The sequence below is a fragment of the Mesocricetus auratus genome, unplaced genomic scaffold (assembly GCF_017639785.1).
Source record: "Mesocricetus auratus isolate SY011 unplaced genomic scaffold, BCM_Maur_2.0 Super-Scaffold_100013, whole genome shotgun sequence".
NCBI lineage: Eukaryota > Metazoa > Chordata > Mammalia > Rodentia > Cricetidae > Mesocricetus > Mesocricetus auratus.
Genome location: NW_024429196.1, coordinates 61,937,475 through 62,081,653, shown reverse-complemented (window position 1 = coordinate 62,081,653; position 144,179 = coordinate 61,937,475). Strand labels below are relative to the sequence as shown.

Here is a 144,179-nt window from a genome sequence, read left to right as displayed (position 1 = left end):
TATTATTATTATTATTATTATTATTATTTTGGTTTTTCAACACAGGGTTTCCTCTTGGAGGCTGTCCTGGAACTAGCTTTTGCAGACCAAGCTGGCCTCCAACTCACAGAGGTCCACCTGCCTCTGTCTCCAAAGTGCTGGGATTAAAGGCGTGTGCCGCCACTGTCTGGCTAAAACAGTCATTATTATAACGTATTTACATTCATAATCCTGAGACCTAAAGTGCAATAATAAAGTTGAAAACCATGTTGCATAAAAACTGTCTAAGTAGGGAGAAAGAGTTGGAAAGTACTGATCAGAAGGAAACAAAAAGACATACCAGTCATTTGCAGTGTATTGGACTTTACTAGATCCCAGTTGAAACTTAATAAGTCCTGGCTAATGACATAAGGAATTATAATTATGGCTAACTTAAAATGTAAGGATTGTATAGAGATCATAGTTTTATAAAGAGAAAACTTTAGGGTCTGGGGATGAGCACTTCCATAGCATATACAAGGCCTCAGGTTCTATCTCCACCACCACTAAATGATTAATTGATCAATTAATTAACTAAAAACACCCTGGGGGCTGGGGAGATGGCTCAGTGGCTAAGAATACTTGGCTGCTCTTGCAAAGGACTGAAGTTCAGTTCCCAGCACCCACATCCAGTGGCTCACGGTGCCTATAACTTCATTTCCAGAGGTTCTAAGACCCTCCTCTGCTCTCCCCGGTACCTGTCGGCATGTAGTGTACATAGTCTCAAGCCAGCTCTCACACAATCTCATGTGTGCACACAAATTTAAAAAGCACCCAGGGGTCAAACTCAGGTTGTCCAGCAAGAGCACTTAGCCACTACCTGGATTGTTTAAACCTTGACCGTGTGTTTCCTCAAAGGGTCATTAAGTGTTGACAAGGGAGAAGAAGCAAACAGATTAAATTTTATAACGTGGGATTTGCTCTAAGATAACATAGGACAAAGAAGGGGAAATGATGAGTTGTTTAAATGAATCAAGACCTGCATTGAGTTGATATTTAGTCCCTTTGTGCAAGTATAATAAAACATCACAATAGCAGTGGTTTACAAGCAACAGAAATATCTGCCTAAATTCTGGAATATTGAAGTAGTGAATTCAATATGTAGTGAGGGGACCCCTTTCCAATCCACAGACCACATCTCTTTTTTAAAATGTATTTATTATTGTTGTATGTTTTGTGTATGCATGTGGTTGGTGTGTGAGTGTGAATAGTGTATGTATATATATATAGTCTGTATATGCAGTATGTGTGTGTATTGTGTTTGAGTAGTGTGATGCATGTATGTGCAGCGTGTATGTGCTCATGTGTGCATGCTCTCGTGTGCACACATGTGCGTGTACATGTGCCGTGGTGCATGTGGGAAGGTAAGAGAACAACTTTTGGGAGCCAGCCCTCTCCTTGCCACACAGGTTCTGGGGATTGGACTCAGGTTGCCGGGTTTGCAGGACAAGCCATTTTATCCAAGGAAGCATCTCACTTCCCAATAGTTTTGCTGTGTCTTCTCAGACAGACGCTCTCAGATCTGTCTTATATGAACACTGATCCCAAATATGATGCAGAGTTCTTGTGATAGTTCCTCTTCATTGTCAGCTGGGCTGGCTTTGAAATCACCTAGGAGATGCACTCTGAGTGTGTCTGTGTTTCCAAGAGAGCAGACCCATCTGAAAGTAGATGGCTCCATCCCATAGGTTTGGGCCTAGGTCTGGATAAAAGAAGGAAAGGAGAAAACCAACACTGGCATCCATCTCTCCCTGCTTCCTGGCTGCAGACGCAGCGTGACCAGCTGCCTCATGCTCCTGCTGCCACAGGTACACTCTCCACCACCTTCTCCACCCTTAAAACTATCGACCAAAATAAAGTCCCTCTTCTTAAGCAGCTTGCACCAGGCATTTTGTCACAACAAAGTGGAAATAGTTAAACACAGTTCTATTTAGCATCCATTTAACTTCCAAAGAACCCACCTAATCCCATTACCTTGAGGATAAGTTTCAACATAATGGATTTAGGACACACCTGATCAGATACATTTGTTGTGGGTTGGTTTCCATTGGTAAGCAGATGGAAAACAAATGCTCCCCCTCCCTCTGTGTATATGTGTATGAGAGAGAGAGAGAGAGAGAGAGAGAGAGAGAGAGAGAGAGAGAGAGAGACGAGAGAGAGAATTAGCACATTGGGCAATGGAACCATTCCATCCCATGAAAAACCATCAGAACTAGGGCAAAGGATCTGGCTGGAACTTTCTGCTCTCACCTGAGCCTCTGGGCACAATGTCGGCAAAGAAGCAGTGAGGCCGAGATCAAGGCTTTGCTTTAGCCAAGGGTGACTCTCTAGGACAAACACACATGACTCTCAGAAGCCAAGACTCAGAAATGGGGAAATAAAGTGATAATGAATAGTGTCAACTATTGTTCAGTAGCAAGAAACCAGACTTTTAGATATCTTTAATAAGGATGGCATGAAGCAGGAATTTTTCTCTTTGTGTGTGTGTGTGTTTGTGCTGGTGTACATGTGCTCACGGGGGATAGAGATCAGCCTCGGTGCTGTAGAGTGATTTTCTAAACAAAGTCTCTTCATCAGCTTAGAGCTCAGATGACTGGCCAGGGAGCTCTGGGCATCCTGCTGTCTCCATCTTACTAGTATTACACACACACACACACCACCACCACCACCACCACCACCACCACCACCACCACCACCACCACCACCACCACCACCTGGTATTACAGGCTCCCACCACCATGCTAAACTTCTTTACATGGGTCCATGGGCTCAAACTCAGGTCTTCATGCTTGGACAGCAGACACTTTACTGACTGAGTCATCCCTGAGCCCCAGCAGGCATTTTAGTTTTTTACGTATTTAAGGAGGTCATCTTTTTCTTTGCTACTCAATCTACCAATTGGTACTGCTATCGCAAAGGAAGCATTTCTGTGATTCTGTGCCCAGTGAGGGCAAATATGTGATCATATGCTTCCTTAGGCTGCACTGTGATTTGGACCTGGAGTGTCCCCCCAAAGGTCATGTATTAGGGACTTTATCTTCAGCCTAGAGTTCTGGGGAGGTGTGGAATCTTTAAAAGGTGGAGCCTATTGGGAGGTTTGGGTCACTGGATGCAAGCCCTTGAGGGGTGATTGTGGGACCTTGAATTCTTCTTCTATCTTTCTAGCCCAAGGTGAACAGCTGTGCTGCACCGTGCTTGCACTGATATGATGCCCCTTGCTACAAATCCAAAAGCAATAGAGCCAACCCACATTGGCCTGAACCCTGGATGTTTTTCCACAGCAACAGCTTATTAGCAAAGCTTGTTAATGAGTAATTTGTTCTTGAAGCCACCTTTGAGAGGAAACTAGAGGAAGTAAATAAAAACCCTGAAATTCCTCGATAGTCATGTTAATTAACACATTAGCCCATCCAGTTCTGTTTCTTTTTATGTCTAGATGGCAGGCTTCCAATTCCATCGCACAAGAGAGTCTTGGCTTGTGGAGCCCAAGCCATCCATCTGTGTGCATCTCCAGAGAAAGGCTTGTAGCCAAAAGGTGGTGATTTCGTTTCAGCCGATGCTGCAATATTCATTCCTTTTGCCATGGCACGCAATTTTTAAAATTTTGAATGTGAAAAACAAGTACATTTTTTATTCGATAAAAAATGCTTGTAGATTCTTAGTATCTGAAGTCTTGGCAAGAGTGCCTGAAACAAAATTCTTTCATGAAACTCTGTTATTCAAACGCACATTGAAAATTATTAGTTAGTCTACACACTCAACTTCTAGGTATTGAATAACCCAGAATTACTGTTAAACAGTAAGACCTATCCCACATGGTTTTAAGCTTTTCCATCTGCACTAGTTACTTTTTTTCATAGTTATGGTGAAAATGCCTGGTAGAATTTTATTTGAGCTCTTGCTTTTAGACTGTTCCATCAAGTTATCCAAAGAGTTGCCATGGAGGCCAGGAAGCAGAGAGTGTGAGAACAGCAGCATCTGCCATTTGTCTCCTTTTTTTCCTTTACTGTCTAGAACTCCAGCCCATGGGATGGTACCATTCAGGTTGAGTGTTCCTCTTTTCCTTAACACTCTTAGGGTTAAGACACACCCAGAGATGTGCTCCACCGGCCTCCTAAGTAATCCTAAATCCAGTCAAGTTGACAATGAAAATCAATTATCACACACTCTTATCCATTGGAATATCACTGGATGGGAGCACGGTTCAGTTGGCTCTAGACCAGGGGTTAGTTTTCTGGAAGGTATTTTATAATATATTAAATATTGTAGCCGATTTTTCTTGTCCTGTGTGATGAGATTAGGAATTTGGGCTGGGGTCTGCTGGGCTGTGCTTTAGCTCTTCAGAGAATCAGCAAAAGTCACTGCTCAACTGAATTTAGTAGGTACATAGACTGTAATGGAAGGTCCTAGAAGGTCTTGCTCATATGTCTTCCTTCACACCGGCTCCCCTCTTTCCACACTATGTCTCATAATTCAAGTTTACTTGAGCTCAAGGTGTCTGACTTCCTCAAGCAAAGGCAGAAGCTGATTGTACACTCTGAAGCCTAGATACAACATTGATGAGTGCATGGGGGTATTGCCATATTCATTGGTTATGTCAAACCACAGTGTCAGACCAGGCTAAGGTGAGGGGAAGTAGATTCTACTCTTGATGCACTTATGGAAGAAAAGAGATTGATACCATGAATCTCTAGAGGCTTCTCCGCCTCCAGTGAGACATTCAAAATCTCACATGCACATGGGACAAACAAGTTACAGAATTCACTGCTGGAAGACCAGTGCTAAAAGAAATGGTCAAGGAAATTTCCTGTACAGGAAATCATGGTGGTAGGCCAAAAGTTGGAACTTCACAACTAAATGAAGCTAACTGGTTAACCTGGAATTATAAAATCGGAGATACTTTCATTTTAGAAGTTCTAAATGTTCTAAAGTTTGTTGATTATCTAAGGCAAAGATAAGAGCAATGGCTTATAGGGTGACAGAATATATAAAAGGAAAATATATGTGAACAATAACACTGAAGAAAAAATAAAACACAGAAGTAAGAATATAAAGTTTTTATTTGGTTCTTGAGTTGGTTGGCTGGTTGGTTATTTTGTTTTGTTTTGAAACATGGTCTCATGTGACCCAGGCTGACTTTGAACTCTTTTTTTTTCTGGCTTCTACCTCCAAAGTGCTGGGATGTTCAGCATGTATCACCATGACCAGCTAGTTGGTTGGTTTTTGGTGTCATGGTCTCCACAGAGTTCAAATTGTTCTCTCACTCACAATCATCCTGCCTCACCCTCCCAAGTGCCAGGATATTAGGTTCACTCCCCACACCTGACTTTTAGAGTTATTTTACTAATTGAGAAGTAGTTTGGTATTATTTAAAGATAAATTGATTGATTACAGGTTAGAGTAACCCAAGTAGATAGAAGACCTAATATTGTAAGCAAAGTGACTCAGTTTCAAGTAGATAAAATGAATATCTAATTGAATGGCAAAAACACCCATTCTCCTTACATAGACATGGATTATTCACCATGGTATACTGTAAGGGTACACATGCCAAGGAGTGAGTGTGGAGGTCAGAGGGCAAACTTGGGTGTTGGCCCTTGCTTTCTCCCTTGTTTGGGCCAGGGTCTCTCATGTTTCATTGCTCACTCTCCAGACTAGCTGGTCTGAGCACTTACAGGGGTTGTTCTGTCTTCTCCTCTCATCAGACCATGAGAGTTCTGGGATTACAGGTGCCCCGTACTATGTCTGGCTCTACATGGGTTCTGGGTATCTGAACCTGGATCCCCACAGTTGCACAACAAGTGTTTACCTGCTGAGCTATCTTGACAGCCTTCTCTTCTACTTTTTTAGAGACATGGGGTCATATATATCCCAGGATGGTCTTGAACTTGTTATGTAGCTGAGGTTAACCTTGAATTCCTTGTCTTGCCTCCAAAGTGCTGAGATTATTAACATGCCCCACCACATTGGCTATGTTTAATGTTTAAATTTTTAATTTGCAATTTACTTTCTGGAAAATGAATATGTAAACTAATCTCAATAAACACAGGTAGATGCCAGACTGACTCATACCTATAATCCCAGTACTTGGGAGACTGAGGCAGGAGGCCTGCTACAAGCTTGATGAGGAGCTGGGCTATGCAACCGGTCACCCAATGCTGCATAGCAATACTGTCACCAAAGGAAGCAAGACACAAGCACAAAAATCAAACATTTGTAACTTGCTTTTCTTTTTTCTAACCCTTGCCTTTTTACTTGAGTAAGGACTGTTTACCTGTTCCTTAAAAGATCCAAGTGTCTAGTTGTTTGTATAAAGAATTCAAAATAACTAAACATTTGCACTTATGAGTATGTTGTGTATTTTGAGAAATGTTAGGGAAATGCATGTCCAAGAGACTGTCTGGTTGCCACTGAGTGCAGCTTAAGGCAGGAGATAAAATTGTGTACCTTGTCAGATGTTCACCTAGCAAAGTCCAACGCTATGCAATGTTTGCTAGGGAGACAGGAGGTGGGATGAGCATTAGGGGAACTAAGTGCATTCAAAGTTGCGTAATAAAATCGACAACTGTCTGAATCCTGGGCCCCTAAGGACTTCTGTGTACCAAAGGTCAGGATTTAGAGACTTTGGTTCCTTAGGAATGTCCTGTCGCCTGTGAAGGCATCAACCTAAGAGTAGTTGAGTACAAATTCAACTGGCAACATCACCAGGCTTCACCCAGTTTCACATCAGGGCAAATGAATGAGACAGATACCTATGAGGTGTCTGTCCATCAAAAGGCAAGGAACAGACTAGATGACTTGGCCCCACACTTGCTAGCTAACCTTAATATATGTGAGCTTCCTAGAAGTGAGTTTCCTGCTCAGTGAATTTCAGCTATTGTTAGATCTGGACAGACTCTCTAGGCACAAGGTAGCACTGGTTTCCTCACTGCTGGTACTACATTTGAGAAGGTGTTAAAGCCCAGAAAACACAAACTTCAAATGTGCTTAATGACTAGGACAGTCATTTTTGGTTTTGTGTGACTTGATTGTTTTTTTTTTGCATGTCTTGTGTCCTCTCTTTGTGATAACTAGAGTTGTGTGTCCAGTTGTTTTCTGCAAATGTGTTTGTTCTGCATCATGCAGACCTTGAAGGAGTAATGGCCACATTTATTCCATAACATCTGTGTGAATGGCATCATTAAGTTACTGTTTATTTAGGAACTATATTTCTATTAACAAATAAAATTAGTATAATTTTGGGATGTCTCTGAGCCCAACTTTTAGACTGTCATAGAGACGTTAGGTGACATGGGGTGAAAAGAAATGAAAAAGACCATATCTGTCTCCAATACAAACTGAGTGTTTAAGACAGTTGGGAGTTCACATTTTTAGCTAAATACTAAACTAACCTGAAGCATTTGTAGAATCCATTACAAATTTTCCTTCAGCAGAACTAGTTTTACACTGATTGATGTTAGACTATATTTTGTCCCACGAGTTCTATCATCTACCTGCTTTAGGGAGGCAGCCCAAGAAGATTTTACTAAAAACTAAAACAAATGAAAACCTTCTTCATTACCTATTCTCCTGCATTCTGATCCGTCCTCCTTTGAAGCATCACATTAAATCTTCTGGGGTTTTCCTCATGCTTTCTTTGAAAGAGTCACTCTGTTTTCAGAACGGACAGAAAAGAAGTAAAAACAAGTTGAGCAACCGTAGCTGACGTGGCTGTGTTGATATGGGCAAGCATTTCCAAATACTATTTATTCTTTTTTCTTTTGAGGCAGAGTCTTGCTATGCAATCACCAATTGATCCCAAACTGGTGATCTTCTTACCTTAGCCTCTCAATGCTGGGATTATAGGCATGTCACTGCTCCCAGCTAGGTAAATACTCTTTATCACTTCTTACCTTAGCCTCTCAAATGCTGGGATTACAGGCATGTTACCTCTCCCAGCTAGGTAAATACTCTTTATCCTTCATCTGTCTTCATAGCTTGGTTTTGTATTTTTTACATTGTTAATAAATCCATTTCTTATTTTATACTTGGCACTTATCTTGTCTTCCTACATAAATTGTATTTCTTAGGTAGCTGAAGAGTATATAAGAGGGTGTTTGTTTCTTTTCCAAGCATTCTAGCTAGCACATGAAAAAGGAGTGTAGGACTAATAGAATACCTCAATTAACCAGTGGGTGTAGCCATTTACTGTTACCTAAACATCATAAGAGTTGTTGGTTTATTTATTGGTTGGTTTTGGTTTTTAAATTCCTGACTGTAAGACGAAAAACAAAAACAAAAAACAAAAAACCACCACCTCGTCAGGTATTCTTGTTAAAAATCTAACCTAATGTTTGGTTGTGGGTCTGCATCTGTTTCCATCTGTTGCTGGATGAAGCCTCTCTGACGACAGTTGGGCTAGGCACTAATCCCAGCACATCCTTAGGCAGGACGGACTGTAGGTCGAAGGTTATGCGGCTGGGTTGGTTTCCCACTCACTTCATTTGAAGTCTTTCCTGGTCACAGGAGATGGCCAGTTTAAGCTATGTATTCACCATTTCTAGGAGACTTAGCTGGTGTCATCTTTGTACATTCCCGGGAGATTCACTCATGCCAGGTTTTACCTCACCCCAAAATCACCCCATTTTCCAGTGGTCTCTTTCAGTAGTCTCCTCCTTTGCCCCGCCCCAACCTAGTCACACATGTTGGCATCCCCACTGACCTTCGATCCAATCACTCTTTCCTATTTCCCCTTACCAGGGAGATCTGGGCACCCCTCCCCCCCATGAACACTCCTTGTTATCTTGTCTCTCTTGGTCTGTGGATTGTAGCATATTATCCTTTATTTTACAGCTGATATCCACTTCTGAGTGAGTACAAACCATGCTTGTCTTTCTCAGTCTGGGATACCTCACTCAGGATGATTTTTTTTCTAGTTCCATCAATTTGCTTTCAAATTTCCTGGTGTTTTTAACAGCCGAATAATACTCCATTGTGTAGATGCACCACATTTTTCTTTATCCATTCCTCAATTGAGGGACATCTAGGTTGTTTCCAGGTCCTGGCTATTATAAATAATGTTGCTATGACCATAGTTGAACAAGTATTCTTGTAGTATGATTGAGCATGCTTTTGTCCCCCACAGATAAGTCCTTAGCATCTACAGTCACATATCACTATGCACCCTAGCTTCTTCCATATAAGCTAAACTCAGGGTTTTCTAGAGAATAGTGCTCCAACGTGTGTCCCCCGGTACAAGGAAGTCACATGTACTGTTTAGGTGCCCATTAGTAACAGCAGTGAAACCAACAAAATGATTCTAAATGACGTGAGAACAGTTAACCTCATTAATTGACATTTTTGAAAAATTTTATTTTTAATTGTATGTGTGTATGTGCACATGCATGTACATTCGAACCACTTGCCAGTTTTCTGTACTTAAAAATATATGTGCTGCTTAATAAATAGGACCTCATGAAGTTGAAAAGTTTCTGAAAAGCAAAGTTTACTGTCAATAGGACAAAACAGCAACCTACAGAATGGGAAAGGATCTTCACCAACTCCACATCTGCAGAGGGATGATTTCCAAAATATGTAAAAAACTCAAGGAACTAGATATCAACAAACCAAATAATACAATTAAAAATGGGGTACAGATCTAAACAGAGAATTCTCAGCAGAAGAATCTGAAATGTCTGAGAACCACTTAAGGAGACGTTCAACATCCTTAGCCATCAGGGAAATGCAAATCAAAACGACTCTGAGATTCCCATCCTACACCTGTCAGAATGGCTAAGATCAAAAAACACAAGTGACAACTCATGCTGGAGAGGATGTGGAGAAAGGGAACACTCCTACATTGCTGGTGGGAATGCAAACTTGTACCACCACTTTGGAAATCAGACGGCCCCTAGGATTCTTGAAGATAAGATTGCCCAGGACAGCATGGTATTGTGAGAAGGACCCAACATGCTTTTGGTTGAATCCTGGCTTCCCCAATATTCTACCTCTGTGACTCTCTATTATTTGACCTTCCAAAGCCTCAGTTCCCTTATTGGACTAGTGTTGCTGAACTGCTATAAATCACTTAGCACACTTTAGATTTATATACTCAATAGTTACCAGAAAATACCATATTTGACCTGAAAAAATGACTTCGCATTAACTTTAGGATCCCTGTTTCCCAGACATTGACAAGGTCTCTCAGATCATAGCAGTGTGTGTGGTTGAACTATGTGTTGAGAAAAAGACCCTTCCCACTCTTTTTTTAAAATAAGTTTTAACAGTTTCACACATGTATGTGATTTTTTAAAAATCATAGTCCCTGTGGTGGTTTGAATAGGAATGGTCCTCAGACTCATGTGGCACTATTAGGAGGTGTGGTCTTGTTGGAGTAGGAAGTGTGTCACTGTGGAGGTGGGCTTTGAGGTCTCATATATGCTTGAACAATACCTAGTGTGGGACCCAGTCTCTCCTTCTGCTGCCTGCAGATCCAGATGTAGAACTCTCAGCTCCCTCAACAGCACCATGTCTGCCTGCATGTTTCCAGGATTCTCTCCATGATGATAATGGACTAAACCTCTGAAACTGTAAGCCAGCCCCAATTAAATGTTTTCCTTTTTAAGAGTTGCCATAGTCATGCTGTCTCTTCCCAGTAAAAGAAACCCTAAGTCTTGACTTCTTTCCAACACGGTCTCTTCATCTTTCATGCCTTTGTTTTAGTGACCCACTGAGTTTTAGTGATTCAATGAGCACGAGTGTGGGTTTATTTACTGAAACATGTCTTCTTGTCTGTGGGTATACCACTGAAGGCAAATAAATGCCTTCCCTTGCTCCAGTAACTCTTAACTACCAACAGCTTCACAGCTAGGGATGGGGCCTCAGAAGCTCCTCCCCTTGTGTGTAGAGGGGCTCAATATTGTGATCCTGTACTGGTCTTGTACAGATAACTATAGTTGCTGGAGTTTAGGAGTCTTAACAGCCTTGGCATATCCAGAAGTACCATTTCACGGCACTCCTGTCCATCCTCCAGCACTTAGATTCTTCTGACCCCTCTTGTGGGGTGTTCCTTGGACCTTGGGTGGAGCTGTGGTTTAGAGCAATACTGACGGCACATTCAGGGCTGAGTACTCAACAGTTACCTATTCTCAGCATTTTGAGCAGTTATGTGTCTTGGCATCAACCATTGCCGCTGCCCAAAGAAGCTGCTCTATTGCACTGGTTGGGTCTCATTGACTTGACAGAGCCTAAAGTCTCTTCAGGTGAAGAACTGCTTTGATTAGTTTGTCCTGTGGCCATATCTGTGAAAGGTTGTCTTGATTGGTGGTTGACGTTTAGAGAGAGCAGCTCACTTTGGGTAGCTTCAGTCCTGGGTAGGTGGGCCTGAGATATATAAGAAAATTGGTTGAGAAAGCCGGTAAGCAACATCCTTCAATATTTCCTGCTCCAGTTCCTTGTCTACCCTCAGTGTTGGACTGTGTTCTGCCTTGTAGTGGCATCTTGTTTCGCCAGAGTACTTGCTGCGGTAGCCACATCCTAGGTACTCGGCTTCATGTGTGTGGACATTACCCCTTATAAGGAAGAGGACGGGGCTGCCTTGCTCTCTTGGGTTGTAGTCAGAGCATCCAGAAGGGCAGAGACTCCATCTTTAGGAGCAGGAAGACTGCAGCATTTTTTCTTTTCTTTTTTTTTAACCATCATCATGTGAGTGCTCCCCTAATAAATACCTGTTAATCATTTATCTGGGTTTTGTGGACTCCTTTAAACCTGCCTTCAGTGACCTGGAAATGTAGGTCAAATAAACTTTATTACACTACAAAAACAGAAAAGCTAAAACACTGACCAAGGATGATACATGGGAATAAACATAAATATTTAGAAGGTAGATAGACCGCATGTATGTTCAACAAAAGAATAGTATCAAGTTCTGCCCTAGGGCCTATGAATTCCCCAGATGGGGCTTTTTGACAAGATATACAATATCAGGTATGAATTCCTTCCTGTGGAGTGTGCCTCAGATCCAATCAGAAAGTGGTTAGTTACCTCACAGCCGTCATGCCAGCAGTCACGTTTTGCCTGGAAATTCAGTATGTTAGTAACCAGGTCCACTTCTGGGTAAGATCACAGAGGGGTGTTCTCCCCCAGCAGCCTGGACACTACATTCTGCCATTATGAAAGCTAGACAGCAGAGAGGAAGATTTCAGATCAGTTCCAGCTTGATTTCTGTGTATCTTGTAACCCAAGAGTGTGATGTCTTCAGCAACGGGGTCTCATGGTCTAGTTCTAGAAGGCAGCCAACAAGGCTCTTCAAACCATTGAGCACACCTTTGGGTTTTTTTCATCTCTATCTTCACTAATTTATTGGACAATAAAAAATGTTAATTGTATACTCCAAGATGAATCTTGGTTTGTTTACCTCTGTGCTAGCTGGTTTTATGTCAGCTGGACATAAATTCGAGTCTTTTGGGAAGAAGAGACCTCAACTGAGAAAAATGTCCCCACCAGATTAGCCTGCCGGCAAGCCTGTGGACATTTTCTTGATTGGTGGTTGTCGCGCGAACACCCAGCTCACTTTGGGTAGTGCTACTCCTGGGCTGGTGGTCCTAAGTGCTGTAAGGAAGCAGGCCGAGCAACACACCTGTGTGGGTTCTGCTTCCGTTCCTGACTCCAGGCTCCTGCCCTGACTTCCTTCGATGATGGACTGTAACACGTAAGTGAAATAAAACCCTGTCCTCCCCAAGTTGATAGTGTTTGTGTCGTTTTAACGCAGCAATAGAAACCCTAACTACGACAGGAACCAAAATATGAACTCATTATGAAGGCAAAATGAAAAGCACTCATGTGGCACGCAAAAGCTGTTTGCTCACCATTAACGAAGCATTGAATAAGTCACCTGAGCCCCCGACACTCCGGAAGTAAGATCTTCCGAAAAAGTCAGCTGAGACTGAATATTGGTACTAATCTGCTCCCGATGGCACACCAGAGGAATACAACTTATTGTTTATTTTTATTTACTTATTTGGAGTAGGGTCAGGTTGGTGCTGACCTCACTAAGAAGCCAAGACTGACCTTGAACGCTTTCCTATTCCTCCTCTCTCTGCTCCCCAAGTGCCGGTATTGCAGGCATACATCACCTAGCCTACCCTGCACATCCTGTCTCTATTCCTACTACATCATCTTCATCGGGCAAACCTGCTTGCCCGATTTGAATCACCTGGCTTTCGCCCCCAGCCTCGCTCCAGCGCTTCCCTCTTCTCAGGGCTGGCAGGATCAAGGGGCTGCAGATGACTTCTCCCCAGGCACCTGGTGCTAGCTGTGCCTAGGAGCGTGCAAACGACGCCAGCTGGGCTTGCAAATCCCCGCCCGGCCGGCAGGGGGCGCCGCGTCGGCGCGGGCGGGGGCGCGCGCGGAGCGGGGGCGCGCCGGCCTCTGGGGCCCGGGTCTCGCTGCCCGCGGGCGAGCGGCGCGGGGCGGAGGAAACGGCCCGGAGCGGGCAGGGCGCGGCGCGCGCCCGAGGGGGCGGGGAGGCGGGAGGCGCGCGGGGGCGGGGGCGGAGGCGGGGGCGGGGGCGAGTGACTAGCGCGGGCGGCGCGCGGCGCGGCGCAGAGGAAGGCGGCTACCCTGGACAGCGCATCGCGGCCGCGCGGCCATGGTGAGTGAGTGGGGCCGCGCGCCTCGTCCGGGCGGGCGGCGGACGTTGGGGCCCGGGGTGTGCGAGCGCGGGGCCGGGGCGCCGGCGGGTAACCGGGGCGCGGGGGCGTGTCGCCGCTGCAGCCGGGGCCCAACGCTCTCCCCGAGCCGCTCGCCGAGGGTCCCCCGCGAAGCCAGGCGCCTGGGCACAAAGGCGGAGACTGTGTGCTGCTGGGCTCGGAGGGAGCCGGTCCCGGGCGGGCAGCGATCCCAGCCCTAGGGGAGCTGAGGCAGGAGGATTGCCGTGAGTTCGAGGCCAGCCTGGGCCGCAGTGAGACACTGTCTCAAGAACAAAAACAAAAACAAAAACAAACAAACAAGAACAACCCGCCTCCCCGCTAAAGAAAAGAAAAGAAATCCGCACCTCCTGCGTTCGTCTTCAAACCCGCATTTGTCTTCATTGGTCTTTGTCTTTTCGCCGGCGCTGGAGGGCTTGCTAAGTATGTGAAGCGCCTGCCCCTTTCCCTGCCTCACCAGACTCCAGTCAGCCCTAGATTGTCCCCCTCGTCTCATGCCCTCTCTACTTAATTAGATGGGGAAGTCTTGGCACTAAAATTCCAGCCCACCAGTCACTTTCTTATTCTCCCTACCTCCTTCATTTTGTCTTTTCTATTAAGCATGCTATAATCTGCTTCTTTATATGATGTATTGAATATCTCCCTCACCAAAATGCAAGTTTTGATGAACAGTCTTTGTCAACGGTGCGTGGTGGTACTCGCCATTAAAAAAAAAAAAGAAAGAAAGCAAAGTACTTTGTGCTATGCTAATAGGGAGACAACAGCATCCTTGAAGTGGATCACTACAAGAACTGTCCGCTTGACAGGGGTGATGAGAATCTAAAGTGCACTGTGGTGGGGGGACTCCCTGATCAGAATATTGGTGGCCACCTCATGCCTGGTGGCCACCTTATGCTTCTCTGCCACTTAAGTCTCCTGACATCTGAGTGGACAGAGCATTTTTAGTGCTCTTTCTCCCTCTCTCTGTCCCTCTCACTCTCTCCCTCTCTCCTTCTTACCCTCTCTTCCTCCCTCCTCCCTCCCCTCTGTTCTGAACTTCTGTTCCAAAGTAGATGGAGATTTCAATTAAGGAAAGCTTCCAAGAATATTTAACTCAATGAAGTAGTCAATGGGTATTAACTTGGAAGAGTCACTGCCAAGGAAGTCTCACAATATTTGTTCAATAGCATTTGACTTCCTTTTCAATAAGCATTTTCAAATCTGTGTCCAAATCAAGCAGTGCCACTTTTGAGAGGGGGAAAGGGTGGGGGTTGGGTTCATAAGTAAGTGGGTCAGTTGATAGACTCTTCTACATCCAAGCCAAAGTTATCTCTGCTAATTAGTCTTATTGCAAAAAATACTATTCAGGTTTCCTTTTTGTCCCATTTGCACAGAGTAAATTTATGCTGGTGGTCTGTTATTGGTCTAGGGAAGTGTGTTTATTGTAATCAAACAAACTGCCAATGGCATTTACGTGAGAAGACTTGAAAATAATGGAGTTAAGATTGTACAGCTGGTAGTCCTCAGCTAGTCTTATCCAGATAGTGGAAATTAAAGCTTTGTTTTTTAAAATTAAAACCAGTGAACTAAACATAAATTGATGGTGTTTCATTTTTAATTTCAATTTGTATTTGCAGGAGATTTTACTGTTAGGATTCTAGCAAAAAGTAAGAAAATAGGATTTTGTTTCTTGGACTTTGTTTGAGACAGAATCTCTTAGTTCAGGTTAGCTTCAAGCACTCAATCCTCCTGCCTCCACCACCCGAGTGCTAAGATTACATGATGGAACCACCACCATACCAGACACAGTGTGTTTTTAAGTTGTCCAGTTGGGTAAGCTCAACATTTTGAATGAAATGCATTTCAGTTTGGGAGGTTCAAAGGCTGTGGTCTGAAAGATTACTGGAAATGTGTTATGTGTATCTGTATTGTGTATCTAGCTGTGTTCAGAAAGCAGGGCCCTTCTGTTCATGGTTTTCCTCTTGGACAATTAGATATGGGCCATTTAACTGGAGGGGCTGGGGTGGGCATGGAGTTGCTACGAGTAGGTGCTCACCAAGGAAAGAAGTTGCAGTGGAGACTTTGTTAGCCCAAAAGAGTAAAACTGTGTGAACATCATCAGTAGCTCATCACACTCCAGAAAGTCACACATTTACCTATTTTTGTTTTCAATTATGAGTAATATGTTTAGGCCATCACTAAGTCTGACAAGGAACCATTCTAATGGATTGGTACTTCCATCCTTTAGAATGTAAAATCTAGCCATTTAGTGACTTGAGAACATGACTTGTTTTGAAGTTGATGTGATCTGGTGTCAGTCATGAGTTTGAATCTCAGCTTCACATTTAACTGTGTGACCTCAGGATTTTCTTCCATAAAAAATGCTACTATGGCAGGATATTGAAGAGCACACATATATAATTCTAGTATGTGGGGAGCTGAAGTAGGAGGGCCTGAAGATTGAAACCAGCCTGGGATAGCCATAGGACCAGCCAGAGCAATAGTGACTATCTCTAGATATAATATTACAAGGTTTGGCGGAGGAATAAATAAGATCGTGTACTTTATGAGTCTACTATATCTAATAGAAATATAATGTAAAGTATATATGTAATTTTGAAATTCTGGTAGGCACATTTGCAAAAGGAGAGACTCCGAGAAGCAATTTTAACATTTAACTCACTCGAAGCAAGTGTTATATCCACATGCAGTCAATACAAAAAGTTAAGGGATTTTACACATCCTTTTCACACAAAATCTTCAAAATCATGCCATGGGCGTGGTGGTGCATTCCTGTAACCACAACACGTAGGAGAGTGTGGTAGAAGGATTGTGAGTTTAAGGCCTCTCTAGGCTATAAAAGGAGATTCTATCAAAAACAAAGAAATATCCAATTTTTTCTAAATTCTAATGTGTTCATACTTATAGCACAGCATATGCCAGTTCAGGGTGACTGTATTTTAGTTGCTCCTGCTTTGGAGGTCGTCATATTGGACAAATAGCTATCAGAAGCACGCACGCCCAAATTTACCTCTTATCTCTGATCCCTTTCCACTCACGAGAACCTCGTTGACACCTTAGACCCAGCACTAGGAAAAGGAGGCTGCTCACCTTTCAGGCCTCCTCCACCGGCCTTCTAGGTTACCGTGACAGAAATCCGATTCCTGGTCCATTTTTTTCTTTCATGCTTTTTTTTTTTTTTTGTCCAACATCCTCAGATTTTTGTTTTAAATGTTTTGTTTTGTTTGTTTTTTTTTTTAACATTTTCTCACCTCTACCCCAGCTTTCTTTCTGCCATGTTTGCCCTTCTGCAAGGTTTCTACCTTTTTGGTTTATTGATTTTTTTTTAATGATATTCTCTGAATCACTGGGCTCCACATCTCCTTATCCTTCCCTTGAGTCCTTTCTCATGTTAAATCATAATGGTTTCTATTTTACAGTTCATCTCTAATATCCAAAGAGTAATAACTACTGTAAGTGACAGCCTGGTATTAAAATGATCCATCCAAAAAAAGAAAAGGAAAATAAGCCACAGTGGGCGGTGGGCTGATCTTAGTACCATAGAAACATGTTTATAACTTTTTTGAACATTAGCTTCATTTTAATCTTTCAAGACGCATCAGTGACTCTGATTAATAATAATAGCAGTGACCGTGACAGTAACGCTTTGTGAGAAGCAGAGTGTGCTCGCCTCTGTCCCCGGAACAAGGACACAGCACAGAAGGAAGACACTGGGCAGTTGGTCAGAAGAGGCAGCTCTCAGTGCTGACTGGATTACCACCAGTTCTGTCCCCCAGGCAGGTCACTCTGACACACTGTTTACCACTTACTAAGTGGGGCTAATCTTTTACATACGATTACCAGCATCGGGATGGGACTCAGTCTGGGCTCCTCCTGCACAGTCATGTGTCTGTCTTCTATGTCCACTATGACTAGACCTCCTCTAACCACACCATTGAAAGCTAGAGCCTACCTATCTTAACTATACACACCAGATTCTCTCCCTCCTCAGCAGACTTCCTAACAGCCTGCTCAAGTACTCTTGGCCCCTTCTAATCTGTTACTAATGGCTTCATGTCTTTTACTGAATTCTAACCTCCTGAGGACAGGCCTTGTCTGTGTTCAGTGATGAATCTCAATATTAGGAATGATGCTAGCGTATCATAGGCATTAGACAGTATTTGTGGTAGTTGGCCATTTGATTATAACTTAAATACACTGTAGGCTGGGGAGATGTCGGTCAGTAAAGAGATGCTGTGTCAGCATGAGGACCTGAATCAGATTCCTGGCGTCACATAAAAATGAACAACCCAAAAGCTAGGCATGGTGTTTTGAGCACTGTAACCCAATACTGAGGGTACAGAGACAAGAAGATCCTGGCTTGCTGGCCAGCCTGCCTAGCAGCCCTGGAAAGTTCCAGATTCAGTGAGAGACCCCGTCTCCAAATGTGCCTGTGGGGGGGGCATGCATCCCTAGGGTGACTTGAGCCCCTGGCCCATCTGCAAGTATAGCAATACTTTTTTGTATTAGTGAATATTTTATATTTATAATTAGGTTATAATGTAGCTAAAACATAAGGTGTTTTCAGTGCATTTTTATACATAATATTTTGAAGCTTCTCTCAGAAAGTAGATCCTACAATGCTGAGCTTACATCATAGGTAAGAAAATTGAGTTTCAAAGAAGAAAAATGATTTGTTCGAGTCATATATAGAGGTCCAGACTCTCCCATCCCAGGGTACCCTTTTCACTACTCCACAGTGCCTTATCCACTTACACATGCATAAAAAGTCATCATTAACTTCACTATGGTCCCATTGTTATACACAGAATTGCAAAGCAAGCAACTTTCCCATGTAGCTTCCACCCCACTAGTTACATGGGTGGAGAGATATGGATACACAGATGGGTGACTGTGCAGGTTGAACATCCATTCTCAGAAACGCTTCATAACTGAAGTAGCTTGAATTTAGGATTTTTTTCAAGATTTTGAAGTATTTATAAACACAAATCCTAACACAGTGATATATCTTGAGCATGGTAATTCTAAACACAGAATCCATTTATTTTTCATAACACATCTTATATTCAGCCTAAAGGTCATTTTCACATTTGTAATGTACTTAGTTTTGACTATAGCATGAGGTCAGGTGTGGAATATTATACTGTGGCATTACGTTAGCACTCAAAATGTTTTAGATAGCTAACCTAAACATGTATGTATACACTCATTTAAATATTAAATAAATAACATTAAAGCCTATTTCACATATTCAAGAACTGGAACACACAAGGTTACTTATGTAATAGGAGCACCCTATAGTAGATGAGTAGTTCTCAAGCCAAATCACATAGTTACTGGTCTGATTAGAATGACTGTAGTATTAAAACTGCCAAAAACGACGACTGCAGATTTGCATATGTTATGTTTTAAGAGTTTATTCATTTTGTTTTAATTGCAGTGCTTTAAAGATGTAAATATGTTGAATTTTCGTGTAGTTAAGTAGAACTTGATTAGCGAGATCTTTGAATTCCATAGGTATTAGGACTACTTGGAGACCCTTATTTAGTTGGCAGGATCAGAACACTTATTGGCCATCACGCTAAGGAGTTAGATTTTAATGAACTTGTGCCTTTAAAGGTAAATGTGTCTTTATTGTAGAAAGTGTTTGGTTGGCTTTGTTCTGTTTTGAGGCAGGGTCTCACTTTATAAGCCGGGCTGGCCTGGAACTTGCTACTTTATCTCAGCCTCCTGAGTGCTGGGATAACAGGAGTGCACACCATGGCTTGGCAAGCTGTTTTCAGTGTTCACTCCAGCTAACTTTCCTCTTTGTGTCTGGAGAAAGAAGCATCCTGTGCCCGAGCCCCTCTGCTCCTGTTCTTAGGGCCTTCCTTAGGCTGCCCCAGGGAAGACACTCAGACCCACAGCTTTCTTGCCTTAGAAATCAGATTCATAGCCCTTGGAAAGTCAGTGGTGAACTTAGCTTGAGAGCGCAGGTGCTTTTGATCCTGGAGAAATGCACTGGGGCATCCCACCCAAACAGTTCCTGGGGTCTCCCACATCTTACCCCAGAGGCTCAGCAGTTGCTATTCTGTGTATCATCAAGACACTCAGCTCCCTTTCTGGCCTTTTTTTTGTGTTCTGACTCCTAAAAAGAAATGGCATTTATCACAAGTCATTTTGCAATTCACAACCTGAAATCTGTTTCAAATGCCAAACACAAACAGCCACACTAGTGACTTTGGTGAACCACATTTCTCATTAAACAGTAGTATGCTCAGACGCTAGCCACTTGGAAAGTTTTACCACTGCTACTAGATGTTGTCAAGTTCAGTTTGCAAATTAGGTTAACTGGCTCCTAAGTTTCTTTCCTCTTCCAGTTTGAAGTGTAAGTAGAAACGTCCCTGGGTTAGGACTTTCTGCAGAGAATGATAATCTTATCAGCTCTTGCCTCCTATAGGCAGAACAAGCCTTTGTGACCACCCTCAGTGCAGACTTTGGAATGAATAGTTTGCTTTTGCTCTTCCTTTGAAAAAATCCACTCTCTGTATTGAGCAATTTGCTCTTTAAAACTGTGTTCAAAGAAATATACAAATACCTTGTCTCCTGAGGGAAGATCCTGGGGTCTGCAGGCCAGGGATTCAGTGCACACAACTTTGCAATCTAGTGCTCTAGAGCTCAAAAGAGGGGCATTAGGTGTAAAACTGTTCAATGTGTGCTTCAAGAAATTGGGATCCATCCTGGATTGTGACTGGCTTGGTTTTGGTGTGTGTGAAGACAGTGATGTAGAACCAACTAGAAGCTCACAGGTAGAGGAACTAACGAGTAAGGCCACAGAAAGTAAAGGATTTGAGAAACCTCTTCCTGGGAGTCCTTTCTGGTCAAGGCTGTGTCTTCACAGAGCCAGCCTCATCCATGCTAGGATCCTTAGTGAGTGTTTTAATGTCACTGTGGGCTTTGTGACAGGGAGAGATGGATCAGGCCAGGTTTGGACCAGTGTGAAAATTGAGAGTAAGGTGTTCCTGTTAAGATTTTGAAGGGTAGAGAAGGATGGTTGTGTGAGGAGGAGGCATTCTGTAGGAAGGTTAACCTGGCTACCACTCTACCTCAGGCTCCAAGCTTCTGGACATAGGGCTGATGTAGGAACTTAGCTAACAGGTTGCCTCTTTTCATGATTCAGCTTTAACAATTCGAATACACACTCTTGGGCTCAACTCCTTGGTCTCTGTATCTGCCAAGTTGTTTCACCGTGTGAAGTCAGCATTCTCACCCCTAGAATGTGATACATAGTGTAGACTGGGTCAGATAAGACAGTGCATGTGAGGCCCTTCCCAATAGGTAGACAGCAATTGCTTTCAGAAGCTCAGGCACATCCATCTTACAGGGCTGCCTTCCTGTATGCAGGAACTAGAGAGGCTTTCAACTACCCTGATCAATCTAAGCACACATTTTAGAAACCCTATATCCCTATGAAGATGGATGCTAAATTTAACAATCAGGATTCCCCCACCTCCCTGCCCCAAGAATGAAAATGTGGGAAGGTTTCATTGTCTCAGCCTCAGATCCCTGAGGCTACAAGAATTCTATTAAAGTAATTGATGAAAAGGAAAACCTGAAACACAGCTGCTGTGTGGTTTTTTTTTTAAATACCATTCTCTTACTGAGTGGTTCTCCCTGTAGATGCACTCAAGTCATAGCAAAGTACCTGTTTCTAGAAAACTGCCATGTATTTGAGTAACAGCTTTGGGGCAATCCAGAGAGCCTCCTGTAATCAGATTAAGCCACAGCTATTTGCTTAACCACCCACATCAAATTGCCTGATTTGAGCTTCTTAATGGTGCTTAGCCTAAGGCCTTAACCCCTAAAAACATTCTACTAGAAAATATTTCTTCCATTCTCTGCTTTTCCCACTGTACTCCCATTCTTCCAGTTACTAAATCTAAGCACAGCAAATAATTGGATCAGGGTGTGTTATAGAAAGAGTATGTACTTCTCTTGTCTGTCAGTTTAGAGGGAATGACAGTTGGCAAGACATTTAAGAATCTGAGTGGGAACAAAATAAGTGGAGGATGAAAGAATGTGTTGTTGTTGGAAGTAATGTTTGCAACTATGGGGACCCAGCCTGGGGGAGTGAAGCTACTGTGAGGGACTGGTGGGAGACAGGCTTGGGGGGACTTTGGACCATGCAGCCTGAAGTTTCTGGGTCTCTGGACAAAGTCTGCACTGCCTTCCAGCGTAGCGCTATAGAGCAACTCAGTCTGTCATGGTTTGACTCTATCCACCCCTCTTCAAATGAACACATCATGTGCACACTCTCTGTTTGTGATCAGCCCAACCCTAAACATGTGAAATTATAACACCTCATCTTTGTTTAGTATGTTAGTGTACAGCAACACATCTGGCATCATCTGTTTAGTTGACAGCTTGCTTGTTATGCTTGCTTTAAACAATCTCTCTCCACCACCCAGTTTATAAGGATGAGTGAGCATTTTCCCTGCCATCTCTACTGCTGACTCCAGACCACAGTGGAGCCTGAACACAGGAGGCACACAGAGAATAATGTTTGATAAATAGATTTGTAGCTTTCCCATGTTTGAGGATACCAAGACTCAAGAGTCTAGTTACAAATTCAGAATTTAAAAACGAAGCACTAAAGTAGCCCTACTTGGGGGGGGGGAGAGAAAGTAAAAAAAAAAAGTAGCCCTGCTTGCTATGGGCAGGGGTATCTTGAAAACTGTATTTTGTAATTTGTAACTAGAAGTGGTGGACTGGAGACTCAAACCCACTTTATGTCTGTGTGTGTCATCTTCTACAGACCATTGTTTGTGGCACTGTGTATATCTGCTTTTCTCATAACTCTGATGAGGAGTAATTATTCAGTTTGTTTGTTTGACAAGCATTGTATTAAAAGTTCTCAATCTGAGTTTTCCCTAAAACAGGTAGTGTTTTTTTTGTTGTTGTTGTTGTTGTTGTTGTTTTTACAAGACAGGGTTTCTCTGTATTGTTTTCGAGGCTGTGGTCCAGAGATCCGCCTGCCTCTGCCTCCTGAGTGCTGGAATTAAAGGCGTGCGCCATCACCGCCCAGCAACAGGTAGTGTTTTTAAAGAGACAGAGAAGGGAGGATTTATCATATTTGTTTGCTTTATTTTTGAGATAGACTAGTCCACATTGGTCTTAAACTCACTAGGTAGTTGAGAGGGTAACTTTGAATACCCAACCCTCCTGCCAGCATCTTCCAATGCTTGGATTACAAGCGTGTACCACACACCGGGCTTGATTGAACATATTTGTAAAGAAATCCTGAGTTTTCTTCAACTACTTTAATACTATTTTCCATTTCATACTATTTCCTTGGAATTCATTATGTGACAAATACTTATAATTATTTGCTTCATATTTATTTAAGTTGAGGATAACTGGGAGGAATGACTGTAATCATGCAGGATACATAATGACTTTAAAGCAAGAGGACAAACAGCCCGCAGGAGCATGGGGGTGATGGCCATGGAAATGACAGCTTACTGAAGAGGAGGCTTTCACAGTATGCTAATAAATATGTAAAGACATGCACAACTCTAAAAGAATGTGGACATGCAAACTGATACCATGTCATCCCCATAAACTTGACAAAGATTAAAAACTGACACTAGCAAGTTTCGTAAGTGTTTTAGAGCAATGTGGTAGTTTTCACAGAAAAATTTAAAAATGCATTTCCTAAACAGCTTAGCAATTTCACAACTAGGTTTTCCCCAGAGAAACTTCTACTTATGGGTATTAGAGATTTTTATAAAGCAGCATTTTTGTGATAACGGAAAATTGAAAAAACCCTAAAATACCCATCAGGAAATAAGTAATTTATTAGATTCCTGTGGCAAAATGCAGCCTGTGGATGAATGAACTAGATTGTAGGCTCTCCATGAACAGATCCCACCAAATACTGAATGACAGGACAAGCTGCAGAAACAAGTATGGTGACCTATTCCAGTGTGTGCAAAGCCTCCAAAAGCACACAGGCCTGTCACAGGCACCCAGGTTGTGGAGTTGAGCAAAAGGAACAGCTGCTTCACTCCTTATGTTCTTCATGCTTAGCCTGTCAGGGAGACTCAAACAATTGCCAAGTTAATAAGAGATTTGAAACAAATATGACAGGATTTAAGCATATGCATGAGATATATTTTGTGTATGTGTGTGTATTATGCATGTGCACATATGTGCATGCATGTGTGGAGGTCAGAGATCAACTTTAAGTGTTGCTCCTCAGGAGCTGTTTAACTTGGTTTTTGAGGTGTGATCTCTCACTGGCCTGGAACACACCATGTAGGCTAGCTAGTCTGACTGACCAGCAAGTTCCAGGTGTCTGCCTGTTTCGCCTCCCTAGTGCTGGGATTACAAGTGGGCCCTACCACTCCTGGTCACTTTACTGACTGAACTATCGCCCCAACCTGATATACTCTATTCTCTACATTTTAATACACTTACATCCCTCTGCCAAGTTAAAATTTAGACATTGCCGAGTTTAAATTTGGGATCCATGTTAGTGTTGAAGGTCCAAGGTCTTCCCCATATGAGTATATCCAAGAAGGGTGAGTCACAGCCAAGAGCCTGCCCTTTGTTTCCTTGGACCCTAGGCTGGTCTCTTGGGTGAATCAACATCTGAAGGGAAGTTCTAGAAACTGAAGACATGCTCAATGATGGAGAAGAAAATAAGCTGGTTGGCCCCTATATGGAAAGAGAATGACCAAATACACCAGCAGCTAGCCCCATCTTCTCAGCAATAAGAGGCAACCTTGTCAACACTCATTCACTTTGATGGCACACTGGGAGTTGGTTACCAACAGGGAAACTATAGCGAGGAGTATCATGGAAGAGGAGAACTTTTGTGCTCAATTAACTTCTCCACTCAGTTAAGCTTGAGAGCTGGAAATATGTCTTAGTGGTAGAATACTTAACCTACAAGGCACAAGGCCCCGGATTTGATGCTAGCACCAAAAAACAAAACAACAAAATACATCAACTGGAATTTCTGCCTCTCCTTGTTGATAAATCACTGAATTTCCTCTTTTAATTGTTTAAGAAGGCCATTACTGTTGTGGACTCAACAGGTAAAAGCATTTGCCACACAACCCTGGTGATCCGAGTCCAATCTCCAGAACCCATGGAAAGTGGGAGGAGAAAACTGACTTTATAAAGTTGTCCTCTGACCTCCACATAGCACCATAGCATGCCCATGCCCCAATACTGTCATCACACACACACACACACACACACACACACACACACACACGCACACTAAATTTATTATTAAACTATTCATTAAAGTAACAAAACGTCATCAATTGTGAGACAGGCTGCTAATTAAAGGATATTCCTCTTCTATAATGCCACTCCTTTTAGTATCTAATTAAGGTGGCAGTAGAGTTGTAAGGCCAAGACAATGTGCCCCACCTTGGGATTTAGAAATTCCAAACACTTAATGTCTGTCACTTCCATATCAACTTTGTGTGTAGAACTGTCACAGATGGCCTCACAAATACACAATTATTCAGTCCTTCACAGATGTGGAGTTCCACTGAGTGTGCAATTATTTAATCTCCAGCCATGCCATTGTGAGATGTTTATCTTCATTTCATAGAGAATGAAGAGAGCACTCAGACTTTCTTCCCCAAGTGTTTGCTCTTCTTGTGAGAGCCACAGCCATTCTCGTTCCTTGCAGTGACACATGGTGTGCCAGGCTGTGTCCTCAGTAACTCAGGTGACCATCTCACCACACATACCCAACTCAAAACTGTCCCCCAAACCCACACATGAAGGGTGGTAAGAAGAATCAATGGGTGTTCTTGCAGACAATAGCTGCTCATTGCTGTGAATGGAGCAGAAGCTTCCTTGCTTACATTCACTTACCTTACTTGTCAAGGAGGAACAACCAACAATGCCTGTCTTACAGAGTAGGGTCTTAATTGCTCTAGTGGCCATTATCACACCCAGTACGTTGTGTTAACATACCATGGCCACTTTGATTCACTGTTACAATTATCAGTCATGTGTGTTCTATATAAAATGAGGACCTAAATGACAGTAACTCTGAAATAAGGAGTTTTTCAATGCCTTCTCTTAAAATGAACTAAATATAGGGAGTAGGGTCATGCCAGCTGCAAGTAGCTAACATTGGAGAATTAGTCTTTATTCCCCAGTGAAAATGTGGAAAGGAAAGGAAGTCCTGCAACCATTAGTGGATTGCAGGGATGCCCCACTCATCTGATGAGATGGTTGCTCTGGGATGGATCTATGCTTGCTTCTAGTCAACAGCAATTCCTCTTTAGAAATCAGCAGGGTCAGGGAAATGAAGCCAGGCCATGACTTACCATGGAAGATATGGATATGCTTTTCTAGAGTAGTGTATTTTAATCTACTGTGGAGTTTAAATGCTGCATCCAGATAACAGAGCTAGGAACCAAATCCCCAAGGAAGAAATATTTGCTAAGAGAAGCAATGGAATTACAGAGGAATACTACAGTCGTCATTTGCTTGATGGATGTGAACAAAATGTGTGTCTCGCCCCTGCCCCACACCTAATCTAATCAGGTCCATTTGAAGGTAGAATGTTAGGGGAAGAGCTTTAGGCTCAGGAAATGGAATTGGTTCTATCTATAGAAATATGGTGTTTAGAATAAGAGTTTATAGTTCTAGCTCATTCTGAGAGTGTTCACTTATGTTGTTGACAACTAGAGTAAATGCAGAGCAAAATGCTGGGCAGGCATGTTGACAGTTGTCAAAAATCCCAAAGTTAGAGGTGGAGGCAGGAGGATCTCCTTGAGTTTGTGGTCAGCCTGGATTACATAGTGAGACTCTGTCTTAAAAGAACAAAACAAACAGAAAAAGAGAATGTCCTAGAGCAGTGGTTCTCAACCTTCTTAATGCTGTGACCCTTTAATACAGCTCCTCACGTTGTAAGAACCCTAACCATAACATTATTTTGCCTTTACTTCATAACTGTAATTATGCTACTGTTGTGAATTGTTAGCAGCTAATACGTGACCCCAAGGGGTGGAGACCTGCAGGTTGAGAAGACAGCTAGAGAAGACGAGGTAGTCTTGAGACTCCTACATAGGCAGGCATGTGTCTGAAATCTCACACTCAGTGGAACTCCACATCAGTGGAGGACTGGAGGAAGGAAAGCGGAATCAGACACGGACAAGTGGAATGGGGAGGGGCAGAAGGGAGGGAGGCAAAGCCTCTGGAGCTGATTGGCTGTGAAGGCAGGAGCTAAACTGAACTGCCTCTTCTCCAAATAGCCCAAGAGCCACCATGTGCAAAAAAAAAGTACCGGTTGTGAGACTCCAGAGGGAAGAAATGGGATGTACAAGTCGTGCAGGAAGGCGAAGAGGTGAGCACTGAAGCTCTCAGTGAACAAGAAACACTGAGAATGGAATGTGCTGCTGGGCCTTCCCTAGTGAGCTAGGGGGATTGCAGTCAGCGCTCAGTGGAAAGCAATTCTTTCCAGCCGTCAGTGGATTGTTGAATTAGACATCTGTGAATTGCAGTTGTCAATAAGCAGTTCCGTCTTCATCTGGAGTTTAAAAACACAACTCAACGGCCAGTGAGATGGCTCTTTCTGCCAGCCCTGACATCATGAGCAGGGTCTCTGGAGCCCATGGTAGACGCAGAGAGCTGACCCCAGCATGTTGTCCTCTGACCTGTACACACACAACGTAAATCAATGACAAAATTCCTGATAAATCTCTCCTTTGTTAGCCAATTTCTAGTCATAATGAAACTGTATGTTTCAGTTAATTTAGGCCTTTATTATAGATTTGTATGAAAAGAGAAAGTATAATAAAAATTGACATTTTCATATCTTTAAAGTTACATTTCAAAAATATACTCTTTGAAAGGCAAGTTTAAGAAATGCATAAGTATTCATACCAAAACTTTCCCAATATTGACTTGTTATCGACAGATGTCTTTTTGTTGGTTAAAAGATGGGAAATTTATTGTTGTTGTTGTTGTTGTTGTTGTTTTTTTTTTTGGTTTTTCGAGACAGGGTTTCTCTGTGGCTTTGGAGGCTGTCCTGGAACTAGCTCTTGTAGACCAGGCTGGCCTCGAACTCACAGAGATCCGCCTGCCTCTGCTTCCCGAGTGCTGGGATCAAAGGCGTGCACCACCAACGCCCGGCTAAGATGGGAAATTTAAAGTGTTGGAATAAACTTAAGCTTGCTGTATAACATGCTCATCATAGTCAATAATTATGTACTTGGAAATTCCTAAAATAAAGGTTTTAGGTGTTTTTGCTACAAAAAAAGTGGTGAGGGAATGTATAAGTTGGTTTGACTTGGCCACTTTAAAAATGCATGAATATTTCAAAACACATCTGACACTATTAACAATTTTTATTTATTATAAAAATATAAATCTGAATGCAAGGATGTAAATCTTTAGCTATCATGGTAATACTACATGTAAAGTTCACTTGGAATCAGACTACTATCTGCAGACTGGTGGTAATTCTGTCATTTGAGTTTCCATTTCTGGACAGGTAGAGGTAGAGGTCATTTCCTGAGGCCAGGGAATGAGTTCAGCAGCCTTGTCAGAAGTACATGTGATGACATCACACAGTGTCCTTTCTTTAATGACTTTAAGGTGGATTAGATATTGTGACGTATATTAGTGTTCCATGAATTCTTAAAAAAATCCTTGTTCCAATGAGAGATGCTCTAGCAGCAGCTACTCCCACTTTCACAGGAAGGCAGCATAGGTGAGATAGCTCAAGTCCAAGGCCACACAGCTTTCACTCTGATATCAGAGTCCGGAGAAGAACCTGGGTCTCCTAACCGCCTGCCTTGGTGCTACCTGCCTTGTTAGTAATCAGCAGTGTCATAGTGAAACATTTGTATGTAAAGATTCTGCGGAACTGGGAAAAGCCATGTGACTAAGTAGGATTTTATTTAATATATGAGACGTTGTAGCCCTCTGCATCCTGACTTCCTATTAAGTGCGTGTGAGCTGAGAGTCTCCTGGCTTTAACTGAAATAGGCTTTACTCTGAATCATATTACACTGTCGGCATGATCAGGTGGCTTTCTTTGAAGTTGAGTGGTTCCTCCACTAGAGGAGTCTTTAGCCTAGAGAACTGCAGAATAAGATGAACAATTTGGTGAAAAGTGACTATGTAGCCAACCACAAGGCCCTTTTCTGGGGCCGTTACCAGTGGCTTACTTCCTAAGTCTTTAAGTAGACAGAGGACCCTGTACCAGTGGCACAGCTGCATCTTCCCCACGTGCCTGCTTGTCAGTGCCTCAAAGAGGACTCTCTACTTCAAATTAGATTCCAGATACACATGGTGGAGTATTGAACCCCAACCCAGCTTCTCCTGCAAATGGAGTCACTGATGCTCTTCCTGAGAAAGTCACACAGGACACCTGCCCAGGCAGTCTTCCTGAGAGAGTCACACAAGACACTTGCCCAGGCAGCCCACCCCCCTGACCTTCCTGCTGGGCTGGCTGCCGGCTGCCACAGACATCTTAATTTCCACCCTTTGGTCTGCTTTAAATGAGTTAGACTTTCTCTTTCTACACAGCAATAATTTTGAGAAAATACCCAGTGTCACATCTCTTTTTTTGACTTTACTAACATGGCTAAACCTAACACACATTTCCTATATCCAACCAGATGGAAACTTCCAGTCCTTGCTTCTCCAAAGACTAATTTGGCTCTTATTGGAAAACAACTCAAACACTGATCTGGGCTGAGATGTCACTAACAAATACCCAGTCCTGAAAGTACTTCTGTTGAAGGAAGAGTCAGGCAGGGTTCCCCTCCTCCCTCCCGGTGGTCTGTTACCACCACCTGCTGATGTTGCTGGTTTGTCTTCTCTCTACAAGGTGGAAGCAAAAATAAAGCTTCCCCAGCAATAAGCACAGTAGCTCACATTCTCTAAACGATAGTTTCGTTGAAAAGTAAGTTTGAGAGTTGAAAAATGAGATGAAGAATTCTGTCTAGAAAATATTTTCAAAACCAAAAGATCATGACTTATCAATTAGTGTAATTTAATGTTTATTTTGTAGAGTTCAGATAGATTCTAGTGGTTCCTCTAGGGAACAGATTGACGCACATACTTTTAAAAAGGAATTTGGTTGTCCGCTCTTACACACATGGCTTTGAACAGCTGCCTTTTCTTTACTATGAAGCCGTTTTCCCTTAGTACTTTAAAGAAAATTAGAATGTACAAACTTCCCCTTCTGACCAGTGGAGGAGGGAGTGTGGCAGGCTGTGCAGGCCCTGCGACGTCTGTGTCGTTGCCCTGGTGGTCACACCACTGCTGATGAGGCTGCAGAAGCCCTCTCTTCTCCGAATTTCTAAGATGCAGGCACAGCAGAAGGCTGTTTATTGATTTCTCCGGAATATCTAGGTGGGAAATTGAAACATTTGCCTGTGGGATTTGGGAACAAACTTATCGGGCATTTCGGGTTAACCAACCTCTCACTACATAGCCCATTAATTAGGTCAAGGTTCCTATGAGTCTTGTATTTTTGTTTCAAAATCCATGATAATGTTGTTTGCCCATACTTGGTCAGCAATATCTCAGGGTCAGTTCTTTTTGTCTGAATCTGGCACTCTTCCTACTGCTTGGAGCCTGGAAAAGAAGAAAGAACAAGAGAATGGGAGAACAAACACTCATTAGATTGTCTCTTTAAAACTTCAAGCCGGAGAGAGCCTCAGAGAGCATGTACTCACAACACTGAATACCTTTGGTACCATACTTTTAAAAAGTAGCCTCCAGAGACTTAATAAGATGTGTAAAATGATTGCATTTAATTAGGATCATTTTGTACTACAACGTGCTTTCTACTGCCTAATGAGTAGAAATATTTGTAGTAAGAAAAGGGGTAGTAATAGTTTATTAATGTGCTCATTTTAAAGGCAGCGGAACAGTCCATAGCCAAGTAGAAACCAAAGCAGGGTTCTGATGTTGCTGAATTCTGAAAATGAGGGCCAAAGTCTTACATTTGTATTATTTTGACAATATGTTGGCAAAGGCATTGGCTTTGTCACATATGTGTAGCTCATAATAATTTTGTCTTCTGCTCACATCATCTCTAGACAGACACTTGTCACCACCTTCTTCCCTCCCCTGGAGGTCATATCCATTTGGCCACATTGTGTTAGGATTTACTAGTGATGAACAAATGAACATGAACTGTTAACAACATCCTTATGATGCTTAAATATGTGAAAGTTGAGTACCTAAAGCTAGCCTGCAGTACTCTACCTGTCACAGAGACCAAGGAGAATGAAATTCCGTCTCATTCTGCTTTTTGATGGTCTGCTGTCCTCGTAATAACCACTAATGTCTCTTACCTGACATTGCTGAAAAACTAAGGGAGAGGTATAACTAATGTTCCTTCACCTTCTAGAATAGACTGCAGTGAGGGGTCAGCTGCCACTTCAGTGACAACACACTGCCAAACAGAAGAACATGTCCTAAGGGTTTCGCGCATTCAGCAGGGCTAGCTGCTAAACACAGTCCTCAACACAGTCCTTTATGAGTTGGTTTCCCAGCTTAAGGGAAAATACGAACCAGATCAACCACATGGCGTTTGGGCTCTTGTATCAGAAGTAGCAATTAAAATAATCTGACTTTATCAAAAATGTATTGAAATGCTGGAGATACCATTAATAATACATGTATGACCTTTCCTTGGAAAATTAGGAATAAAATCTGGCCCATATTTTCCCATGACATCATTAGAAACTTGGCTTTGTTTCGTATTCAAAGGGATAGCACTTGTCCATGAGAAGCAGCGACCTGCTTCCCCTCTGCTCGGCACTTGACAACCAGAGCACATGCGAACACAATTTCCTTTCATTGCCACTGCGACTCGTGAAAGAGCCTCATTCTTCCTGTGTCCTTAAGACATGGAGACTACAGTCGTCCTGACTATTCTGAGTACAGAAATCTGGCTTTGGCTTAATCTCCAAGGAGGCTTATTTTAGCTTACCACTTCCTGTGGAATCAGGGGTTGTAATGGCTAAAGACAAAGATTTTGGCCTAGTAGAATTGCTCATTGTGAAACTGGACTCCTTGTTTAATGTGAAGTGGATTTCATTTTACTCAGTTAACATTAATATCTTTTAATAAGATCAAACTGTTTACAAGAAAAATGTTTATTTTTTTCCCCATTCTCTTGGAGGGAAGACCCTAACTTTTTTCAGATACTTGCATTTTTCAAATCATTTAAATTGATTCCATTGTTTGTATTCACTGTGCACAGTACTGTGTTACATAAGGACATTTTCATACAAGCATGCAGCATATATTGCCCATGTCCCCTCATCCTTCCCATTCTCCCTTCTCACCCTACCTCCTCCTCCTCGATTGTTGTCATCTAGAGTTTCCCCTCTATTTTCTTATGTATGTATAGTTTTTCATATCTACATAAACTCCGCCAGCCATAAGGAGAAAACATACTAATTTATATTTTTTTCAAGTTTGGGTTTGTTTGCTTAACCTGATTATCTCCAGTTATATCCATTTTCTTGCAAACAAGTTTGTTCTTTGTTATTGCTGAAAAATGTCACTCTATACATATTCTATGTGTTTTTAAGTTCACTCTTCTGTTGTTGGACACCAAGATAGGTTCTGTAACTTAGCCATGTGAGTAGTGCTGCAATGAACCTTGTGTGCCTGGATCTCTGTGATTTGCTAGCTTAGAGTCCTTCAGGAAGTCCTTCAAGTCTTGAAGCTGGGTCATAAGGTGGATCTAGTTTTGTTTTGCTGAGCAATCTCCATGCTGATTCCCACAGTGGTTGAACTAGCTATGGAACTCCTAATGTGTGCCAAACAAGGAGGCTTTTGAGTAGTTTGGGAGAAGGGAAATGCAGAGAAGACAAAATGGGCTTAAGTGGCATCTAGGCATTAGCAAGCAGAATCCAGACTGGGGCAGAGAGGAAGAATATAGTGCAGTAGGCTCACCCCAGTAATCAGACATGCTTGGGGCAGAGTGCACATGAGGACAAGGACACTGGGAGGCTGAGAAAACATTAGAAGCCACTGAATCTGGCTCAGCCAGCCAAAGGAGTTAATAACAATTATTTGATTTTCTAAAACTCTCCACATTTTATGCCAAGTAAGAATGCTTGTTCCTGAGCCAAGTGTCGCAGTGCACATCGGTAATTCCTATTCTCAAGAACTGCAAGTTCCTGGTCAGCCTGGGCTACATGTATAGCAGGGTACCACCAAAACAGGTTCCTCTTGTAATGGCCTATTAGATGTCAAGGAGTTGGGGTCATTTGTATATGATATCCCTTGGTTTGCTTTACTGCAATCCACCAAATGGGAGACAGATAGGATGAGAATAATCCACAGTGTTTGACAGCTATCCTGAGCCCTGGACACAAGGTAAAGATATGTCCCTGAGGGAACACATCTTCTCCTCCTGAGTTCCCTACAACTTATCTCTGTCTTGAGGCTCTTAGGAAGTTTCTGGCATTGGAATCACACCCCATTTCCTGATTTGCTGTCACTGAATTTTACAGCATTACTGTATTTGGAAAGGAGAAGTAAAGCTTTTTACACTGTTACACTCAAATGTAACCATCTGTTTTGTGTCTTAATATACTTGTTTTGAAAAGCAGTGAACTTCTGCTGAAAATGCCTATTTTGTCTTCAACCCTTTCTCAAAAACTCTGCTAATAGAAGAAACACTAAGGTTCTAAGTCACTTTTTAAAATACAATATAACACCACCATAGGAAAAAACTCAGATCTGTAAAACAGAGTCAGGGAAAGGTGCTTGCTGCCAAGCCTGGCAACCTGAGTTTGTAACTGGGTTCTGTATGGTGGGAGAAGAGACCACCTGATTCCCACACATTGTCCTCTGCCCTCCACATGCATGCTGTAGCATGTCTGTGTGTGTGTGCACGCACATGCACGTGTGTACATGCACACACCTGTAAAATGCCCCAAACAAAAGGTAGAAGGGAAGAGGAGGAAGAAGGGGAGATAGAATGAAGAGGAAGGAGGGGAAAGACAAGGCATCCAGTCCTGCACTCACAGGGAGGGATGGGGCTAATCTCTCCCAACCTCCTGCCTCTGCTTCTACAGAACGGCTCTTATTTATGATTGTTACGGCCAAATGTATGAAGCCTTCCTGGAGGTAAACCTGGCTAGTGAGGTGCTCAAGATGTGGCACTCTTCCCAGGAACTACAGGCTCAGAAACAGACCAGAGAAGAGCCCCCATTCGAGATAACCTCGTTGGATTTGACCTCCAACTGGTGTAGTTAGGAATGGGCGGACATCCAATCGGCACTGTAGTGGCAAAAAACTAAATTCACTCTTTTGTTCCCCAAGTGCTTGCAGAAGCCAGTGGCTAGGGCGAGGGCATTCTCTGTAGTCTGTGAGGTGGAGCTGCTGGATGGGCAGCAGCACATTAGGCGATCTTCACACTTACAGGAGAAGCAGGTTGTAGGCAGTGCTGCTTCTAGCTGGGCAAGGCGAGGTGGATATGGTGGTAGAGGTGGCTCAGGGGGACTGTGTTAATAGTGGGCAGGATTGGGTGGACGGCCTGGATTGCTTAGGGTGCTCTGGGCTATGGCTCTACAATAAGATCCACTTCTGCTGCTCATGGTTTTCTCTAGACTCTACTTCCCATATGCCATCATTTCCCTTTTGCTTGAAGACGTCCTCAGCATGCTCTGCAGCAGTCCTGTTGGCTGCAGACTTCCGTATGTGTATGTGCAAGTGTCCTTATTTAGCCCTTGTTTTTGAAGGATAGTTATTTTTCCCCCTGAAGTCCCCAAGCAAACCTTGCTTTCTGCCTTTATAGTTGTATTTTCCCAGCATTGCCTGCCTTTCTGCCTTGTTAGCCACTAGATACCCTGGTCATCAGTGCTTGCATCTGTGACTCTCTCTCCTGAGACAATGTCCCTGAGGGTCAGGATTCAGCAGGAGCCTCATCTCTTCCTGGTGTTTCTCCAGGATATTTAATTGCACAGCTCTGAGAGCCTCATAATGCTTTTAGGCCTCAATTCTGAGTTACTCTCTAGACTGAGAACCCCATGAGGATGAGGACCATACACTGCTGACTTTGGTGTGTCAGTGTGTAGTGAATGGCAAAGAATGAAGACCTGGGTGCCCTGTTACTCCTTTTCCATCTCTGTTCTCTCTTCCTATCTCCTTGTGTTTTGTTTCCATGGTGTAAGTAACTTCTGCAACTTTACCGCAGAAACGAGTCCGTAGTCTACTAATCTCTTCTTAGCTCTCTACATTTTGGAAAATGGATTTTAAACCTGAGCAAACAAACCAAAAAAAGTTCAAACATTTGTTCATGGTGTGGCAAATGCCATGAGTCCATCTGCGAGGTTAAGGCCCTCATCTGTTGAAGAATGTGATGTCTGACAGACATAGGCCTGTGGATCAACAGCCACACAACTAATATTCTGTCCTGAGGTGTCACGTCACTGCCCTTCCTCAAATCTGGACTTCTAAGATGCTCCACATGGAAGCCAAAGATACAACAGTGCTCTCCAAAGTTCAGGCTTGACTTTGCAAACCACTTTCCACAGGGATGTTATGAAATAAGAAAGATAAAGTTCCTAACTCACTGGCTGTAATGGGTCTCATGAGTGCTGTCTATTCTGTAGCCTCCTCCCGAGCTTCCTCTGACGACCCATTTTTTCCCCTGAAATTTCAGGATCACATTGTGAAAAGGACTAGGTGTCAACAGTTGGAACTGTACAGGTCCCCTTCTCAGCTGCCTGAGGATCAGTCCTCCTCTCTGAACCTAGCCTGTCAGGTTGTCTGAGCATGAGGAACTATAAAAGGCCATGGCATGCCACTCTGAATGTGGAGTTCATTCTATGTGAAGCTGTCATAAGGGCATCACACCAGCTGCTATCAAAGTCTATCACCTGAAATTCCTTCCCAGAACCCTGGATCCTGCTCAGTCTTCTCCTCCCCCCATTGTTTGAAAGGGGGTTCCAGCAGACTTTGTGTACGAGTAGGAGGCTTGAGCAGACAGGCAAGGGCAGGGGGCAAGGCAGGATGGTGGTAGCCAACGTGTTTGCCATAAGGTGTTTAGTAACAGCTGGCCCCAGCCTGAATTCATATGGCAAGAATTAATCCAAGACACCCAGGTAACATTCTTTGATGTTTGCTAATGTGCAAACATAAAGGTAATAGAAAGTAGATCTAATGCTCTTTATCTGGACTAGAAAAGCAAGCCCCCTTTAGATAGAGCTGTAGGTTTAGTTCCTCGAAGCATGGAGCTGCTGAGTCCATGTTGAAAATTGTTGATGTCCTGTAGACAGAGACACCCCATTCCCTACAGCAGCTTTCATTCAAACACTGGAAGCTGCTTACAGAGCAGCTTTGCCTGTTAGCATTCTGGAGGTAAATGAAATTGAGGTGAGTGACCCCATGGAAGAGCTTTGCCTGTAAGCATTCTAGAGAGGAATGGAATTGGGGTGAGTGATCCCACGTGTCTGAGTCCACCAGGTGGTTTGGGATGCGTCTTACCTGAGGAAATACGAGAGGGGTTGTTTCTCCCACAGTCTGTGTGAGCTGGTCACAGTGAGGCTGTGCTTCCTGGCACATTCCAGGAAGCTGAGGCCCTCACAGATACAGTAGCTACAGGTTGGTGGTAGTGGCTTGTGAGTTTTAAAAAATCCTGCTTTATTTTCCCTTTCTTTTAGGAGCATCTGAAGGCCTTTGATAATGAAGTTAATGCTTTCCTGGACAACATGTTTGGACCACGAGGTGAGTGGCCTGCTTGTCTCTGGGGTTCTAAAAACTGTAGCATCTGTCCTTATGAACTGTAAACTGCCTTGCACAAGGAGCCCCTTTCCCAGAAAGCAGAATCCTTGCTTCTTCTGCCCCCCTGAGTCTCCTGGAATGAGGGGCAGTTGAAATGTAAATTTCCCTCCAGTGTTTCAGCTATGAAGCCTGGTGGCCTCTTTGCTTTCTCCATCACTTGTCAGCCTCTAGTCAAAGCCTGTCTTTCTCACTCTCATGAATACAGCCACTCCAGACATCCTTTGACTCCTCAAATATGTAGACTTGTTTTATTTGCTGTTTCCCGATGCCTGGAATTTCTCCCTGCTCTGTCCTCCTCTCTCCCCTTCTGGTCAGCTCCTCCTATTGCAGACACCAGCTGTGGGCTTTCTTGGGCGCTTTCCTCTCTCCTGCACCTCGTACTCTAGTCTCCACATTTCTCTCCTGCACAGGCTTCCTAGAGACTGCTCGGCTCTTGAGAGCAGGAGCCATAACCATGCTCCCCATCCATCACCACGGCATTAGCAGCTCTGGGAACACAAAACTGGTATTTCTGACTAGATAAAGTCTGGACAAATACTTTGCTTTGCTTGCGCTTGATTGACAAGCCTGTGGGAAATCCTTAGTTTCTACAAGAGGTTTCCTCAAGACTGTAAAGATGGGAAGAGGAGCTGAAGTCTTCCCACTTCTCACAGTCTTTACACAAACTTGGAGATTATTTGGACCTCCCCAGTTTTCACTGAGGCTCTGAAACCTGTTCTAAGTGAATGGTGACTTTTGTTGTTTTAATAGAAACGGTGCAGCTTGGCAAAGGGTTTTCCAGTCTTTCCCCGTGAGGATCTTTCGTGCTGGAGCAGCAGTGTGTGTCTGTAACCTGCATACACTGCTTGCAGTTGTAGTGAAGGGGGGAGAAACTGGCCCAGAGTGGAGGGCACAGCCTCTGGCTTAGGCAGGACACCACAGGAGCTGTGAACTCTTGGAGCCCAGAGCTTTGTGTTTCTCCCAGCAGAGAGTTAAACATTGATCTTTCTGAACTAAGTTCACACTAAACTTTGCTGTTAACAGGTTAGTGGGAGCTAGAATGAATGTAGACATGGGCCCAATTGAGGAAAGGATTGTAGTTGTTTGCCGTGCTTCAGTAATTCTAGTGGATTTTCCCTTGGTAGCAAGGAGATTATAAAATTAACAATTTGACCACTGAATTGGGTTGGTACAGTCACATCAAGAATCCTTGTCCCTTCTTAAAGGTGACCCACACAGTGACTGCCTTACCTGATGACCTCAGAGGCAACCACAGCTGTGAACACCCTGTCAATGGCCTGTAGGATATGCCAGACACAAAGACTAACCACTATTCAAGTATCAAAGAAACAACACAACACATGCTCCCATGTTTTAGTTGCAGCAGTTATGATCACCTTTAACTGTGGCATGCATAGGCAGCAGCATGATAAACACAATGCAAAGTTCAGGTGCTATGTTAACAGAGCACCAGCTGATGTAGTTTATGTGAGTCTCCTCCTAACTCTAAGGTAAGGAGGAGACTCTTAGTTACAGGTAAGACAGGAGAGGTGACTGGTTCCTCCTTTCCTCACAGAGCACAGGCAGTGACTGCAGAGGGAAACCCAGCACATGGAAACAGTCAGGGAGCAGTCAAGACACTAAGCTGTAAGCATGCATTCCCTAGGATTAGGTGGCTTTGAAATGATGAAATCATTCTTGCAGTTCTGAAGTCAAGATAGGGCTCACTTTGTTCCCTTGACATAATAGGAAGACCCTGTCTGGTGTTGCTCTCCCAGTGTCTAATTGCGGGCAGTCTGGTTTCGCTTGGTCCCCAGATGACATCTATGTCTTCACATATTCCTTTATTCCTTTGTTCCTCTCTTGTAAAGACACCCCTGAGGGTCTGGACCCACCCTAATCCAATAGGATGCAATCTTAACATGATTACAACTGCAGACCCCAGCTCCAAGGGAAGTCACATGCATACAGCAGGTGTCGGGCTTGAATGTGTCTTGGAGGTTGCGGTTCAGCGGCAGCACTGTGACGCAGAAAGGGAAGCTGATGACTGTGCTTTCTGCCCTCTGTGGCTCAGGCTCCCTAAGGAATCTCAGGAATGTCTCTTGTTTATCTAGGATTGCTTTGAGAAATCTGTCAACACTGTCAAGGCTTGATGCAGTGCCTCGCAGTTAGCTACCGCACAACAGCCCCAACAAGAAACCACTGTGGTCATTACCTTGTTGAGTAAATGGAACTGTGATTATGAAAGGGAGTGGGAAATGACTCCCTTCAGAAGGCAGAGTCTTCATGTGGCCATTAGAGGAAAGCAGGGAGGCACATAGTACATGTTTCTGTGTCTGCAAGGCTGTCACTCGCCTACCACTCCATCTCTATCACCAAGGGGAGCTGTCTGTCTGTAGAATACTCCTTGGCACAGTGGCAGTGCTCACAAAGGCACTCAGTTTCCTCATTAGTGTGTAAGTATGCTAAGAAAGGGTCGGAGTAGACAGTGTGGGGCATCCCGGGAAGGTGAACTGAGTCTATGGGAGAACCAGCAAGGTCAAGAAAAGGACAGTGCCTGTGGTGGAACCAGTTTTGTGCTATCTGTGAAGGTTAGAAACAGCATGCAAATTTTGTGGTCCCAGGTAGAGCTTTAAACAAAAGGAGACTACAGGACAATTCTCATTTGTACTTCCAGGTCACTTCCAGGTGTTACCCAGTGCTATAGTGTGATCATAGGCTGTCAAGTTTCACTCTCTGGAGGAAGGGCATCTGGTGAATCCTGGCTCCTGAGGCAACTAACTCTAGCCACAGTTTTGTATCATGCTATTCTAAGCCACTCCAAGGCACTGCCTTTTTGTCCACAATGCCACATGCTGTCTGTCCTGGAATGCTACCACTCTGGAAACTGGGTGTTAGGATTATGATACAATGACCCTCTTTCCTCTGATCTTCCCAATGGGAGGGTCTCAGCGAGGAATATGGATTGAGGTGGCGGATATAATTCAAGTCCAGACCCGGCTGTCATTGTGTTGAGTTGGCATGAATAAATGCAGTGACTGATGCAAAGCATCCAGTGGCTTCCTTCCGCCTTCTTGTCATTCGGGTTCTATGAAGCCATTTGTCCCATGAAAGTTCCTTAGATTTAAATGTGTGTGTGCCTGTGTGAACCTATGTGCACTGTATGTGCAAGGACCTCAGATGTCAGAAGAGGCATCCAAATCCCCTAGAACTGGAGTCACCAATGGTTATGAGCAGCCATGTGTGCACTCAGCACTGAATCCAAGTACTCTGCATGAACAAGTGCTATTTAACTCTGAGCCCTCCCTCCAGCCCTTAAATGCCAGGGGTTTGGTTATTGTTCTTGTTTTAGAGACAAGGTCTCATTATGTAGACCAGGCTGTTCTAGAACTCAGAGATCTCCTACCTTCGGGTGTTGGGATTAAAGATGTATACCACCACCACCCAGCCCATGAAAGCATTTGAATTTATTTTTATTAATTTTAATTGTTCATATATGGATATAGATATGTACATTTGAGTGCAGGTGCCCATGGTGTCCGTTCTCATGAAGTTGGATAACTTCTGAATCATCTCATAAGTAACTATGAAAACTTACCTGCGCAGCCCTGCTACACATTAGCTTGCTTAACTCGTCATGTTGTGTGTGTGTGTGTGTGTGTGTGTGTGTCTGTGTGTATGTGTGTGTGATACTTTATATGAGATTTTGTTCCTGTAGCTTCTGTTACCCACAATCTACTACACTCCAAAAAAAATTAATGGAAAATTCCAAAAGTAACTTTTTTTTTGGTTTTACGAGACAAGGTTTCTCTGTATTGTTTTGGAGGCTGTCAGTCCAGCCTGGCCTTGAACTCACAGAGATCCAGCCGCCTCTGCCTCCCGAGTGCTCAGAAGTAACATTTTTATGTTTAAAATTACATACTGAATAGAATGAACTCTGTTCTGTCTGGAACTTGAATTATTCTTTTGTTCAGTGTATTCATGATCTGTATGCTATCCACCCCTTAGTTATTCACTAGCCTTTTGATTGTCAAGACTATGCAGTTGCACAGGGTTTATATCAAAATAACACCTGTTTTACTTAGTAATGGCCTTGGGTGCAAGAGCAATGGTGTTGGCAATTTAGTTACTGCAAAGAAAACCATAAATTGCCTCCTTTAAGTGAAAAAATGAACATTCTCAATAAAAAAGTTCCAATTGACGTTGCCGAGATCTAAAGAAAGAGCCAGGGTGTCTGTGAGTTTGTTCAGGGAAAAGCAACTTGAGCTGGTTATGCAAGTGCATCTCAGATGATGAGTGCTCGATGAGGACAGGAAATCAGTGTCACTGGGAACCTTGGAACCTCCCAGCTTGGATAAGGGCTCCCGCTACACAGATGAGTATGTGAGCCAGTATTGCTAACTGCAGGGGAGCTGGCTCCTCGGGCTTCTCACCATATGCATCTCTTTCCAGATTCTCGAGTTCGAGGGTGGTTCCTGTTGGACTCTTACCTTCCGACCTTCATTCTTACCGTCTTATATCTGCTCTCAATATGGCTGGGTAACAAATATATGAAGAACAGGCCTGCCCTTTCTCTCAGGGGAATCCTCACCTTCTATAACCTCGGGATCACACTTCTTTCTGCATATATGCTGGTGGAGGTAAGTGTAAGAACTGGTCAGGTGCGGCCTGCCAGAACTGCAAAAGGTGCAGTTAACATGGTACCACTCTGTAAGGTCCGAGAAAGCTGTTCCTGCATTGATATGCTTCCTTCCCAAATTAGACAAATTAAACACAGAACCATGATTTAGTTTGAGGGCCTTTTGAAGATCATGCCGTACACCTTACGATCCTGATCTAATTGTGTTAAATGATTGACCTGCAGTTAGTGTGCAGAGATGCAGATGTCCCCTTGGAGGGTCCTGCCCTGTCTGGTCTGGACCATGCTGGCAAGCCCATGTTGACACTAGTTGGCTCTAGCTGCCTACCAGGCCTTCAACTCCACCCTTTAAAGCACCAAACCACGGGAAGAAGCAATGGTTGCTTTACCTAATCATAATACAAGGAGAAATGTAAAGTATTCAGCTTGCTTTAGCAAAAATAACAGAGTAAAAGGGACAAAAAAGACCAATCATTTTAAAGGAAAAATTAGGGTAAAACCATTTGCAAAGGTTATAAATAGTTAGTAATGACACAAACAGGACTTTTATATTGACCTTAAAAGACAGTAAATCCTTATCTTAAAATGCTGCTTTCTTGCTGGGCAGTGGTGATGCAAGCCTTTAATCCCAGCACTAAGGAGGCAGAGGCAGGCAGATCTCTGTGAGTTCGAGATCAGCCTGGTCTACAAGAGGTAGTTCCAGGACAGGCTACAAAGCCACAGAGAAACCCTGTCTCGAAAAACCAAGTGGTTAGATAGGCATCATGGGATTGGTGACAGCCCTGGGCAAACAGAATATGCCTTATTCACTAAGGGGTTATCCCACAGCTGTACTGTTAGTATGGAAAACATATACTTAATCCTTCAACTACAGCTTTCATCCTGAAAATATTTTAAATATTTGTGTGCAACATAGCCTTTAGTTTGAAAACTGCACCTGTATGCACACACACACACACACCTTCCATCCCTTAAGGCATTCCGGTCTCCAGCCTGCCATGGGCAGCTCAGGACAGGATCTTTAATAAAGCCCAGGAGACTTCTGGGAGAGAGCTGCTTTTGTAGAATTTTTAATGAGGAATTTACTAGATTTGTTTTCTCGTGTCGTGGAAAGACCTGAAAAGAATGAGTTAGGTACTCTGAGTTCTAGTGACGTGCCTACCGCTCCTTAGCTGTGCAACCCTGAGCAAATCACCTCTCATCGCGTATTACTGAGTGCTCACTGCTTCCTGGGAGCGGGACAAGGGTGGCCAGATGATGGGCTTTTTAAAATGGCAGCTTTTCATTAGAGACTAATGGGAAGGGAGGTGTCAGTCACACGATTGATTGTCATGTAGCACAGATGCAGTGAAGAAAATGTGCTAAAAACTTTCTGACCCCTTTTAATATCTGTAAAATTGTCATGTACATTTCATAAACTTATTGAAAGTGAAGATACTTTAGTGTAGTTTTCTCACATTTGTTTATACTTCTGTGTTGTAAGATAGCTAAATAATTCTTACTATATTTATAGATGCTCTCACACTTGGGTGATCTGAATGGTTAGAAGTAAAGTGTGTGAAGGGGTAGAAACCCTGGCTTATGTGCAGCAGCAGGGGCTAGCCCCTCACTTATTGCAGCAGCAGGAGCTAGCCCCTCACTGATGCTTGAAGATAATGGGTCAGATTCTGGGGCGCTTCCCCCTAATGAGTGGAAGCTGGTGGGACATGTTCAGTACCCTCACATTCTTATGCTGATGTCTTTGCCTTCCTCTATGCTTGGCAGCTCATCCTCTCCAGCTGGGAAGGAGGCTACAACTTGCAGTGTCAGAACCTCGACAGTGCAGGAGAAGGTGACATCCGGGTGAGCCCTGAGAAGTGTTTCCATCCCCTTTACAGTTGGAATCTGAAGAGCTTTTGGGTGTGCTGGAAAGACTTAGTGACAGACATGTCTTAGAAATGGCTGGGTGGAGGGCTTATTGAACCTACACACCCTGCCTCAACCAGGTACAATGAGAATGGCCTCAGAACCATCTGCTGCATCAGGACATATTTACGTGAATACCAGCCACTTGCAGACTGTTTATAGGGAATGTCTTTTGTGTTAGACATCATGTGTATTATAGTTTTTAAAGAGACACAGTGGCAGGAGAAATAGGAAGCTAGTTAGAACAGTCTCTTCTGTGGAAGCAGGCGAGCGGGCATTGGGTGGAAGCTACACTGCTCTCAGCACACAGCTTGTTTGATTTTTTTTGGAAGCATCCTTTTATATACATTGTAAAACAAAATTAAGTTTTAAGAGGGAACAAGGCAAGTTTACTCCCCCAAACATTAGAAGCAAAGGTAAATGAACTCACAGCACCCATCAGAAATTACAACTGCTAGGCGGTGGTGGTGCACGCCTTTAATCCCAGCACTTGGGAGGCAGAGGCAGGCGGATCTCCAGAGCAAGTTACAGGACAGCCTCCAAAGCCACAGAGGAACCCTGCCTTGAAAAACCAAAAAAAAAAAGGAAGGAAGGAAGGAAGGAAGGAAGAAGAAGAAAGAAAGAAAGAAAGAAAGAAAGAAAGAAAGAAAGAAAAAAAGAAAAAAGTTACAATTAGAGAATATCCATGTGGGCAGATAGCCACAGGGGGGCAGCATCTTAACCCAATACAGAATTCTTTGTTGCTATTGCTTATTGATAAAAATGCATTGCTGCTTTTAGACAGCCACAGGACACTGAGGGATAAAGTAATCTAATAAACATCATTAGTAACTATTATTTGAAAAAGAGATGTCTATTTTTAAAAGTAGTAAAAATTAAACCCAGTAATCATAGATGCAAATGGGAAGTGTCATAATTAACCTCATGAAAGAGGCCATATTTCATATCTTTTATCTGAAGAAAAGGCCCCTTTATTCTGTGACAGCCCAAGGCACTGAGCTTGACTTTTACAGTTGCTGTCTACCAGAGGGCATGAGGATTCTTAGGGGCATGACCAGTTCCAGGTTTGAGCCAGGGAATATATTTCAGGGGACCCTGTCCCCTCAGCAGAGGAGCTTCACATGGCTATTGGGTCACCCATGGTTACAGGCACCATCTCAAAAGACTCCCTCTCACTGGTCATCCGAAACAACACTGCCTTCTATGAGCTGAAACACAGAGTGCAGGTTTTACAAGGATGAAAAGGAGATGACATCTTAAAAGAAAACGAGTCTCCTGTTACCTTTTAAAGGCTGATACAACACCAAGTCATTGAGAAAAAATTAAGACAAATAATTAAACATGCACCATGTCTTTAATATGTGTATTTCCAAATACACAAGGAGAAAAAAAATACCTATAGGAGAAAAATGTGTAAGTCATGGTAGAATCAGAACATCTCTTTGCATCTCCCAGAGACACGATGCATTCCTTGTAAAACCTGAAGAAAGCATCTACTTCCAGTGATGTGAAACTCTTTCAGAGCTCTGACTACAGAGGTAGAGTAGGGCAGCCTGGGACTGAAAATGGTTCCGAGAGAAAGGAGGCAACTGGGTAAAATCCTGAGAGAAGGTGCCTGCTAAGATGAGGATTAGGGAGGGATGCCTAGCGTGTGCGAGGCAGGAAGAGTCTTCCATGTAGGTGGGAGATTCAGCACCCACACAGGCTGCAGAGGGTTCATAGAGCATTGCAGGGTGCTGGTGGAAGGTAGTGGAAGACCTTAGGTGGGGAGTCGTGAACATTAGCCTGTGGGTGCGGGGAGTGACTTGATTGAGTGCATGTTTGGGAAAGATACCCCATCTTTCAGTAGAGGGGGTAGAGCACATGGAAGGAAAGCCAGCAGATAAACAGCACTGCAGTCTGAGGTAGCACGGGGGGGGGGGGGATGCACAATGCTGTGTGCAGGGCAGAGCTGGGGCACACTGGGGGTACACTGTCACCCTTTTCCCTCTTGAACTTGTAGGTAGCCAAGGTCTTGTGGTGGTACTACTTCTCCAAACTGGTGGAGTTCCTGGACACGATTTTCTTTGTTCTTCGAAAAAAGACCAGTCAGATCACCTTTCTTCATGTCTACCACCATGCCTCAATGTTTAACATCTGGTGGTGTGTTCTGAACTGGATTCCTTGTGGTCAAAGTAAGTCCTCTTGGTAGCTGTTGGTTCTGAAAAATGAGTCTCGGGAGAACACCAGCACACCTCTTACCACCCAGTATGTGCTGATTAGGAGAAATGGGAGCCCTTAAGATAGTGTCCTTGTCACCACAGGAAGCGCATTTGCTGGTGGTTATTTGGTTTCTAGATTTTTATGTTGTCAAAATCTGAGCAAGACCTTAAATTTAAAAACTTATTTCTTTACCATGCATCAATTGTCAGATGGGCAGAGAGGTGCAGGCCTCAGCCCTTGCCACCTGACTCCATAGAAGGGAGCCCTTGACACTTGAGGCAGCACCTGCCATGGCCACCACCTCACTGTGACACACACCCATCATTTCAGCTCTTGGGGATTCTTGACCTTACGTTCTGAAAAACCAAGAGCTCTCTGCACCAAAGAAAAAAGCCCTCACCTTTAAAAATGAGAACTGCTATAAAAGAAATACATTTTAAGCTGGGTGTGGTGGTTCACACCTGTAGTCCTAGCACTTAGCAGGTTGGGGTAGGAGGAGCTATAGCATGGCAGGACCCCATCTATAAATGTGCACATGATACATGTAATACAATAAACTAGTGTGCTCACTCATATCATATACTTTGCATGGAGCAAGAACTCCACGAAGTAGTATTGACCCTGGCTTTACCCTGGCGCATTGTGTTGTCTTGTTTTAACCCTGCTTTACTTTCTTTTTTATGTGCATTGATGTTTTGCCTTGGGTGTTGGGTCCTCTGGAACTGGAGTTACAGACAGTTGTGAGCTGCCATGTGGGTACTGGGAATTGAACCTGGGTCCTCTAGAAAGCTGTCAGTGCTCTTAACTACTGAGCCACCTCTTCAGTCCCAGCCCCCACATTTTTCTTTCACTGTAAGCGGTTGGTGACACCTCCCTGTGTCATCAGGGAGAATGGAGTAGGGTGCTCCCTTGTGACTGAACTAAAGAGAACAGTACTTTTATTTATTTAAATCATCATGTTCCCATGATTTTGAAAATGTTCTATGAAATATTAGATGGGACAAAAAATTATTTTAGAGGGTCAAGTATATAACTCATTGATGGAGCACTGGCTTAGTACATACAAGGACGCCCCATCATCAAGTCAAATTGAGTGATGACTTTAAAAATTTTTAAATGGGTGTGGTGGCACATGCCTGTATTTTTCTGTAGGAGTTGGGGTCTTGTATCAACAATAGAAACTGCCCAGGATATGTGGGATGCAGATGCCCTTGACACACCAAAGAGTCAAATTTGGTAAACTTGCTGTGGGTTGAAAGCACCATACGTTAAAACCCTGTGTGACAGGCTTAGTCCACTGAGTACCATAGCCACAGCACAGGGTACATACCAAGTGGCCTCATCTCCTGGTTGTAGTATGGAATGAGCTACAATCATTTCCATCATCCACCATCCAGAGAGAGTGCTAGACCATTGTTACTACAGGTCATCAGTCAAGGCTCCAATTGCAGTTTCTACTGAAAGTGTATAATTTTGATCCTGTCATTAAGTTGAAAGATCATTAAGTAGAGACATCGGTAGGTTACATGACATCCCTGGCTGTCAAGGTACAAGCGAAAATTCCAATGCAAGGAATGGAAGTGCACAGAAGACAGATGGCCTTTATGCTCTCTGTGGGCCTCTGGGTGCTAAGGAAGATTAGCAAATGTCAGAGGAGCAGGTTTTGAGAATTATTTTTTCAGTTTTAACAGTTTCATTAGGCATTTAAAATTCACATTGTACTATTCAGAGATGGTCCTGTGAATATGTGTGTGCTGTATCTCCAAGATGATCACTAAAATTGTAAGTACAAAGCTACTCAGAAATGAGAACCCAGATGGGCAAATAAATATCACTCATCTTGTACTACTGAATACTCTCAAATTGTTGGTTTCCATAGAAACATGCATCATAGTGCATCCTAGCCAGTATTTGCTGAGAACTTATCGTATGCATCACACTGTTTCTTTTGCTTTCCAGTTATCTAGGTTACTAATTAATGTAGGGTGAGAAATGGGGGCTAAAGAATTTAAGCTAAGAATCAGTAGGCAGAGCTCTTTAGATCATACGGCAGGACAGGCTGTCAATCCCACTACAGCTTTGAGTGGTTTCCAAATGAGAAGATTCAGGACGACATAACAAACCACTGGGCAAGTGCTGTGTTGTTCCTCCAGCCAGAGGTGTCCTGTCACCAACATGGCTTAGTCAAGGTTTAGACAAAAGAGTCAGTTCTCCTTTAGTGGAATTCTGCAGCCAGACTCAAGTTCACCTTTCTCTACCTCCATGATTAATTGGTAAGAATAACTATAGTAGAGACAGCGAACCCTTTGCAGATGTGGAGTGGCTGCTTTGGTTGGCTGGACATCTCTCAGGTTTACATCTCTGTTTAAGAGGTTATACTGAATCCTAGAATGATAGCAGCAGTTGGGGTCTCTCCGTGTGAATGCTGTTGTGTGATTGTCTACACCTGTTAGCACTTTTCAGTCAGGATGCAGAGACCATCATGTAATGAGGAAGGATGAGCATCTCACTTTCTGGAGTACTAACTCACACACTCCACTGTCCTAGGCTTCTTCGGACCAACCCTGAACAGTTTTATTCACATTCTCATGTACTCCTACTATGGACTCTCTGTGTTCCCGTCCATGCACAAGTACCTTTGGTGGAAGAAATACCTCACACAGGCTCAGCTGGTATGATGTTCTTTCTTTGCTTCTTCATGTGGTTCAGACAGGGAAGGAATAGTCCATTCAGGCTCTGTGACTAAGCTGCCTTTTATCTTAACATGGCTGTGAGGAATCATACTTCAGTCATTATAGTGTCTTTTGTGTTTGCAATTAGCTTCTAGATGGAAATTTTCTGATTTGGAATATACATAACCACTTTTTAAAGTTACTGTACAAATTTTGATAAAAGATGATCTAATTGCTACTTTTCCGTGAGAAAACAGACAAATTTATATGCTTATATAATTTCAAATACAGTCTCTGGGCAGGGTAGTAGACTATTGAGGCATTTTTCTTGATTCACTTCTGCAGGATACAGCAAGGGACGGTAGCTGGGTAGATAGGGCCCACCTCAGTGGGGCCTGTACTCACCTGCAGCCCCCTCTGCCTTGCAGGTGCAGTTCGTACTCACCATCACGCACACACTCAGTGCCGTGGTCAAGCCCTGTGGCTTCCCCTTTGGCTGTCTCGTGTTCCAGTCTTCCTATATGATGACCCTGGTTATCCTGTTCTTAAACTTCTATGTCCAGGTATGTAGGATGCAAATGTTCAGCAGTAAGTGACAAACTGCCCAATGCACTGTGTATTTAAGATAATGGTATGCAAAGGAGGAATTAAAGGGTACTTACTAGCCTAACCCTTTTCCCCACATCCTCCTCTAAGAACAGCCAGCGAACAGCTGGCCTTTGCTGAGAACTTTTGCTGAGGACTGAGTTACATTACATCTACGTGGGGTCTTGCCCTGTGCTGCCGCCCAAATCTGACATCAGAAAGCTGAACAGGTGTAGTAACACAGCCAGGAAGACTGAGAGGAGAAAAGCGTGGGAACCACAGTGTGTAGTGTTTAGTTTAATAATGAATTCAGGGAGCCTCCATCAGCCACTCTGGCTCTGAGGTACGGAGGCAGTGTTCATTTGAGGAAAGTCCTTTAAGTCAAACCCAGCATGGACAGGGCATGCTGACTCACTCATTGTCAAGTGACATTTTCTTTTCAATTAACAGTTTAAATGAGAGAGTCCTTCAAAGTGGCTTTAAGAACCCATGCCAACTCATGCAGCAAAGGTCTCAGGTGGTTGAGAATTTTAAATGGCAGGGCTAGGGAAATGGAAAGGCTGCTTCAAACAAAAAACAAAAACCATAATTTATATTCAAATAGTACTTTTGAAATTCTGTTCAACTCTATTTTCTTCCCCAGACAGTTGGTCTCACTTTTTAGTTTTTGTTCCACAGTGATTTTATGTGAAGGGCCACTGTGGGGACTGGTCTTTGACAGTTTTTCAGAGTATTTCTGAACTGGACTGGCTGGCCTTTGCCCCTTGTGACAAACCCGTTTCCTTTGAGCATGTCTAAAAGACACATTGGTGGAACCTAACAGATCCACACATACGCACCAGAGCTAGAAAGGAATGGCGCGGGCCTTCAGTAGCCCAGCAGTGGCAGGCAATGGCCACAAAAACTTCATCTTGACTTTTTACCATTCCAGTTTTGACCCTTGGTAACGCCATCATTGCTTTTTTAAAAAGTAAAAATACTGTTATCCCAGCACTGGAAAGGTAGAGAAGATCAGGAGTTCAAGGTAATCGTGGGCTACATAGTAAGTTGGAGACCAGCCTGGGTTGAATGAGACCTTGTCTTAATCAGTCAATTGATATGAGATGGCAGATGAGGTATTTCATCAGAATGAGAGAAAGAGACATATAAGGCTGAGTGCAGATGACATAATTAGTAGGGTATGATGTGTTTTAATGATTAAACCCTGCCAGAATCAGAGAATGTTGTAATTACAATCTTGAGTTTTAAAGGAAGTTATGTTTTTCCAAGTGAATAACTAATGTCAGCTGCTTTGAATGCTAAATTGTGATGTAATACGGATAACGTAAAATAACCTACACTTGCATTCATGATTTGCCTTTGTTTTTAAGCCTCTTGCTCAGGTAAAAACCAATTCTTACTAGATGGTCCAGTGCCAAGGCAAGGTGTGGGGTGCTGTGTCAGAAAGGTAGAGACCGGCTTATTAAAACATCTCCTGTTCTTTCTCCTGTCTGCACTCTGACAGACGTACAGAAGAAAGCCAGCGAAGAGAGAGGCGCGAGAGCAGCCTGCAGGCAAAGAGGTGAAGAACGGTTTGCCCAAGGCCCACTTGATGGCGGCTAATGGCGTGACAAACAGGAAGGTGCAATAAGCGAGGGACGGGAAAGCATGAAGAGTGCAGCAGCCCCGCAGATGAGCTTGTTTTAAAGCAGAGACTGAATTGAAAGTTGTGTTAGCATAAACTAATTCCTTTTGAGTTTGTAAATCATTTGTACCCAGAATGTATTATAATATATTGCTATTAGGTTACTCTACTAACTGAAGCGATGCCGACCTCTACAAACCTCACAACAGGTGCAGCAGCCCGTCCCTCCTGAGCTCTTCCCAATGCCTTATTCGCACAGAAAACCAGGAGACACGGGCTTCGTTTTCATGGCAAGTCTTCAGAGTTAATTTTCTTTAGATTAAATGTGTAAAATAAAATGTTAATTATATTGTGAATGCAGGGTCTGCTCTAGTCCATGTCAAGCAATAACTGTCAGTCCACTTGCTCTTTAAGGCATCAACCTAGGAAGTGTTTAAATGGGGTCCTTAACAAGGCAGAAGCATCATGTCTCCCTCGCTGAAACCTGGGAGTCGGCTACAGTTTCTAACCACTGATTCTAAATTCAGTGACATTGTGATGACTCGTTCATCTTCAAGACAGTTTGAGAATTAATCATTCTGTGAACCAACAACTTCTTGAGCTGGGTGTGGTGGCATACACCTGTGATCCCAAATGTCAAGACAACCTGGGCTACATGGGTACAAGGAGACCCTGTCTCAATCAGAAAAAAAAGTTTCTTTTGTCAAATCATCATAACTCAGGGGCTTTCGGCGGGAGCTGTCTCTGTTTCAATTGGCGTCCTCACTCACACATTCCTGCCCACCCACCTCCCTTGCTAGTCTGGATCCACAGAGTCATGTCTCCCTATCAAAAGCTGTGTCTACATAGAGCTGCCATGCTTTTTCTGAACAAAGGCTGGAGTTCAAGTGCAGTTCTCGTCACAGACATGCAACTGGAGTACTTATAAATCATAATCAACAGGGGCAAAACAGACATCATCTTTGCTATCCAGTCTTCATAAGTTGAAGTATCAGAAAATAGAAAAGGATATAGTCATTGGAAAGATGCCATGGGCTGAGAATTAGCCACCTTGAGAATGTGTCTGGCCCAAGCAGCATATGCTTTCCGTGCTCAGAACTGTGGTCTCCCTTAGAAGCCAGTTCAGAGGCAGACCGACCACGACCCTGGCCACTGCCTTCCCACCACTGTTAAAAATGGCACCTAGCATGAAACAGTACATTTTCCAAAACATGACTCATTAACTTGGACTGTTTCCCCTCCATTTTAGCAAATATATACTTGGGTGCTTTTCTTAAGTGCCAACAGTAGTACCTGCCTACCCCTGTCTTCCACTTGTACTGACTTTTTAAACTCGTAAGTATACCTAACCCTTCTCAGTGGTGGTCCCTGTGTCCTGTGCCATCCCTCGTTATCATTCCTGTTGAACTGACTCCTGTCTGGTGGCCACCTAATAGTCAATGTATTTTCTCAAACTGATCTGCTCCCAGGTGCTTAACCACCATCTCTAGTGACTTTGACTCAAGCCAGTGTGTTATTCTTTCCCAATAATTCATTTGCAGGTTATGTTACTGTTCTTCTGTGACAAGACACAGGTTAGCCAAAGGAGCAAACTCCTTGGTGTAACTGGAGTTCAGTTTTTGTTCTCAAACATGGTCTGAAATCTGTTACTGAAATGAATTCTGGGTAAAAATGAGACTGAAGAGGCATCACTGGTCTTTGCACTCACATTACTCCTACTTGCCAGTGCAGCACACCTGCAGTTGGCATGTTTGCAGGACTTCACATCTGTGTCACACAGAGGACGTCATTTTTATATAACAAACAGTTCAATAGCAGCAGCTCGAAGAACCAACCAGCTTTAAACCTCCCAGAGCAAAGCTCAGAACAACACTAAGCCTTAAACCACTCAAGGGCCAACAAGACATGCAGAGCTGTGAAACCTGAGCTGCAAAAATGGGATCTGGTAACTATCTGAACCCATTTATTCTTACTGTGAATTTTCTAAAATAGAAGTATTTAAAACGTCTATCTCTATAATCTGATAAAACAGTTTCCCAAGTAAACTCCCTCTTATTCATGAGAACAAAAGTACTTGGGTACTATAAAACCTTAATTTCCCCAGCTTTGGAAATAAAATGGAATGTTTGCTGAATGTAATTAAGCATAGAAAATGTCAACCTGTCAGAATTATATTTATACATATTGGTGGATAAGTTCCTGTCTTCCCTCATCAGAGAATTATTATTTTTTTACCAAAATAGAATTTTGTAAGAGACCATTCTAGTCCTTCCCAACATTCCTGAGTCAGTTAAGAACGTTAGTAGAGGTCACTTCTCCGGAAATTGAGGGGTCTACTTTTTGTTTTCCTTTGGAAGTACTGCATCTAAAGAACACAGTATCATGACTGGGGTGAAAGGGAGGCAGAAGCCATTTTTCTTTTAGATAAAAAGCATTCTGTGTGATTGTTGTATAATAAATTGATTTTTATGCTAAAACGTGTTGTACTTTTTCTTATTTGGCTCAAAAAGGTAAAATCTTTGCCTGTGTGGTATTCCAAGCATTCTATTACTTGAGGATTATCTTTTCCAATAAAGTGATATTTTAGTGATTAATCTTAGATTCTCAATTCATTTTTAAAAAGTAGTGCTATTGTTAATGTAGTATTTATATAATGAATGAAACAGGAAGGCTGATGCGTGATATGAAAAACTTAAAAGGAAGCTGAGATCAAACAAATAGTCAAATAGAAATCTTGTGTAAAGCTTCACCATAGGATAGATAAAGGGGAGTATAAAATAGATGGACTTGAAGACAAGGTTGGGGTTTGGGACATTCCAATAAAGAGACATGGGCAGGACTCGTACAACACACTGGACACTCTGAAACAGCCACATCATGGGCATAAAAGAAAGTGAATTCCCTTCTAAAGGAGCAGCAAACATTTTAAGCAAAGCCACAGCAGAAATTTCCTTAAATTAGGGGGAAAATGCCTATGTAGATACTGAAGTCATTTAGAACAGAAACAGACAAGACCTCTTCATATTATAATTAACTCACTAAATACTGAGAACAAAGATAGTATAGTGACAGTGATCAGAGAGAAGCAGCAACTCACATGATAGAGGCAGGCCTATCAGAGTAACCACAGACTCTCAATAGAAACTAGGAAAGCTGCAGTGATCTGGAGGGCACTTGGATACAGGAGTGGGGAGACATTCAGGATGATGCAGGAACTGGAAGGCACTGGTGATAATGCAGGAGCAGGGAGGCTCTTTGGACGATACAGGATCAGGGAGACACTTGTAACAATGCCTGCAAGTTTTGAAAGACAACAAGTGTCAATATAGACTACTATATCCAGCAAAGCTATAAGTCCATAAAAAAAAGGTTGGCCTGGGGATTGTGTATGGGGGAACCCATCCTTGCAAACCAGCCCATCCAGAGTCTACCAGCATCAAGGAGCTAGTCCTGCCTCCACCCATGGGAGGAGGTAAGCATGGGCCTGTTTCTGGCCCACCTTCCGGTGCCATATTCAGAGCCTCCTGAGGCTTAGGGACTGCCCACAGAGGAACCTGTCCTGGCACACAGCCCATCCAGAGTCTGCCAGTGTCGCAATGCTAGTCCCACCTCCACCCATGGGAAGAGGAGAGCCATCAGAGTTTTGGATCTACTTGCACCCACTGGAAGAGAACCTTGGACCAGTACCCACATTAAACAAGAGAAAGATCAATATGACACCACCAGAGTCTAGGGACTCCACACCAGCAAGACCTGAACATCCCAACACAGATGAAGCAGAAGAGAACGACCTTAAAAACAACTTCATGAAGATGATAGAGACCCTAAAGGAGGAAATGAGAAAATCCTTTAAAGAAATGGAAGAAAAAAATCAATAGATTCATCAACCAAAAAAATCTTAAGTCCAACAAATCCCTAACACAAAATAGTCAGGAAATATGGGACACTGTGAAAAAGTCAAACCTAAAAATAATAGCTATAGAAGAAGGTGATGAAACCCACCTCAAAGGTATAGAAAACATATTCAACAAAATCATAGAAGAAAACTTTCCCAACCTAAAGAAAGGCATGCCAATGAAAATACAAGAAGCTTACAGAACACCAAATAGAGTGAACCACAAAAAAGTGTCCCCTTGCCACATAATAATCAAAATACCAATCATACAGAATAAAGAATATTAAGAGCAGGAAAGGAAAAAAGCCAAGTAACATATAAAGGTAAACCTATCAGAATTACACCTGACTTCTCCATGGGAACTTTGAAAAACAGAAGGTCCTGGATAGATATTTTACCAACACTAAGAGACCACAGATGCCAGCCCAGACTACTATACCCAGCAAATCTTTCAATCACTATAGATGGAGAAAACAAGATATTCCATGACAAAGTCATATTTAAACAATACATATCCACTAATCCAGCCCTACAGAAGGTTCTGGAAGGAAAATTCCAACCCAAGGAAGTTAACTAAATTCACAAAAACATAGGCAATAGAAATCCCACCTTACCAACAGCCAAAGAAAAAAGGGAAAGGGAATCTGTAGGCATCTGGTCTGGTCAGAAACGGTAACCATACCCTTTTGGGTGTGGCTTCAGGCAGGCAGACAGAGCAGAAAGAAAGGAGCTTGAGGTGTGGCTTTCCTTTACATGCTCTTTCTGTTGGGTCAGCGGATCTGGAAGGAAATGATCCAGCGGTTCTTTGTATCATTCTGTTTAATTGTCCCACAGTAAACACCCATTTATCATTTATCTTGGGTCTAGTAATATAATTACATCCTCACCTTCAGAATTCCACACACAATACCACCACCACCAACAAATCCAAAACAAACAAGAATGAGTAATCAATAGTAATTAATATCTCTCAATATCAATGATGTTAACTTGCCTATAAAAAGACATAGGCTAACAATGCATACAAAGGCAGAATCCATCCCTCTGCTGCATACAAGAAACACACCTCACCTTCAAAGACAGACATTAACTCAGAGTTAAGGGTTGGGAAAAGATTTTTCCAATCAAATGGACCCAAAAAACAAGCTGGTGCAGCAATCCTAATATCTAACAAATTAGACTTCAAAAATCAATCAAAAGAGATAAAGAAGGTCATTTCATACTCGTCATAGGAAAAATCCATCAAGATGAAGTCTCAATTCTGAACATCTGTACCCCAAATACAAAGACATCCACATTCATAAAAGAAACAGTAGTAAAAACTCAAATCACACATAAAACCTCACAGTGGGAAACTTCAACACCACCTCACCACTAGACAGGACCACCAGACAGAAACTTAACAAAGAAACAAAGGAACAGAAGTTATGACCCAATTGGATTTAACAGACATCTATGGAATATTCCATTCTAACACAAAAGAATATACCTTCTTTTCAGCGCCACATTGAACTTTCTCTAAAATTGACCACATACTTGGCAATAAAGCAAACTTAAACAGATACAAAAAAATGGGAATAACTCCCTGTATCTTATCAGACCACTATGGTTTAAAAGAATTCAACAGCACCACAAATTCCAGGAACTCTACAAACTCATAGAAATTGAACAATGCACAATTGTACCATTCCTGGGTCAGGAAGAAATTTAAAAAAAGGAAATGGAAGACTTCCTAGAATTCAGTGAGAATGAAGACACAACATACTGAAACTTATGGGACACTTTGAAAGCAGTGCTAAGGGAAAGTTCATAGCACTAAGTGCCCACATGAAGAAACTGGAGAATAGTCACACTGAAGAATTAACAGCACAACTGAAAGCTCTAGACCAAAAAGAACTCCAGGAAATAATCAGATTGAGGGCTAAAATCAATAAAGTAGAAACAAAGAAAACAATACAAAGAACCAATGTAACAAAGAGTTGATACTTTGAGAAAATCAACAAGATAGACAAGCCTTTATCCAAACTAACCAAAAGGCAGAGAGAGAGAGAGAGAGCATGCGAATTAACAAAATCAGAAATGAAAAGGGGGCAATATCGGACACTGAAGAAATCCAGAGAATCGTGAGCCATACTGAACCTCTTATAAGAGAAAGTGGGAAGTACCCTTGAACAAATTGGTACAGGAGACCGCTTCCTGAACATAATGCCAGAAGCACAGACACTGAGATCGACAATTAATAAATGTAATTTCCTGAAACTGAGAAGCTTCTGTAAGGCAAAGGCACAGTCAACAAGACAAAACGGCAGCCTACAGAATGTGAAAAGATATTCACCAACCCCCACATCTGACAGAGGGCTGATTTCCAAAATATACAAAGAACTCAAGAAGCTAGTCGCCAAAACACCAAATATTCCAATTAAAAAGTGGGGTACAGAACTAAATAGAGAATTCTCAATAGAGGAATCTAAAATGGCTGAAAGATACTTGAGAAAGTGTTCAACAACCTTAGCTATCAGGGAAATGCAAATCAAAACAACTCTGAGATACCATATTGCTCCTGTCAGAATGACTAAAACAAAAAACACCAACCACAGTTTATTCTGGAGAGGATATGGAGAAAGTGGAATACTCCTCCACTGCTGGTGGGAGTGCAAACTCCTATATCCACTTTGGAAATCTATATGGCAGCTTCTTAGGAAAATGGGAATCAGTCTACCACAAGGTAGAGCAATTCCACTCTTAGGCATATACCCAAAAGATGCACATTCATACAACAAGAATGTCTGTTCCACTATGTTCATAGCAGCATTATTTGTGATAGTCAGAACCTGGAAGCAACCTAGATGCCCCTCAACTGAAGAGTAGATAGAGAAAATGTGGTACATTTACACAATGGAGTACTACTCAGTGGAAAAAACATTGGAATCTTGAAATTTGTAGGCAAATGGATGGCACTAGAAGAAACCATCCTGAGTGAGGTAGCCCAGTCACCAAATGACAAACATGATGTGTACTCACTCATATATGGATGTTAGAGACAGAGCTAAGGATCACCAGCCTATAATCAATACCGCCAGAGAAGCTAGGAAACAAGGAGGATCCTAAGAGAGACATACATGGTTCGCCAGAGAAAGGGGAAGGGACAAGATCTCCTGAGCTAATTGGGATCATGGTGGGAGGGGAGAGGGAGTTAGGAAAATGAGAAGGGGAGAAGAGGAGGGGAGAGGAGGACATGAGGAAGCAGGAAAATTGAGTCAGGGGAAGAATAGAGGAAAGCAAGATAAGAGATAGCATAATAGAAGGAGCCATTATAGGTTTAAAGAGAAATCTGGCACTAGGGAAATGTCCAGAGATCTACAAGGATGACCCCAACTAACAGTCTAGGCAATAGTGGAGAGGTTACCTTAAATGCCCTTTCCTGATAATGAGAATGATGACTACCTTATATGCCATCCTAGAGCCTTCATCCATTGACTGATGGAAGCAGAGGCAGATACCCACAGCTAAACACTGAGCTGAACTCCTGGAATCCAGCTCCAGAGAGGGAAGAATGATAATCAAAGGGGTCAAGACCAGGATGGAGAAACCCAGAGAAACAGCTGACCTGAACAACAAGGGGGAGCTGATGGACCTCAGACTGATAGCTGGGAAACCAGCATAGGACCGACCCAGACCCTCTGAATGTGGGTGTCAGTTAGAAGAACTGGGCAATCTATCAGGCCTCTGGCAGTGGATCAGTATTTATCAATAGTACACGAATGGACTTTGGGAGTCCATTCCACACAAAGGAATACTCTTTCAGCCTAGACACATGAGGAAGGGCCTAGGCCCTGCTCCAAATGTTATGACTGACTTTGAAGATCCCCCATGGAAGGCCTCACCTTCCCTGGGGAGCAGAAAGGGGATGGGATAGGGGGTTGGTGGGGACCAGGGGAGGAAGGGAGGGAGAGGGAACTAGGATTGACATGTAAAACAAACTTTTTTCTAATTTAAATAAAAAAATAAGTTGAAGGAATTTATGACCACTAAGTCAGATCTACTGAAGATACTTGAAGGATTTTATTTTGTTTTGTTTTTATGAAGAGAAAGACAAACACATCCATTGGGTCGCAGGGAAGAGTGAACCACTCTTGGATAACATTTAAGCAAAAGAGGAATAGAAAAACACCAAATCATACAAAGTCAAGATGATGATATGAAATTATATACTCCTTTCCATGAAGCTAAGTATTAATGGTTTCAATTTTCCACTTAAAAGACAACAATCTGGACCTGGAAAGGTGGCCCTGTGTGTAAAGTGAAGTGAACAAGCATGAAGACCTGAGTTCAGATCCCCACACACACTAGTGTGTAACCATACACCACCCCTGGGGTGCAGAGAGAAAAGATCTCAGCAGCTCACCGGCCAAGCCAATCAATTGGCTGTTTACTTTGCTACTCAGAAACTTTTTTTTTTGTTTTTGTTTTTTACGAGACAGGGTTTCTCTGTATTGTTTCGGCGGCTATCGGTCCAGCCCGGCCTCGAACTCACAGAGATCCGCCTGCCTCTGCCTCCCGAGTGCTGGGATTAAAGGCGTGCGCCACCACCACCCGGCTGCTACTCAGAAACTTTTTAATTTCATAAAGTGCTATTTGTCAGCAAGAGATGCCGCTGCAAAAACTAAAGCACAGACATGATAGAGAAAAAGGAATTCCCCATCAGCGTCTGGCCTGGGTTGTGTCAGGAGTCAGTCTCACCCTCCCCCCCCACACACACAAAAGGAACTCTCCAGAGAAGCTCAATCCAGAGAAGCTCAATCCACCACCAAGCTTGCTCAGCTGGCAACTTCATGCTTTAGTTCACATAGTGTCTGAACAGTGAGGGTGTGTGGAAGCACAGGTGAAGGAGGAAACAGGAAGTGTGAATGGAGGCCAGGGCACCCCTTGGATCCTGCTACCACAGGAAATAAACTCAGAATATACTTACCTACCCAATCACTCTGGTCATTTAGTCTCAAATCTTACAGAATCTGTGAGTGCCGTGAGCCCTGGAAAGGACCAACTTCCCTCTGTCCTTGCCACGGGTAGGGGATGGTGCAGGGGCTGGGAATGGAAGGGTCTCGTGGAACATAGGACCCTCCACACTTTACACTTAGATGTGCAAAAGCCAGGAACTATCACGTTGCGTGCCAAGCAGTGAGCAGAGTCATGGGGACAAAGCAAATACTTACAAAAGCTGCTGTGGAACATGGACGGTCAGACACAGAGGAGTGTTCGCTATGAGGAATTAAGCCAAGTTCACAGAGGGCAGTGGAGCCCCTGTGGTGGGCAGAGCATCATTCCTCCCTAGGACCATGTCAAAAGGGAAGCAGGCATTGATCCAAAGATGGAAATGATCCCAAAGTACCATGCAAAGTCATTAGAGTCAGGGTGAGGAGGTCGCTTGGGGCCAAAGAGTCTGCCATCCCCCCAAATCACATCCATGCCCACATCAGGCATCTATGCTGCTACTCTCCAGGTCAAGCCAGGTCCAGGCTGCTCACATACAGCCCAGCACTGCACTTGGAAAGCTGTTTTCCCCCTTTATTTGTATAATTGTTTGATCTTATTGATCTCTTCAGAACAGCATTCCCGTGAGGGCAAGCCAACAGCAACACTGCACCTGCAACCAAGCTCAGGAAAGACTCTGGTTGGGTTTTCAAGATGTACCATTGTCACTCAGATGTGTCTCCCTCCCTTCATTCCTGTCATGGGTTTGAGTCTCAAACATTCCTTCAGATTCATGTTTTGAACACCTGACTTTAGACTGGTGGCATTATTTTAGGGGATTATGGTCCCTTGAGGAGATGGGGCCTCACTAAGAGAAGTAGAGCCAGGCCTTTGAAGGACTGAGCCTGGCCCATATTTCTAGATATTCCCTACTCTCTTGCATGCAACAAGAAGGGAAGATCTGCCACTTGTTCCCCTCCCATGGGTTCCACGATGCTATCCCCACCATTCTGGACTGAACCCTCTAAACAATAGTTGGAGGTAACTTTGCCGTTTCTGTCACATACTTTGTTCACAGCAATTCAAAGGTAACTAATGTACTAAGTATGCTGTAATTAGAGCCTTTGCCATAGCAGTAGCCTCTTCCAAGTACACTGGATTCCACTGCATACATCCTAGTCTTCCTAAGCCACTGTGCTAACTTTATCATTCTCTAGCAAAAGTTCTCACCAATGCAATCAGTCCTTCCAAACATGTAAGTAAATGAAGGTTAATGTGGGCCTAGACAAACTTCATTCCTTAGAATATTCTGTAGTTCATGACCTTGAACAAATTCTTGGTCTGCCATACTTCAACTGGCCATATTTATTTCTCTTTTTGTCCTAAGAAAACCATCCTTATCCTGAAAGATATATTTCAAATAGTACCTCTCCTCTAGGAAGCCATTCTTGATTGCCCAGTAAAAATGACCTCTTTCCTTATGACTTTGCAGTATCAGCTACATCTGATATACAAGGAATCACCTCGATGCCCTTTTGTCTCCCACAGAAGTCCTTAATATCTACAGTCCCATCTCACTGTGCATCCTAGATTCTTCCATATAAGCTGAACTCAAGGTTTTCTAGAAAATAGTGCTTCAATGTGAGTTCCCCAGTTAAAGGAAGTCACATGTACTCTTTAGGTGTCTATCAGAAATAGCAGTGAAACCTACAAAATACTATTTCATCAGAAGTGATGAACCTTAAACTGGATGTTTCTAAATGAAGAACAGTTAACCTCATTAACTGATATTTTGAAAGATTTTATTTTTAATTGTATGTGAGTATATGTGCACATGCATGTACATGCACATCACTTGTTAATTTTCTGTACTTAAAAGTATATGTGCTTTTTAACAAATGGGATCTCATGAAGCTGAAAAGTTTCTGTAAGGAAAAGTTTACTGTCAATAGGGCAAAACAGCAGCCTACAGAATGGGAAGAGATCTTCACAAAGCCCACATCCAACAGAGGGATGACTTCTAAAATATATATAAAAAGCTCAAGAAACTAGATACCAACAAACTGAATAATCCAATTTAAAAAGGGGGTACAGATCTATACAGAGAATTCTCAACAGAAGAATCTGAAATGTCCGAGAAAAACTTAAGGATATGTTCAACATCATTAACTATCAGGGAAATACAAACCAAAACAACCCTGAGATCCCATCCTACAACCTGTCAGAATGGCCAAGATCAAAAACACAAGTGACATCATGCTGGAGAGGTTATGGAGTCAGAGGAACACTCCTGCATTGCTGGTGGGAGTACAAACTTGTACAGCCACTTTGGAAGTTCATGTGGCAGTTACTCAGAAAACTGGGAATCAATCTATGCCACAGACCCAGCTATAACACATTTGGTCATATACCCAAAGGATGCTAATTTATACCACAAGGACAGTTGCTTAACTATGTTCATAGCAGCTTTATTTGTAATAGCCAGAACGTGGAAACAACCTAAATGCCCTTCAACTGAGAAGCAGATAAAGAAAATGTGGTGCCTTTACACAATAGATTATTACTCAGTTGTTAAAAACAAGGACACTAGGTAATTTGAAGGCAAATGGATGGAACTAGAAAAAAATCACCCCAGCCAGGCAGTGGGGGCGCACGCCTTTGATCCCAGCACTCGGGAGGCAGAGGCAGGGGGATCTCCATGAGTTCGAGGCCAGGCTGGACCAACAGCCTCCAAAACAATACAGAGAAACCCTGTCTCGTAAAACCAAAAAAAAAAAAAAATCACCCTGAGTGAAGTACCTAGATCCAGAAAGACAAATACAGTATGTACTCACTCATAAGTGGATATTAGCTACAAAGTATAGGATAACTATGTTATAATCCAGGTCTGTGGGGAGAAAGGACTGTAGGAGCCAAGGAGATCAAGGACACAAGAAAACTCACAGAATCAACTAACCTGGGCTCACAGGGGCTCACAGAGACTGAACTAACAACCAGGGAGCGTTCATGGGATTGACCTAGGCCCTCTGAATATACGTGACAGTTGTACAGCTTGGTCCTCTGTGGGACTCCTAACAGTGGGAACAGTGGCTGTCTCTGACTCTTTTACTGGCTTCTGGGCCCTACTCCTTATACTAGATCATTTTGCCTAACCTTAATACATGGGGAGGTACTTAGTCTTACTGCAACTTGATATGCCATGTTTTGTTGGTATGCATGGGAGACCTGCCCTTTCCTGAACAGAAAAGGGGGGGAGTGGACTGGTGGGGGCAGAAAGGAAGTGAGGGACTTGGAGGAGAGAAGGGAGGGGAAACAGAAGCCAGGTTGTAAAATAGATAGATAGATAGATAGATAGATAGATAGATAGATAGATAAATTTAGTTTAAAGAATATATGTGTTCTTATAAGCAAAAGCATATGGCAATGCACTAAAGCAACTTCATTAAAAGTTATAAAGAAAAAACTCGATAATTAGGATTACATACATTTGTATTAAGAAAAACTACAAATTAATATGTAGCCTATAATATAACTCACTGTGTTATATCAAGAACATACTGATCAATGCACAGTCTCTACTTATCCAGCCGTAAACCATCTGACTTTGTGAGTGGCCTTAAATAATATGTTTAACTTCTCTAAAATAATTCAGACACCCCACTGTGCATGCAGGCCTCTGCAGATACATCTCAATAGAGGAATGTCTGCAGGAGGAATGTGTCTCTTCCCCTGAGCATGTGCTTTGGGACAGAGACCTGGAGAAGTAGGAATCTCTCAAGAGCAAACGTGTCCCCCTTATAATTCATGTCAACCTGTTCTCATCTCATTCTGTTTTCGGGATATTTTTCCTTTAAAGGGGTTTATGAAATAATCTCTATGCAGACATGGCTGAAGTTCTGTTTTCCACAAAATTTGAAAGCACTTCTCAAACTGAAATAAAGTTTACTCTATTTAAATGATATGAAAAGTAAACCACTTGAAATGGCTAAACATCTTGGACTTTTCTATGACTGGACCAAGTTTGAACAGAAAGCTTAGTTTCTCTGAACAAATGAGTAATATGGTACAAGCTGTGAACATGCCCTATCCCTCCCTATCATGCTGCCCTTTCTCAGCAGCTTCTGAGGGCTGTTTGCTGCTGAGCATAGCTCTGAAGGACAGCTCTTGGGCCAAGGTACCACAGACTCCATCTCCCTCCTCATGCTGTTGTACCTGGTGGGAAAGGAAACGGAGAACAGTGATTAGTCAAGGCACAACCATCATACCTCTTGGGCCCTTTGAACTCACAGTCAACAAAAGACTGTCACTCCTTTTTGGAGTCACGTCTGTGACTCTGACATTCTAGGAGGTCACAATCTTAAACACAACCCTTCAGTTCTATGCTTAACTGTTAGTAAGAAAGCAGAGAGAATGGAAAACGGCTTTGTCTCCTGAGCCATCTCTCTGATGTTGATGTGATAGGAATGTGTCTGCATGCTGATCAGCCACGGTCTCTCCATGTTGACTGCAGTGTTTGACAGGTGGGGCAGGCACTCAATTATAAAGACTGAGTGACTGACCTGAGAGCCTAATCATAGGGTTGGAGGAAGCTCAGAGCAGAAAGGACATAGAAAGCATGCAGATTTTTCCGCGCTTAACTCACAAGGACCAAACAATGTCAATTTCTCTACCTACCTGAGGGTGCAGTCATAAAGCCAAACTTTGGCTTTTCTTATGAAGACTGAGTTGAGTTAAACCTGGAAGAAATCGATCCATCACTTATTACATTCATATTAGGCATGTTAAAAACAAGAATGTACATCTATGTATGTATCACCAGGTTAGTCTATAGATTGATACTTGACAATGCCCGAGGAGGGTTTGTAGCAACCCAATTACTATCTTTCTTTCTTTTTGTTTTTTGGGTTCTTTTTGGTTTTTGTTTGTTTGTTTGTTTTTCCAGACAGGGTTTCTTGAACTCACTCTGTAGACCAGGCTGGCTTCATATATATTTCCACTTGAGTCTATCTTAGGAATTGCCTCTGTCAAGACCACTAGCCCACACATATGAGGCATTCTACAACCACCATTCAAAGCTCTGAATTCTTAACTCCTTGAAGCTGTAGACTTGAGGTTGAAACAACCTAGTTTGAGGGTATCCTTGATATATCCCCAGGATTGAGCTACCTAACCTCTTGCAGGGATACTAAACATTGAACACTCAATCCCAGAGCAGCCAGCCCAGACATCAGTCAGTGTGAGCTAAAAGCACCATATTTATCTGCATTTACAAGCCAGGGGATTGTTTGTGTTCATGCCTTGGGAAGAAAAGAGAAAAAAAGCAAAAGTTTAAAGATGTACATTTGGAAGAGAGAGCTATTCCCTAAGACATGCTAAATCCCCCCAACCCCAGGGCCTGAATCAGAGGGAGATAAGTATATACAGTAATTACTATCTAATGTTGCTAACTGGATAGTGGGCTGCTTAAATCGGGAGTAGGGGATAATTGAAATAAACGAGCCGATTGTGTTTTAGAAGACTTCCCTGAGACTTAAAGTAGAGTGGCTTTCTTCAGCTGCTCTCAAAGTGTGGGCTGGGGAACCCATAAGGAGCCAGAGGCCCTGCGAAGCCAAAGCTCTGAGAGTCACGGGGGTAACATTAACACATTATTTGCTTTTCCACACCGCCCCAAAGTGGGATTTCCTCCCAGTTCCAGGACTCAAAAGCAGGTACAAGATAGGGAGAGACAGTGGTGGCTATTGCCAGTAGAGGGGAAACTAGTTCCTGAGAAAGAGGGGACCTGCAGGGACAGGAGGGGCACAAGAGAAAGTGGCAGGAGTAAGTAGGAGAGAAGTGTGTTCTATATGTACATGTGTTCTATATGTCATGTTGGGGCCACAAGATGGTCCAGTAGATAAGGATGCTTGCTATGCAAGCCTGGCGACCTGAGTTTGATCCCTGGATCCATTTAAAGGCAGGAGGACTGGCCCCACAAAATCATCCTCTAACTTCTAAATGTGCGTGGTGGCATACAAGCTACAGCCTTCATCATAATACATATATAGTAAGTAAAATGTTATGTTTGAAATGTCAGTGAGCCAGATGTGGTGGCACACACTTCTAATCCCAGCTCACAGGGGACAGAGGTGGCAAACCTCCGTGAGCTTGAGGCCAGCTTAGAATACATACTGAGTTCCAGGATATCCAGGGCTCCATATAGAAACCCTAACAAACAAAAAGCAACAAAAAGATGCTTCTAGAAAGAATGGTTTTTAAGGTACCTCAATGTTTGCTGATCACATGATGATCGCAAGTCAGACGACCGTTTCTCCCAAAACTCCTGAAAAGGAATAAAGATTTCAACTAAACACTCCTTGCTTCCTTTTTCCCCTAGAAAATGTCTTCTTTGTTCCCAGAGACAGGACAAGCAAGGGACTTGCCAGAGCATCCTCTTCCAGGCATGTGAGAGCCTGAAGATCCATCTCCAAGTCGCTCAGCTCCTGAAGAACAGAGCTGTGAAACCTCTCCAGCTTGTTCAGCCTGCCAAACACGAAGCAACAGACTTCAGTGGGATCAACTGGGTGTAACAGGATGTTCTCTAGAGAGCCCGTCCACCAGACAGTCTTGTCTTAAAGTCTTCACTCTCTGCCTACCCTTTCATGTCCAGAAACCCATGGACTCTCACCTAGCCCCTGGCAGCAGCCCAGAGGGGGCCACATGTCATCCCTAGCTTCACAATGCAGGACAGTTGGGTCCCAGGAAAGGTGACTGAATGTCCCCTTCTACCTTCTGCTTTTTTCCCTCTGTCTGACACGGGGCTGCTGTGAGAGCTATGGTCTGGAGGTTCACGCACCCTTTTCCTGCCTCTGTGTTTTAGTTTCAAATTTTCCAACAGTTAGCATTCTGTGTCTAGCCATCATATAAATGGCTTGTCTGTTGGCACACTGTCTCTCTTTTCCTTTAGGCCCAATGTTCCATAGAAACAGAGTCCCTGTGGCTTTCTGCTCATTTGGATGGGAAACATTAAACATCTTTGTTCCAGGGTAGTAGCATTAGAAATTGAGGGAGATAGGACCTACTGGGATCATTGTGAGCACGCCCCAAATGTGTCCCTGAGATGCAGGGCTCTTATTTCTCTTTCCTGTCAATTGAGCAGTTTTCTCTACTACCCATTCTGCCATGATGCCTTCCCTCTACCGAAAAGCCCAGAGCAAGGGCCAATTGATCACAGACTAAATCCTCCAAAATCATGACTCAACATATGTGCAAACACATTCACATGGTACCTACCTTTATTGCAATGGGGTCTCACTCTGCATTCTAAGCCTGATCTAAACCTCATTACGTAGCCCAGACTGGCCAAAAATCATGGCAACTCTCCTGCCTCAGCCTGTGATGTTCTGGAATTATGGGCATGGCCACCATGCCTGGCTACCTCAGGTATCTGTTAATTAGAAAGCTATCTCACAGCTGGCCCTCACACTGAGCATGGAGTGAGCATCTGGAATTATTGTTCTGCATGTGTTAGCTGAGTGGATATGGGGTTGAAGATAAGGCCCACAAATCCAGAGCCCTCCGTGGCTTTTTGTCTGGCCACTGCATGTACATAAGAAACTGAAAAACAATTGTAACCCAAGAGCGTTTCTATGACAGCTAAGCAAATGCCACCCCCAGACCTGCCCCATTTCAAGCCATTCTCTCAAAATTCTTCTCTATGCCACTCAAATCTTTGATCCCAAAATCTCATCCAAAAAATGTTTCCATAGCACTTTTTCTAAACTGAGTCTAGAACACGGAAATCCAGTGCTCACTTCTTTCCTTCTTCACTCCGCTGACATGCAGGCACGTTGGCACTTCTACTGACTCGGTCATAAGGGTATTATATGTATTCTATTTTCTTATCACAGCACAAGATAACATTCACCCTTCTAAGCATGCTTAAGAGGGCAATCCAAACACTAGGCTCATTCACGGTGCTCTGCAGCCTCGCCGTTGCACATTTACAAAGTTTGCTCATCATGAGAAACATAAAATGTGCGCCAATGAAACAGTAACAGTCCTCTCCCTCGGCCTCTCTGGTGTTTTCTGTCTCTGTAAATTTCTACTCACCCTAGTGGGGACCTCTCATTTAAGTGGAACCATGCAATGCTTACAGCTTGAGAGAGGGTGGCATGGAAGGAGCTGGAGGGAGGGCACTTAGGAGGGGTAGAGGGTGGAAGGGGAAGGGAGAAAGTGGTGTAATTATTCTTTAACCAAATACGTAAATTTCTTCCCCAGGCTGGGCAACAGTCAGTGGCGTGAATATACCACACTTCACGTAGTCAGTTTTTCCATGGCTCCCCAGGCCTGCCCTGTCTTCACAAGGGGATTATCATTTTTAAAGAAGCCTGTTTTAGAATTGTTCATTGGTAGATGATGAAGAGGATGAAGGGGAATGCTGAGTTCCAGCTCTCATCTTATAAATGGAGAACAAGAAACCATAAAGGTTAAAATACACAGGAAGCCTCCCATCCCCTCACTCTATATTTCCTCAGCCTGTCCCCTGCGCATGAGCGCATGCAGCGCACACACACGCACACACACACACACACACACACACACACACACACACACGTCACGAGATAAATGTTGTTTCACTCCCATGCCTCTGCTTTTCTAGCCAGTATTTACCTGCACGTGTATATCTGGTTCCAAAATCTGATTAGACAGCCTGGTACTTCCTTTGCCTTCTCTGAAGAAAATGGAATCTCTTTCTGCTTGAGCTAAAGCCATAACACACACACACACACACACACACACACACACACACACACACACACACAAACAAACAAAAAACAAATAATCGCATTTTGGGTAAGCATGGCCCATAAGTTGAGTATTTACCATATTAGAAAGATACCAGCAGCATCCAGTGATGCTCAAGGGAAACCTTCCTGCCAAGAGACTTCAGGAAGCTATCATCCTGTGTACATTTCAGGCATTGCCTTGGGTTTGGTATGATCAAGAACAAGAGAAACTAGAAAACCCTATATTCATACTACTGATACAATACATTCACACTATTTATATATACATATAAATATATACTCATACTCTTGATATGATGTATATACTGTTCCCATTATACATTAGTTTATTGCAGAAACAGGACTCTGGAGGATGCTTCTCAAATATGCTGATACAGAAGTCATTGGAAACTTTCAAATAATAAGACAAAGTCTGAGGAGCCTGAAATTGCTGTGATATGCATTTCACAGACAAAGCTTGGGTGGCTTGCGTGCCCAGGGTCTCAAAGATCTGCTGTTATTAAACAGACAGCCTCCACATCCTCCTCCCTCTGTATCTTGGTCCCGTCTGTCATTGTGGCCAAATCATTGCCCTCTGAAAATGCCACCAGTGAAACCAAGTCAGGAACATTTGGTCCCATTGGAGAGAATGGACAGGGAGTCGTCTTAACGATACAAACTACAGTTCAGAATGGCAACAAAAATCAGTGACCATAGCCTAGAGGAATGCCCCTGCCTCACACTCAGGAGACCTTTGCACATGAAGGACACTGCACTCCTGAACAATTAAAGAAACTTGGTACATTAAATTCAGAGTGAGCTGTGTTTTCTGTTTATTGGCTTTTTGCCCAACCTTATTGAGAAATGTAGTTGACAAATTGAAAACATGGAACTGGAGAGATCGCTCGATCCATTTGTGCCTGCTGACCAGTACCTGTCCACCCCCAACCCACCCCCACCCCCACCTCTGGTCCCCGGTAACCTCTGCCTTTTCATTGAACTGTTGTAGATGTCACGTTTATTGATGAGGTCAGGCAGTGTTTTTCTGGATGATTCCACATTTCCTGCTTTAGTGGACTGATACCTCAAATTTTCTTTTCAGATCCCTAGTGAAGTTTTCAAAGGCTGTTTTAAAAGCACAACTATTTGCAGTTTCTGGCACATCTTCTTGAGATGGAGTAGAAATATCTGATAAACAAAAATAAAATATTAATGATGACAAAAATGTTTAAGTAGACATGCTTGGTCAATCTGGTGGTCAGAGGACACAACAACTTCCCAGGAGCACAAATATAAACTGTACACACCCCCAGCTAGCTATTTGGATCTGATTCTGAAGCACGGACGACCCTGGCCATGACCTCACTAGCTAGCTCATTCTAAATCAGTGAGACAAGTACCTCATGCTGCCTCCCACCAAATCCCACACTTTTTCAAGTGTTCATCCCAGCCAAACCTTCTCAGCACCTTAAATCAGATCAGTTGATACTGTATCTATGAACAAGGCTTGGGTATTACAGGGAGTTGTAAAGAACACACAACAGGGGAGACAGTGTAATGACTCAGTGGGTGACGGTGCTGATGACCAGAGTTCAATCCTGGGAGCCCATATGGTATAAGAAGAAAACTGATGCTGGGCGTTGGTGGCGCACACCTTTAATCCCAGCACTCGGGAGGCAGAGGCAGGCAGAGCTTTGTGAGTTCAAGACCACCCTGGTCTACAGAGTGAGTTCCAGAACAGGCTCCAAAGCAATACAGAGAAATCCTGTCTCAAACAAACAAACAAACAAAAAACCCAAAAGCAAAAAAAAAAAAAAAAGAAGAAGAAGAAGAAGAAGAAGAAGAAGAAGAAAACTGACACCAGAAAGTTGTCCTCTAACTTTCATACATGCATATGTGTGTGCATAAATAACAGAGGATATAACAGGTCTCATTCATTCCTTACAAAAACCATAGTTATCTGTTTCTAGATTCACATGAAACATCGGCAACACATGACTTCTGCAAGTCTACACCAGCAGCTCCAGGAATTGAATGTAGGTTATATCAAATCATAACTTTCTTATGCCTCTGGGCTTCCCAATTTGTCTTTTTGGAGCCTTCCATTTAAATACATAATACTATTCACTCAGAAAGGTGACTAAGCTCACATACACATGCCAGTTCACTCCCTTTGATTATAAATTACATGTACACACAAATACAATAACTATCGGCTAAGCAGAAGCCTCTAATTTTAGAATCTGCAGATCTTTAAGAAGAGCTACAGTGCAGACATAAAATGCTTGAAGAGAAGGATGCTTGCTTTTATCTAGAATTTGTATAACAATTTGTTCATCTCGGAAAGAACAAAATGCTTACCACACAGGCTGCAGTAGCCCTGGTGATCTTAGAATGTAGCTCTTGTCATGCACAATGGTACCTTAAGAACAGACACATCAATCATCCCTCCTCAGCTGCTGGCTGGGTGCATGAAGTTACCTGTCAGAGCAGGGGATCCTGGAGCATCTTCTAATCTTGATTGCTTTGGGGCAGCAATACCTCCATCCGGTATCTCTAAACATAAGCAGCACTACAGTAAACTCTGTGTGCACATTCCTTTCGCTTCCAGTGTCCTCTTTCCTTTGAGCATCTCACACATGCTCCCACTGCATCTGCACTGCTCTGTGTTGATTCGGGTTTTTTACAGCCCTCTCCCCACCCAACTCTTCTTGTGTTCCCCAATCTACCCCCTCTTACACTCATGACCTCTACAGACACACACACAAACACACAAGCACATGCATACAAACACACACACACTCACACACACACACACAGAGATATTTGAGATAGATATATAGTCTTCAGACCTTTCAAAGACCTTCAGAAAATGGCATTTAAAATGGTTTAGGGTTTTTCTTGACAATGAGAAATGTCTGCTTCTGGCACACCAATTACATCTGAGAAGAAGATGGGCATCAAAGAAACTCATTATGGAGTTTGCTTTCAACATGGCAAGATTAGTAATTTGGGCAAGAAACTGCTCTTGCCTGGACTGTTTGACTGTTGCTGTATAAACTGGACATGCAGGACCTACAGGAAAGTGACTGCTGACCTTGGAAAGTCCTACAGGGTTCCTGCTTCATGGAAGAGTCTGCAGGACACAGAAAAATGACTGACAAACTTCCAATGCAGGTGGACTATTTAAAATTTCCTGCTTTGCTGAGAAGTCTTCCAGACACACTGTGGCATATGGTCTGAAGATGGATGCCCCAAGGTTACAGAGGAACTTTGGGTGACTGTCCAGGTAGCAAGATGTCTCTGTCAGTTCTAGTGTTTATATATTATCCTTCTGTGGTCTTTGATGGAGTTGAAGACAGATAGTTATAATTATAGTTTTCCTTAGTTATGATAAAAGATAAGCTACAACTAAGACTTTAGACTCACACAGATAGGATAGATAATAAAATACTTTTTAAAAATCTTACTAAATGTTAACGGACAAAATATTGTAACTATAGTTCTTACTTGATAACTATTCTGTTATATATAATTTGACTATGTTAAAGTTAAAACCTTTCTTTTTATTTAGACAGAAAATAGGAGATGATGGGGGAAGTCCTTCTGTGTATATGTAAATAAGACACTGTTGGCCAATAGGGAAGCAAGATAGGTTGGGACAAGGAGTCGAGGAGGATTCTGGGAAATGTAGAAAAGGGTAGAGGATCTCCATGTGATCTCCTGGGAGGAGAGAACATGTCAGGAGGGCATCCTCAGACAGATAAGTCCTTATAAAAATATATATTAGTAATTATGGGTCAATAATTAAGTTAGAGCTAGCCAGTGAGAAACAATAGCAAATGGCCAACAGGTTCATAATTAATGTAGTATTATTTGTGGGCTAAAGCAGCAACAGGACCCAGGCGGCTGGTGGTAAGAATGCATGGTACAAACACCAGTATGGACAATTCTCAAAACACTAACAGAGCTACCATACAACACAGCTATACCATTCCTGGGCCTATATCCAAAGGAATCTAAGTCTGCATACTACCAAGACAACTGGTTAAGGCATCATTCAAAATAATCAAGTTATGGAATGAACCTATGTGTTTATCAACAGATGTGTTAACTAAAGAAAACATGGTAGACCCCACACAGCTTTTCCCAGCCCACCCAAAATTACCCAGGAATATACACCAGCTGGATGACTTTGCCAGACTACCTCTCATAGGAGGGAAAGCTTGTCAGACAATTTCCTCAGACCATCTGGAGTAGCACAGGAGTGAAGCCTCAGGTGCCTGCTAACATCACCCCAACACTCCCAGGCTAAGTATTAGCATCTCCCACCTTCACAACAGCCAGGCACATCATCCTGGCTTACCAGGAAAAGACACTTGCTTATTCTATCAGTAAGTCAGTCCCAGACCTGATATCCTATACCATAACCTTTCTATGCTCAGACCCAACTTGAGCCAAATTCACCTGCTTTTTGGTTACCAGTGAATTGGAATCAACCCAATCTCTCCTGCCAAAAATCAAAGTCAAACAGCAGAAGGATTGACCTACAAGCTCTTCACACCATATCTTGAAGTCATCCAGTTTTAGACAATAGCAAAACCTTCTACTTAATAGAGGCTGGTCAGGTGTACAACCAGTGAAATTGGTCCACATGCCCAGGTCATATCACAAAGCACAAACCATGAGAGGTGAGGACATGACTCTCCCCAGAACCAAGAACTGTAGAAATCTTTGCCAAGGAGAATTACTTAGATGAACCCAATGACATGGAACTTAGAAAAAATGACCAAAGAATCAAGGAGTTTAAAGAGTAGAACAACAAGGGGAAGAACTTAAAGACAAAAGGAGTAAACACCTGCTTAAAACCCAGGAAAATGTAAACATATGCTGAATGAAATGATGAAGACAATTAATAATTCAAAAAGTGACTACAAAAAAGGATAGAAATACTGAAGAAAATTCAAGCTGACATGAAGTTGGAAATGAAAAATTCAATTACCCAATCAGAAATTTCAGGGGAAATTCTGACTGGTAGAAAGGATCAAGCAGAAGAGAAAATGTGGGACCTGAAAATAAAGTAGAGGAATTAGATCATGAAATCAAAGAATATCAGCAATTTTAAAAACACGTACGAATGGACTTTGGGAGCCCACTCCCCAAGGAGAGATGCTCTCTCAGCCTAAACACATGGGGGAGGGCCTAGGCCCTGTCCCAAATGATGTGACATACTTTTAAGATCCCCCATGGAAGGCCTCACTGTCCCTGGGGAGTGGATGGGGGGTAGGATGGGGAGGTCGGTGGGGGTATGGGAGGATGGGAGGGAGAGGAAACTGGGATTGATATGTAAAATAAGATTGTTTCTAATTTAAATAAAAAGTTAAAAAATGAGAGGAACATGTGCAAAGTGATTTTTATCTGGTGCAATCTGAAAAATGGCCCAGATTAATTTCTGTTTTTAATAAATGAATTACTTAACCACCTGTGTGTTCTGAGTTTTCTAGCTTGTGTTTGAAGCTACTGTTTTCCATGAATGTCTCTCGGTTCGCAATCTAAAACACAAAATACAGATACATATAATTGGTACATATACATAATTGCAAAAGAAGAAAACAGTACTGTAGCATCCTGTCGACAGAATAAGCAGTTATTTTATGCAAATATAATCTTAATTCTAGAAAATTGAATGAATAATCAATGGTACCTGAGGTACGTTTTCTTCAAATTCTGGGTGCTCTAAGGGAGAGAGACCGCCCAATACATGAGGACTTCGAAATTCTGAATATTAGAGAAAACAATTCCCAGCGAGTAATTAGAACAAGAAACACAGATAAATAGCATTCTGTACTGCTCTCTATGCCAGATCTTATCATAGAAGATGAGGAACAGTCCCAAACAAAATTTTCAAGTCTCTCGGGACATGTATACTGCAGGGTTTGAGATAAAATGAACAGTCAGTTCCCTCGGCTTGCTGCCCATCTGCCCCTAAGAACACGGACAAGGACTCCACACAACCTTGTTTCTCCTCTGACTTAATTGCCTCCTTTATTTCAATACTCTTTCCTGTGTATGATGACTTGATACGCCCATACATCCAAATTAATTTAACACATTCACCACCTGCAGAAATTGTTCGTCTAAAAATATAAGACTCGCTTGCTTGGACATCTCTGATTCTCCTCCCACATGGTAAACATCGTATTTTCTGCTTCTGTGGCTTTTGAAATTTTTGGATTCCACATGTGGGTGAAGATCATACAACAGCATCTCTCCATTGGCCTCATTTCATGTGGGGAAACACCCTGTAGACTCACCTTTTCCACAAAAGGCAAGACTTCGTTTTTTCATAGAGCATGGATGGAATCCTATGGCCACCACAGTCTTTGTCAACCTCCCATTCACTAGTGGACATTTAAGTTGTTCCATCGTCTTGGGACACCGAGCACCTTTCCATAGATTTGGTGGGCATTTGGGTATTTCGTCCATTTTTAATTCTTTTTTCACACTGAAACTGCAAGTTTCTTACAGGTTTTAAATATCAACAATTTGCCAGTTTTTAGGAATTTATTTTCTTTCTATTTAGGTGAAGAATGTATTTAGAATGTTGACAAAGACTGCATGTAAGCTGCAAATTACTTTGGATATTCTTAAAACATCCATTCTTCCGGCCCAGGAGGCGAGAGCGCCCTCCATGTATTCATTCCTTCTTCAAATACTCTTCCTTAGAGTCTTCCTTCCTCCTTCAGTACACAGAACTTTCCCTTCCTTGCTTAGTTTAGTCCTATTGCTTTTCCCATTATAAATGGGATCATCTTCTCATCTTGTTTCAGGTAACTCTCTGCCAGCATAGAGGACAGAACAGATTTTAAAACAAGAATTACACATATTAAAGGAGTGTGATGTTTCTACACATCAAAATGGCATGCACTTAGAGGAATTTGGCTTCTACAAATGAGAAAGGACACGTGGTACTGGTCTACAATTGGCTTATTTCACACAAATCCCCCAGGTTCCATCCATTTTGATGCAAAAGGCAAGATGCCATTCCTCTCTACGGCTTGATAACACATTTCATATAAATGCTACATCTTTGCTGCCTGTGCATCTTTCTGTGTAGGAGCACCTGGGCTGACCCCACATTTTAGCTCCTATTTAAGCCTCACCCTAAAGGTTTCCGTCTCTGGCATGCTGACTTCATTCCCTTTGACTGCATTCTCAGAAGCGGGGCAGCTACACCATATGGTAAGTCTACTCTTTGTTCCGTAAGAAGCCTCACACTGGTCTCTGTGGTAGCTTGCTGTATAAGAGCTGCCATTGCCCACATCCTTACCAACGGTATTTTAAAATAAGTTGTCAGAACTTTGGCAAGCTTGTTTCTTGTTATAGTCAGATTTGTTTGTTTTTGTGCATCATCCAAAAGCTCTCTCACTGGTCTATAGTCCCAGTCACTCAGTGCAGGTTTGATAGTCGTTTCCTGGGTGGCTAATTCCATCGCACACCTCCCCCCCCCGAATCATTCTTGAATTTTGCACACCTTTATTTTTTTAGTAGTGTATTTTTAATTCTTCTCTCATATATTACAATCTGACTGCAGTTTCAAACCCTCCCTCCTCCCAGGGATATCAACCAAACTTGACATATCAAGTTGCAATAAGACTAGGCACCTTCCTCATTTTCAGGTTGGATGAGGCAACCCAGTGGGGTGGGGGGTCTCCAAACAGTCAACAGAGTCAGACACAGCCTCCTCTCCCATTGTTTAGGAGTTCCACAAGAAGACCAAGGTACACAAACATATGTGCAGAGGAACTAGGTCATAGTCATGTAGGCTCCTTGGCTGTTGGTTCAGTCTCTGTGAGCACCTGTGAACCCAGGTTAGTTGATTTTGGGGGTTTTCTTGTGGTGTCCTTGACCCCTCTGGCTCCCACAGTCCTTTCTCTTCCTCTTCTGCAGGATTAACCAAGTTCTGCCTAATGTTTGGCTGTGAAACCAACTTTATAATGGTGAAAGATATTTTGATATATTGAATTGTGGCTTGCTAGTGTATTGTTAAGAATTCATATATAATCATCAGGTGTTCTGTGCTGTAGTTTGTTGTATTCTTGTCACATTTTGATAACAGGGCAATGCTATTACCAATGCTGGCAACAGGTCGAGATGGTGACTCAGTGAGTCAAAGTGCTTGCCATGCAAGCCTGGAGACCCAAGTCTGGATCCTAGACACCGCATAAGAGGCACGTGCAGTAGCACAAACGTCTATGGTAGTACAAACACAGGAAAGTAAAAGGCAGATGTAAGAGCACAAACATCGATAACCTCATTGTGCCCATGGGAAAGAAAGGAGGCAGACACAGGCGGAAGGCCCTCAGAAACTCGTGGGCTGTGCTAGCCTAAATATGCAGCGGTCAGGAAACCCTGTGTTGAGAGAGTGAGAAGGCAAGGACTAGCACCAAACAGTTCTCCTCTGGCCTGCATGTGCACACACAAATTAAGGTAAGGAGCAATTGAGAAAGACACCTGATGTCAATCTCTGGCACACTCATTCATACTCACACCAGTTATCTTTAAGAGTAAATGTTTTCTCTGTTTAGCTTAATGGAATAATTTGAGGCTTTTCACTATTCTTTTAAAATTTGGTAAAAACTCAGCAGTTTAGCTCCCCGGTTCCTTTAATTTGCAGGTAACTGTTTGTTATTGCTCCAGTTCCATTGCTTCTTACTTTATGCCCTGGTGGGTCAGCTTTGGTAGAATGTGTGTCCAGAGATTTGTCCATTTCTTTTAAGCCTCTAATTTGTTGATGTAGCGTTTTATAATCTGTAATAATCTATGTATTTCTGCGGTATTAGTTACAATGTCCCCACCATCACCAATTATATCCGTGTCGTAGTCTGCTGTTGGTAGTGTAGCTGTTTTATCTTTATAAAGTACAACTTTCACTGCCTTACTTTTTTCCTATTTTGATTATCTCTGCTCCAGTTTTTATTACTTTTCCCTATCTGCATTGTGAGTTTGTTTTTTTTTTTAACATTCTTTGATTGAGATGCATTTAGGCTATCTTAAACATTCAAAAAAACTAATTGGTATAGGCTTCCGTTTTTTTTTAAAGGTGTGTGTGCCCATCCGCACGCATATGTGTTGGCTGCATGTATGTGTACTATGTTCGTGATTCCCAGAGGCCAGAAGAGAGTGTCAGATGCCCTGAAACTGAAATTAAGGATGACTGTGAGCCATCATGTGGATGCTGGAAATGAACCTGGGTCCTCAGCAAGAATGCCCTTAACTGCTGAGCCATCTCTCCAGCCCCCGCACTTCCCTCTTAATGCTACTTTTGCTACATTTCATAAAACTGGATATGTTTGTATTTCTCCTTTCATTTGTTTCAATATATTTTGACTCTTCTCCTGACTTTGATGACTTAGTGTTCCTTCAAAAAGTCTGTTGTTAAGAATATGACATGACCACCACCCATGAGCCATCCCCACCCAAATAACCTGTATAGGGGAGTCCAAAACTCCTGAGACAGCTGTTGTGTCAGAGGAAGAATTCAGAATTTTAGTTTTTAAAAGAATTAATGATCATGTACAAGAGACAATCAGATGAAGAAAATCTATCCAATCCAAGACCTTGGCAAGACAGTCTCCAGAGTGATCCTAACAGTTAATGAGTTGGAGATCAAAATCCAAACTAGAAGATTTAGCAAAGAGATTGAAACTTTGAAGAACAGAAATACTTAAAATGAAGGAGACGGCCCATTAAATAAAAACCACAAGAGGTACATCATTGACAGTCAGTGGTATGGGTCAAGGTGGTACCCAGAGACAGGTTAGGGCATGAGTTTGTACACACACTAGGTCCTGGCAGCAGTGTGTGGTTGATGACGGTGGCAGCAGAGTCTGTTGATAGGGTTAGGGAGCATAAACACTAGTGTTCTTCCTTCCTCTAGATTATATGCCCAACAGTGAGACTACAGCCAGAGCTAGGAGAAGCTCCCTTGGAAGGCCCTTTATGCATATCCATCTAGGCACAGCGTTTTCAGCTGGAATCAAAGGAGTTCAGGCCACTGCACACATGGCAGCAGGGGTACCTAGGTGTCCTATCCCTATAGACCCTGTCAGTAGCGGGTGTTGGGCTCAGTACAGGTTGAGGTGATAGGAACCATTTTATTGCCTTGGCACAGCCCCCACACACCTAGCAACACTCTCTTATCCTAGAGGGCAAGCACCTGGATCTCATAGGCCGGGGGCAATCTACTGCAATCCCTCTGCCCCAGGGCTCACCTCCTGTGGTTCAGGGTACCCTTCACTTCGTGTCTTCTTTGTGGAGGAGCTGGGTTCTGTTCTGAGCCTCTTCGTTCAGATATCTTGAGTCGTACTTCACCAGGGAAAGGCACAACTAATTTTTATGTATTGGTTTTCATCTAATTTTAATGAATTGGTTCATTAATTCTAAACAATTGGGGTAACATTTTTGGGATTCCTTTCTTTCAAGTAATAGCTTCAAACATTCCTTTTATTTCTGTCTTGTTGATTGTTCTGGCAAGGGCTTTTAGAACTGTATCCAATGGTAGAGTGGGCACCTTGCCACCTTCTTCTAGATCTTTGACAAAACATTTTTACCCCTTGATATGAGATATAAGCTTTTAATGCATAGCCTTTGATATGCTGAGGTACCTCATATATATACATATAAATTTTTAGTGTTTTTTTATCATCAAAGGATGCAGACTTTCTCCAATAGTCTTCCAAATCAATTGAAATTATGACTTTTATCCTCATTTTGTTATTGTGGTGAATGTTGTCAGTTTTCATAAGTTGAACAATCCATGAATGCCAGGGATAAATCCCACTTGATTATGTTGCACAATGTTTTTAATGTGCTGCTGAAATCAGTTTACTAGTTGTCTTGGTGTTTCTATTGCTACAAACACAACACCATGACCAAAAGCAACTTGGAGAGGAGAAGGGGTTTCCATTTTCATATCACAGTGCATTATCAAAGGAAGTCAAGGCAGGAAGAAAATCAGGGCAGAAACTCGAGGCAGGAACATGGAGCAGGAGCATTGGAAGAACAGTTTGGTTCGGTCCTCATGGCTTCAGTCTGCTTTTTCACACTATTCAGGACCTGCCCAGGGTTGACACCGCCCACAGTAATCTGGGTTCCCTCTCACTCAAGAAAAAGCCTTACCTACACTTACCTACAGGCAAACTGATGGAGGCATTTTCTCAATTGAGGGCCCCTCTTCCCACATGACCCTAGCCTATGTCAAGCTGACATGAAAACTAGCCAGCACCCCAGGGGAGTATTGCATCTATGTTCTTTAGGGACATTCATATGTAACTCCTTTTCCCCCCATTCCCTTATTAGCTTAGATAGCTGAAGAGCTATTGGCCTCATGAGGTGTATTTCAGACTGTTATCTCCTCTTGGGTTTGTGGAGTTTGAGAAATTCTGTTGTGACTTCTTTAAATGCTGGGTACAACTCACTCACGATTCCATCAAGTCCTGTACCTTTCCTCGTTGAGAAGCTTGATTGCTGCTTCTTATTTGTGGCTGCCTTTGTTCTGTGACCGTAGAGTTGAACAACTGACATGGACACAGGGTCAAAAGCCAAAATTATTTACTCTCTGTCCTTTTCACCGTTTAGGGGTCCTTTCTGCTGGTCACCATTTGAGTGTCTAGTCTTTAAGAGGAGTCCCAGAGTCTCATGTACAAGCCATGCTTAAGTATCAAAATAAAGTGTCTTCCACCCTTAGTTAACGAAAACAATAAACAGGAAAATCATGGCACCATCTTGTTCACAGATTGTGCCAGGGACAGAGCTTAGTGGATGAAGGCATTTTCTGTGTGAGAAGACTGGGGACTTGAGTTCAATCCCCGGAACCCACATGGAAGAAGCGAACCAGTCCCTGCAAGCTGCCCTCTGCCCTCCACATGGAAGCTGTCATACACGCACCCCTCAGCAAACACGCACGCACACGCACACACACACATACACACACACAATTTTACAAAGTAAAAAATTAGTTTCTGTTAAACCATTATCCCCAAATATACTTTTTATAATATACATTAACTGAAAATCAAGTACCTATTTTCTGTGTAGATGCCTCGGGAGTTAAAAGCACAGAACTACCTTGCAGTTTTATATCAGAAAACTTTGGAAGAGTGGTATCACTTTGCCTGGAGATGCCCTTCCATACTGGTGTCAGCTTAACCTAAAATATAATAGTCTTGTTAAATGCTAATATTCATAACACTCAAATATAACAATAAAAACTCCCAGGACATTTCCTTTAAGAAGATTGGATATTGGATTGCATTAAAAACAGCAAATACTAAAACCCTAACATCCACAAACTGGAAGAACCCTGAAGTAAATCTTAACTGGTAACTCCAGCCTGGTGACCCTAAGTGTGGTCCAGGCCAGATGACTAGCAGCAGAAGAACTCAACAGAAATGTACATCTTCAACTCTCACCTACAAGTTACTCAATCAGAACCTTGGGGCAGGATCCATCACCTACCAAGCCATCCTGGTAGCATTCCATTGCATAGGGTATTTTAAGTCATCTAATGGTGATTCCACATGTACAGGAGGAATGCACAGGTCATATGTAAATATTGTACACTATTTTAGGAAGTTTATGATCATCTACAGATTTTGGTATCCAAACAGGGTACTAGAACCAGCTGCCCCAGACACCAAGGGACACCATACTAATCCTGACTCTTAGGTTTAGCCTATTTCTTCCTAAAGAATAAAACAGGAGGACCTGGGGCTGAATTACTAATGGCATCCTATTTCTGCAAAAGCAGGTGGGGCACCCCTGGGATCCCATTAACTACTCTTTATCAAATTATGATGAGCTGGTGATGTACTCTGTAGTGTGTGTGTGTGTGTGTGTGTGTGTGTGTGTGTGTGATTTGACAAGAAACTAAAAACAACTACTAAGAGAAGGAAGACATTCAGCTAACAAGACTTCCTTGCCAGGGCACTGGTGTCCTGGTGGGGGATGTCTTCTGTATACTGTGATTATGTGTTTCTCTTATTGGTTGATGATTAAAACTGTTTTGGCCAATGGGTAGGCAGAATTTAGCTAGGTGGGAATTCTGAACAAAGAGGCAGGAGGAAGGAAGACAGGAGAGATATCATGTAGCTAACTGCCAGGGAGTCAAGAGACCTGGGCATCCCCGATAAGCCAAGACCACATGGTGATACACAGCTAAATAGAAATGTGTTAATAATTAAAAGAGAGAGCTAGTCAATAAGAAGCCTAAGTCAATGACCAAACAATTATAAATATGTATTAAGTCTCTGAGTGGTTAATTTTTAAGTGGCTGTGGGACCCAGTAGGTGGAGAGAAACCAGTCCAGTGGGTCTGAGATAGATGGAGAAAGTCTCCCTTTATAGTGTCCCTATTCCTAAGTCCTTTGATATAAAGCGAGGATAAAGGAAGAGAGTTTGGTAATTTTATAACTTTATGGGTAAAATTCATATGAACTAGAGATATTTCAACCTTGCAAACTTCAGGTGCAAATGCTGAAATCATTAAAAACCATTGAAAGTGATTTAAAAATCATCTCAGAAAATTGAAAACTAAAGAAAAATAACATTCATTTTGGAATAGAAATTCAAGAGCTTGCAATTGTAGGAAATAAGGACAACAAAGGTATTTAAATAAAGATCCGTTAGCAGTATTCAGGATGACCAGAAAAGACCTAAATCTACCTGAGATTCATAACAAATATTTAGATGTCCATGACCTTTACGTTAGCAGACTCCATGCCAGGGGACCGCTGGTTTGTTAGTCTCACAGTCCTGAAGACAGTGATGCAGGTTGACCCATAAGGACCCAGGACACCCAGTGAAGCGCTCTTACCTGATCTTCCTCACGAGCTCTGCCGCTCCTGATGGGGGAAAGTGGCAGGACTGAAAAATGAAAGTGAGCACACAATGGGTGTTTCCTTATGCGATACAGACGCCTCCGCCCCCAATCATATATGGGTACACTATGAGTTTCTGCTAATGGCTCCATCTGGAGCCTTTTCTAGTCATTCAGCCACATTCCCCTCCACCCCTGCCCTGGTCATCACTCTCATGCTTCGGTTTCACTGAACCAATGAATCCACTTCTCAGCTCTTCAAATCCTACTCTTTCCCAAGAGTTAGCTGAGACCCACCCACTTCTTACAGAAGGTGGTTCCAGCTTATTCCAGATTCCCCCTGCCTGCTTGCCCGCTGTATTGCTGTACTTCCCATTTCAACTGTAGGCTGACCCCACATTTAGTTTCATGAGCAAACACTCTGCCTTTGCACGTGTTTCCCGGAAGGACATCCCCAAGGCCACATATTTCCATGGTACCTTTCTCCTCCCATCACATACTGAGGCATGAACACCTGCTGACTTAACTGAAAAGGGGCCCAGAAGAACATAAGCAAACCAGCTTACCCCTGAAAGAACTGATTCTTGGCTTCCTCCTCTGGGAATATGTTCTTGAGGATTTCCGTTTGTAACCCCGGGTCCAAGATCGTTCACTGATGCTTGAACCTGAATCTTCATTACCCTCAGAGAAGTAATGTTTCCTAAGATTAAACTTTTCCAAAACAGATGATGATTGAGAACAGCAAAAGTGGGTATTAGCACCACGTGGCATACAATTAAACATGCCACACATACCACCATCTGCTTACAATTAAACCACACACACACACACACACACACACACACACACACACACACACACCTGCTACGAGCCTAGGTTCTCTCCCACAATGAAAAGGTATAGATGCGAGGGGAAAGAAAAGCTCATTCCATGAGAGTTGCTGTGGCAAAGGATGACAAATTCTCTTTAGTTGAGTATTTGGAGCTGGAAAGGGACTGGTAACTGTCCCAAAGCAGCTGCCTGCCAATATTACACCACCACTTCAACACATACTGACATGACAAAATCAAGTGAAAACTCTCTTCCCAGTGGCTGGGTTGTAGGTCCATGGTTGAGTGCTTAATGGCCAATGTGTACAGCCCCAAGTTTTACCCACAATGAGGCAAAAGGAGACAGGGGAACGTATTTGCAAAACAAACATTGTTTCATTTTGTTTTATAAGAACTGAAAGTAAATAAGAATACCATTTAAGCTTAAAGCATCTTGAAACTAAGCCTAGACTATCAGTGGTTAAAAGCATAAGAACAGCTACCAGAGTTCTAGGAAACTCAACAAGCTGATAGACACAGACCCATCTGAGATGTGAATCTGCTCCAAGGCTGTCACTAGCTTAGGAGTGGACCAGTTTCAGTCCTGGCTGTGATACCATCACCATAACATGTAAGGTGGGTGATGGTGAGCTTAAACTCATGTTTTACAACCCAAATTTACCCTTCTTCCAAATGTTCATCAGTTCAGCATTTTGTCATTTCTTACTTCTTTTTAAACTGGCAAGTATTGCACATATTTATTGTATACAAACATTTTTATATACCTGTACATTGTGAAATAGTTAAATCAATCTAATGAGTGCATGTGTTACTTCACCTCATATTTTTAAAAAAGAAAGCACCTGAACACTACCTTCATAGTAATTTTCATGTATAAAGCACTACTGCCTATAACCAGTGCACATACCATACATCCTTTGAACCTCCTGTCCAACTGAAATTTTGTGCCCACCACCTCCCACACCCTCCCAACCCTTAGTAACCATCATTTTCCTCTCTTCTTCTATGTATTCAACTATTTTAGATTCATATATAGTGAAATTTTTTGTACCTGGCTTATTTCAGCTGTCTGTATTTACCCATATTCTTAAAAATGGCCCAGTTGTCCTCTTTTGAAATGTTGAACTGTCTCAACTGTGCATATAGACTATACCCCCTTTTACCATTCATCTCCTTATAGACACACTGATTACAGAGAAGGTATTGCTAATAGAAACTAGCAGCTGTAGGGTCCAGGGCAACTTGGCTACACTGTTGCCATGACAGGCTCAATAAAGACCAGTCAGAAAGTAGGCCTGAGTTTTGGTTACTCCAGGAAAGACCACAAACTGAGACCACCCAGGCACCACCCAGGAAAGAACCAATCAGCATTCAAGGGGAAAATACCTAATATATTATAAGATGTCCATTAGCCCAGCACACACCCATCACCTTTCACCAAGATGCCCCTAGACAAGTGTCAGCCAATAATGGGTCCTGCACCTTAAAAATCCCCTCAACCCAACTTCTGCTATGATAAAAACCCTACCCCAAAGGAACTTCACACTCTCCAATCCCAGACACACTGAAGGTCCAAGTTGATCTTGAAATAAAGGCTCTTTACTTTTACATATGGGAGTCGGTCTCTGTGTTGGTCTTTTGGGGGGTCCCTCAGATCTGGGCATAACAACAGCCAGCCTTATTTACATCTTACTCTTTACTTGAGAAAAAAATCAACAGTTGGAAAACAATACCCCCTGCACACTCACCCTCACACACACACCCTCCCAGCATTGGTCAAGAGCTCTTCAGCCCAGTGGCTCACAAAGATCCAGCAGCCTTCTATCTAAAGCACACAATTTAAAAAGTCACTCGGCAACGTTGACCTCACTTGGATTTTACAGCAAATCATTCTGGAAATTATTTACAAAAACATGGAAAGAATTGACAAAAATGGTTCTTACATTTGACTAGACACAAGAAACCACTGGGGGTCAGTGATTGCCACAGTTTGGATCGCAAACATTTTCCCCAAAGGCTTCTGTGTTGAAGGTTGCTCCCCTGTCTGGGTACTACCAGGAAGTGAGAGTCTAGGTAAGGAAGTAAATTCACTTCAGGTGCCTTGGAAGAGGACATTGGCACACTTGCCAACTCCCCGGTCTTGTTTCCAAACCACCGAGAGGTGAAAAGATCTCCTCCTACATGCACTCTTGTCAGGTCTTACCATGCCACCACGGGCCCAAGTCAACAGGCCAAGTAGTGACAGATTGAAGTTTCTGAAACCAGAACTCTCGGACCACAACCAGGAAGAGAGTTGTGTGAGGAGAATTCTCACTGCTGGTGATGATACCACTCCAAGAAAACAAGACAAGAATCTTGTGACCTCAGTTTCTTTAAAACATGGAACTGTTTCTAGCTTCTGTGCTCCTCCAAGGTGTAGCAGATAGAAGTAAGTTTATTTCGTATTACTCATTCTTCGTTGCTGTTGTATTAATCAAATGTTTAAACTACCCTTTGTATGCCTCTATGGAAAAACATGTTTGTACCACTTGTGACTTGTCCTTGTGATTGTGTACACCTTGAACTCAGGAGAACTTTACTCATGTGACATTTCTTAAACCTCAGCGTATAAAGTTGGCTGTCCCATGAGACTTTAGTCTGCCTCATTTATCATCTCCATTCCCCCAAGTCCCACCCTGGAGCAGTGACAATGAGCCAAACAGAACTTCCCTCCTAACAGCTGGTTTTCTTAGTTTGTCACAGCAACAAAAGCCCAACGCTGGTCTTTAAGAAAATTCCCAGTGCTTGGCTGTGTTCTGCAGCAATATTTCCTGAGCATAGACCCAGACTTCATTGTTGTCTACAGACCCTGGGCGAGGCCACTCTGAGTTTCAGGGGCTGAGGGTAAGGAACAACTGCAGGAGAAAGCCAGGAGAGCCAGGACATGCTTGTTGACAGCTCATGATCTCTGTTTAGGAAAGCCTTTCTTTTCAGTGTTCACTCCTGAGATTTCTAAAAACACATTGAGACTTCAGGCTTGGGGTAGTGAGCTTTCCCAGGTTAGAGACAACTAGCTGTGGCTCACTGGGTGAGTGCCATCAGGCTCACAAAGACAGAAAGCCACATATGTAAACATCAGCTCAGAAACATTCCATTATGGTTTGGTTCTTTGCTAGTTTTGAGACACAGTCTCACTCTATACCCCAGGTTGGCCTTAAACTCATGGAAATCCTCCTGCCTCAGCCTCCTATATGCTAGAATCACAGGTGTGAGCTACCACATGTGTACTGTTTCAGTTCTTGAACAGGTCAAAACCTCTTAAAGCTACGTGTTGGGTTTACAATGTGCCTCTTTGGGCCACAGTCAGAGAAAGAACCATCATCTCTTATCATCTGCGTAGCATGATAAACAAAAGACCCAGAGACAGATGTTAGGGTTCAAGCTTCAAGCTGAAGATCAGAAAAGCCAAGCATCCAGCCACTAGCTCTCACCTCTACCTCAGCTCAGACCAAAGAGGTGATCCTCAAGCTGCTCCGACTTCACTGCTCCTCAGATTCACTCAGACTGCTATGCTCTCCTCAACGTGGCTAGAGATTAACTCTCAGACTGAAAGCTTCTACCTTTTATACCTCTCAAATCCCGGGATTAAAGCCATGAGCTCTGATTTACTCCCTGGTAGCCCAGGGTGGTCTTAGACTCAGAGACCCATCTACCTCTTAATTCTGAGTCCTGGTATTAAAGGTGTGCAACGCCACCATCTAGTTTCTATTGCTAACTAGTGTGGCTGCTTTGTTATTTTGATCTCCAGTGGCTTTAATAAATCATAAACAATATGTCACCACACATCTACCATGAGGCAATGTGGCTCCTTTGGGAAAGTCTGTGAACATATGCTACTGTACAACAGGTTGACTGAAGGGATTTGGTTCTAAATCTTCCATGATCTAGTTACCAGCAAACAGGATTTAACATGAAATTCACCCCTCTTCTAATTTTGCTGATTGATCTCATTCATCTATCTAACTGCATGAGGCAGGCTGTTACAGAGTTCCCTCTCCACATTTAGTAGTTAATAAAACCTACAGCACATATGAACAACAAAAACAAAAACAGAAGAATAAGTAACTGCATACAGATAGATTAGTGTTGTTATTTTCCATTGTTATTTGTCTGGGAGTCTATCTACTATTAGAAATGACACCAATTTTACATTTAAAATTGTAATAATTTCTTGTGTGGTGAATTAGAGAAAGTTATTTGAGAAAACAAGGAGCAGAATCATGGCAACTTTGAAGATGGCATGTTCACAGCAGACCTTTAGAAAGTACTGTCTTAAAACAACAGAAAGTCCTACATTACCGGCCTCCTTCCATCTTGTTCTCCATCCCCCTCAAAGGCAGAATCTTCCCTAAAATAAAATATATCAAGTTAACAGGACAGATGCCACCTCCTGCCTCCTCCTCCTCCTCCTCCTCCTCCTCCTCCTCCTCCTCCTCCTCCTCCTCCTGCAAATGTCTGGCTTCTTGATCATGGACACAGTCTATGGGATGTCTCTTACACAGACTCTTTCCACAGACTCTTCAGAAGGGGACACTGCTATTCAAAAGGAAAAGAAGCTTTATGGGGTCCTTCTTAGGAGAGGGGGCGGGGTAGAGATGGGGGCGGGGTGGAGGTGGGGGCGGGGTGGTGGGCAGCCTGGCAGCACAGGGGGTACAGTAAATCACTGAATAAAATCAACATTGTCCCATGGTATCAGACATATAAAAGACAAATTAATTTTATGTTTAGGTTTGGGTCTTACTCCCAAGATTTCTCATTATATACACACAAATATTCCAAAATCTAAACCCCAAATACTTCTTGTCCCAGGTATTTGGATTAGGGACATGCATCTTTACCAAAATATGTCTATTCCCTCATCCATTGAGGAGTATTTGGATTGTTTCTATTTGATGGTTGTCCTAAAGGAGGCTGCCATGAACATCTGCACACATTCCCTTTGTGAACATATGCTGGAGACATCTTGGAAAATACACCAGATTGGAATAAATGGGCCAGAAGGTAGGTATGTATTCAATGCTTTGAAACTAGCACCAGGCATGAGAGCCCTGCCCTCTCCACGCTGTACATGTCTAAGGTTAGCCATCCTGACAATGCACAATGTATCTTGTGTCGTCTGATGAACATTCCCCTTGTAACAGTACAGTCAGCATGTCTAAGGTTAGCCATCCTGGTGATGCACAATGCATCTTGTGTCGTCTGATGAACATTCCCCTTGTAACTAAAGACACTGAGCAGCTGGTACTCATCTGCCACCTGCATGTTTCCTTTGGGACACAGCTCGTTTAAATCTTTTGCCTGTATTTTCACTAGTTTATATCTTTACCACTGACTATTTTAACTACAAGGTCAGACGCAAATATTTACAAATACTTTCAACAAGGCCGTGGCTGGCCTTTTCTTTTCTAACAATGATTTTCAATGAGCACAACTGCTTGATTTATCTTGATGAAGTTTAGTTCATCAATTAACATTTTTGCAGGCCATTTTTGGTTTGGTATCTCCAAAACTGCTCTCTGCAAGCTCACATATTTATTCTAAGTTTTATATATAAGCCTATGACCCACTTTTAGTGAATTTTTATACAGTGTAAAGACTGGAAGGTCATTTGTTTTCTTGCATGGGCATACTGTTACTTTCACATTGTTTATAGTCCACCGAACTGCCTCTGCATTTTCATCATACACCAACAATCCACATGCCTGCAAACCCATTCTTGGTTCCTTCCTATTTTACTTCCCTATCTTCATGACAGCACCACCCTCTCTTAGTTAAGTAAGTTTCTAGTAAGTTTGGAGAGCAGGTAGTGTGAAAGCCCTGTCAATTTAATTCTTGTTGAAATCCTGTTTCATTACCCCAGGGCCTTTAATTTTCCACAAGGAACTGAGAAATGGCTCACTAATTTCTTTTTAAGCCTGTTGATAGTCAAACTAGGAATTACATTAAATACTTAGATCAATTTGAGAAGAATTGACATTTTGCTATTATTATCCCCCTAACAATTATTAGTACAAGATCACTCCACCTACTTAAGTCTTCCTCTTCTCGCTCACTGTGTCCCGGAGTAGTTCTTTTATGGGTGTGTTCTAATAGTACCCTGCAAATTAATACCTTAAGTACAACTGCTGTCCTGCTGCTGTTACAAACGGTTCTGCTTTGTGTTTCAAACAGAAGATGCCTGAGTTTGAAGTTTGTACACTGATCTTGCATTTAATCTAAATTTAGCAGAAAAATGCATTGCTGAAGGCAACCTGGGCTATAGGGCAGGAGAGTTTGCCATCACAACTCAAAATTGTTCTGTAGAAAACCCTCATGGAGCTTAGACTGGAATGGCCAGGTTAGGGAAACGGGAAACCCTAAACTGCCAGCGTGCTCATAAGTGTGGTTCTGTAGATTTACAATAGCCAAGATGGGGAGTCAGCCTGGATGTCTACCAAGAGAGGAACAAATAAAGAAAATGTGGTACATATACACACTGGAATATTGCTCAGCCACCAAGAATAAAACCCTGAAGTTCTCAACATGGGTGACACTGGAGGACATCCCACTAAGTGAAATAAACCAGGAGGACAAAGATAAGAACTGCATGACCTCACTGTCATGTGGGATCTGCACAGTCCAACCCACAGAGGGGGAGATAAAATGGTGGTCTCCAGGAGCTAGGTGAACGGGTGTGACAGGGTACAACCGGTCCATAATCACAGCTAGACATGAGGAATGGTCCTGGTGTGGGCATCATATCAGGGTAGCTACAGCCAATAACACTGTAGTCTCCATTTCAAAAACAACAAGACGCTGCCGAATGCTCTCACTACACAGAGATGAAGAATGCTTAAGGTGAATATGCCAAGAACTTCTCATTGATTGTTACACAATTGGTACTTGTATGGAAAAAAAAAACACCCTATCTCCCATAAACACGATAATTACTATGCTGATACATGGATGGATATATCACAATGTCTCTATAAACATGCAACTCACTGCAGACACAGGCAGGCTTGGAAGCATCAATGTGTATGATTACCATGACAATTAAAAAACAAAATAAATATGGTAAAAATAAAGATCACTTACATTGTATCATTTAATTTAGAAGCCTGAGCTTGAATTGATGGTTCTTGCATATCTGAAGGATGCTTGTGTTTTGAAGTAACTTCTAGGGACCAAAAGTTAAAAATAAAATGACGGTAAGTATCTTGAGCAAATATTTAAACAGATCACTCAGTGACGGTGGAGAAGACTCTCCGTACCTTGTTTGGGGTCATGCGGTTTTGGTTTTTCAGGTGAACTTTCTTCTGTATGTGTTTGCTGCAAGATAAAAGAAGTTCCTTTGTTATCAGGGAAGCCTCAGGCTCCAGCCTTTGGAACCCACTCTGGCTCTGAAGAACAACTGAATAAAACTGACTCCAATGACTCTGCTGTTCCATAACTTCACTTCCAAATCACAAGAATTTGCTACTACCGAAGATGACCATGATATGCACTGGTTCAGAGAAAACACTACAAGGATGTCTCCAGGAGCTTCTGTGCTAGGAGTGAAGGTTCAACTTCCCAATACACCTAAAAGGTGACAATTTACCTGAAATACCAATCTCTAATTGTCAAACATGAAAATGCTGACACCATTATCAGTTACACCTCCATACCATATGTTCACATAAGGAAACGAGGAAAAAATGACTAAATAAGCCACGAGGGTGCGCTGTCCTGTTAATTTTTAAACTCACGAAGCCTTTTCTCAACTAGTGATTGATGGGGGAGGGCCCAGCCCACTTTGTGGGGTTCTATCCCTGGGCTGGTGGTCCTGGGTTCTATAAGAAAGCAGACTGAGAAAGACATTATGAGCAAGCCAGCAAGCAGCCCCCTCCATGGCCTCTGCATCTGCTCCTACCTCCAGGTTCCTGCCCTGTTTGAGTTCCTGTCCTGACTCCCTTCATGACAAACAGTGGCGTGGAAGTAAAAGCCAAATAAACCCTTTCCTCTCCAAGTTGCTTAGGTCATGGTGTTTCATCACAGCAATAGTGACCCTAACTGGGACACCTTGATTGATAGATACCAAGCCCCAAGAAGAACAGTCTGAGTCAACGGGTCCATACGCCCGCCAGGCAGAGAGGGAAACCACATCTGACCCTCGACATGAGGCTCCGTCCCCTATGTTAATTTGCAGACAGCTTTCTCCAGGTCCCAAATGAGAGGTCAAGTCAGAGACCAGTCCGGGCAGGCATTTCATGGACACGCACGGCAAATGAAGAGAGCGAGTACATAAGCTCGGCAGATAAAAGCAATCTGAAGAGGGAGACCGACAAATTAATGGCAGACAGCTGTTGAAGAGAAAAAGGGGCTAGCATTCAAGAGAAGAAGTGATTGTCTATCCTGCGGGCCACAAATCCCCAACCAGCTTTTCCCAGCCTCTTCTGCTCACAGCAGGCTCTGACTGAACATTGAAGCTGCGGCGAGTTATTAGGCAACGGTTGTCGTCGTCATCCTCGAGGTCGTCGTCGTCATCCACGAACCCCGGCAGGATTGTGGGTTCTTCTGCACGCTCTGTATTCAATGAGAAAAGGAACATCTAAACGACAACCTCCAAGGGCCAAGCAGGCACTCTGTCCTAACTCTCCAGGCAAGCACGGCCCTGGTATATTGCCACCTTGTGGTAAGAACTGGTAGTGAAATTGTACCTCAAATCTCAAATCTAAAGCTAAGCACTTGAAATTGAAACTCAAGAGAAGATGCTTTGTGCCAGTAGTCAGGACTCTGTAGAGTCCCGTTTCCCACCGCCCCAGCATCTGTTCTTCTAGGTCATTTCCAGCTGTGTCCCCAAAGAAGGCTTTCGCAGATGGAATAGGAGCTTCAAGGCTACAATCGGCTCTCATGGGATGCTGTTACACGACCAGCTCAGCATGTGTGGACTTCATCCAAGACACCCTCGTGCTCCTACAGGGAATTGAGTCAGCATTCTGCGACTTCTCGGCATACCTGTTTCTCTTTCGTGGCTACTAGGAATCTCCCCATCTTCTTTTTTGAAGTCAGGGGAGACTTTTGTCAAAACAGGAGTCTGAAATCAAAGCCAAAGGCACATAGTTTTCCAATGCAGTAGCTTGTTACAGAAAAGGTTTTAAAGCTAGCCCCCAGCACGCTGGTAAATTAGGGAGCCTGCCGAGTATCTGCCATCTTCTTTTGCTCTTTCTGGTTCACAATCCCCACACCTTCCTCATCCCTCAACCACCACCTTCTAGGACCTTCTCTGGCTCCCTATTGCTTTACTCTTGGTCACTCTCTCATGGTCCTAACGCATCGATCATCTCTGGTGACTTGAATGTGCTCTTCAAATTTTGCATACTAGAAACATCCCCAGTGCAGTACTTCTGAGAGCACAACCTTTAGGAGGCGGGGCTGGGCATGTGGGCGGGGCTTCAAGACTGTGTGGGGCGTTAAGGCCTCCTCCTTCTGTTCTTCCAGCTCAAGTCTCCCCAAACTCTGGGGTGAGTTTTAATCCAGGTTTCCCTGGGGGACAGGGATGTGGCTCTCTCTCAATGTGAGTATGCAGTGAGTACCCAATCACGTGATACATACACACACACACACACACACACACACACACACACACACCCTTTCCTCACAGGGACTTCCTACTCCAGGAACTGTGGCCCTGTCCCATGCAGACAGAAACGGTCTTATTCACACTGGGAAATGTGGAAACGTCCGTGATTTTCATAGTCCTTACGAGTAAAGGCAAACCTAGCACACCAGGCCAAGTTGTCCTTTAACAGTGCAGGAGACTCTTCCCTAAGTGGTTAGTATTCCACGCCTCTCACCTCATCGCCTCGTGTAGGTCCATGGGAACCCTCGCCTCATCCCCCTGTGCAGGACTTGGGAACTGTATCTGCAGAGCACTTTCACTATAAGATGCTCGAATATCTATCTCAAAACAAAGGGAAGCCAGCCAAGACCCCCTCCCTCATTTTGTGTCTTCCCTTCCTCTGACCTTTCCATTCAGTCCCTTGCTCAGTTACTGTATGTCCTTTAAAATGTCTTTACCTTGCCACCCCTATGTGTGTGTAGGAAAAAGTGGGGTCAAGATGGAGACTACAGAATCCCGGGGCAGGTGCAGGGCATTCCTATCAGAAAAGACTAGTGCAGCGTGGGGAAACCCCTGCTCAGTCCCCTCAGGTCCAGGAAGAAGGGTCAAGAAGCCTGGCAGTGCTCCTAAGGAGTACCATAGGATGTGACAATACCTCAGACAAGTTGCGCTCTGTCCACAGGACCCGCAACAATTCATTTCGAGACAGGAGGGACTTTTGTGTCTTACATAATTAAGGTCATGGCACACAAGGGAGAGGTGGGATTAGAACCCAGAACTCTCAAGTCTTCTTCTTGACCAAAGGATACATCAAAGTCCAACATGGAGATTGAAGAGATGTGAAGACACATTTTCAAGTAATCAGAGGGAATGAGGCAGGGCATGGTAGCACAGGCCTTTAATCCCAGCACTTGGGAGGCAAAAGACAAGGGGATCTCCATGAGTTCAAGGCCAGCCTGGTCTACAGGGTGAGCTACAGGAGAGCCAGGGCAGCACAAAGAAACCCTTTCTCAAATAACAGAAAAGGGGAAGGGAGAGGGAGAGGAGAGGGAGGAGGAGGAGGAGAGGGAGGGAGGAGGAGAGGGAGGGGGAGGAGGAGAGGGAGGGGAGGAGGAGAGGGAGGGGGAGGGGGAGGAGGAGAGGGAGGGGGAGGGGGAGGGGAGCTGTCACCTGTTCAACTTCTCCCAAAGCTCGAACTGAAGCCTGGGATATGCCGAGTTGCCTGTCGAAGTGGATTTCTATTGTCTTTGCTTCTTTCTTGCTGACAATAATCGGCTCTTTCAGGTAAACGATTAATGTCTTCATCCTGTCACTTTCTAACAAACAAGATGTGTTATATCAGGTGCATCAGCATAATGAAACCTTTGTCAACTGGTCAGAATTTTCTTCAATGAGAGGATGAAGTCATAATAAATAGAAATGACTCAATTTTTTATCTACATATACACAAAACATGTGACTTAGAAGCTGATTATTGAAAACATGAAGGATCTTGTTTTACTGGTAAAGGGATAAATGCCATCTTGAATGACGCTATCCAATGTTTTTATGAGAGAATTTTTGTTATGCAACAGGTATTTTAGTTTCAAATATACTAAGCAAAATTCTCTCTGTCTGTCTCTCTCTGAAATCCCACATAATTCTAAAATTCAGTTTCCAATATGCCAATATCCATTTCAGTAGACACCTCCTAAGAAGAGGGAATAGAAGCACGTGTCAGTATGTCTGGGTCTCAGACAACAGCCGCTTCCACAATACTATTGGCAAATGAACAGTAGATTTCAAAACTGAAAATAACATATCAAAATTAAAACTCGGTCTCCAGGAAAAGAAAAAACATGCCAAGTACAAAATAGGCAGGCGCTAGAGAGAATGGAAAGGTCATGAAAGAGCAGACAGACCTAAGAGCCATATACCCACCAAGGTAAAAGAAAGGAGAAAGGGGGACGAACCGGTCAGTCTCCACCTGGGTTGCCAAGCCCACTTGAAACCACTGGCTAATACAAACTACCATGGCCTGCCAGTACAGCACCCACAACAGACTGTAAAGATTTAACACAGGTAAAACACACAACAGGAAAAAAAAAGAACTTACACAGCATAACCATTTTTATATTAATTACATGCTAATATCTTTCAAAGAGTCAGTTAAATTGCAAATTGAGACTAACCCCCTCTTTCATTTAATGAGACCAGTAGAAAATTTCAAACACTCCCTGGTGGTCTAGTGCTTAGGCTTTGGCACTCTGACAACTTCAGGCTGGGTTCGGTTCCCATTCAGGGAATCCTCACTTCTGGATCTGGAGAGATGGCTCAAAGGTCAAGAGCTCATTCTATTCTCCCAAAGGACCCAGGTTCAGTTCCCAGCACCCACACATCAAGTGGCCCACAAACACCTCTAACTCCAACAGATCTGACACTCTCTTCCGGCCTCTGTGGAAACCTGTACACACACACACACACACACACACACACACACACACACACACATACACACGTTCCTGGACACAGACAGACATGAACAGGCAAAATAATAAATCTTTAAATAAAGAATTACAAAAGAAGATGCCAAATAAGAACATGATCAAAATCCATTCTAGAGTAAATACTGTAATATCAACAGAAGCAACACAAAGTTCCAAGGGAAGGCATACATCATCATCTTACCCATTACGTAATACTTGACCACTGCTTCCTTTGAGAGTTGCACTGGTTCCCACAGAGCACTCTTGATGAAAAGACAGGGTAAAAATAATGAGTGCATAACAGAATGTGTAATAGTATTTATACAAAGAATTCCTAGACACTCAGGGCTGCTGGGAAATGAGTCCTAGTTACCTCTCTGTAGTCTATGTAAAAAGTCACGCTTTGGCTTCCTAGGTTGAAATCAATCCAAAATTCCTCTAATTTTTCATCTGCTGGTTTTCTCATCTGTGGGAGAATTTCAGCAAGTTATGCAGGAATCTTGTATCAAAGGGTGCAATTGAAATTATTAACATTGGAACAGAACTACTGGCAACTCCCAGTACCCGAATCCTGTGCAAATCAGCATCTGGGTCCCTGTCTCACACTCCATTTCTGGGAAGATCCTATTGTCCTCAATACTTAATAGATACTTAACTGTATCACACAACTCTATCCACACACTCTTTTTCTCCTGGTGAAAATCATGGGGATAGGGAGAACCTGTTTCATGCTGAAACGGTAGCAAACCACACTGAATAGAGATGGAAACTTCTAGCAAAAAAGATACTGTGAGCAAACGTGTGACGATTTGGTGTCCAGCTGACCGTCAGTTAGAGAACAGCTAATACTTGATTTGAAATTGCTTGTGTTTTTATCGTTTACAAAACAAATACATACCCAGAGCCAAAATCAAGGATTCAAGCAATGTGGTGCTCTGGCAAGAGTAGATGTCTTCTCTGCCCTTCTCCCCACAAGCATCTGTCTGGAGAGGCCATTAGTGATGCCCTAATCCTCCCCAGAGACTTTGTAGACATATGTCAGGGAGACCAGGCTGAGCACCGCTCATCTGAAATACCTAGACCAGAGTGGTTCTGACTGTGGCATGTCTGCAGGTACATAATGGGGAATGAGCTCATCCATACAGCAAACTGACACTCGCCTTCTGAAGGGAATTGTATACAATAACTCAAGTCTACTTGTGTTTTACCTGTGCCTTGTGTGAAGACAGTTGTGGGATATCTCGTTTCTTTTACACTGTATTGTGTATTTGCATGTGCATGAGTGCATGTCATGGCATATATGTAGAGGTCAGAGGACAACTTGCAGGAGCCAGTTTTTTCCTACCAGGCATAACTCAGGGACTGAACTTGGCACAAATCCCTTTATTCAATGAGCCATCTCTATGGCCCATCAGACTTTTCCCTCTATATGTTTATGTGGGGGGGGGTATGGATGTGCATGTGTGTAGTATATCAAACGTGTGCAGAAGCCAGAAGACAACCTGGGGTGTTGAACCTCAAGTGTCATCCACCTTTCTATTTTTCAGGATCCTGGCCCAGATTTCCCCAAGTTCTGTCTGAGTGAGTCCAGGGATCCCCCTGTCTCCACCTCCCCAGGAATGGAATTACAAGTGGTATTACCACTCCTAGCCTTAAAAAAATAGGATGATTTCTAAGGATTAAACTCCCATCTTCTTGCATGTAAGGCAGGTACTTTTCTGACTAAGCTCTGAAGTTTGATGTCATGGAGTACTCAATAGGTCAGGGACTTTGGAACATTTTAGACTCTCGGCTTAAGGATGGTCCACCGTATGTATTATGCCTTTATTCCTCCAAAACTGGATCAAACACCAGACCTACTATTCTGTAACACCTTTCTATTAGATAGGATTCTTTGGACATTTTTCCTTCCCATCATTGCAGCCTATCACAGCAGCTACAGAGCTGAACAGAGGGTTTCCCCTTCAACACCGACACTAAAAGCTAGTGCATGACCCGAGTATGAGAGCCAGGAATTAAGCAGATGGAAGCTTGCAAACCCTGGCAAGGACAACCAAGCAGGTCATGAAATCCTTGGGAAGGCAGAGAAGGAGAAGGACATGACAGGCAAGCATCCATCCATCAAATTCAGCCGTGGACAGAAGGAACTTTGGGTGTCCTATGTGCTGAGAAGCTCAGCTCCAGAAGCCATGAAGGGGGTCTCTGAAGCCATGACAGTGAAATGACTGATGAAGACACTTAAGACATCTCGGCTGAGTCATGGTTCTAGGTAAATTTATCTACTTCACCTGGAAATTGTGATGCTATTGGTTGGAGCCCCTGTACTGTCTTCTAGAAACCAAAGAAGATGGGAAATAAACTGGCTATCCTTAGACTCCAATGTGTAAGGTAGAATGGAAGCAACACTGGAGTCACAGTGTTTGAGCTATAACGGCACACAGTTCAGAAAGGTCGCTTGTACCGTGTGTCTTGTGCACTGAGACCACAGTGTTTGAGCTATAACGGCACACAGTTCAGAAAGGTCGCTTGTACCGTGTGTCTTGTGCTATAAATCACAAAGTGCAGAGAAAGCAAAGTCACCCTGTTGCTAGAAAAAGAGGGAGGGTATCAGCTAGAAGGAGAAAAACAGAGAACTTTGACTCTCTGCTTTCCAGTTCAGACACGAATAATGCTCCCTGCGAACAGGGAAAAGGGTCTGACACCCCCAGACACTCTGAACTCTGAAATCCTTTCTCCCAGTATAGCCACAGACCCTTGACTTTTCCAAAAACACATCCTGGTTATGATGTGATCAGATCAGTTTGAAGGTGAGATCACTAAGAGAAATTAGCATTCTTTTTTTAAAGGCCCCTATGTGCTCAGTGCCTGAGGAATGACACCCAGGGTTATTCTGGCCTCTACATGTATGTACATGTACATATGAACATGATTGCGTGTGCACGCGTGCACATACACATACACACAAATAAGTAAATGGCCCTTCAGAGTACTTGCAGCAGGTCTGACATAAGTGTATAAACCCAATAGTGTTTCATTCACACCACCCTTAAGACTCTTTAGAGAAAGAGAAGAGACAGACAGACGACAGACAGACAGACAGGCCTACCTCCTGATCATCAGCAAAAGCAGCCAAGCATGGGAATGAATAGACCCTGCAAAACACCTCACAATTAAAATCCAAAATAACCTGCAGACATCTTATAATGAGTTTTCACAGCTGTGGCATGCTGGGAAGTACCCTATACACAAGATATAAGAGGGCTGCAACTCTGCAGATGGAGATCCACTGTGGGGAGGTATCTCCTCTCCAGCAGGCAGTTATTAGCACCCATTTCAGAAAAATTACCTGGTCCGAATCCTAAAGAACAGAGTGAACTTAGCGAATACTGTCTTATCAAATACCTGTCTGTGATATGCCTATCCTCAAGCTCCTTTAGTCTTCTCAAAATTACTCTTCGAGAATTCCAGGAACTCTTAGGATTGGAAAGATGGCTCATTGGTTGAGAGCACTTGCTGCTCTCACAGAGGACCTGAGTTCAGTCCTCAGCACCCACAGTGTGTCTCACAACTGTTTATAAATCCAGTTCCAGGAGATGTAATGCCATCCAGGCACACATCTGCTATGCATACACAAAGGTAAAACACTCATACACATAAAATTGAAAAAAAAATCTAACAAACAAAAACCCCACCCACTTCAGGCTCTTGTGTATTAGGATTATAGGTGTGAGCCATTAGACCAGGGTCTTCCTAAATTTCTAATCAAATAGCCACTTAGCTGATCCTATATATATAGTCTCTTAAAACTAAAAAAGATCCTAGATATTCTTTTAAGCACCAGACAATATCAGATTATAATTAGTCAATTACAATAATTCCAAAGACACATGTTACCTTCTCTTGTCACCAAGTCTGTCATTCAGGAAATTGAGAAACTGCCGACAGTCCTAAAACAAGCAGTACAAGTCTTAAATTTAAAAGCCCACTGTCGTGACTACCTTCCCAACCAACCCTAGGTCTTCATAAGGATTCGCTGCTTTGTGTCAGCAATGTTTTGTGCCCAAAGAGAAGGCTGTGAGCTTGCTTCCCCATACCCTCAGGCTCACAAGTCAATGTGCAAGAGATTCATTTGGGCAAAAGAGTGAGCAAGAAAAACAGATCTCACTGATGAGTTAGAGCCCAGTATTTAACTAACTGATCTGGCACACACTTCCCTAATGCCCGCCATCCAACCTATTAACTTTGGGTGAATCACGTGGACATATTTCCAATGCCTCTCCTTGGCAGGTCATCTATGCCATATACTCCAAGAACGAGCACCGCCTGTAGAATTCTCCTAAGCAACAGTCATCATGGCACCGAGCCCATTGCCCTGACATTCTGAGGACAACAGACACGGGTTTTAGATTTATATTCATTTCTGTTTCCAAAGACTGGCTGCTGTAGGCAAATGTTTCTCACACTTCACACCTGTATTTGGCCCTAAACAGACATGAGCAGCATAAGGCTTTCATCTAAAATCAGGTCACTAGAGAAGTTGATGGACAGGTAGGTAGTTGCAGAGATGATTTTGGAAATGAGATAATTTACTCTGTTTTCATCATCTGCAGAGACAGATGGGGGGCGGGGAGGTCTGGCTGCCCACATCATCCCAGGCATTCTCGACTTCTCTCGATGAATTTTCCTTGTGCTGAGTAGTTTTACACCAAGTCGACAGATGCTGAAATCATCGTAGACAAGGGAACTCAACTAAGAAACTGTCTCAATAAGACCCATCAAGGGGGCTGGAGAGATGGCTCAGTGGTTAAGAGCACTGCCTGTTCTTCCAGAGGTCCTGAGTTCAATTCCCAGCAGCCACCTTGAATGAGATCTGGTGCTCTCTGCTGGCAGAAGACTGTATACACAATAAATAAATTACATATAGATATAGATATAGACCCATCAAATTTTCAGCTTGTCTCCTGGCTCAGTTTCCTCTAAAGAAGGCCTATATTTATCTTCCCACACATCTCCCAAATATTTTGCAGGCAAGCCCGCAGGGAATTTTCCTAAGTGAATGAGGTAGGAGGATCAAACCCACTTTAGGTGGTGCCACCCCTGGGCTAGGGGTGCTATGCGCTATAAGAAGGTAGGATGAATAAGCCTTGAGGAGCAAGCCAGTCAAAGCAGCACCCTCCATGGCATCTGTCAGCTTCCGCCTCCAGGTTTCTGCCCTGTGTGAGCTGCTGCCTTGGCTCTCTGTGAGCTGTGATTCGGGATATGTAAGCCAAATAAGACCTTTCTTTCTTGCCTGTGTTGCTTTTGGTCATGGTGTCACTATTACAGCAATAGTAACCCTAAGAAACTCCTCATTTTAAGGTGGAATCGATCCCACTTTACAGATGAATACTAAGACTTCACCAGTCCTCGACCTTGTCTACATTATGCAAACATTGCCAGAGTCAGGCCTGTGGGACTCTAAGGTAAAATTCAAACTCAAGTTGGCCAAAAGAGCTTGGCACCATGACCTTCTCGTTTAGAACATGCTGCACTCTGGCTAAATGTCTTATGCAAATATGCCAGTCAGAGTCTAAGATACACAGTAGGTGAAGGTTCAAGTTTATTACAGTGTGACTCGTACAAAAATCCTGATTACACAGGGGGGTTGATTAGAAGGCTTCATTAAAAGGAACACTTGAGATTAACTTTACCGTTTCCTGAGACTCCAGCCCTAATTTAAAGACATTTTGAAAAGAACAAAAATACATTAGCAATTTTAGGAGAAAGCAGATACACAACCCCGAGAGCTCTTTTCGTGCTCCTTAGGAACAACCCCAGTAAGCAAAGCCTTCACAAAACAAAGACCCAACCACCACAAATCTCTGCGCTTTCAACTGCAGCCGCTAGGTGGCATACAGCAAAACCACTCTGTGGTTCACAGCAGCGCAAATGCTGATGCCAGCTGCTTGCCAAGGTCACGGCTTCTCTCTTCAAGACTCCAATTCTCTGCTCTTTCTTCTCCGAATGTATCCCCACTCTTCAAGAGGATTCAAATCTTCTATCGGTTTCTAAATGCTTTCCTTGCTGGGACTCAGCAAATTCACAGTGACTCCTTGGTCAGTTCCCTCTAAGGAAGCCCTATATGTATCTTCTCACGAGTTCCTCAAATATTTGCTGATGTTACCTTCAAATTCTTTCACTGGTGCGGGGGGACAGAAAGTTAAGATTGCGATCCAATCACACTTTAAACAGTGAGGGGCTGGGGAGATGGTTCAGCAGTTAAGGACATGGACCACTAGGCAGATCGTCCAACTGTGGCTCCCAGCGCCTCTGTCAAAAGGCTCACAACAGCCTGCAACTCCAGATGCAGGGGACACAACACCAGCTTCCGGCTGGCTTCCAGCAGTGTTTGCACTCATTCTCATACTCGTACACACACACACACACACACACACACACACACAGAGAGAGAGAGAGAGAGAGAGAGAGAGAGAGAGAGAGAGAGAGAGAGAGAGAGAATGAAATTTTTCTTCCTCAAGAAAAATTAAATCGAGGCTGGAGAGATGGCTCAGCCGTTAGAGGCTAGATTCACAACTGAAAGCATAAGAAAATTAAATCTTCTCCTAAGTCTACAGCCCAGGAAAGTTCTGAGAGGAGCCTCACTAAATATTGACCGAACAGACTCTTATGACCAGAATTCTCACCGTCTCAAATTCCCGGTTCTTAATTTCTTTGAAAGCTTCAGCCAGGACTGCATCATCAAACCACTGAAGAGCAAGCTCATGTCTCAGTGTTCCAACCGCCATCCTACACAAAGCCTCTGATAGAGCAACCTGCTGGCTATAATCTAGAGATTCACAACACAGCAGACAACATGACAGAGGATAAGACATTTAAAGTCAGCATTTGGTCTAGGGCTAAGACACTCAGGGAAAGTCAACAAGATGCATTCAGAGTTGTTATGTCCATCCAAAGTATACTGAAGGATTGCTACGGGGAAATGTGAATAGTTTCATATAGAGAATATCTTTAAAATACTATTTCTGGGAATATTGTTAGGGTAGAATGTTTGACTGGTATGTACAAGGAGCTGAGCTCAACCCCTAGCAACATGAAATACATATTTGTACATATATGCATATATATTTGCACATACATGCATATAAATGCATACATATATTTTTAGGCTTTATATTTAAGGCATATTAAAATATCAAGTCAGATCAAATAGCCTTACAACAGCTCTACAACAAAAATAAAATCTCATTAAGGTTATACTATATGCTCAAATGCCAAATAATTCTTTTTTTTTTTCTTTAAAGGTCCTACTGTAGTTCAGGATGGACTCACATTCACTATAGCCAAGGATAACCATGAACTCCTGATTCTCCTTCCCCACCTCCCAAATGCTGGGAGTATAGACATGTATCACCACACCTGGCTTATGGGGAGTTAGGGCTGAAACCCAGAGCTTTGTACAGGTTAGGCAAGCACTCGACCAGCTGAGCTACACCCATAGCCCAAACCTCAAATAATTGTAACAGTGAAAAGAGAGATATGATCTGATGAACCGACAAGGTAGTAGTCACCTAATGTTTTTAAATCTGTGAAACAATCATGTCATTATTATGCAGATGAAAATTATGTTTGAGAATGAAAAGAACTCTGAGTGACAAACAGGAAGTGGGGACATGGACATAGAGGGCTTTATCTGTGACTCTGATGGCTTTTACATAGAAAAAATTTAATTTTAATTAAAGCACATGTAGTGAGACACTAAAATATGTCAAAACTGGCCAGGTGTCTGTTCGCTATTATGATTTTCAGCAGGCCAGAATCTCTCAGAAGTAAAACAAAATCTTAATTTCCTATCTTCAAATGGAGCATGACTTAATCCCCATCCATCTCCTAATGTCCAATGTTCTAAGCATTCAACATTCTAAACACTGCTTACCTCCCACAGTCAAGATCATCCTCGCCAGTTCTTTCCTGAAACATTTACATAGACTACGTTTTACTGAGAGGGCATCAAGAAGTAAAGCCTCATTAGATTAATAAGTTTAAAACCTATAATATATATACATATATATGTATACATACATATATATGAAATCAGTATCAGAATTTCTACAATGTGCATATAAATACCTTTCAATGGAAATTTTCTTCAAGTACATATATTGATGACCAACATACATTTTTAACACTTTCTTTTTTTTTAAGGTTTATTTATTAAGTATTCAGTGTTCTGTCTGCATGTCTGCCTGCAGGCCCAAAGAGGGCACCGAATCTCATTACAAATGGTTGTGATCTACCATGTGGTTGCTGGGAATTGAACTCAGGACTTCTGGAAGATCAGTCAGTACTCATAACCTCTGAGTCATCTTTCCAGTCCAACATTTTCTTCTTTTAAAATAATGTATTTAATTTCATTTTATGTGCATTGGTGTTTTCCCTGTGTGCATGTCTATATGATGATGTTGGAAACCCTTGAACTGGAGTTACACACGGTTGTAAGCCACCATGTGGGTGCTGGGAATTGAACCCCAGACCTCTGGGAGAAGAGCCAGGGCTCTTAACCACTGAGCCATTTCTCCAATCCCCTAACATGCATGAAGTGAATTAGCTTCCTAAGATCTGTGGGTCCATTGAGAAATCTGCTTCTGAAGTTGGAGGTTTCTTAGGATTTCTTGGGAGTTTTGGTAGGAAGATTTATTTTCACAACAGGGTCTTGCTGAAGCTCCAGCTAACCTTGAACTCATAGCAATCCTCCTGCCTCAGCCTCTACAGGCATGAACCACTTCTAGTTGTTCTCTTTCCACCAATCAGCAGCCCACGGGAGTACTCACCCATGCCTTTTCCACACTCTACCAGAGTTAGCCCACAACCCACCAGGCGAGGGGCCTTGCCCATCTGCCTTACAGAAGAGCTCTAGGCTTGGCCCAGTTGCTTAGCTACCAATCCATCAAACCACAGGGCTCTCCAATTTCATATGCGACTTTTCCACTCAAACGTCTACCCCACTGCAGTTGGGCGTAGAACAGGAAGCACAGCCTGTGTACCAGCCCAGTCCCCTCTGTCCACCTGAATTCTTCCAACCTTTAGACCTGCCACATCTTCTCATCTTCTCCGACCAGCCCCATCTGTAACAGGCTCAGAACTGACAAAGGAATGCGGTGGTGGCGCACGCCTTTATTCCCAGCACTCAGGAGGCAGAGACAGGTGGATCTCTGTGAGTTCCAGGCCAGCCTGGTCTACAGAGCCAGTGCCAGGACAGGCTCCAAGGCTACACAGAGAAACCCTGCTTCAAAAAAAAAAAAAAAAAAAAAAAAAAGAATGCACATGCCCAGATCTCATCACAGGAGTCTGCAAGGAGAACCGCCTAGATGAAATTCAGGCCGGGTGTTTGAAGACGACACAAAGAAACAGCTCCATGAAATCAGAGAGGAAGAGCCTAAGGACAGCAAATGCCTGAGGGACACCCGAGAAAACACAAATGCAAGGCCAGCGGAATGGGGAAGACAGCCTGAGGCTTGAGAATAGAATTCAGTCGAGAGATAGAAACGCTGAAGAGGATTCAAGCAGAAACGAAGATGGGATTGAAAAAACCACAACAGCCCAACTAGAAAACCCCAAGAAAGCTTCACAAGTAGAATGACTCAAGCAGAGCACAGAACAATGGGTCTCAAAGATGAAATAGAGGGTCTAGATGAAATAGACAAGGGTCATACACCTTCTTTAACTTGGGGAAGGAAGACAAAGGAAATGTGGAACACTGCGAGAAAAACCAATTTTCAAGTTATAGGCATAGATGAGGGAGAAGAATCCCAAGTCAATGGGATTCATAAACCGGATCTTCAACAGGATCGTAGAAGAAAACGTCCCTAAACTAAGGAAAGACAGACAGACAGAAGCAGCACACAGCATACCACAAAGATGAGACCAGGAGAGAAAATCCCCACAGCATATCATAATAAAAACACCAAGAACACACAACAAAGACAGTGTATTAAAACCTGCAAGAGAAGGAAACACATGTGACACACAGAAGGAAACCCATCAGAATGACAGCTGATTTCCAATGCAAACTATGAGATCCAGAAGGGCAATGCATTCCAAGTCCCAAAAGATGATGATAGCCAACCTAAAAAATATATACACTCAGAAAAACCATCTTCCATGATGGAAGGAGAAAGAAAAAAGAAAGAAATGAAATAAACAACTTTAAAAAAATTCATGTCCAACAAACCAAACCTAAGTCAAATACCAGCATTATTTTGGTTTGAAGAGATGAATGAGCATAGAAAAAGGTTGTAGAAAGAAATATAAAGCCATAATTATTAAAAGACAAAATACCACTGAACACAAGCAACATGATAAGCACAGCTAACACACACATTTCAATAATACCTTTAAATACCAATGACTTCAATTCTCCAATCAAAAGACAGACTGACTGAATGGATCAAGAAACAAAATCCATCCATCTGCTGCCTACAAGAAGCACATCTTAGTTTTAAAGACAGCACCTTATAGTAAAAAGATGGACAAGAGCACTTCATTCAAATAGGACCAGGAAGCAAGCAGGCATTGCTGCCCTAATTATCTGACAAAATAGACTTCAAACTAAAACTAATCGGAAGAGAAAGAGGGACATTTCATTCTAACCAAGAGGACAGGTAACCAAGCAAGCATTACTAACCTAAACACATGCACACCAAACTCAGAGGTACCCAATTTCATTTAAAAATCTACTGCTGAAAGTACAGATACTGATAGCATCAATTCATTAATAGTAGGTCATTCAGTAGATGGGTTATCTGAAAACTATAGTAGCATCAGAAGTAATTGACACTATATAGCAAATGGACTTAACAGTTATCTACAGAATATTATATCCAAGCAATAAACAATACACACACATTCTACTCAGCATGACACAGACATTCCCCTACGATAGATAATATCCTGGGACACAAAACAAATCTTCACAAATTCCAACTGACTGAAATCACTCCTGTATTCTACCTCAACACAGCACAATAACATTTAAAACTGATAGCAAACAACAACAACAAAAACTAGTAAATTCACAACTTATGGAGATTAGTCAGCTCATTACTAAACAATGAATGGGTCAAAGAAGAAATCAAGAAAGAAATAACTTCCAGGAACCAAATGAAAACACAGCACAACAAAACATCTGGCACAGAACCTCTGGAATACCTTGTTAAATTGTTCTATGATGGAATTAATGCCTCTAAGTGCCTACATTAAAATGTCAGGGAAAAAAACTACAAATAGATGATTTAATGATGCAACTCGAGAAGTTGGTTTGAAAAAAAAGAACAAACCAAATCTAAGTTCAGTCAACAGAAGTAATATAAATCGGAGCAGAAATCAATAAAATTGAAATGAAGAAAATGATACAAAGAATCAACACTTCTAAGAGCTGGTTCTTTGAGAAGATGAACAAGATTGACAGAATGTTGACCCAACTGTCAAAAGAGAACTTAATTAACAGAATCAGAAATGAGCAGGGAAACATTAAAACAGACACCAAGGAAATTCATAATATTAGAAGGTAATATTTTTAAAATGTACTCCATTAATCTGGAAAAATCTAAAGAAGTGGTAATTTTTCTAGATCAGTCAAACCACTAAAATTAAACCAAGAAGAAATCAATAATCTAAACAGATCCTAACAAGCAAGGAGACTGAAACAATTACAAAAAGCCTTTCAGGAAAACGAAGTTCAGCGCTAGATGGAGTCACAGCATAATTCTACAGACATTCAAAGATCCATAACCAGTCCTTTGTAAACTAAACAAGACAATAGAAACAGAAGGAGAAAGTCCTTCTACAAAGTCAGTATTCCTCTAATACCAAAATGAAGCAAAGGTACACACAAGGAAAACAGCAGGCCAACATTCCTAATGAACATAGATTCAAAAGTAACCAAAAACTACTTGCAAGGAAGATACAGACATACATCAAAAAGATTATACACCATGACCAAGCTCTATTATTGAAATGCAGGGATGGTTTAACATACACAAGTCAATAAAAGTAATAAACCTCACAAATGGATTTAAAGACAAAAATCACATGATTGTATCAGTAGATACAGAAAAAGCCTTTGATAAAATCCAACATCCCTTCATGACAAAAATCTTAGAGTGTGTAGGGCTGGAAAAAACATACTTAAACATAATAAAGGCTGTATATGAGAAACCCACAGCCAACATCATCCAAGATGAAGAAAAGGTTGAAGCAATCCAACTGAAGTCAGGAACAAGACAGGGACGCCCGCTATGCCCACTCCTTTTCAACATTGTACTCAAAGTAATAAGGCAAGGAAAAGAAATTAAAGGGATATAAATAGGGAAAGAACTCAAGCTATCCCCTATTTGCAGATGACATGAGAGGTCCCAAACATTCTACCCAAAAACTTCTAGAAATGATAAGCAAATTCAACAATACAGCAGAATACAGAACTAACTTGCACAAATCAGTAGCTTTTCTACACACCAGCAGTAAACACCAAGGAAGGGGATCATGAGCACACTGCCCTTCACAATAGCCTCAAAGAAAATAAGCCATCTAGGAATAAACTGAACCCAGGAAGCGAAGGACCTCTACAATGAAAACTGTAAGTCTCTTGAAGAATGAAATAAAGATACTAAGAAATTGAAAGGCAACCTGTGCTAATGGAATGGTAGAATTAACATTGTGAAAAACGACCATTCTACCAAAAGCTATTTATAGATCCAATGCAATCCTACTCAAAATCCCCATCTCATTCTTCACAGCAATAGAAACAAACAAACAAGCCTATCCTAAAATGAAAGCACAAAAGATCCCAGGTAGCCAAACCATACTGTGCAAAAAGAACAATGGTAGGAGGATTATAGTTCCAGATCTTAAACTATATAACAGAGATACAGTAATAAAGACAGCATGATGTTGGCACAAAAACAGTCATGTAGACCACTGGAACAAAATCCAAGACCCAAATATGAGGAACTCACCTGTAACTTCAGACACTTAGTATTTGACAAAATGCCAAAAGCATAAGCTGGGAAAAGAAATCATCTTCAGTGAATGGTGCTGGGAAAACTGGATGTATCTAACATGATGCACAAAAACTAACTTCAAAGGGATCAAAGACCTAATGGGAAGCCTGGAGTTGCTAGAAGGAAACACAGGCAGAGCTCTCCATTATATAGGTGTAGGAGCCCTACTCAGGAAATCCTTTCCATTTGCACAAGAGTTAAGACCAATGATGGACAGGTGAGACTTCATGAACTGAGAAGCTTCTGCACAGCTCATGAAAGTCACCCAAGGAAAAAGAAAGTCCACAGAATGGAGAGATGTTACTATCCAGAATATACATAGAAGTAAAAAAGAAAAAAAAATCCCATTCAAAAAAATGAGACCCAAGTTGTCAAAAGAAGAAAAGAATGGCTAAGAAATATCTCAAAAATGTTCATCATCTCTAACAATTAGGAAAATGAAAATCAAAACAATTTTAAGACTTCGTCTTACTCCAGTTGGAATGGCAAAGGTCAATAGAACCGTTGGCAACAAATGCTATAGGGGATGTAGGGAAAACTGAACCCTCATTCATTGTTGGTGGGACTGCAAATGGGTGCAGCCATTATGGAAATCAGCATGGAAAAAGCTAAAACTAAATCAACCATATGACCCAGTTATACCTTGGAATAGGCCCAACAAACTCAGTATCATACATAATCCACAGATACTTTCTCAACCTCAAAAAAACCAAAAAATAGCCGGGCGTTGGTGGTGCACGCCTTTAATCCCAGTACTTGGGAGGCAGAGGCAGGCGGATCTCTGTGAGTTTGAGGCCAGCCTGGTCTACAAGAGCTAGTTCCAGGACAGCCTCCAAAGCCACAGAGAAACCCTGTCTCGAAAAACCAAAAAACAAACAAACAAAAAAAACCCAAAAGATAAAATGAAGAGTGGTGATTCTTACCAGTGAATCAGCCCAAGTCACATCGTGCATACAGAAGCACAATAAACAGAGAGGTCCTATTCAGCAACCAGTGCTTTTTCCTGTGGGTGACACTCTGTTCATGGCATGTCACAGGAAGGGTCACTGTCACCAAGATGTCCTCCTTGCTGGCTAGCCATCCTCATAGACATGTGTTCAAGTCCAAAATTCAAAACAGTGTGCATTTGCAATTCACTTGTCTATTTTAAAACCTTATTTTCAAATATCACATTCTAAGATCTATGTAGCCACAGCTGCTCCACTAAAACAGTGTGTGTGCATGTGTGTGTATGTGTGTGTGTATGTGGGGTGCACACACATACACACATACCCCTTGACATCCCTCCATAAGTCAACAGTGGAGTTCGCAATTACATAATCATCTAAGAAAGCATTTTGGCCCACAAATTCATTGTAAAATACAAACCAACAACAAAAAGAAACCCTGCACTTTTAAGACCAAAGTCTGGCAAAGTCTATCCTTTGAGCTTCAGTCCTTCCCAACCTGACACGTGGTGACCTCCTAAGACAGCCGCTGAAGGAAGGGCTGAAGTAAAGGACAAAGAATGGCGCAGAGACTAGCGGCTTACACCATCACCCGAGTGTGGGTTCACTTACATAAGTCTGCACATGCCTTCTGCTGAAGTGAGCCTTCGTCTCTCTTCCCGGGGGGCAGCTTCCAAAATGCAGTTCAGAGTACTCAGAGCCTGCTCAGGATTGGAAGGAGGATCCGTGGGAAAGAAACAAAATAAAAAAACTCACACATGCCTTCTCTGAGTTTTCCAGAGCAACCGCTAACTTACTGTTCAGTCACAGCTCACCTCTCGCTGAATGGAGGGCGTCACTGTGCCTTCTGTCACCAGGAATCCTAAATTAAGGATGAAGGAATCCAGCATCTGGATTGTCCCTGAAAACGCAATTGTAAAAGCATCAAATGGGTGCTGCAAAGAGTAGGAACTGACTCCTGTGCAGCAGGAAGAAGTACAAGCCCAGAGCAGCACGCAGTGCCCGGACAATCTAGGCTAGGGACAGGTTACAGCCAGCTTCAAGCTGCAGCAGCCCGCAGACTACAAGCCACTTGCTTTCCCAAATACCCACAGAGCACTGTAACAGCAGTCCAAGCAAAGAGTGGGTAGCCTCACTGTCACTGCTGTAACCTGAACGAAGCCACTTTCTATCCACCACGTGCAATGCTCTAAGTGCAGACATGTGGGCTGTGGTGTTTACATGGTTTATATGCACTTGTATTACATAATAATACAAATGTTATACATAATACACAAATTAAACTGCTATAAGGTCTATAGCAGTGAAGCAGGAACTTTATATTATTGAAGTTGGTCTTCAATAATATAACACAGAAATTTCTGCAGCCATTAATATGTAAAAAAAAAACAGAGAGATGCTATTTTATACATAACTGAATGAACTACCTTTTACAGTTTTGTTTGCTTTTTGTTTTGTTTTTCAAGAAAGTTTATCTGTGTGGCCTTGGATGTTTTGGAACTCACTCTGTAGACCAGGCTGGCCTTGAACTCACACAGATCCACCTGCCTCTGCCTCCTTGGTGCTGAGATTAAAGGTGTGAGCCACCACCACCCAGCTCCTTTTACAGTTTTGTTTGTGGACTTTACTAAGGTAGTAAGTGGAAATAATAGTGACCACCATATAAAATAATGCCAGGTCAGAGTATAATTTTGGTAGGTTCAGATGTATCATCTCAATATGTAAGTTATTTATCACAAGGTATATACTGTTTACCCCAGTATAACTCATACAATTGTAGGAGACCAAACCAGGAAGTACAAGAATGCTGTCATCAGAACAAATAGGCCACACTAGCATGAAAAGATGAACAGGGAAAAACAGAAACTCAGGCAGACCTGGTACCTACCAGATCAGACTTAAAAGTTCTAACAAAGCCTGGTTGGCCAGAAAGACTCGGTATGTGTCTGTATGTATCCCACTGACTAGCAAATGCCAAGAAAGTGACAAACCCTGTGACACAGGAGGGCTTGGATAGCAGAGGGTAGCAGAACTAAGAAGTAATTTCTGAGAAATATTTCAAAGCAGGGAGCATTCGCTTCGTTGTCCTGGGGTTGACAACACAAACTAGGAAATAAATTAGCAGAAAATTTGCATGAGAAAACACCAGGCTAAAATGAAAGTAGACACAGACAAAAACAAAAGTGTAAATGAAACTTCAAGCCAGTGTAGACATTTAAGTCTTCAGGGTTTAATTCATGAGAACCATTGGAAAGATAGGGGAAATCTGAGAAGGCTAGCTGGGAACAGTGAGGCAGCCCCCAGATTTTCATCGCCAGGAAGCCACTGCCCACCACCCCCTACACCCCGGCACTGAGGGTCCTAAGAAGAAAGCAGTCAAGGCCAGCACTATGGTTTGAACACACAATGTTCCCAAAGTCTCATAAGTTGAAGCTTCCCAACCAGTAGTGGTGGTGCTATGTGAGTGATCCATGGCTACATTAACGTCATTGGTGAGTTCATAGCTCAATGGGCTATTAAGGGCAGCAGGGCAGGGGAGATCTGGTTGGAGGAAACAGGTCACTGATGCATATTCCTTCAAGGATGCACACTGCCCCCAGCTCTTTGTTCTCTCTCTTTCCTGGCCACTGTGAAATGACTTCTTGGCCACACGTCTCTAATATTCTTTTTCACCTTGGGCCCAAAAAGTGGGGCCAAATGGCCACAGAAACCCCTGAAACCATGAGCCAAAATAAACTGTTCTTCCTGTACATTGATTTCTCTCAGGTGTTTTGTGATAGCTACAAAGAAAAAGAAGGAAGGGAGGGAGGGAGGGAGGGAAGGAAGGAGGGAGGAAAGGAGGGAAGGAAGGAAGGAGGGAGGGAGGAAAGGAGGCAGAGAGGAAGGGAGGCAGGGAGGGAGGAACAATACAACCATCTTACAAAAGTACAGCCACAGCTGGGCCAAAACCACAGGGAAAAGGAAGATGCTTCCACATGTGGCACCCAACAGAAGGAGGAGAGAAAATGTCCTATTTGTTCCCTCTACTAAATCCAGCCGTCTCAGTTGGCAAGAATGCCCATGTAAAGCAGCACTTTGTAACACCAAGAGTGGAGGGGCAGACCTGGGAACAGGGGCAGACCACCGTCATCCTTGAGGGGTGGTGTCTGGAGGGATAAAGGTAATGCTTACAGAATTGAGATCTAGGGAAGAAGCAATGAAAACAATGCCTTCTGAGAGAGAAAAACTTGAAAGCTCTCTAAATACACTGAGCATTGGGGAGGAAGTGGGTAGTGCCAGAACTGAAAATTTTTGTAAATAGATAAGACTATCAAAGAGTAAATTTCCCTGAAGATTGTATTCCAGAATTCATGAGCCACATAAAAACAGTGTGCATGCTTACACTCTCATGTTCTAAACAGTGTGTGTGCATACACTCACAATCTAAATAACGGTGTGTGTGCACACTCACACGTTCTAAACAATGGGGTGTGTGCTTATACCCACAAGTTCATGTTCACAATTTCAATAACACAAGAGAATGAAGCAGGGCTATGATGGAGACAGAGGGCAAAGCAAGAATTCTATTGAACTACAGTCAGAGATACAAATGCTCAAAAGTTCTGACTGTGTCCCACCCACGGCCTAAGGATGCTCTTCAAAATTGTATTACAGCAACTGGAAATTAGGATGATTGTTTTCATTGCTGGTCTCACTGGATTTGAAATCATGTAGGTCGCATCTCTCTGGTGTGTCTGTTACAGTGTTTCTAGAAAAGATTAACTGGGGTATTCTTTTAAGTGGGTAGCACAGGCCACAGGCTAGGGGCCAGCATGAATTAAGAAATCCAGATCTCCATCTCTGCTTCCTGGTCTTCTGAGATGTGAGCAAGCAGCTTGTCCCCCATGCTCCTACTGCTCATAGCTTCCTACCACCATGCATTCCCTGTCATGATGAACTGCAACCCCTCAAACCCTGGGGTGAGATAAATCTCTCCCCTTCTGTAAGATGCTTTTCAATGGCCATTAATAGTGACAAAAAAAAGTGACTAATTCAGTCACCATCCATTGGGAAACATAACATCAGCTTGTTAACATCCTCTTAAAACCAAATAGCACCCCAGAAAAAATGACATCTCATGTTGTGATGGCCTTGTGTTCTGGGATGCTCAAACATCCCAAGTATGCCTTTGCTTCCAAGCTATTGTAATTCAAAATTCCAAACTACACTTTAACTGGAACTGAATGGAACAAGAGCTAAAATAAACTGTTCTTCCTGTACATTCATTGATTTGGTATTTTACTTTGTATACAATGGAAAGACAAAGTTATATTCATTGGCTCCAAAATAAATCAATCTCAGTTCCAAGTCAAATCAATAGTAGCTAAATCTTTGCTGGTTTGTGTCTTGGGCAACTGTCTGCTGCTATAACCAGATGCCTGCAGCTGGGTCCATTTAACAAAGAAAAGAACATAATTTAGCTCACAGCGTGGTAGCAAAATCTGTTACTTCTGGGGAGGAACCCATGGGTAGATGGAGTCACAGTGTCAGGAACAAGATGTGGAAAAGGTCACATTGGAAGCAGAGAGGACAAAAGCAAAAGGCAACAGCCAAACTCTTTCTAATACGTAATCACAACTAAGCAGTGAGTTCCCATTCTCATGGCATCTCTAATCCCATACCTGATTAATCCCTTCACAGAGCTGTGCCACAGTGATCTGCTTCACATTAGGCTCAGCAGGACCAGGACGCTAGCATGTGAACCTAGGCAGACACCAGATCCAAACCCAGTTAAACTCTTGTGCTTTGGAGACAAAGTGGTCTTTCATTCCCTGGACAGAAGAAAGATGGCTACAGCAGTGACAAGAGCCACTAAGCAAAATACATTGCAGAAAACTGAGACACACGGTACAACCAAATGCCTTCCAGCAGCACAGTAGAACTATGTAGAGTGGTTGATAAATCCAGATTTATCACCCTTGCCTGTCATTTGAACCATTGGTGCCAAAATACTCTATTGATGAAAAATAGGCAATTAGTAACTTTTCATATACATACCTTTCCCGCTGTGCCTGGAAATGATCTGATAAAAGGGAAGGAAAAGTACAGCTTGTTATCTCAAAGCATCAAACATTCCGACACTAACGCATGAATGCTAACTGACAGAAACTGAACGCAGACACAGAATTAAAAATCCATTAGAAGATGGTTAGAATCGTAGTTACCTCATTAACATGAGCATCAAACAAATAACATATTTGAATATATAAAATAAATGAATTCTCAGTTTCCTAAGTAACTGGTTGAATATATTACTCTTTCACACAATGACTTAATCATAAAATATGGCAGTCTTTTTAAATTCATATCTTATAAAAAGCCAACTTCTCAAAAGATTTCTTTTTAAATCCAAACTCAAAACAGAAGGAAATTTTACAAATCACTTATATTCCTGCCCATCTCTGTTGGCATCATCCCTTGAAGCACTTCCGTCCTTACCAGGGCAGTGTCGAGGAGGTCTCCCATGGCATTTGCCAGCGGTGCATCTGAGGCCAGGTCTTCTGTGATCAGAAATCCTGTCAGCCGTTCAAACCAGGAAACCATGTAGATAGAAGAGATGCTGATAGAACCACGTGGTCCAAGTGAGTACCACCTACTCCACAAGATTTACAAGATAACCTCCCAGTAGAGAAACCGCAGCCTGAAGACCTTTTCATCACATAAAATAGTCTTCCCATCCATCAGGAACAAGTCAGAAAGGATGCAAATGGTCCAGAATTATCATAAGGAAGGTCACACACATCAGTGAGAGTAGGACACTTGATGAAGATCAAAAAAGGTGAATGAGCCGGGTGTGGTGGAGCATGTCTATAAGCCCCGGACTTGGGAAGATGAGACGGGAGGACTGCTGTGAGCACAAGGCCAGCCTACACTGTGAGAGCCTCTCACAAAACCAAATTTAAAAGATGGACAGTTTGGACATCGCTGCAGAAGCCTTCGTGGCTATAGAAAATATACCTCAGGCCTTGTTATCTTTCTTCTTCCCCCATAGGACTATAAATTCAATGCTATTCTTGGAATGTCAAGTAACTTCCTTGACATCTTGAAATAAATGTACTCAGTAAAATATGGGTCATATTTGGACCACTTGTGCTGAGACCAGTCATTCGTGAAAACAAAAAAACAAGAGATGCAGCTTAGTGGTATAGTACCTGCCTAGCGTGTAAAGTCCTGGGTTCAGTCTCTAGTCACACACAACACACACACAACACACACACACACACACATAAGGAGAGACAGAACGGGGTAAGAAAACACATGCAAAGTCATAAATAATTGATTAAACATAGCATCAGTGGCATGACCGTTGATATACAACTCTTGAGTTGGAAAGTGGGGGTCATGCTGCAGGGTTGATCAATGTTTAAGAACAAAAAGTATTCCCTAAGCAGCTTTTGTGTGCCTCAATGGTACATCCTCTACCAGAGGCCCAGCTTCCTCACAGGACACTAGCAACGGCTTAAGCATATGGTGCTAACTCTTCCCAGATCTTAGGGACAGAGCTAGATATGGACTTTGTGCAGGTAATTCTTACTCTGTGAAGTATAATCAACTCCTAAGTACACTGTGCTGAGCCTACAATTAGTTTTACAGTACACAGTCAAGTATCCCTTTCTCCTTGGCATTTCCTATCCACTCTGGTTGGTCAAAAATGTGCATGAAATAATACACCTTTCAGAAGATGCGTGAAATAGATGTGACAATTTCATCAGCAAACAGAGTTTGAATAGTACATGGAAACTTCAATTTCAAAATGCAGTAGGGATTTGATGAGACCTTTTTTTAATTTTACATATTGGGAGCGCATTTGTGATAATTAACCTTCATTGTCAACTTGACTAGATTTAGCATCTCTATAGAAGCACACCTCTGGGTGTGTCTGTGTACAGTTTCCAGAAGAATTAACCAGGTAGAGACAATCCATCAGGAATGTGGGTGGCACTGTCTTACAAGCTGGAGGCATAGACTCAAAAAACAAAAAACTAAGCATCAGCATTCAATTCTAGGTTCTATGGTCTTCCCGACTGGGGATGCAAGGTGACGAACTGTGTCATACTCCTCCAGCCATGATTCCCATCATGATGGGCTTTACCTTCAAAATATGAGCCAAAACAAACACTCCCTAAATTTGTCATAGAAGAAAGTGAAGTATCGAATAGTTTTTAAGACCTAAATAAGAAAACCAGGTTGAGGCATATCCCAGTTCACAACTCCCTAGCAATCGGTTTAGGTTCCAAAGTGCCTGTGGGACATCCCTGCTCCATTTCCCCTGAGGCTCATCTCCTCTTCTTTGGCCCCTATTTTCTGCACAAATTAGGGCATCAGGAGTTAAGGAACATCAAATACAAAATTAAACCATGCCTTTTGTCTTCAATGAGCATTGGGTCTCATCCATGCTAGGCATCTACCTTTGAACTATATCCCTAGTTCTCTTTTTACCTGCTATTTTCTTTTACTGTTGGAAAAAGCAAACGTAGATTTATTAGGGGAGAATGATAAAGAACTCCCAAGAGTAGGAGAAGCCCCATGGAAGGAATATCCTTAAGCTTTTATTTTGAGACCATGTCTAAGCTGCCCAGATTGCTCTTTAGCTCACTCTTCAGTCCAGATTTACTTTGAATTTATAATCTGCCTGCATTAGAATTCCACATAGCTGGGATTGCAGACCTGAGTCACCGTCATCTGTAATGTCCTCTGTAATGTTTTAAAAACTAAGCAGGTCAAAGTGTTTGTCATCAAGCCTGGTGACCTGAGTTTCCTTACCAGAACCCATGGAGTGAGGAGAACTGACACCGAAAAGCTGTCCTCTGACCTCTACACACACATCGGGGCACACATGCACACAAACACGCACACACTAAACATACAACACACACTCAGTGATATTAAAAACCCAGAAAAGAGTTTGGGAAAACCTACAGTTGACTCTCTCCCTGGAAGGGGCACAGCCCCAGAATGAGTGTCAGTTTATTTTAAAATGGTTCCTTCTTGGCCCAATCAGGTCTCTGTAAACTCTAGGAGCTAGACAGCCCGGGAGGCAGAGCAGAGGTTCACCACTCTCCTAATTGCCTTCAGCCACTGCATTCCCTCCCTCCCACCTTCTCTCCAGTAAACAGGGCTGCAGAAACCTCACCCATAGAGGTGAGAGCTGCAGTAAAGATTTGCAAACAGCTTTGCCTCCAGATACTGCCAATATACACACTCAGCATTACTACCTGGCTAATTAAAAAAGGCAGTGAGTGTTCTCACTCATGTGATGTGCATAAGCAAAAAATATCTCTGCTTCCTTCTTTTTCTTCTTTTTTTTTTCTTTGCTTTGTTTTGCTTTTTAGATTGTGGATTTAGAAAAAGCAAGGTGTGTTAAGACCCATGGGGCATTTTGATGAGCTTCCTATGTTTGGTCTTGTGCAGGAAGTCTACAGTTAGAAACCAGCTCCCTGCTTGCCTCGTCTTCCCCAAGTCTCTGAAATGATCCCTAGCATGTCATTACCAGCTGAACTTAGCAGCACACAACATAGAACTGCAAGGCAAGCACTTGAGAGGCTGAGGCAGGAAGACCACTGAGTTTGAGGCTAGCCTTGGGCTATATAGCAAGTGTCTTTCTCAGAAAAAAAAAAATCTAGATCTCTATAGATCTATAGAGAGCTGTACAGATGGCTCAGCAGTTAGAAGAGGAACTGCTCTTGCACAGAACCAGAGTTTGGGTCCCATCATCCATATCTGGCAGCTCACAACCACCTATAATCTCCAGCTCCAGAAGATGTGGTACCTTTGGGTACCACAGGCACTTGCACACACAATTTTTTTTAAATAAAGAGGAGCATGGGAAAGCCTTGCATTTTATCCCCATAACTCAGGAGCTGTAGGCAGGGAGAGCAGAAGTTCAAGGTCATCCTCATAGCAAGTTTAAGGCCAGCCTGGTCTACAGCCCCATGCTGTTCCCTTTCCCCCAGCAAAATGCCATCACCACAGAGGCTTGTCAAGTACAGGGGCCCTTTATTACAGAACTATGTGATTCTCTATGTCCTCAAAATGCTCCACCTGAGGGGTGAGAACTTAGCTCAAAAGCAGAGCATTTACCTAGCCTATGGTAGGTCTGGGGCCAATCCCCAGAACTTCAGATATAATCATAGCTGAAATGCCCCACCCCACATGAATGTATGCGGCAGAAGCAACTAGTATGGACTCCATTTTTTTTCCAAATTTGATTTCAAAGAAGAAAACATAGCAAACTAATTAAATTCATGCTAGTTTTTTGTTTGGGGATTGGGTTTGTTTGTTTGTTTGTTTGTTTGTTTGAGAAAGGGTTTTTCTGTGTAGCCCTGGCTGTCCTGAACTAAGTCTGTAAACCAGGCTGGCCTTGAACTCACAGGTCCTCCTCCCTCTGTCTCCAAGTGCTGGCATTAAAACCATGCACCACCACCGCAGGCTAGTTTTTATTTTATCCCCCATCCCACCCCCACCCAGGGCCTCGCACACCTTAGGCAAGCACTTGGGCAGCCCCCTCAGTCCCTCACGCTGACTTTCTAAACTGCCCGAGTCTCCTAACTGGAAAGTGCACTTATCTTTGCCATCAGCCCCTGCCGAATTAGCAAGGGCTCCTCTTGGCCCTGGTCATCTTTGCAGAATCTCTGGATACATTTCAGCAGCAGGGAACAATTCTGGAACTCATTTTTATCCAGTTCCTGGGCATCAGAACACATGGATTTCAGAATGCTTCCCAGTGCGCATGCATTGGCATTTCAGTCCCCAGAAAAACCAAACCACTTGCCCGGTTGATCCGCCTGTCGAGATGGTGTAGGAGAAGATGGTTGTATTTTTGAGGCACATGGCTCTCTTTCTGCTGGAGATACTCTTCTATCATGTGAAACCCTTTGCCGTGGAGTGCATCAGTAACAAGCGACTGAAGCTGGAAAGGAGTTTGGGGGTTACTAATTTTCCAAAGCGAATTTATTTTATGTCAAAATTTCAAAATAATGGTGTACTCAACAAAAATTCTGTGAGAGCTGGAGATGTAGCTCAGTGGTAGAGCTTTCACCTCACACAGGCAGGAACCTGGGTTCAAGGCCCAGCAAACAAATGAATAAATGAAATTTTGTGGCTGGGGATATAGTCCATAGGTTAAAAAAAAAGTTGTCTAGCATGGGAAAGACCCTCTGTGGCAACAAAATCACTGCAAATAATAATTACAATTCAGTGTGAAATAACACCAAGCAAAAAGACAATAAAGACATCAGTCTGGAACTACAAAATAGCAAAATGCTTGTTGACAATCACTCAATAAAATGTTAGCGTTCGACAAAAGGTCTAGATGTGGGGTTAGTGGGACTTCTTCAGCAGCTGCATCTGCTGGGGATTTCTTAGAGTTCACACTCTCCATGAACACTGTCTGAGTTGGACAACCATGGACTTGAGGAAACTATACTTCAATTACAGGTAAACAGGAGGAGGCACTCCGAAATGTTGCAAAGTCTAAATCAAAATATGCAAGCCTAGGCTCTCCCACTGAGGGTCAGAAAAACCGATAAAGAAAACTAGAGCTAACATCTAGAATAAAGCAGGGTCTTCCTTGCCTCAGGTCTTCCAGACAGTTATGTCTGGACTCCTGGTCCTCATCACTGTCCCTTCAGTGAAGCTGACTCTCCTGCCCCAGAAGTTGGTCAAGCATCAACTTAAAGGCAGGACCTCCAGGACTACCTTAAACACAGCAGGCCAGGTGCTTCCTTGTGCTACAACTCTGCTCTATTGGGTTTGGACACCTATTATTTGGTTCTGGGCAGGTGCTAAGTTCCCTGAGGATAGGCATTGAATTTGTTTCATTCCTAGCTGACTACTGCTACTTGGAATAAATGCTAGGTGCAGGGTAATTTACAATAGGGTTCAGGGGGGACAGTTGGAGTGGAATGCCACAGGAATGGTTATCATGTGGTACCACCATAGAGAAAGCCAAGATTTCTCTGCACTGCGGAGGAGCCACCCAGAATTCCCAACCATAACACATATGGAACAGAAAATAAACTTCATTACCCAGAAAGCACCGTGGGTCCTGCCAGCTCCAGTGTCCTCCTTAACAGACTGCAGAGGGTTTTTGTTTTTCTGTGTGCAATAAAAAGATGTTCTTTAAAAAAAAAAGTCAAAAACATGTTTCAAGTTCTAAAAATAAAAAGGAAAATGTATGCTTCTTTTTTGGACAAGTCTTGTTTGTGCATGTCACTAATCATAGGTTTAAATAGGAGAGTGCTTTTTTAAAAAATGTTTTATTTCCTTGTACATGGCCGGTGTAAAAAAAGTACCAGCTCATGAGCAAAAAAAAAAAAAACCAAAACAAAACAAAACAAAAAACAAAAAAAACAAAAACAAAAACAAACCAAAAACTAAATGTCCATGCAAGATTAACATAAACTTTACAGAAAGTGCCATAATTTAGAAAAGGGTTTTGAGTTAATAAAATTCATGTTTAAATTAAAACCTATATTCAAAATTTGTATTACAAGTTGTAATAAGGAATTAGATTCACAAGGTCCTCATATTTGTTTCCTAACATTCGGGCTTGTATAGTGAAATTTCAAGGCTCAAATAGCCACATCACACAAAAGAGGTTTCCAAACTTGTAGTGGATTGGTACATTTTCATCAAGGTACATTTTCATCTGCTTTTGCATACAGAGTCTCTTCGTTTACCCCTGAAAATTTCATGGAAAAATGCAGGGTACTCAAGATACATCTCTGCTAAATGGCTCTTTTTAAGTCACACTACTGTGGTACAGCCAGCACTTGGGAGGTCGATCGAGAGTTCAAAATTATCCTCAGTGACATGGAGTGTCTACAGCAGCCTGGGCAAATGAGACCCTGTCTCTCACGAGGCAAAACAAAAGAACATCTACTTTAGCTTAACAGTCCTATTTCTAGGAACTTAATTAAAATCCCTAATGTCGAGTGTATTTTGCTGTATTGTTACCATTGTTATGTATAAATAGAAATCAAAGACCCATGTCCATCTAGACTTAAATTTTTCACGAGCGGGCTAGCCAATGATAGATAACGAAGTGCTAAAAAGCCCGCTCCAGTGTAATGACGACCCTATCTGTCGCCAGGAGTGTCCTTTTCTTACTGGTGGCTGAGTTACGGGGACCGGGAAAGAGAGAGGTTTGCAGAAGCGAAAAGCGCACAACAGTTCTCTCAAAAGAGCTGTGGAGTTCAGTCCTCTGTTTTTTCTTCCCAGTAGCTTTTTGAGCCGCGGATCTCTGGACGCCCGAACCATGCTGGGGCTCAGTGCCCGTGGGGACTGCCTAGCCCGAGCGCAGAGAGGACGGTGTTTCCTCGGTCCGGGGACCCTAGAAGGGAGGCTGGGCTCTTCACGCACCCCCCGCCCGTATCACTCACCGCTGGCATCTCGAGGCTTCTAGCGACACGATGTCCCCAACGCCTGCCCAGCCCAGCTGTGCAGCGCGGCTTGCTCCTAAGAAGTCTGAGATTCCCACTGAGATCAAAGCGAGGATCCGTCCTGGGTGATTCTTGAAGTTCAGTCTTCTCCGGGAACTCCAATTAGATGAACCTGCTACCGAACTCTACTAGACTCCGGTGTTTCTGATCATAGAAGGCAAGCGCGCGAGTAACTAGAACAGGGTCAGGCTGCAGGTCAGGGCGCACACCTGCGAGGAAAGAGCTCACGAGCAGTAGAGCGGTTCTGAACTCGCACCATTGTGGCTGAAGCCAGTGCTCTCTGGAAACTGACCGCTAGGTAGCCTGAGTCACTCTGGGAGTTTGAGACTGATTTGGTTTCAGGGTCTCATTCTGCACTCTAGACTGACCCGGAACTCACTCTGTACCCCAAGGTAGTTAGAAAACGTAGAAGGCCGGGATTAAAGTGTGAGCCCCCAGGTCAGGCTCCCTGCTTCATCCTGACCAAACAAAAGATCCCTGGGAAGGGGGAATTCATGTTCAGAAAGTGTTGTGGTCCTTCTGAACCGGACTTGGACTTGAAATTACTAATACAACCCTGATACCATAAAGTAAAGTGTTACATGTTACCTTCGTCAAAGGAAGAAGGATCGATCGTATTTATTTTTTGAGACTCACTCTGTAGTCCAGGCTGACCTCTTACAGACGTGAAACACCTGCGAGACAGATTTTTTTAAAAAATAGCTTGTTTTCCAACCACTTCGTGTGTGTGTGTGTGTGTGTGTGTGTGTGTGTGTGTGTTCTAGAGACAGGCTGCTTTTTGTTGGGATATCAAATATGTGAACCCCGTGACAAAAATAAGTAGTGTTGTGGTTTTCTTTGTAAGCAAACAGTGCTGGAGAGTGGCTCAGCCTGCCACAGAGCCGGGGGACTTGACCTTGATCTCCAGGTTCCAGATGATAGAGGGAGAGGGCTGACTCCTGTAACTTGTCCTCTGACTTCCAAATAGCACTGTGGCATGTGTTCACCCCCCACACACAAATAAATAGATAGATGCCCCTCCATTCCAAACATTCCTTGTGTAACACCCAACTTGTATTACAACCAGGCACAATTTTATGCTGTGATGCTTACAGAAGGCCTTTGCCTACATGAACAAAAACATATTATTGTATCTACAAACCCTGCTAGTAAGCCCAAACTTGCAAGCATGGCAATTTGTCTAACTAGTACCGGATGTATCAGCTCCTAGAAAATATGATATCAATACACTGTAGTTAATTTGCCTATTTTAACCTTGCAAATCCAGAGGCTTGCTCCTCCCTTGAATTAACAGATTCTTACATATTAAGTATCAATCAAGAATGCGACAGATACGAATGTAGGGTATTTTAAGTCTATGCAAATACTGAAGTAGGAAAGAAAAATATAACCTCTAAAAAGTGGTGATCAAAATCCAACTTAAATGTAGTTTGCTTTAGAAAAACAAAAACTAATTTTTAAATATTATACAGGAAACATCGTTTTCAGAATTTGGGAGGAATCATATATTTCCAAACCCTGCAGTGACAATGCATCCCAACCTTCAGAAGTTATTAAAAGCAACAAGACAGACGCCAATACACCATAATTTATTTATATTTTCACTTTGATTATCTTCTTTTACTAACATATTTTACACCACACACAATCATAGGGCAACCTGAAGCATGTGTTTTCATTCTTCACAAACTGAATACCTTCTTGCTGTTTGGTTTTGTTTTCTGAGCCCGGGGTCTCAAGCAGCCTGTTAGGGACTCAAACCTTTGTTCCTCTTGCATCTTTGTCTCTACTACTGGGGTTATAGGATTGCACCATCATCCTGGGCTGAGTGTGGTGGGGCAGGTTATTTCCTTCCTCCTCCGGAGCAAACTAATATGCCTTTAACATGTAAATTACATTTTTTTTCCGTTTGTGTGGTGGGGGCGGAGCACTAGCTTCCAGGAGGCTGTCCTCTCTGTGGTCTATGGAGTCCAACTCAGACCTTTAGGCTTGTTTGGCGAGTGCTTCTACCCATTAAGTTGACTCATGGGCCCATCATTTTTGGGTTTGAAGGATCGGCTCTAGGAATCTTTCAAAAGGATAGAGGCGGGAACATTCTAACAATGTTTGCATGCGGTGTGGTCAGAAGTTGATCTTTATCCGTTTTCAGAGGTCATGTTAAATGGCTGTTTTTGAAGTTATTTTAATGTGTTCAAAATATAAATTATCTTAAGCTATCACGTTTAATTTTAAGCAAGCAGTTTAAGTTTATTTTAAAACAGTCAATAGTTTAAACTTAATTATTGAAAGACAAGCGAACAAAAAAGCAACTGAATGACAGAAGTAGCCCAGACCTTCAGTCAGTAGTAACAGGAGGGCGCAGTGGAAAGTGGAGACACTTCGTTGTCCCCCAACTACACTTCAGTAAGGTCCCTGTGAGAGCGATTTTTAGAAAAGAACTTTGGTGGAACGGTCTGAAGATGAACAACCATCTGCCAGGACTTTTCGTATTTAAAATAGGAATCCAGCTTCGTTCTGGAAGAAGAAAGCTCAGGAAATGCTCCCAGCGGGCAACCTACACCGCTTCTCTTTTTATTCTAACCGGTCCGGTAGGCTGCTGGGAGGGAAGCCTCGCTTTCTCTTCAGCTGACTCTCCCTAGCAAGCTCTTCACTGGAAGGTAGAGAGGAGCAAGATCCTGTTTCTTGAGGTTATCGCACAGAAACTGGCGGTAAAAGGCACCGGCTCTTTCGGGCTTTGCACAGAAGTGGGGATTACTTCCGCAGGATTACTTCCGCTTGCGAAGTGGGACCTGTGCCGCCCTGCTGGGTCTTAGATGCCAGTGAGCACCCCAGAACGGCCCTGAGCTGGGAAAAAGGGACCTGCATTGTGGGATGTGCTCTCTTGTTTTTATTTATTTAGTCGCTTATTTACTCACTTATGTATCCATCTGTTTTGGCTACGACGGACAATGGGAGGGTTCCAGCTGCAAAGCCAGCACGGGGAGGAGATTCTGGAAGCCAACTTTGCTCATGGTCCGGAATCCCGCACTGCAGTGACCAGAGAGATGCTTGTGGCTTTCTTATATTGAGTGTCCCAGGCGCCAAGCTGCCAAAAAGAGACAGATGAAAGAGAGACATCGCCTTAGGTGGGGGGAGCTTTCAGCCTTCTAGACAACATTCTCTGGTCCTCTTCCTAAGCCGCTGAGGATAAGAGTGGTCTGGGGATAGCAGCGACAATGGCAATACAGTCTGTTTACCGTGGGTGTCCTATGCCGCCAATACAGTCTGTTTATGTTTACCATGGGTGTCCTATGCGCGGCAGCTGAGAGCTCACCAACCCCTGGCCTCTCGTTAACTATGGATGCTGAGGGAGAGAGAAAGGAGAGGGACTTCAGGTGCAGTTTACTCTCCTCCCTCCCTCACCATCTCTCCTAGTGTCATCTGACACCGACCTCCAGGTTCACGTCCCAGCACTTTTCCCGGTGGTCAGGACTGTCCCAGCCTCATGTGCCTGGGCTTGAGGACTGACTGGAATGCTGAAGTTGCTCTCTGACCGAACCACAGAGCGCACGGACTTGGGAACAGCGAGTGCTGCAAGAACCCAGAGCTCCAAGGAGGCTGGCTCCTAGGCTGCAGGTGCCAGCTGCTGGCTCCCTGGCCTTTCCCACCACGCACTGGAACCTGCTCTGGGAGGGGGGGGGGGCTCTTTGCTGGAAACCCTTGCTTCCAGAGCTCCAATCCAAGCCCTCTGCAGAACCAGCAGAGAGGTTGACACACAGTTGGTTTTGGTTTTCAGCATAAATGAAACCGGTCTACTTGCTCCCCACGGCCAACTTCTTAGCTTCAGTTTCCCTTTGCTCAGCATTCTTGGCTGTGACTAGGTGGAAGCCTGTGGCTGGAGCTTCAGGTGCCCGAGGGGTTGCCCAGTAGAGGCAGAGCGGCAGGGTGGGTCCAGTGTAACCCTGCGTAAAGATGCTAGCATTCAGAGAGGCCTTTTCAGCACCGCAGGCAAGGACAGGGCACCACCTGGACAAACACACACACACACACACACACACACACACACACACACACATACACACTTCTGACTCCCTCTCTGTCTCTCCCTCCCTCTCTCTCTGTCTGTCTTCCTCTGCCCTCCTCCTATTTTCTCCTCCCTCCTCCTCCTTTCCCTCACCCCCCTCAGCCTACCTCTCATTTTTGGGAAGGAGTCACCCTGTGTACTCCTTGTTTTTATTTCTCTTTCAGGATCCTGGTTAGAGACTCCTGGAGGCCCCTACAGATGCCGGCAGACCCCACACAGGATGCAGACTCTTTGCTTTCCTACGGGATGAAACTCACATGGGACATCAATGATCCACAGATGCCTCAGGTGAGGAAGACACTGTGCTCTGGGTAAAACGTGACACTGTCCAGTCAAAGGGGAAAATGCAAGTCAATTCATGCTGAGACATGACCACACACACACACACACACACACACACACACACACACACACACAGGAGTGCGCGCGCTTTTGAGGGTCATCAGATCACACACACACTTCTGAGGGTCTTCAGCTCTCACACACACACACACTTCTGAGGGTCATCAGGTATGGAGGGAAGTTGGACTTTACAGAAAGCAGTTTAGAGACGTTTCTACTTAGAATGATTTACTTGTGCTTCTCTGAAACACACTAAAAGCAGCAGAAATACAGACCTATATTCCTAAATTGTCAGGTCAGACTCCATTCTGTCTCCATCACCAGGGCAGAACTGAGGCTGAGGCAGGAGGATTGCTACAAATTCAAGGCCAATCTGGACTATTTAACATTTCAAATACACCTCATTTCAAAACAAAACAACAAAAAGCCACACTCCTTACTCACATTTTCAAAATTCAAGAGAGTTTTGGAGAAATCTCAGCAAGCTTTAGTACCGATGACTCTCACATAGCTTAGCCAGGCACTGAGAGGTGACTAGAATCTGGAACAAATGTCCAGACTGGAGTGATTTATTCATTCCACTGCTTCTGGAGCCATCCCTGCCCCACACTCGCTTCCCTAACAGTGAAATGATCATCTGTTCAGGGTAAATTTACTTTTCATTATCAGAGCCAACTACAGGAAATGAACTCAGTGATATGTGTTTGGATCAAAACGAATGGCTTTTAAAGTCAGTCCTGTAAGAGTGTGTGTGTGTGTGTGTGTGTGTGAGAGAGAGAGAGAGAGAGAGAGAGAGAGAGAGAGAGAGAGAGAGAGAGAGAGAGAGAGTTTGTAGTGTAGTGCTTATGTGTGCACGTGCACACTTAGGGAGTGGAGTAGATTTGCTTCCCTAGCATCTGTGAAGGTGGGCTTCCAGTAAAGTCCCAGTTCAGGGTTTGAGACTTGGCATTTATTTGGCCTCTATGCTGTGCCAGATAACACTCAGAAATGAGAGGTGTGAGAGCAAGATGTGTGGCCTCTATTTTTATATACACGTGTAGAGTTTGACTCACTTGCTTGTGTCCAGCTTGTCCCCTTTAGCATTTCACAGGGCAACTGTTCTGAAGATAGACCTCAGCATTCGTGTCACATTGTTGTTGTCTTCTGTCACTGTAAGTCTCCATAGGAAACAGTCTAATTTTGTGTTTTGAAAATGAATCAGATACAAATGATGCAATAAGGACATGACCTCAAAGATGTGTAGACTTCCCGGTGAATAGAAATTATTTTTCTTTTTTCTTTTTTTTTTTTTTTGGTAGGGGGATCTGCTTTTATTTTTTATTGTGTGTATCGTGTGTGTGTGTGTGTGTGTGTGTGTGTGTGTGTGTGTGCGCGCGCATATAGATGGCCAGGTTTGCAAGGCAAGTGCATTTACCTCCTTTGTCATTCTCACTGGCCCAGGAAGTCTGCCTCTTAGTCAGGGGTGTATAGAACATGTGAGAATAGATAAGCACACTGAGGTTTAAACAGCAACAACAAAAAAATCCCCCCACCCTCGTGTGTGGGCACTCATACACACACACACACACACACACACACACACACTCACTCCAGCCCTTATGACTAACTAGGTGAGTGAGCAAAACTGTTCATGTGACCTTGAGAGAAACTTTGAACTTTTGTTAGTCTCGGGCTGATGTCTGGTCATCAAATGATGAAACTAGATAACAACCTCAAATTTTCCTCAGATTTACTGTCATCCTGTAGTGTGTGTGTGTGTGTGTGTGTGTGCTGTCAACACATTAGTGGAAATGAAACCTAATTTCAGGTACACAAAACACACACACTTAGAAACAAGCATAATAAAATCTTTCATATACAAAATGAAGGCAAGACTTGAAAGCTTTTGTTTTTAGAGCAGCAATCAACTGTAAATATTTTAATTTTGCCTTGCTTCATATCATCTGAGATTATGCAAATGAGAAAATGTCCCCAAATTGCATTCAATTCAAGGCATTGGGAGAAAAATGTGAAACTAGTCATTGCAGCCTTGTCTTTAGCTTACCTTTGTAATGTGTTCTTCTCCGTTTTCCCTGGAAGAGATTAACTTGAAGCATTTCCCCCATCTTTGAGATTTTGGTCATCAATTTAAATATTGGCATTGTCTAGAAAGGGTGAGATGTCTGTAGATCTGAAAAAATTGCTTTTCAAAAAGCAGAATGCTTATTTCCTACTTCCACATCATATATATGTGAGCTGTGAAATTCAGGGAAAAAATATACTTTTATTTTCTTGTGCCGGGAGAGTCAAGGGCTGGTACACCCCCACACACACACACACTGGTAATTCTGACACTCAAGACGTACAGGCAGGAAGATTAAGAGTTCAAGGTCATCCTCAGCTATATAGGGAGGCCAGCCTGGGCTACACAATAGTTTGCCTCAAGGGAAAAAAAATGAGCTAATAAATAGAAAATGCTAAGGGTCATTTATGTTGAAACTTTATAGAAAAGGACATTTGTCATATTTTAAATAAAGCCTGAGACAAAGACCATCAGACTCTGTTGCTAAATTGATGCTCAATACTTAGATATGACACATTATTCCAAACTATGGTCCTTTGCTTGGGTGGGGACAGGTAGTCCAGTGTCAGGCATAGTTCCCAGTCTTCCAAAGCTCACAATTTACGCTGAGGATTATTAGGTCCTCCAGGAGAGTACCCTTTGAAGCTTGCAGATCTAGGGCAAGGGTGCTGAGGAAGCTTACTGCCTCTGAGCTCCCGGGATCGTGGTTGACATGATTGACAGGTTTGGGACAGAGTGCCAAGAGCTTTTGGAGAAAAAGTACTGACCTCAAGATATTCACAAATTAAACTGTATTTCATCGGAAAAACGTTCTGACCTCTTTTAGCCCTGACTCTCTGAAGATTTGAAAATGTCTTCAGCATCTAAACACGCCAAAAAATGGAATGTCAGCCACAAGGAGCCCAGGCTCTGTAGTCAACTGCGGCTTAAACATCTGTAACCAGGCCCTGGTAGCTGCGTGAACTTTCACAAGTCAATTGACCTCTCTGGTCTCCGTGACCTATTCTATAAAATGGGCCTGATAATTTACCCTGTTGCCCACACGTAGTATATTAATATGCATATGCCATTTGGAAATCTTATAAATGTCAGTATCTCAGAAACATGCATTATTAGGATTCGCCAGGCATGTGACTGGCGATTGACATTGTATTCTAGAATAATTTGGGGGAAATGAAGATTTCTAGAGTTACAAAAAAGCCCTGTTTTATCTTCCAGTGCTTGAAGGAAGTTAAGGCAGGGTGCCTGTGTTTCGGGCTTCCTAAGGCCTCTTTTGTGACTTTCTTTTCCCAGGAACCAACCCACTTTGACCACTTCCGGGAGTGGCCTGATGGCTATGTGCGCTTCATCTACAGCAGCCAGGAGAAGAAGGCTCAGCGCCACCTGAGTGGCTGGGCCATGCGCAACACCAACAACCACAATGGCCACATCCTTAAGAAGTCCTGCCTGGGCGTGGTGGTGTGCGCACGCGCCTGCGCCCTGCAGGATGGCTCGCACCTGCAGCTGCGGCCGGCCATCTGCGACAAGGCCCGGCTGAAGCAGCAGAGTGAGGGCAGGACAGCGCCGGAAGGGTGGCTTTCCACTTCCTTCGGAAGGTGCTAGGCTGTAGGCTGAGCTTAATATTTCTCCCTCTTGGATTTGCAGAGAAAGTGTGTCCCAACTGTCACTCAGCTTTGGAGCTGGTTCCTTGCCGAGGGCACAGCGGATACCCTGTCACCAACTTCTGGAGGCTTGATGGCAACGCAATATTTTTTCAGGTGAGTGGCCTCAGACGTCATTTGTACTAAGTATTTTTAACCATACAACGTGGAGCAAAATGCCTGCCATCTGTCCTGGAGATTAAATGACAGATATTCTGTAAATTCACTGGTTTCTTAGGAATCAAGTGACAAACAGTTGGCCAGATTTTGTTGTTTCCCAGACAAAGTCCGGCTGCACAACCCAGCCTGACCTGGCACTTGTTAGATAGCCCAAGCTGGCCTTGAACTAATGATCTTCCTGCCTTAGCCAACTAAGTGCTGGAATCACAGCAGTATGCCATCTTGCATGGCTTGGTGTGCTCTTAAGGGCCAGATGTACAAACACAGTCACACTCATGGGACAGAATAAGTGGGTTGCCGGCTACCTTTTAAGTTATCTATTGTCCTTGTTGGATTTTTTTTTCTTTGAGAAACAGGGTCTCAATAGGTAGCCTAGGATGTCCTGGAACTCACTGTGTAGCCCAGAATGGCCTAATACATACTGTGAATCTCCTGCCTCAGCCTGCCAAATACTGGGATCAGGAAGGAACTAGCACAACCAACTAAGATGTCTAGTATTGGTACGTTTTATTTTGAATAACACTTTGTAGTTTTGAGGAAAAGTAAAAACAAACAACCTTAGCAATCAAGGAAAGGCCTCATTCGGTTTGGACTGATTCCTAGCACAGCTTACTTCCTTCCAGAGAAATTGATAGACAACTCAATATCTTCATTAACACAGGCCAAAGGATTTCATGATCACCCCAAACCAGAAAGTAAGTCAGAGACAGAAGCTAGAAGAAGTTCCTTCAAGAGACAGATGGCCTCTTTCTACCAACCACAGAAAAGGAGTTCCAGAGAGCCTGAGGTAATGACCACTGACACCACCTGGAGCTCCAGAGAGCCTGAGGTAATGGGCACTGACACCACGGGGGTCTGTGTTCACTTAGGACACACTGACAGATAACTGAAATATGAATGCTGTGTAGCAACTGCAAAGGTTTAATTTCATATGAAAATTACGTATCTCTAGCAAATGTCATTAAGTCAACACTTTGTTGGCGGTGCTAATCCCTTCTTTAAAATAGGCGAGTGATACATTAGAATGTTTGCTGACTTTAACAAAGGCAGTTGTCCCACAGGAACAAATGTAGAACACCCTCATCACTCAGAGCATTCCTGAATCTGCCCTGAATATTCTCTATTCTGTAGATTTCCCTTACATGCACACCATGGTAAAGCTTAATTTATAAACTAGTATGCTAGTGGATCGATAATTATAACAGAAAAACAACTATAGCCATACATTATAATTCAAATCATTTTAAACTTCATGTGCTGTTTAGTTTTGAAATGTTCCACTGGGTGGGGGAGGGAGGGCTAGTGACCCAAATCTGAAACCTCAAAAGGCAAAATTGTGTTAAGGAGAGACTATTGTATGTGTGAATCTACACTGAATTAATAGGGTGACCTTGAGAAGGTTTTTCACAATTTTTGTTAGTTTTCTGTTACTGTAGCAAAATACTTGAGACAATAAACTTACAGAGAGGATAGATTTGTTTGGGTTCATGGTTTTAGAAGTTTTCAGTCTGGTTGTGGCGATCCTTGCTTTGGAGCCAGGGACAAGGCAGCTCATCATGGGGAGGAGTGCATGATGGGAGATGCTCTTTACCTCATCACCTGAAACAAAAGAGAAGAAAGAAAAGAAGGAGCCAATTCCCAACTGGCTCAGACTCTGCGGACAACACACCTCCTGTAATCTATAATCTCCTCCTATATCCCCCACTTTAAGAGTCCGCTGTCTCTTGATGGTGCCACACTGAGGGCCTAAAACACATGGATCATTGGGGGACACTTACGATCCAAGTACTAACACAGTGTTTATGAAGAAACAGATAACTCTTCCCTAGTCAACTTCATCACATTTGAGTTTCCACCAAACCACGCCGAGCAGGCCGTGAGCATGTGCAGAGCAGACCCTGGTATTGTTCAAGCCCTTCCACACATCAAGTGCTGATGTAAGAGTTCATGCATTTCAGGGTCACAGAAACCCTCTGGAGAGCTGGCTGCAACTGAATCCTATACAATGCTGACTTAAGGCCCAGAGAAAGAAAGCACCAGTTTGGTTAGGAGAGACAGGGACAGGATTTGAAGGCAGGTCTCAGTGGCTCCTAGGCCTCCACTATCAAGAGCACATGGATGAGAACAGAAACATCCATTGCTCAGCCACCCTGTCTGGCTGTTGGGGACCTTCCTTGTTTCAGCACATTCAGCAGCAGCCTCTGAACCCCAGGCCCAAAGTGTGAATCTCAGCAGAACCTGGTTCACCACGCAGAACCCAATGGCAGGTGTATTTTATTTATGCACTTGGCTGTTGCTGTAGATGACTGTGTTCACAACATGTACATATTGTATGTCATTGTATGTGTTGTGTGTCATAAGTCTGTATTTGTGCCCTTTTTTTTAGGTAGGAAGTACTCAGGATTGCAGTGGAAACCTCAGTAGCATGCCTGCCCTAGAAGCCACAGAACTGCTTGAGATGACTGGTGATACCAGCTTCCCTATTACAGCGCAGCCCTGCCCTTCCTTGCCAAACGCTGATGTCCACAGAGTTACCTGTGACCTGGCCACCTTTCAAGGGGATGCAGTGCTGACCTTTCAGAATTATTCAAATCCAAGTGTCTATTTGCCCAGACCACCTTGGAGTTATGAATTGGCAGATCCTGTGGGTACAAGTTTAAGTCCATATCCCTCCCTGTATAAAGATTCTTCCAGTCTCCCTGATGACATAGACTGGGTTCATCTAAACTCACTACAATATAATGTCAGTTCATATGGCAGCTATGAAAGAAGCTTGGATTTCACAGCTAAGTATCATGGCTGGAAACCTACACATGGAAAACCTGGCCTTGAAGAGAGGGTTGATTATGGGCAACGCCAGGCTGTGACCACATGCCCTTATTACAACCCAGAGCTGCCCTGCAGGTACCTGCCAGTGCCACCAGCAGGAGCCCGGGCCCTGCAGACCGTGATCACCACCACAGTGGCCTACCAGGGTTACCAGCACCCTGCCCTGAAACACAGTAACAACACGCAGGAGGTCAGCACCCTGGCCAGCTGCACATATGCTGAAAACCTCCCGATGCCCATCTACCCACAAGCCCTAGGCCCTCCCGATGCAGTCATGCAGGCAGCCTCTCCTCTGGAGACAGGCCCCGTGAAACTTCCAGGAGATTGCCAGGTCCTCAGACCCACTCTGGCTTTTCCTCAAGAGACAGATCCCTCCAGGACAGATGGAACGGATGCATGGGATGTGTGTCTGTCTGGGGTGGGCTCTGTGACAGGTTACTTGGATAGAACAGGGCAGCCTTTTAACTTTAATAGTGAGGACTTTTAGAAGGATCCCGGGGTACACACCCCATGATAATGGAGTGCTTGCAAAAAAAATACTTGCAAAAGGGCAACCACCAATTGTTGAGATAATTCACTTTGTATGTTTCATTGTGTGTGTGTGTGTGTGTGTGTGTGTGTGTGTTTTAGCACAAGTGCAAGCTGAGGATATCGGTGTGAAACAATGGAGAGGATGCTGGAGTTTGCATAGCATTTTGAAGCCCACCTCCACACAGGCTGTTAGGAGTGTTAGTCTTCCAAATGAACAAATAAATGAGCCGAAGGCCTGTGACACATGGGTCTGGAAGGTTCCTATTCTTAGTCTTAGTCTTTTTGTTTTAGACTTTTAGGGAATTTCACACCGCCATGGACAGCATCAAGAGGCTGTGAGTAGCTTCAGAACGGAAACCTGGAGAGAAATGTATGAAGTTTAGCAGACATTCTGTTACCCTGCAAGCTTTTTTTCATAAATCAGCTGATAAATTTGTAAATCAAGAGGACTCCTGCATAACCTGGAGTGCTATGACACCTGTGAACTGATGCTCCCAGAAAAAAAAAAAAACAAAAAAAAAACAGGCAAAACCTCACCTGTGTTAAATTCCACGATGTTGACTGACTGATAAGAACTTCTGGAATGTTGCAGGTCTGAAGCCATATCTGAGACTTTATTCCCTTAGTAGTTATTTATTGCTTATTGTTAAATAAATCCTTTTGGGGTGTACAAACAGATCCTGAGTCTCCACTGCTCAAAGGCTAAGAATGTTATAAAGTAGCATCTTAGGCCCATAAAAATATTTTTTCTGCCTTACTGTATAACCTGCTTGCCTGTTGTTTCCACAAATATATTTTTCAAATACCTTGATTTACGAGTTCCTTTGTTCTATTGCTATAAAAGCTTCATGAAAGGACTACTGCCTTGTTGGAACATGCCATTGGGGCAACCTGAACCTCATGCTCACTTATAGTTAGCTCCATCATAAATTATCTCTCTTTTCCTCTGTGTCAACATACCCCTGTAATCCCAGTACTCTGGAGGCAGAGGCAGGAGGATGCAACTGCAGCACTTACTGTAGGTGGCTTTCCAAACATTAATTCCTATCAGACAGCTGCTGTGTTTCAGGAGTCACTCAGGATAGAGTTCAGACCTGTAACTTGCCACTAAGACACAGCTCACTGCATTGAAATCGTAACCTGTTTAGACACATTTCAACTAGCTAAGCTGACAAAACTGAATCTATTTGAATAAAAGATAATTGATAACACACAAAGTTAACCTATGGAAGAGTTCATGTTTACCAACAAATCTGTCGGGTTCAATAGTTCTTACTCAGTCGCTGGTTATTCAGAGGCCACCAGCATTTCCGTCCCTTGTGTGAACTATCTATGACTATCTGCTGTAACTGGAACACCCTGGAGATCCAGTTCTCTGATGAGGACAAGTTGCCTTGAGTCTGTGAAATGCTACACCAGGCACTCACTGAACCAAGGGAGCAGCAAGCGATGACAAATAATCCATGTTCCCAGTGACCTGTGTCAGTTTGTGCAAATGCCAGGAAATTAAATTCAAGGTGATTCTCAGGAATGTGCCATAGATTGTAGCTCAAAAGTAGTTGCTAGATTTGAGTATTTCTTGAGCTGGAAACATGAATTCCAAGTTTTTCTAGAAAAGGTAAATATATCCAACAAAGGTAAATATGATAAATATGTCCAAAAAGGTAAATAATCCAACCAAGTACAAACACATGCAACTTATATTCCCAGTGATCAATGGCTTTTTGAGTGTTTCCTAGGGGAAAGTCTAAATTAAGTAAGAAACCTATTCTAATACAGAGCTGTCCACTGCTACAAAGGGTAAATTCTCCGGTTTTGATTGGACATTTGCTGTGGTTGACTATCCTACTGTGGAGGACAATTCAACTGTCAATCAAGACACCTATAACCAAACAGCTGGAACAATGCATTTTACAAACCTCAGCCAGGCCAGCTGAGGTTTTACCTAAGTAACTCTGGCGTCAGACCCGTCAGGGTCCAGCCCCTCTACCACTTAATGGACTTTGGAATCCTGGGTAGTTCAGGCCAAAAAGGGCAGCTTTCCGGAAGTTCCATATTGGTGGGTGTTCTCTGGAGAAACAGAACCAGCAGGGGACACTTGCATGCATGCACACATGCATACTCACTGACATGCATGCTCCCACACATGCACACTCCAGATAGCTCCCAGCTTACAGCTTTTTGACTTTACAATGGCGTGCAAACAATGGCATTCAGTAGGAACCATGCTTCTGATTTTCAGTTTGTCCTTTTCCTACACTCAAGACATACCTGAGCTAGTTTTTATGACACTGGGCAGTGACCTGAGCTCCCAGTAAAGTCATCGGAGGGTAGCTTGCTATCTTCTAGTGTGTTGGTAATCTAGGGTACTCAGGGAGGGTGTCCTAACACATTTACAGCATAAAATGGGGCTGATGGGTCCATCATAAGGTAAGCACCTATGCACACATATGTGTGCATGTGTGTGTCATGTTTATGTGTGAATAACACACAAGCACAGAAAAATGGGGTTTTGTTTTTGTTTTTTTCTGGTTCAGATCCTTTTGTTTTGTTTTTTAGTCATTGACTCACTGACTGTGTGACTAGCAAAGCTGAAATCTATAGGGCAGGCTGTTAGACAAGAAACACCCAGGATCTGATGCTGCAGTTTTGGGACAAGTTCTTTTCTCTGGGAAACATCAATGTTTTCTCAGAAACCCCTAAAATGATTGAATACACATTATCAAGGTCAATTTACATAAGGCCAAGTAAATTGCAAAAGTCTATCACATTGCAATCTTCCTCTTCTTTTTTGTGATAACTGAATGTCTGATAACAGACAGTTTAAGATGTTAAAGACTGCTGGGTGCGGTAGTGCACAACTTGAACCCAGCACTGCAGAGTCAGAGGCAGGAGGAACCCTGTGAGTGCCAGGCCAGCCAGAGGTACACAGTGAGGCCCTGCCTCTAAAAACAAATAAAAAAACAGAGTGTAGGGCTAGGGAGCTGGCTGAGTCAGTAAGGTACTTGCCACCCGGCATGAGGACCTGAGTTTGAACCCCGACACCCACATAAGTCAGGCATGCCCACAGAATCAGCTGACCCGAGCTAGTGAGAGATCACTGACTCTGGTCTGACAAATGGGGAACCTGCATAAGACCAAACTAGACTCCCTTAATGTAGGTGACAATGGTGTGGCTGGGACAATATATGACTTAGTGGAGCCCATTCTATATGGAGAGATACAGGGGGTGTGGGGTAGAGAGGTGCCTTGGTCCTGCTTCAACAAGATTATGGGACAGACTTAGTAGACTTCCTAGGGGAGGCTTTACCCTCTTGGAGGAGCAGATGGGAGGTGGGGGGGGGAGCGGGAAGAGAGGAGGGAGGGGGAACTGGGATTGGAATGTAAAAATTAAATTAATTCTAAAAAGAAAAAAGGTCAGGCATGGCACATCTGCGCTGTCCACTGAGGGCCAGGTGCGGGTGACTCCCTGGAGCTCGTTGATGAGTTTCAGGGTTAGTGAGAGACCCTGTCTCACAGGAGGTGGAGAGTGGCTGAGAAAGATACTCACCATCTACCTCTGGCCTCCACATGTACAAGCACACACTTGTACACACCCACATGAACATGTATATTTGTCATGCGCACACGCACAGAGAAACAGAGAGATGACAGAGACAACATAAGAAGAATTGTTAGGAACAAAATATAAAGGGGCTAATTTCATATTAGTGACTCTGCTCAACTTGGAGTTTACAACAAAAGTGAATCCACCCAATCACCTTGCTCTTGCTGGTGTCTGTGCTTGTCTCCTGGACTGGAGATGATGACGACTGGAGGCCACACTCAGCTTCAGGACACTGAAATGTAGTGCCACAGAAATTTCTGAACCCAGAATCTTGGGTTTGGGATGGTTTGATTATTGTCTTTGAGGTTGACTATTGACTTAGATTATCCTGTAATCACCCTGTCAGTAGAATGATGACAGTGGGCGTCCTACCCACAGAATTGTTATAGATCAAATATGGAAATGTTCATCCATTCTAGGTGCTGACTAAGCTGCATCTTCAACCCTTCCTTTCATCTATCTATCTATCTATCTATCTATCTATCATACATACATATATACATACATACATACATACATACATACATACATACATACATACATCATCTATCATGGGGATCTCATTATGTAGACCTGGCTGACCTGAAACCAACTCTGTGGACCAGGATGGCCCTTGAACTCACAGAGTTCCTCCTTCTTCTGTCTCAAAAGTTCTGGGATTAAAGACGTGTGCCACCATGCCTAGCTTGTTATACTTTTGACATAGGCCTCACTAAATTGCCTAACCTTCAACAGACTGTATAGTATATAGCACAGGCAGACCTTAAACCTTATAATCTTTCTACCTCAGTCTCCTTAGTACGGGCTTGGAATACCAGGTCCAGCTTGAAAGTGCTTTGCACCACTAATTCAACAATCTATCTGGAGCCTCCACTTTACAATAGAAAAATTTTTGGTACCAGAACTACAACAAAGGCTTGAGTATGTCCCCTAATGTGATGTTGCTGAGAGGTGAGACATCTAAGAACAGAGCAGATACTGAGATCTGTGCCTCCGGTTCAAGTAGATTTGTTATAGAAGCCAGGACAGCCCTAGCTTGCTCTCTGCCACCCTCTAGCTTTCTGCCATAGCAAGACGGTCTTTGCCAGGTGCCAGCTTCTTGATACAGTATTAGAGTTTGTTTGTTTTAGCGGAGCAGAGGATTGGCTTTTGGGAGATACCAGCAAGGAGAGAAGGTTAGATAGTTGCTACTCAACCTCTCTGAGTGTACAGATTTTCACCCCAGTCTTTGATCTCCAAGCTTGTTTATAAATAGAACGATAAAAATTTAGTTAAAGCTCCTTTTAGTTGTAGCAGCAGAGCCAGGTGGCTGCGGGAACAGAATCCCCACCAGACTGCGGCCCAAGCAGGCCAGTAACTGCAGAGTCACAGTTGCTGGCTGAAATAGCAGTAGATTTAGGAGCAGCCACTGTGCCGAAGATAAAACAACATCTGGTTATGATACCTAGGTACAGTTCTCTGGAGCTGGTTCTAATGTCTATGTGTGGAGCACTGGGGCAAGTACTGCTGGCAATGACTTAACATGAGCTTTGCAAATAACTGAAAAGGAAGCATCTAAGAGCTCCCAGCATGAGAAAATGGCCAATGTTTAAGGGGTTGGGTGTGCCAGCTATTACAGTGTGTACATGAACACAACCACCATGCCATATCCCCTTAACTTGTACAACCAGAAAACCCAAGCAAAGAAGGCTGGAACTGAAAACTAAAATCTGAAATGAAAGCAAACCCCACCACAGGACAGGTAAACAACAGATTGGACGTGTTCTTTCTCAAATGTGAAAACCCTTTTACAGACATCATCACCTGCTTGAACACTGCTTTATAGAAATCTAGGAGCAATAAATATGTCCATTAAATGAACTGTGCAGGCCAAGCATTCTTGAGGAGCAGGAATAGCTAACTTGTTGTAATGAACAATGACTAATATTGGCAAAATGAAGGCCTTGAATTCCTGAGCATAACTGGCAGAGTCTCCTCACAGTGCAAACATCCTAAACCATTCAACCCATGCCCACTATGACCCAGGAATTCCACAAACACCCCCAAACAATTAAAAACATATTTGCACTAAATACATAAGGGGCTGCCATGGCAGCTTTGACTAACAAAACACGAACCAACAAGAGGGTGACTAAACAAATGCTGGCAATGTGGACCATGACATCCATCTGAGCCAGTAACTTCATGACTCACTGCAGCTGGACGGGTGAACTTTACACACTGTGTGTTGAGGGAAAGCCATGAGACATGACCGAGCACAGGCTCCGTGACTTGGCTTTTGTGAGATTACACAGTGAGTTACCTTGGGTAGAAAGTAAGAGGTACCTGAGTGCTCACGGACTCCAAGAATGTTGGGACTGTGGAGAGTCTGCGTGCTAACCAAGGTTGTGGTGACTTGAACACACAATCATAAAAACACAACAAAGACTGTACCCAAGATCTGGCATCTCGTTGGACTTTTTACTTAAATTTTTAAAAACATGAATTTTTTGGTTTTCCCAGAATAAAACAATAGTGCCTATATAAATAGTCACTTGCCAGTTTAATGAGTCTAAAGACTCGGAGAGTCTAAAGTCCTTTCATCCTCCTCTGCATGAGTTCATGAGAATTCCTACATACCTGATGAATTGATCTTTTAATGTATATAACTGGTAACACCATAAACTTTCTCCCATAAAGGACTATAAGTGTACTTAAATATTAAAGATCTCTAAAATCTCAGAATGGTCTCCTATAAAAGCCATATCCAAAAGTCTCATAAAATGATTTCTTTTAATGTGAAAGTCAGAGTTACTTTCCACAAGTGAGGAAGAGCTGCATAGATTTTTGGGGGTGTTTTATTCAAAACATATCTCCCACGAGCCCCTTTATGACCCAGCTCACAAATTGTTCATTTTAAGAAATCAAAGAGGCTAGGAGTGAGAACTAGAATTTCATCTGTCACTGGGCCTCATCATGTCCCTTGAGTAGATTTTAAATCATATTTCAGAGCCCTTGAACTTCATCTGGGGCAGTGACTGGATATCACGTTACTGTAAAATTTTCTAAGTCAACGAACAAAACTATCAACAGAGTCAGTGGCCCTAGAAGCATGTTGATAAGGATCAGTTCCACAGAGTCGTTTTGACAGAAGCAGCACACTTGATGTGATATAATTGATTGCTTCCTTCCAGGCAGGGCAGCCTCAGGACTGATCGCAGATGGAGTGAGGTGAGCCGGACAGTGACACCCCTGCTGCTGACAGGCCAGATCCAGGTCCCCAGCCCTTGCCTGGGGCCGCTGAGATCCCAAAGGTGTCCCTCAGGGATGTTTTTGTCTGTTCTGCCAGGTGTTTCGGGTTTGCTGTCTTTTGATCTTCTAAATATGGACCTGCTCCAATTCTACAGCCCCTGGGAACAGAGTGAGACAGGTGTAGAGGATCCCAGTTCTGCAATGGCATCCAGCTGAGATGCTGTTGGCCGTCATTATTGCTCTTCTAAAAGACAGCAAGCATGAACACCAGTAAAAATCAACATACTGTTGCTACAATGGAAAGTCTACCTAAAGGGGAAATTAAGTAACTTGTTTAGAAGTCCTTTGGGAAACTTTCACATTTTTTTAAAACTTTCTAACCATTGAATGAGAACTTCTCATCCCCCCATGCCCCTCTAGCCTTGGCAATCTCATTCTTTCTACTCTCTATGGTATTTTAGATACTCCGTCACAGTGCAATCTCAGGGTGTTGGTTCTCCTATGAGTGGCTTACTTCATTAGTGGGAGTCCTCCATGTATAGCAAGTAGCTGAATTTCTTCTTTTGTTATGCTGAAAAGCACTTTGCTGTCTGCCTGTGCCGACTTTTCCTTGTCGGCTGTCAGATAATTAGGCTGTTGTGAGGAATATGGCAGTGAGCTTCCTTGCAAAGCTATGTGAGATCATGATCAAGTATCTTACATATATGCAAAAAATTAGTTACTAGAGCAAGCACTATCTCTATTTTAAATATTCTGAAGAATTTGCAGGTGCAACTCACAATAATTTAGGTTCTAGATGAGATTCCAGACCAGAAAAATAACATAAGACAAATAATATGGGTTTTAGTTTGGGCCAGCAAGATGGCGTAGCAGGGAAAGGAAGCTGACACCAAGCCTGATGGATGACCATGGGGATACAAATTGAAAAGGAAGAAGTCAAAATATCTTGATTTGCAGATGATGTGATATTACACATAAGTGACCCTGAAAATTCCACTGGAGAATCCTACAGGCGATAAACACTTTAAGCAAAGAACCTGGGCACAAAATGGATTCACACACTCACAAAAAAACAGCATATATATGAATGACAAAAGGACTAAGAAAGAAATCAGGAAAACAACACCCTTCAGATTTTTTTCAAATAATATAAAATATCTTGGGATAACTCTAACTAAGCAATTGAAAGACCTGTATTATAAAATTTTTAAGAAATTGAAGAAGAAATCAGAATGTGGAAAGATCCCCCATTCTCATGAATCAGTAGAATTAATACAGTAAAAATGAAAATCCTACCAAAAGCAATCTAATTTGATGCAATCCCCATAAAAATTCCAACACAATTCTTCACATTTCTTGAAAATACAAATTTCAGCTTCATAGGGAAACACACACACACACACACACACACACACACACACTCACAACCTAGGATAACTAAAATAATCCTGAATAATAAAAGAACTGCTGGAGGCATCACCATCCCCAATTTCAAGTTGTAATATAGAGCTATGATAATTAAAAAAAAAGCATGGTATTAGCAGAAAAACAGACATGGTGATCAATGGTATGGAATTGAAGACCCAGACATAAATCCATACACCTATGGACACCTAATCTTTGATAAAGAGTCATCTAAACTAAAATTGGTAAAACTGGATAGTCTGCATGAAGAAGAATCCAAGTAGATCCATACTTAGTACCCTACACAAGATTGAACTCCAAATGAATCAAAGAGCTCAAGATAAAACCAGATACACTGAACCAGAAATAAGAGAAAGTGGGGAGCAACCTAGAACTCATTGTTAGCACAGGAATTAAGATCAACAATTAATAAGTGGGACCTCACAAAACTGAGAAGCTTCTGTACAGCAAAGGATATAATCATTCAAACAGCCTACAGAACAGGAAAATATTTTTACATAGTGCAAACACATTTGTCTTTTTGTTTTTGTTTTTGGTTTTGGTTTTGGTTTTTGGTTTTTTTTGAGACAGGGTTTCTCTGTGGCTTTGGAGGCTGTCCTGGAACTCGCTCTGTAGACCAGGCTGGCCTCGAACTCACAGAGATCCGCCTACCTCTGCCTCCCGAGTGCTGGGATTAAAGGCGTGCGCCAGCAAACACATTTGATAGAGAACTAATATCCAAAATATGTAAAGAACTCAAGAAATGACATGAAAAAAAACCCATTTTAAAAAAGGAGGTACAGCTCTAAACAGAGAATTCTCAAGAGGAAACTCAAATGGCTGAGAAACACTTAAAGAAATGTTAAACATCCTTGGTCATCAGGGAAATGAAAATTAAAACTACTTTGATATTTCATCTTACACCTGTCAGAATGGCTAAGATCAGCAACACAAGTGATAGCTCATGCTGGAGAGGATGTGGCGTAAGGGAAACCATCTCCATTGATGGTGGAAGTGCAAACTTAAGCAGCCACTATGGAAATCAGGGTGACAGCTGAATCCCAACCCAGGAAGACTGGGATTGATCTATCTCAAGCTCCAACTATGCCACTCTTGAGTACTTAACCAAAGGATGTTTCATCCTACCACAGGGACACTTGATTAACCATGCTCATTACTGCTCTAGTCATAATAGTCAGAAACTGGAAACAACCTAGACATCCTTCAACCGAAGAGTGGATAAAGAAAATGTGTTACATTTACACAATAGATTATTACACAGCCTGTTGGGCCTAAAAAAGGCTTGGATGCTAGGCCCAGTGTAAGCTCCTGAGCCTGACTTTGAGTTTTGGGCTCGGATGTGAGGCCCAGTGTAACCTCCTGAGCCTGGCTAGAGTTTGGTGACTTGTCTCTAACCTGTAACCTCCACGTGGGGGTGACTCAGCCAGATCTGATGCAAGTTTGCCCCCTGCCTAGCTACCTGCCTGCTTGGTGGAATACTATTGGCCCTTAACTCCTCACGTCACCTTACCCTATCCCAAGATTCCCATCCCCTACCTCAGTCCTATATAAGTTCCTGTGTGTTGGAATAAATCGAGATCCTGCTTCGACAGACTCCCGACTCAGTGTGTTTTTTTTTCCCCAGTAACTAATGGGGGGAGGGTCTGAGTCGCCGACACTCACCATCCTGCTCAGCCCCCTGGAAGAGGCCAGCTGGACCGGCCCTCCCCCCCGCTCTACCTGCAGGGAGGACCCTGCAAGAGCCTTTAAAGAAAATGAAATCATGAAATTCAAAGGCAAATGGGTGGAACTAGAAAAAAAAATCCTGAGTGAGATATCCCAGACTCAGAAAGACAAATATAGTACTATTTGATTATATGTGGTTATTAGCTATTAATTCTATGACAACCAGCCTACAGTCTGTAAAAGGACAGTGGTTATATAGGAAGTAAAAGGTTAGGGAGGGACAGATAGATCTTAGTAAAGGGAAATAGTAGATAGTTATGGATGGATGAGCTAGAATGAGAGGATTAATTGGGAGGGAAAGGCAGATTGGGATAGAAGAGAGACTGTGGGGAGAGGCAGCTAAAATTAAGGGTCATTCGTGGGGTAGTATGGAAACTAACACAGTAGAAGCTTCCTAAGATATATAAATATATGAAGGCTGTCTAAATGAAATCATCAAATAATGAGGGAGACAGCCCCACAGGACACCTGTTGTCACCAAATGAAGCTTCTAGTAATGGAGGTTGGGTTATATACAATTGAGTTGTTGGCCAATGGAGTCCCAGGGGAATCTCCACACAACCCAGGCTGATGCCAAGACTATAGTTTGTTCTCCACAAACTGGGGGTAAGACCCCATTGCTGAAGACAACACCTGCACAGCTCATTGAACAAACAGAGGTTGAGCTGGTGCCTACAAAGAGCCTTCATCCCTATGTTCTAGTATCTTTGGTACACGCAGGTACTCTGCATGCTACCAAAAGAGAAATGTAAACTCCAACCCAGCCAAAAAACCCTTTGATCTAAAATGGTGTTCTTACTTCAAGATATGCTCCTGCAATGGAGATACAAAATTTGTGCAAGTAACCAACCAGTATCTGGTTTGACTTTGGACCCACTCCACTAGATAGAACTCATACTGGACACTGCTTGGGTGACCAAGAACCTAGATTAGATAGTCCATGAATCTAGGGTAAAACCAAACACTACTGATCTAAAAAACAAAAGTATCAACAAAGTGACTCCTAATGACATTCTTCTGTTCTGATAGATCAGTGCCTGGCTCAGCCATCACCAGAGAAACTTCCTCCTACAGCAGGTGGGAACACACACAGAGACACACAGCCAGACAATACGCAGAGAGTGAGACCTTCATCACTCATCCCTAAATAAGATGTCTTTATCAAATTCCCTCCCTCTGGGGCTCAGGAAGCCCCAGAGAAGAGGTGGAAAGAGTGTACGAGCCAGAGGGGATGGAGGACATTAAGAAAACAAGGCCTTCTAGATCAACAGAGCAAATCTCATCTGAACTCAGAGACTGAAACAGCGTGCACAGGGCCTGTATGGGTCTGCACCAGGTCCTCTGTGGGTATATTGTATATTTATAGGATTCCTGAGTATGCAAATGAGTGTCTCTGATTCTTGTGCCTTCTCTTGAGCTCTTTTTCTTGTTTGTTTTTTCCCATTCCAATGTGTTAGTTTTTGTTTTATGTTATTATACTATTTTATTGCTATCCCTTAGAATCCTATCTGAGAGATAGAAAGGGAGGGGATGTGGA

General features: G+C 43.0%; 3 protein-coding genes across 5 annotated transcripts; 2 read left to right on the top strand and 1 right to left on the bottom strand.

Annotated features, from left to right (window-relative positions):
- Window positions 1-13,591: 13,591 nt before the first annotated feature.
- Window positions 13,592-52,691, top strand: Elovl2 (ELOVL fatty acid elongase 2). Of its 2 annotated transcripts, none has more exons than XM_040755881.1 (8): window positions 13,592-13,648; window positions 36,371-36,434; window positions 40,923-41,110; window positions 42,874-42,951; window positions 45,017-45,188; window positions 47,764-47,888; window positions 48,317-48,451; window positions 49,978-52,691. In XM_040755881.1, exons 1-8 carry the CDS (start codon window positions 13,646-13,648, stop codon window positions 50,101-50,103), a joined length of 891 nt encoding a protein of 296 aa, XP_040611815.1. In that variant the 5' UTR covers window positions 13,592-13,645; the 3' UTR covers window positions 50,104-52,691. The 2 variants fall into 2 exon arrangements, with proteins under 2 accessions (XP_040611815.1, XP_040611816.1); XM_040755882.1 differs by lacking the exon at window positions 13,592-13,648 and adding an exon at window positions 13,736-14,126.
- Window positions 52,692-62,434: 9,743 nt separating this feature from the next.
- On the bottom strand, window positions 62,435-121,071 carry Sycp2l (synaptonemal complex protein 2 like). Its single transcript, XM_040755879.1, has 32 exons — window positions 120,948-121,071; window positions 119,593-119,661; window positions 118,337-118,474; window positions 118,131-118,250; window positions 114,004-114,108; window positions 113,563-113,587; window positions 109,341-109,426; window positions 109,138-109,226; window positions 102,457-102,491; window positions 101,207-101,349; window positions 98,418-98,470; window positions 97,630-97,675; window positions 94,897-94,989; window positions 94,726-94,786; window positions 93,229-93,374; window positions 91,455-91,533; window positions 90,874-91,022; window positions 89,729-89,786; window positions 89,553-89,631; window positions 86,775-86,823; window positions 82,173-82,317; window positions 81,604-81,653; window positions 79,813-79,939; window positions 73,433-73,506; window positions 73,211-73,280; window positions 70,210-70,284; window positions 68,813-68,916; window positions 67,613-67,704; window positions 65,383-65,482; window positions 65,224-65,282; window positions 63,638-63,699; window positions 62,435-63,175 (listed from the first exon to the last, which is right to left on the bottom strand). The coding sequence occupies exons 1-31, from the start codon at window positions 120,954-120,956 to the stop codon at window positions 63,675-63,677; spliced, it is 2,553 nt and encodes an 850-aa protein (XP_040611813.1). The 5' UTR covers window positions 120,957-121,071; the 3' UTR covers window positions 62,435-63,175; window positions 63,638-63,674.
- A 4,057-nt stretch (window positions 121,072-125,128) lies between these two features.
- On the top strand, window positions 125,129-133,465 carry Gcm2 (glial cells missing transcription factor 2). Of its 2 annotated transcripts, none has more exons than XM_005066364.4 (5): window positions 125,129-125,358; window positions 128,768-129,020; window positions 129,119-129,231; window positions 129,956-130,081; window positions 131,681-133,465. In XM_005066364.4, exons 1-5 carry the CDS (start codon window positions 125,269-125,271, stop codon window positions 132,608-132,610), a joined length of 1,512 nt encoding a protein of 503 aa, XP_005066421.1. In that variant the 5' UTR covers window positions 125,129-125,268; the 3' UTR covers window positions 132,611-133,465. The 2 variants fall into 2 exon arrangements, with proteins under 2 accessions (XP_005066421.1, XP_040611812.1); XM_040755878.1 differs by having other exon boundaries at window positions 129,956-130,123.
- The last annotated feature ends 10,714 nt before the right edge of the window (window positions 133,466-144,179 follow it).

Bases quoted from the DNA above. Each gene is read 5' to 3' on its own strand.
- Gcm2 (XM_040755878.1), top strand. From the start codon at position 125,269: ATGCCGGCAGACCCCACACAGGATGCAGACTCTTTGCTTTCCTACGGG. The intron at 125,359-128,767 runs GTGAGGAAGACA...TTCTTTTCCCAG, and splicing joins ATGATCCACAGATGCCTCAG to GAACCAACCCACTTTGACCA. The intron at 129,232-129,955 runs GTGAGTGGCCTC...TCATTAACACAG, and splicing joins GCAACGCAATATTTTTTCAG to GCCAAAGGATTTCATGATCA.
- Elovl2 (XM_040755881.1), top strand. The intron at 36,435-40,922 runs GTGAGTGGCCTG...ATCTCTTTCCAG, and splicing joins CAACATGTTTGGACCACGAG to ATTCTCGAGTTCGAGGGTGG. The intron at 45,189-47,763 runs GTAAGTCCTCTT...CCACTGTCCTAG, and splicing joins CTGGATTCCTTGTGGTCAAA to GCTTCTTCGGACCAACCCTG.
- Sycp2l (XM_040755879.1), bottom strand. The intron at 113,588-114,003 runs GTAAGGACGGAA...CCCTTTTATCAG, and splicing joins ACCTCCTCGACACTGCCCTG to ATCATTTCCAGGCACAGCGG. The intron at 94,990-97,629 runs GTAGGCCTGTCT...ATTCTCCCACAG, and splicing joins CTTTTGCTGATGATCAGGAG to ATGAGAAAACCAGCAGATGA.